Source organism: Labrus bergylta, chromosome 5 (assembly GCF_963930695.1).
Source record: "Labrus bergylta chromosome 5, fLabBer1.1, whole genome shotgun sequence".
Classification (NCBI taxonomy): domain Eukaryota; kingdom Metazoa; phylum Chordata; class Actinopteri; order Labriformes; family Labridae; genus Labrus; species Labrus bergylta.
The window spans coordinates 2438118-2579164 of record NC_089199.1 but is presented as its reverse complement, the minus strand read 5'-3'; the positions used below and the strand labels follow the sequence as shown (position 1 = coordinate 2579164).

Here is a 141047-nt window from a genome sequence, read left to right as displayed (position 1 = left end):
TCTAATGACTAGTTACTAGCAAATGCTAAATGCTGTGGATAATAATAATAAATAATAATAATGTATGCAGATGTGTCTATAAATCAAAGAAAAATAAATCGGCAAATGTGCAAAATCAGAGCAGTTACACTACTTTGCTTTGACCATGCTCGTGGAGATGTTCAGTTTACTCCTGATAAGACTTTGATGTGGCATGCAGGGAATAGTGAACATGGGGCAGACAGAGCTCAGGTGTGCAGTGCAGGTTAGCTCTCCAAAGTATTGACCTCTCTTTCTCACACACATTCACAAGTCTAGAGGGATAAGACCTGTCACTATAAACCTTATATATATATATTTTTAATTGCACATGTGTGTGTGTATGGGTATGAGACACTTTTACCCAACTGCACTCCAATCTCTCCCTCTTTCCCTCTCTATTTGCACTCACACACACATGGAATTTTTTTTTCATTCTCTAATCCCAAACTGCTTAAGGAAGCGAAGGGGAGAAATCCCTTTACAATGTCTGGGCTCAGCAATGTTTGGTAACCGCTCGCTATCTCACATTGAGGTTTGGGAGGCAGAGGAAATGCTGTTCGCTCCTCCAGACACCCAGAACCTTCTCTCTCTCTGCTCTATGTGATATACTCTCTGACAGATGTCAAGGCTGTGTTGTCAAAGAGCTGCGCTTGTATCTGACTGTTGTGTGAAGTTGAATAAACATCTTGGCATTATTTTCAAAGCTCACATGGTTTTAGAGGGTTGGGATTGTATGGTGCACACAGTCATACCGTGTGTGTGTGTGTGTGTGTGTGTGTGTGTGTGTGTGTGTGTGTGTGTGTGTGTGTGTGTGTGTGTGTGTTTGAGTGTGTGTGACAAAAGAGAAAAAGGAGAAGCTGCCTTAGGGAAGGCATTACACAGACCTTCATGAGAAATTAAAGAGAAATGTTTTTTTTCCAAGACAGTGATGTGTTATATTTAATATATAACACTTGTCTGCTCGGTTATATAATGCTTTTAACAGAGCTTATGTATTCATGCCTTTATCTATTCTTAGTTATTTGTCAGTGCTTGTTTCTCACATTTGTTTTGGGTGTTTGGAGGTAGGCAGAGCTGAGATGCAGAGAGCTGAGGGGATGAAGGGATGAGGTGGCCTGTTGAGCCTTTCTGCCATGATTGAAAGAGACAGTGAGCTAGAACATCTGTTGGTGGATTTGGGCTGAGCTCCTGTCGGTTGGTGCCCCTGTGGAATAAAGGGAAGCAAAATGAACAAGCTGACCCATTTTCTCCCCTTTCCTCCCGATGCTTCTTTGCTCTCCAGCCTCTCCCTCCCTCAACAGACAAATCTTGTTGTTTGAGTTTGTGGAAGTGTGTGCGTTTGATTATGAGTTCTCAATACTGTTCTTTAGATTAACCCCCTGTGATATTTTTATATTTCATGTTTTAGAAAGTTAAATTCTATAGACTGGTTTACAGGAAGTACAGGAGTATTTTTTTTCTCTCCATAGACAAAATTGTGTACTGACATTGAAAGACTCCATTTACATACTTAAGTGAGACATGTTTCTGGACTTATCTGGATAAAGACATGCTTTTTTTATGCAGAAATGTGTGTTATCTGAATGTAAAGTTTTGATAAATACTGTGTTGTAATAGCTGGTGTATATGGAGGTGTGAAACATTATTGGCCAGGCCTTGCTCGAAAAAGAGGTCATTTGATCTCAAGCAATTCTTGCCTGGTAAAATAAAGGTAAAATAAAATTATGTGCAAAACCATTTCTACTGAATAGGCAAAATGGCTCCCAAAGTGATTTGTGATAAAGTTTTTAAAGTTAGTCAAATGTGTTTATGTGCACATCCTTTTTTTTAACTTGTGAATATTTAGCATTTTGTATGTTGAGTTTTCTTTTATTGTTTGTTTTCACATCTGTTTTTCATGCAGAGTACTATAACACCTTTACTTACTGTAAAAGGTTTTCTAGTCGCAGTTTTTTTTTTTATTTACTTAATTTGTATATGTCAAGTGGTTGCACGAAATAAATTCATCTAAATACAGATATATTTTTTAAGTTTTGTTTATATAAAATGTATTTATTTAGTTTATTAAAAATGTTACATTGATTTTACTAAACAATTTATATTTATTTATTTACTATTTATTTAATAGTTTACTCGTATTTTTTAGTTAGAATTACTAATAATTATTATCTTCAATTTACTAAACTGAATTATGTTAATACAGATAAACTTAATTGTTTAATTTCTACATTATACAATTACGTTCAATTAAATTAAACATTTTAAGCTATTTTAGCTAGACCAAATACATTTAATAATCAGACAAAGCAAACAAAATATTTTCAACACTTTATTTTAGTCTCAACCAGTTGTCAGGTGTGTTGACAGATATATGTGTTGGCATTCTACCCCAGCGATGTTTGGCACATAATGCTCTGCCATATCTGCATATTTAGAGTGAAAGGGAACTGTGCAGACTGTAACTCTAAAGGAACTCTTCTTAGTCATGCCAAATGCTGTGATGTGTCATGGCTGCTGTGATGTGTCATGGCTGCAAGGAGCACCAGGACTTTAAAAAAATGCAGGCGTGTAACAAAATGTGTGTGTGTGTGTGTGTGTGTGTGTGTGTGTGTGTGTGTGTGTGTGTGTGTGTGTGTGTGTGTGTGTGTGTGTGTGTGTGTGTGTCTCATTTTTGAGACAAGCAGAAAGAGTATAAGCCTCTGGGTTTTGGTTTGGAGTAAAGTCACGCTTACAGGAATTGCCAACAAAGCAGCGAGAGATGATAAAACAGCATGCACATACTCATTCACACTCACACATAGGCTACAAATGCACACACAGATGTACACACTTTAGTAAACCCAAACACCCAATCCCAGCTCCAGTGTGATCAACCACAGAAAATATTTAAAAAATGAACTTGGGGCAGAAGCTGTGTGAGTCATGGCGGGTTCTCTCTGTTATACCCAAACTGAAGCGCATGGATTAAGTATGAGGCAGAAGGACGTGAAACAAAACAAAGTCAGAAAATGGACTCATTTGAACTGATGGATGAAGTTGTAACAAGACGGTCAAAAGCAATGACTGACTTTTCTTCCACTGATCTGGGCATGATTTGTGTGAGGATGATTTGAATGGTTGGTCGCAGACGAGAGCAGGTGATTGGATCATTTTATGAATAAATAGTGTTGTGGTGCAGAAGGCTAAGAGGATAAATCTGTTGTGTTTTGCAGGATACTCTTTGTTATAAAGTTTTCATAGACTTGTGACTGCTGTCAAAGGTAGGCTGTAGTTCATTCATCTAGATGTGAAAGTTGCCAGGTAAAAAAAAAAAAAGCCATTAAATTTGATATTCTGTTTAAAACAGACACGCAGCAGAGCAGTGCTGCAGTTCCATCAGTGTTCTCCCAAACTATTAAAGTTAATGGAGCGGTCTCTTTACAGCTTCAAAAGAGCATGAAATATCCATCAAAATGCACTTGTGGTGACTGTACTGTATAGCTGTGAAATGTGGAGCTGCTATCTAAAGACACACTTGATAGAACCATCCGGACAATTGTTCTACTCAAAACACTTTTTTGTTATCTGAAAGGCATATGAGAGCTAAATTAATGTATGTTTTGGTTAACATAAATGAAAAGAGAACATTCGGTGCAATATGTATTTATTCAGCTCTAATGCCTGTACTCTATGAAGCTAGAGCTTAGCCTAGCATAAAAAACATAGCAGAAGCAGTTAGCCTGACTCTGTTTAAAAGTGACCAACAGAGTGACCAAAACGTCACCAAAAAGTGAACAAAGTGACTGTCAAGCTTCACCAAAGCTTACTCATTAAACCTACAATTTAAGACGTGTTAAGGAGTAGATTTGTTTTACATACTGTCTGGATTTTGTCACTGCTGGACAGAGCTGGGCTAGCTTGTTTTCTCTCTGTAGCCTATGCTAACATTGCTAATCAGCAGCCAGCTGTAGCTTCATAGCATTTGTTGGAAAGACAAATTCCAAATTCTGAACAAGAAAATGACTAAGTTTAGTTCCCAAAATGTCCATGTGGTGGAGTTTCAGCTTACATGATATAATGTAATTTTTTTGGTAAATGTTCAGAATTATAAATATCACCCAAAAGCCTGTTTATGTTTTTAGCCTTTTCAAACTACTTGATGTGACTGTTCGACAACATAAAATGGCACTGTTGGGAGTGATATAAACAGAGCGATTAATAGTTTCTCAGACTAACTGACTCTCTTTTAGCCTACTTGTGTTTTTACAGAAAATTAATGAATGTTAGAATGAATATAAACATGCTATTTCTGACAGACTGCTCTCAGAAAAATAAACCATTGTGGTCCAATTTGAAGTCGCTCATGAGTATATTTCTTCTAATGTGGCCATAAAGGACGTCTGGAGTGCTGCTAGAGCTTAAAAGCTTCAGTGAAGTGATCAGCCATCTGTCAACACTGGAGTGGGAACAATTAACGTCAATAAAACAAATTGCTCTCAAGTGAAGTAGACTTTTCTCACAGTTAGGAACTCATTTTGATAAATCAATAATCTATTCTCAGTTTAATAATGAAAAGACTGTCAATCATCATGGGAAGTACACCATCAGAAAGAATTTTTTCTTACATACATTGAAATAATAAGTCATAAGACTTGAGACTTTGAGACTTTAGACTTAATTGTCCCCGAGGGGAGATTATTTTTCACAGTACTGTTACTGTCCAACAGACATGTCCCACCAAAGAACATTTATACACAAAAAAAAAGAGAGAATAACACAAACAAACAGAGTTAGACAACAGTAACATTGTGTATATTGTTTTTTCCATCATTAAAAGATTTGTTTAGACATATTTTTGAAACTGTTCAGTGCTTAAGATGGAAAGAAAGGGACATTAATACACTGCGGATGTGTCTCAGCACATCCAATAGCCTATAGAACATTTTTATCTTCACTATTGTATTCAATAAGCCACAATAACTTAAGACACGTCCACTCTGTACTCCCTGTTATTTTCTTTGCTCCCAAAACCTGCCTCATGCAGGCACTGAGGTGGGCCGAGTAGCACAGGCAGGGTTGCTTCTTTTATGTAGATCAGATAGCATCTTAGTGCCACTGTGGTCACTTCCACCTGCTCAGACCACCTCTTATCACACCTGCACAGAATATTTTCCCAGAAAGCATCCCTTTGGAGAGCAAGTTTTCTTTTTGGGCAGAAGCCAGCCGCTTGACTGGCCTTTATTTAAGTCTCCTGTAAACTCTACCAACTAAAAAATATTCCTTCCACAGGTACTAACAGTGTAAAAAGTGTTCTGGTTTTGCAAAAAAAAAAAATTCATCAGGGGGCATGTGTGTATTCACCCTGAATATTGCAGTTGAATTTGTGCTCAGTATTGCATAGGTGGAACTCATTATATTGATATTATTTTATTATTTATTGATATTGGAATATTAACCTTTGGTTTGGTTGTGAATGTGTTTGTGTAGGAGTTTGCCACCCTGACAAAGGAGCTGAACATATGTCGGGAGCAGCTGCTGGAGAAAGAGGAGGAAATATCTGAGCTGAAAGCTGAAAGGAACAACACCAGGGTATGTGTGTGTGTGTGTGTGTGTGTGTGTGTGTGTGTGTGTGTGTGGTAATGCTGATGAAAACAAACAATGTTCCTCAACTCCAAATTAGTATTCTATTTGGTTGTTAATGCCTTCATGTGTGTGTGTGTGTGTGTGTGTGTGTGTGTGTGTGTGTGTGTGTGTGTGTGTGTGTGTGTGTGTGTGTGTGTGTGTGTGTGTGTGTGTGCGTGTGTGTGTGTGCTGTAGCTGCTTTTGGAACACCTGGAGTGTCTGGTGTCTCGTCACGAACGCAGCTTGAGGATGACAGTGGTGAAGAGACAGGCACCTCCACCATCTGGAGTCTCCAGCGAGGTAGAGGTCCTCAAAGCCCTGAAGTCGCTGTTTGAACACCACAAGGCTCTGGATGAAAAGGTTGACCCACAAACACACAATCAAACACAAACACACACACACACACACACACACACACACATATAGGTACTGTCTGATCTTATAAATATATGTAGGAAAAACATTTATACCTGATTTAAATGTTTCCATCAATAAAAGCCACTTTGTTGCTCCAGCTGGTTTGTGATTTATTTTCATCAATTCATTGTTTTTGGTTTATTTCCCTTTTTTGAAATTGTAGAAACCTTTTTGGGCACCCAAAATCTTGGGTTTGCATTAACAGCAATCAGTAAGGAAGGCAAATTAAGACAGAAAATGGAAGAAAAAATAGAAAAATAAATTCCTATTATAACCTCAAATTGTATGAATAATATTACTTTTTCAGAATAGATTACGTTTTTCATTTTGTCTCTCCCTTACCCTGTTTTCTGTGATCTTGGTGTGTTTATCAGGTACGTGAGAGGCTTCGTGTTTCTTTGGAGAGGGTGGCCACCCTGGAGGGACAGCTAGCTACTACCACACAAGAGGTGAGGTGTTCGAATGTGTGTGTGTTTCTTTGTTATTTGTGTCCCATGGTGAGTGAAACATCTGTGCGTCACCTAGCAGACATTTGTGGGAGCCTCCAGTCTGATCTGATATATGCTTCAAATGTCATGCTGGGTGAGAGGCTGTGTTTTCTCAACACACACACTTTTACGCAGCCGTCTAGGCGTGTAGGTGTGCAACTTTTGAAAAAACAAAAAAGTTTCAAACTAAAGCCGGAGCTAGTTTTTTTCGAAGTAATGAAAAAAATGTATTACATTAATAAAAGTGCAATGATAAACAACTGAAGCACATCATTGGTCAAATAACTCTCAAATAACAAACAAAACATATTTACCCTGAATAAAACAATTTAAACCAAAAGACATTGACTAAACCTTACTCCCTAACTTAAATAAGAAACAGGAGAAAGATTACCCCTACTGCTTCTCAAAGAAAGAAATCACCCAAATCAAAGTTACCACGACCAAAAACCTAACACTAAATATCAAAAAAAAGTTCAGCTGATTCACAGTTCTTAATCATATTAAAGGTTAGAGGCAGAGGAAAGAAGCAAGTTGCTGCTGTCATTTGAAAACGCCCCTGATTGTGTCCAGACCATAGATTGTAAATATTAACAGGTGACCTAGCCCACCTATTAATCCTATCTCACCCTAACTTTCAGTCAACCCTTACAACAGGCTGAGAGCTGGAGCTGAGGCGGGTTTTAAGCCTCTTGACGAACCGTCTCACCGCACCCGCGCAGGTTGGCTGTGCGCCTTATTGTGAATAACGTTTATCCTTAATGAAATCCAAAAGATGAGTTATCAACTTCCCCAAACAGTGTGCCAATCAAGATATAAGCTAATCAGACCAAATTTGTAATTGGTTGATTGAACCAGGCTGTAAACATGTTAATTTCTTACATTTTTGAATGGGTGTGTATGTGACTTCTGCTGCCTCTACAGCCAGCCTCATGTGGACATTTGACAAATTGCAGGATTTAAAGTCTTTCTATGTGATTTTTCACACTTCAATGTAATATAAATCAAGTATATCCTCTGAAAATAACTCTGTGAGTCATGACTGTCTACAATGGGTGTAACACCCGAGTCCCACTGTCTGTGATGTTTTCAGAGTTTTCAGAGTCCTATCTTCACTTTGTTTACATCGCCCGGACAGCCGGCTGACTCCTCCCCTCACGTATAAAAGTTGTTTAATTGAGGGACTAGAGAAAAGAAGAATAACATACTGTACTCACTGCTTAACTGTGTTTCTAGATCACGCTCATTTCAGGTAAATTTACATGCAGTGTGAAGATATGAGCATAATAAAGATCGCTAGCATTAGCATGCTAACACAACAATGCAGCGCGAGTTGTTTTGGTTTCATGCTGGTGCTCAAGGGCGACATCTGCTGGATCAAAAAATCGCATATAAAGCCTTTAATCAATTCAGCATCAGCTTTATTTTTCAACACTGCTCAGTGCAGACCCCCATCCATTTGAAAGCTGTGATGCTGAGCTTTACCAATCCAACCTTTGCTTCCTGCGAACACAGTGCTCCAGCCACCTCACCACTCTCCACCTGCAGAGCAACACAACAAAGATCCACACAACAGACAGAACACAGTCTCGCACACAAACACAGAGAACCCCAGTTTTACAGGACAGACAGAGCACTCAGTCACACACAGGCACAGACATCGACACAACATGTTGTGCCAGGGCCGTACCACGCACACATACCAGGCACAGACACACACACTAACTTGTCTTATTAAAAAAAAAAAAAAAATGCTCAAAGGATAAAATGATGCTAAATATTCACAGATTGTTATTTTTAGTTATGTAAAATATGGTAGACCATGTTGTGTGAAGCACGCTGGCAGCCTTAAGAGTCACATTTTTCTTTTGGAGTCTGAGTTTTGTTCTTGGATAATCTATCGGAGCGGAAAAGATTGTAAATGTGGACATTTTCATTTTCATCTCTTTGCAGTTGACCGTAGTGAGACAAAGGAAGGACGGTGACTCACTGGAGCGAACAGATGGATCCAAACCTGCATGGAAGGTCTTCCTCACTGTGTGATTGTTTTTCTGCTCTGTGCTTTATAACATGTCTGTCTGATTTATTGTTTGCTGTCTATGTGTCATAGCACTGTCTTATTCCACACATCAAATCACTTATCCAGACACACAAAATCTATGTCCTACTTTGTCCTTCTGATAATATCAAACACCTACTCTCTATTTCAGCCCTGTCCTTTATAGTTTAAGGACAACAAGCTCACATTATGTAACTCTGTCTGGGTCCATCTACAACGATTGAAAGAAAAACTTCTTTTCAACAGTAGAGTTTTTTGTATCTAGATGGAAATCATCTTCCTCTGTGTGGGCCGACAGCCGTGGAGGAGCAGAACAGGATGCACTTACTCTGGCTTCTATTGCTTTGGCTAGCAAAATAAATAAGTGTCGGCATGGAGTACTGGTATTAAAGAGAAAAATAAGATATGAAAAATCAATAGCTGAGTTTTAAGAAGAGATTAGACTGAATGAAAGGATGACTACATGAAGTAGTGCCAGAGTACAAGCATTTAGGATGAAGAGTGGGGTTTAGATGTTAGATGGCGTTTGGACATTTTCCATGCTGATGCTAAACCCCGGTGACAATCGATGTGTTTTTCAACACACTATAAATGATCATAAAAGAATGTACTTTTTAGGTTGTTGTTTTTTTACAGAAAATTAACTCTAACTATCTCAGGGCCATGTTGTTCTGTGTGATTGCTAAACCTTTCTAAGTCTACACAATGCTAATCCTAAAGTCCCTTTAAATGAATCAAACAAGTTTATTTTGCTAATCGGGAGACACATTTGTGCAAATCACGAGATGTGTTTCATTACACTGATTCAGACAATTTAGCCCAACTTCCTGCAGTTTTTTCTGCGTTTATGTTTCTGTAAGGTATTCATGAGAAGGCAAAATTGGAACATAGAAGAGGGAGGGAAGAGGGGGGGTCCGACTAACCTTGGCTGCCCACTGTGTTGCCTGTCTGAATATGTGTCCCTGAAGATTTGTTTAATTAAAGCCCTGGAATAAACTGCACTTTGAGCTGTGAAGAGAAGAGAAACAACATCAAAACAACAACATGGCAAATAAACCTCAACCCAACTCTATTATGCATAACACTTTTTTATCTGGGTCATCCAACTTTATCAGTTCTCCAACAACACTCATATATACTGTATGCCTCTGTCATTAAAATACACCTTATATGAGATAATGCATTTGTATGCACTCATTCCATGTGTCGTCCTTACAGAGGCTACCTAATGGCTCTATAGATGCCCATGATGATGGCAGTCGGGTGTCCGAGCTTCAGGACCTGCTGGATCGGACCAATAAGGAGCTGGCTCAGAGCCGAGAGCACTCTTCCACCCTCAACAACCGTATGGCCGAACTTGAAGCCGAGCTGGCAAACGCACGCCGAGAACTGAGCCGCAGCGAGGAGCTGTCAATCAAACAACAGAGGGAACAGAGAGAGGTAAGCGTAAAGGGAATGTGCTCTTGTTTTCAGAGCAAGCACAGAGAACAGTGGGATTTAAAATCCTTCAGCTTTATGAGTCAAATGAAATTAAGTTTAGTTAAATGAAAAAAATATTGGTTACTATTGACACATACCTTTATCATTTAGGGTGAATATGGGTAAAGTGGGACAGTTAAGATTAATCATGTTTATCTTTACATGTAAATACTTCCATAACTAAAAATCAACACTGAGCTAATCATAAGGAAGTATGTGATTAAAAAATAAAGTTTCTGTGGGTATGACATCCCTTCCTGGGGCGTGGCACACCATATTCAACAAGCTAGCAATGAACCAGCGATGGAAAGCGCAATGACATAGCATTTTGAGATGAATGATGTTAAGGTCTTAAAAGTAAAAAAAACAAATGGATAGCTTTTCATTTTGATATATTGTATGGAATATAATGATGAATCAAAATAAAACAAAATGTAATTTATTTTATTTTTATTTTTATTTTTTTGGGCAATTTTGACACTGTCCCACTTTACCAATACAATATTGGCAAAGTGGGACAGTGCAATATTGACCCTAGATTTTTGTTTAGGGTCAATATTTGTTTGAGGAAGAGCCATCTGTCTAGTGTTTAATATTTCTCTCTGTTTTCTTCTCTATAGTATAGCAGAGCTCTTTAGAATAGTATAATATGAGGGGATTTGACAAATAAATCATATTTAAAATCGACACAGAAGGCAAAATTTCAGAGTGTCCCACTTTACCCATAATTTAAGAAATACTCCATATTTCCCACACATGTAGTTATCACTCAAGAGAAACTGTGCAGACGAACAAATGGCTAAGACTGGCTTAACATGCCGAATATTCTGTTTTTTCCACTACATAATTATATTTGAATAAAACATTCAAAATGGGTTTTATGTAGTTTTATCAGACAGAGATAAGGTACTGACTGTTGGCCTCACTCTACAACTTTTTTTTTTCTTCATATTTTTCCTGATCACAATATATTGCCTCCACAGAGAGAGGACATGGAGGAGAGGATAACAACGTTAGAGAAACGCTACCTGGCTGCTCAGCGGGAGACCACGCACATCCATGACCTCAACGACAAACTGGAGAACGAGCTGGCTACCAAGGACTCGCTGCACAGACAGGTAACACATAGACAGACCAAAAAAAAAGCATTTAAATAAACAACTCTTCCTTTAGCTGATTGGTATTGAAGTGTCTGAAAACAATGAAGCTTGACATGAGGACTATATCCATATGTGTTGACATGAGACACAAACTGAAATGCCACGTTTGTCTTGATGCAAGGTGATGTATCTTTTGTGTTTTTTTCCCCTCTCTTGCTATCTTTAATATTGCATGCCTCAGCAGTGACGTATATGGGGCATTCTAACGAATTAGTTCAAAGTGCAGTCCCATTACAAAAAAAAGGTTTAACAAAACAATTAAGTATTCAGACATGGATATTTATATTAGATTATATTATGATCTATTTAAACCCAGGGCATTAAATGAGATAGTGATAAGCTAAATAAATACAAAATCATCATTTATAGGGTACTTTCTATTGAGAAGTAGCTGTCCCCAATCCTGACCCCTAAATTTCAATTTATGTAAATACCACTTAAAACATTTTTTAGATTTGTTTCAACTATGTAGTTGTTTAATTGTGTGTAAAATGAAAGAAAGATTGCACATAGATTTTGAAGAATTTGAAAAATTGAAATTTGAAATTTGTTAAAAAAATCATTTTTATTGATTTTATTGTGAAAACCTTCAATAATTTATTTTTTTTAATAATCTTTACATAAGGGAAGTAAACATAATACTAACAGGTTAACATAATATTGTTTTTATCATAGTTTAATACTATGTTTCGGTAGTGACAAATTTGGGGAGAGGAAATACGTTCCAAAACAGTCTAAAAATACAATATCAAATTTGACTTTTCTTTTACTAGATATGTGTACTTTAGATATGGAACAATATATATAGGGAAAGAAATTTGGTAATAAAACTTTCTTTTTCAAAAGTCAAAATATTTCCAACCTGACTTTGAACCAATTCAGTAGAATAGCCCATATAATAAAACTGAGAGAGTCATAAATCAATAGGGTTTGTGATGTTTTTAAGGTATTGAAGATTATTAAAGCGAATGAGTGCGAGTGCAACTCAAACAGGTTCATGTGTAGTTCAGGGTGAATGTGAGTTCAGCTGCACACGGGGAATACTGGCGACAATCTCCATTTGTGCCCATGTGTCGTGTCCTCGCTACTTGCTGGTTGCACAACACCACACCTCTCTTGAGATCGCACTAATGTCAGTCTTCTTTGCGTGTGTGTGTGTGTGTGTGTGTGTGTGTGTGTGTGTGTGTGTGTGTGTGTGTGTGTGTGTGTGTGTGTGTGTGTGTGTGTGTGTGTGTGTGTGTGTGTGTGTGTGTGTGTGTGTGTGTGTGTGTGTCAGAGCGAGGAGAAGGTGCGCCAGCTGCAGGAGATGCTGGAGATGGCAGAGCAGAGGCTGGCTCAGACCATGAGGAAGGCTGAGACACTGCCAGAGGTAGAAGCTGAACTAGCACAGAGAGTGGCAGCACTTTCCAAGGTAACACACACAAACACACTCCATACCAAGACAGAAGTGTAGAGAAACAAAGCAAAGGACAATTATGCAGTAAAACAGAGGAAAAACTCAGACATGTTTGTGAAGTATGCAGTGATTTTAACAAGAGGCAGTTTTACTTACATGTAAGTGTCTCCCCCTGCAGGCTGAGGAGCGCCATGGCAACGTGGAGGAGAGGCTAAGACAGCTGGAGTCACAACTGGAGGAGAAGAACCAAGAGCTGGGAAGGGTGTGTGTGTGTGTGTGTGTGTGTGTGTGTGTGTGTATTTGCAGCAGCCCTGCAGGGTTCCTCTGACCTCTCACTATGATGTGTGTGTGTGTGTGTGTGTGTGTGTGTGTGTGTGTGTGTGTGTGTGTGTGTGTGTGTGTGGGCTGATGCTTTACAATGCCTAGACGTGTCGTTCTGTGCTCTCTCATGCATGCACATGCAGACGCACACACACACACACGTAAATGTATAGCGCTGCATTTTCCCGATGCATTGTTTCATAGATTTGAACAAAAGTAAAAATCTTTCTGCAACACACACTCTCCTCCCCCCCTTCTATAAGACTGATTGGCTGCTATCTTTAGACTCTGAATAATTCACGCAAGACTAATTTCTTGCTCTCTCAGTGCCATCACACGACTATATTTAGTAAAAGGTGCTCTCTGAGGGTAAAGATTTGTGATTTTGTGCGGCTGTGTTAGATGACTTTGATAATTACTGTAGACTACACATTAAGCACGGCATTCCTTCTTTAAGAGAGAGATGTTTAACCCTATTTTATTTAGCACATAAATTAATGTCATTAAGTCTCTTTAGCTTCAAGATCCATTGTTGGCTAAGAAGACCTATATCTGGCTTCTGGTGATCGTGGGCTAAATACACACTTCATCCTTTAATCCATGTAGAGATGCTTGATTAGCTGCTTAAATACACCCAAATGGAGTCTGTCTCAAAGAGAAAATGTGATGAGCTCATTCCCTCTTGTTTGTTTTTTTTTCTTCTCTGTACGCTTTCCAGGCTCGTCAGAGAGAGAAAATGAATGAGGAGCACAACAAGCGTTTGTCTGACACGGTGGATCGTCTGCTCACTGAGTCCAACGAGAGACTGCAGCTCCATCTGAAGGAGCGCATGGCTGCCCTGGAGGACAAGGCAAGGCCTGTGCACACACACATTTTATCCAAGCAGCAGCTCATAGCGCTGTTGTTGTTGTTGCATCAGAGAACTAATGAATATACAGCTCAGCACATGTTGTTCTTAGGACACAGATTTGTTTTGACACAGTTTCATGGTTTTTCCCCGTCTAGAACTCGCTCATTCAGGACCTCGAGAACTGCCAGAAACAGCTTGAGGAATTCCACCACACCAGGGTCAGTGAAAACTCAAATCAATCTCTAAACTACTGAGAACTTCAAGTTTTTCTATCTAATGCAACAATATACTTAAGCTCAACTACATAATAGAAGGAAATACTGAACCTTTAACTTTATTGAATTATCGGACAGCTGCAAGTAGTTGTTCCCTACGTTAATAGTTATGAGTTTTATAATATATAATGTAGCTGTATGTGACTGTAGCTTCATTTTACCTGGTACTTTCATAACTTTCAGCAAGGAAACAAACCATTGTATGTCCACAAGGTAGACCAGTATGTAGACCAATGACATGTTCATGCCTAATGTCTAAATGATACTTGTTGAAATGTTAAATTCTTGACTTTTAATTAATTAATTGTTGTACATGTCATTGTTATGCAGTAGAGATGTATCACAGGTGTTGCTACTTGTGAATTCACTTCCCGATGATGCCCCCTCTATGCCTTCTTCAGGAACGGCTGATTGGAGAGATTGAGAAGTTGAGAAACGAGATTGACCATTTGAAACGTCGCAGTGGGGCTTTTGGAGATGGAACCCATCCTCGGTACACTCACACACACACACACACACACACCCACACACACAAACACTTATATGGACTAATGCAGGATGACAATGTCCTCATCCAAAGGCCGTAGGGGGGGGTCACTAAATAGTTAGATGAGTATGAAAATGATGTGAGTCATGCTGTGGCCTGATGTGGTGGCAAAGGATGGCCCGTCGCCTTCTTTTGTTTTCTTCTTTGTTTGCCACCTGTCTGTCTGTACTCAACACACACTGGGTCATTTAACCACCTTCTTATAATGTGATGTATGAGCTATTTGTTCTATTATGTGAATATGTTTATTTCAGGTCTCACCTGGGAAGTGCCAGTGACCTTCGCTTCTCTGTGGTTGAGGGCCAGGACGGCCACTACAGCACAACTGTGATCAGGAGGGCACAGAAGGGCAGAATGTCAGCGCTAAGAGACGACCCAAACAAGGTGCTAATAATGTCATTATAAGGCCGGAACAACCTTATACGCCCTCTCGTGTACACACACACTGCTGTGATCATGGGACCATGTGTTAACTGTTCTTCTAACCACATACAGCAAGTTCATGTCTGCTTTACTAATATGTATCAGAGCTTGGCTGATGTTTTTATGATCTTCATACTTTACTCACCATTCTCTACTAACCTCTCTGTCTCTCTGTCTTTCTTTCACCTGCTGCCATGGACATGCTGTCTAATGTAAGTTCATCCATTTCTTTTGTCACAAGTGGCCACAATTATCATTATGTATTTTTTTGTGTATGCATTCAGTCATAATCAATGCAAATTCTTCCAGTACATAAAACTGATCAGTGTGTGTGTGTGTGTGTGTGTGTGTGTGTGTGTGTGGTAAATATTTGTGTTTGTTGTGTCCAGGTTTGTGCGGTGTTCGAACAGGACTACCCGTCTCTGCGAGGGAGTGTCAGTCACCTCCTGGGCAGCGACATCGAGGCAGAGTCTGACATGGATGACGACGTTAGCTCCGCCCTCCTTTCTCCCAGCGGCCAATCAGACGCTCAGACTCTCGCTCTCATGCTGCAGGAGCAGCTTGACGCTATCAACGAAGAGATAAGGTGTACATTTAAACTACAGCACAAGGCGGCTCTATGATCCCCGTGGGGGGGGAATTGGGTCAGTGCAGCAGCAGCAGCCGCAAGAAAATGGGTACAGATAGGAAGACAAAGTTTTAAAGATAATGGAACAAATTATTACAAGAAAGGGGGCATTCTGGGAGATACTACAGCAAATAAAGGTGCTGCTGCTGCTGCTTGTTAATAAAATGCATGAAGGCCTGTGGCCAGACATGATGCACCAGAACTGATACTGGCATTCAAACAGGAGATGATAACATGTAGATAAGAGACTCCACTCTCAAGCGAATGCTATTTACTGGAGGAAACAGAGGAGATGCAAAATAGATGCTGATTATGCTGCAGAGGAACCAGAATCGCTCAAAGTAATAAAATGATGCAAATTATAATCCAATATCAGTATCCTTGTATAATTGCATGTAATATACAATTGTAGTGGGATAGAAATAAAAGGGGAATGTGTCCCAGCTGATCATTTTAGAATATAAGAAATCAATTAAAATTGATTATTTATAGTCTTTTCTTTGGGGGGGGGGGACACAAAGTCCATATAGTTAATGAATGGATGAGATTTCCAGTATTTACATAATTTATGTTTGTGTGTTTGCTTAGGATGATTCAGGTGGAGAGAGAGTCTACGGACCTCCGCTCGGACGAGATCGAGTCGCGCGTGAACAGCGGCAGCATGGACGGACTCAATGTGACCCTTCGACCCCGAGCCCTGCCCACCTCGGCCACCGCCCAATCCCTGGCTTCTTCCTCCTCTCCGCCTACCAGTGGCCACTCCACACCCAAGCACCACTCACGCAACACCAGCCACCATCTAGGCATCATGACTCTGGTCAGAAAGCAAAAGCATAAAAAACACAAATAGATGTTTGTTAATTGTTATACCTGTAACAGTATGTGTGTGTTTTTTTTTTGTTTGTTTGATAGCCAAGCGACTTGAGGAAACACCGCAGGAAAGTCGCAGTAAGTTTTTAAAAAAACTAAAAAAAACCTTAACGGCCCTTTTTCCATCCAACTGCTTGGCCATGTGTATGCTGAGTTTGCTTTTTTGACTCTTCTAGTCTCCAGTTGAAGTGGACAAAGCTACCATCAAGTGTGAGACCTCGCCTCCCTCGTCCCCACGCAGTTTACGACTGGAAACCAATTTTGCTCAGTTCACAGGCAGTCTAGAGGATGGCCGAGGGTAAACACACACACAAACACAGCACTTAATGATAGATCAGCAGGTATACAGATTTGCTGTTCTTGCAACAATTTTACTAGTATTCCTAATGCTTCCTACTCAAAAAAAACCAATTGATTATAGTAGTTGAAAATAATATATCATCTGACACTTTTAATGGAACAAATGGTTTTCATTCTGAACTTTTTACAGGAAGCAGAAGAAAGGCATCAAGTCGTCTATCGGCCGATTATTTGGGAAGAAGGAGAAGGGCAGAATGGAGCAGACTGTGTGCAGAGAAGGACAGACTTTACCTGCCTTAACAGGTACACCCTACAGACTACACAACATAGCACGCACTAACAGAGCCTGCAGGAGACTGTTGAGTAGTGACACGGATTAACATTGATCTGCTGTGTTTCAGACTTTGATATGGGCATTGGTGACACGATGACCCTGGGAAAGCTGGGAACTCAGGCAGAGAGGGACCGCAGAATGAAGAAAAAGTAAAGCATTCTTTCTTTCTTTCTTTAACATTTTGGGTGTGTGTGTGGGGGGGGGGGGGGGCGGGGATTCTCCTGATTTCTTTTTGTAACATCATTAATGAATCTCACTTCCTTTTGTATTTCTTTGTTTCGTTTACAATTTCCTCTTAAGACATGAACTTCTGGAAGATGCCAGGAAAAGAGGCCAACCATTTGCCCACTGGGACGGCCCAACTGTTGTCTCCTGGCTGGAGGTACTTCATCCACTTTTTATATTCACAAACCATGAGGCAGATCTGCACTCCCCTTTCACTTCTATCTGACCTTTTATGGTGACCATTGTTGTTGACGATGAATATTTTGATGGCTCTCATCAGCTGTGGGTGGGAATGCCGGCGTGGTATGTGGCAGCCTGTCGTGCCAATGTGAAGAGCGGAGCCATCATGTCAGCTCTGTCAGACACTGAGATCCAGCGGGAGATCGGCATCAGCAACCCTCTGCACCGACTCAAACTGCGCCTGGCCATCCAAGAGATGGTCTCCCTCACCAGCCCGTCTGCACCGCTTACCTCTAGAACGGTATAATAACACACCTCCAATTGTAACCTTTACCTTCATGCATGTAAATGTACATACCCAAATATCAGACGTATAAATGAGCACATGAATATGCAGACGAAATGAATCAGATTTGTGAATATGAACACATTAACCATCACAGAGCACTCAGAACTTTTTTCCACAACTGGGTTCAACTTCCACTCTGCACCCTGGGGTGTTGAATCCTCACTGTGTTTTTTTTGTTTCTTTTCTACTTCCTGTTCAGACTAGGGGTTAACTTGTCCTTTTCTGCTTGATTGTGAAATACACTCCCTTCCTTGTCAACACCGTGTGTGTGTGTGTGTGTGTGTGTGTTTGTCTGGGTTTGTGTTTGTCTGGATCTGTGTGTGTGTGTGTGTGTGTGTGTGTGTGTGTGTGTTTGTCTGTCTGGTGTGTGTGTGTGTGTGTGTGTGTGTGTGTGTGTGTGTGTGTGTGTGTGTGTGTGTCTGGGGGGTTTGCTTTGACATACACGAATGTATTCTTTGGTGTGTTTGGTGTGTGCTCGGGTGTGTTTTCGTCCTATGAGCAGTCTTCCGGAAATGTGTGGGTGACTCATGAAGAGATGGAGAACCTGGCTTCCTCCACTAAAGCGGTCAGTACCATCTGGGTGCTCCCCCTCCCCTTTCACCCCCCACCAAACAACACTCTCTCACACTCACACCATCCCCACCGTCACACACATATGTTAAACTGCCACTACATCACACACTGATGCTTTTTTTTGTATCCTCACGCCCCCTCTGTGTGTGTCGGATGTAACTGCTTTAACCAGTCGCTGTGTGATCTTTGTACCTGTGACAAGAAGATAATGAGTGTTGATGATGCTTTATGAAGCTTTACTGCAGAGATAGAAGAGTTCTAGACGTGCGTACATTTGTGAATTTGCAACATGTGTGTCTCTTCTTATGCCATGTCTCTCTAACCATGTAAATTGTCTCTACCATGCTGCCACTCAGGACAATGAGGAGGGCAGCTGGGCACAGGTGAGGTTCCTGTTCAGCACTTTGGATCAACCGCGTTGTGTTTAAAGTGATCTGATGATATCTGTCTGCACACACTCTCAACTGTGAACTTGCTCACTAACACAAACATATTTATAAATAACAGAGGAATTTCAAATTCTACATCAAGATTATGTAAAACGAGCAGATTTTTTTTGATAGTGCAGTACACATGCAGAATATCAGTACATGGACCAGGAACATAGAAATTAATTGCAGCCATTTTTACATTTTCACTCACAACAGTTATTTTGCTTATGCAAATTTAGACATCTGAAGGAGGAAGCCTTTAGTTCTGTAGCACTGGAGTTAGAATATCTAACCATACGTATTAGTTAATTGACATACAAGGAATTAAATTAAGTTATACATAACGACATCAATTGCAATTGTGTAAATATTAGTGTAGATTTGGCACTTTTGCATACTGTGTTTTCTATCTTTCTCAATCTTTTTTTCTTTTGCATAAAACTCTTCCACTGTGATGATCTGTTGCAAAAAAAAAATGGTTAGAAATAAATAAATGAATAAAAATGTCCTCCTAATTTCTAGACCTTGGCTTATGGGGACATGAATCACGAGTGGATAGGAAACGAGTGGCTGCCCAGCCTCGGCCTGCCTCAGTACCGCTCCTACTTCATGGAGTGTCTGGTGGACGCACGCATGCTGGATCACCTGACAAAGAAGGACCTGAGAAGCCATCTCAAGATGGTGGACAGCTTCCATAGGTCCGGAGCTTGAGCAATTACCTAAACTACCCCATTAGCCTCACCTTCCTTCTGCTTACTACATGCATTAGCCATGGAAATGAGACAACCAGCATATGTGATTTTGCTTTCCTAAATGTGTGTGTGCTTGTTTTTCATGTTTTTGTGTGTGGGGGTATCTTTCTGTGTCTGTGTAAATGTGTGTACCAGGGCTAGTCTGCAGTACGGGATTATGTGCTTGAAGAGACTCAATTATGACAGAAAAGACCTGGAGCGCCGGAGAGAGGACAGCCAGCACGACATGAAAGGTACACTTCTCACACAACTTGTTACAAACAGAGTGTAAAAAATGCATGAAATACACGTACACACATTGAAACCCTAGTTTTAAAGCATAAACACACCCGAAGTCTAATCAGGCCAGAGTACCACCTAGTGGTTTGGCCCAATACTGTCAGTTTTGCCTGAGCATTTAAACAGCTGCAGCTAAGGCAGGCCTACAGTCTTCTGATCCAGAGCTCGACATACCAAGGCTAGTACACACACATACACACACTCACACTTAGATCTAGCAAACCCTCTCGCCCTTTTGACCTTGAGTTCTGCACATGAACTTGACTCAGCTGTCTTGTCAGATCACAAGCCCAGCCTGTTTGCACACACACACACACACACACACACACACACACACACACACACACACACACACACACACACACACACACACACACAGACAAACACATGCACACCGCCTGTTCCAACTTGGAAAGCTTGCTAACAGCTGCGTTTTAAACGAACAAAGGGCGTGTGCCATTGAGTTGACACTATGTGGACATGCACATTATCTCTTTATCTCCTTACTCAAAATCAATTTACTCTTATTTTCTGTTCAATATAACCACTGGAACTCTGTAGAACAAAAGCTCCACTCTCTCCTACTTTAGACGTGTTGGTGTGGACCAATGAGCAGGTAATCCACTGGGTCCTGTCCATTGGTCTGAGGGAATATAGCGGCAACCTGTTGGAAAGCGGCGTCCATGGAGCGCTCATCGCTCTGGATGAGACCTTCGACTACAGCAGTCTAGCTCTCATCCTGCAGATCCCTATGCAGAACACACAGGTGATTTTAATAGGGAAAGAAATGTGTCACACTCATGGTTGGAAGTTCAAATTATGCTATAATGTTGTAAAGTTGTACTCTGCCTTTATGAATGTATCAGGAATCTTATTATTTTTTATTATCTCACTCTTTCTCCACTGATCAGCTTCTGAAAAGACAACAGATGATGGCCAAGACATCTGTTTTTAATTTAATCGAAAAACACTTAATTGATAGCTCGATATTGGAAACAAACAGCTGTGCACTTGTTAGCATGTTTGCATTTTCTAGCTAACACAACATTTAGCTAACATTTGCCATACTGTTAGCTAGTTAACATTACCATTAGCTAGTCAATCGTTTGCTAACATTAAAGTTAGCCAGCTAGCATTACTAATCACAATAGAGTTACACCATACTTTGTGACACTAGTAATGTTACCTAATAAGTGGTTGAATAATACAAATACATGTCTTACAGTAGCTAAATATTGCCTAAAGGTGCTCGGGAAATTGTGTTTTAGTCATTTGAACAGAGGAAAACGGCAGCCTGTGAATATGATTAATAGAGTGAAATGATTCAAATAGGTGAGAGTCATCCCTTACTTTCTTTATCAGGATTGAATTGGCAGGCCTTTGGACTTTCTATAACCATTTACTTTTCATCCCTTTTCATTTTTTAATGTCACATTGGTTTGGTTGCAACCAGCATTACCTTTGCCTGCCAGCTACCTGCTGCCAGCTTCAGATTCTGTATCAGTTGTTTTTTAAATCAGAAGGCCTCTGTTGTTCCAGCTCAGAATCCACTTAAAATAATTGACTTGGCACAGGCTTCAGTGAAACTTGCAAACAGTATTATATTCATAAATGAACAAACACATAAAGGTAGCTTCTATTATCAGAAGAATTATTTGTAATATACTTCAAGAGCTATCACTGATTCCTGTTAATATCAAACTCTGAATGGTCAACTAACAGCTTCACTGTGTGTCTCCTGGTGACAGAGCGTGTGTGTGCTGTTTTTTTTTTTTTAGGCACGGCAGGTCCTGGAGAGGGAATTCAACAACGTGTTAGCCTTGGGGACTGACCGTCGTCTAGAAGAGGTGACTTCTCAAGCTACTGCTTTGATCAAATACAATGTCAGTGAAAAGGGGCCAATAGTGTGAACTGGCTTTTTCTCCCTGTCCCTGTAGAGCGGTGATGACAAGTCTTTTCGACGCTCTCCATCATGGCGGAAGAGGTTTAGAGCGCGTGAGGGAGGGGCAGGGCTGGGCATGATGGCGGGTTCCATGGAAACACTGCCTGCTGGCTTCCGCATGCCCTCCATGTCCATGCCGCCCTCTGTGAATCTGATGCCCAAGAAACAGCTCCAGCCTGAAGGTGTGTAACATTAGTGTGCCTCAACCGCAGCCTTGTTCTGTGTGTCTTTATTTGCTTCTCTCTGCTTGTCATGACTAACTGCATGCTCTGTCCTATCTGTTCCTGCTGTGCCTAAACCTCTCAAGCTCCTCCCCCGGCGCCCACGAGACTAGACCCCTCGGCCGTCCGGACCTATTCATGCTAACTTCTCTCTGCATACTAACAGGAGCGCTAATGCTAACAGGTAAGCCAATAAAACACCACCTGAAACTGCTGAACTTACACTTTAGTGTGCTTTGAACCAGCATTTCCAGCTGTGTGGCATTTGACAGTAATAACTAACTTAACAGATAATCTACTTTTATGTTTATCAGGCTGTCATAAGCCTTTTTGTTAGCCATGACAATTTCATGAGGTGCTAATGGGTCAATGCTGCACTTTCACTTTAGAAAAAGGTATATTAATTTAGCTATTGACATGAAATCTCAGGAAAAGACCAAAAATAACAATCAAGCAATCCAAATGTCTGTGTGCAAAACTTAATACAGATAATTGACCTGTCACCCAACACTTGCCTACAAGTTATTAAAACAACACACAAATAAGTCAAATCATTGCTCTGCGTGACATGATCCTCCTTCAAAAGAAGCCTAGGAACTTCGGTAAATGATTTTGAATATATTACATTTACTCTCCTACACCTGTGAAGGCACAGAATGTGTCTAAATCTACAAGAGCAAACAACAACAAATGCCTGTTTTTCTCCTGATTGAGTCGTTATCATTTTGGGTATTTCCATGGAAATTGATGAAAACTAATATAACAGAAAAAAAACAGCCTTGCCCTTTGACCAGTCATTTCATTTGGATGCATTAAGTAAAACTACTTCATTTTTGATGATAATAATGATTTGGTCAAAGAGGATTAAGTATTTCTATATCTTTTTTGGTTTATTAATTACACCATTCTTTGAAGGGCACCCTTCAAAAAATCATATTGATTTGTGCATTTACAATGGTTTAATCTATTTAATTCTATTTCAAGCAGGTACTTAGGGTTTTTCCTATTTTGTATGGTGGAATATATTATAATATAGTTTTTGAAAATAATTTTCTTACTCCTTGTCTTTCTTTTCTCCCCTCTCGTCTCTCTTCCAGTGCATTCTCATTACCTATACGGACATATGCTTGCGGCCTTTTGAGAGTGATATGCCAAAACTGGAGAGGAAGTCCTGGGTGCCACTGGGTGGGGGTGATGTTCACCCCTTTTGCTGCCCAGCCTTACCTCTCACCGTTCACCTCTCACCTCTCTTTCGGACATGTGCAATACAGAGGCCAACTCTGACCTTTGAACTCTTTTGAGAGTGTTCATCGGCTGCGCTAGCTGCTCTAAAGGAGACTCGTCCCTGTCTCTCCCAGTTTACCCCCAGTGCTCCTAGTAGCCTTGTTGTTGTGGTGTTGTGCTCCTGCTCCCCTGGTCTCAGCTGTGGGTCCTTGACCTGGTTCTGATCTCTCAACATGGCCAAGTCCAAACCAATAATTGGATGTTATCCCCTCTAAAACAACACAAGAGTTGGTTAGTGTAAAACAGACTAAAAAGGGTGTTAACAGGTCGTTGATTTGGACTTGGGAATGATGAATACTTGTATAAATGGCAGACCCCACTGCACATGCCCCTCTACCGGTTATGCAAGGTATTACTCATTAATCGTCTCTGTACATAAAATGGATGACTTATGTTTTTTATAGAAATATTATATATATATATATTGGAAATATATATGGAAATAATATAATATCATTGCTGTATGAAACCCAATGCCCTGTATTCGATAGTGACTGTTCTCTCTCTCTCTCTCTCTTTCTCTTTCTTTCTCTTTCTCTCCGTGTCGGACCTTTGTGTGTCTTTTGCTGTATGCCGTGTGTGACTTGTTAGTGGGAGGAGGTGCGTTTCTACAAGGACTCTTCACAGGTTCATGGGTCCAATTTCAGATTTCTCTCTTTGCCTCTTCTCCTCTTTCTTTCCTTTATCCCTCATCTCCTCATTCTCTTTTGACACTATGTAGCTGTTACCTCTCCTTTCTGCGCCTCTCTCGCCTTCAGTATGACACTATGTAGCCTAGAATAGAGAGAATCCTTTAATATGAAGAGTGAGTTTGTGTGTGTGTGTGTGTATGTCGAGTGTGAAAGGCCAACCCCGACCATGTGACCATGACTTTTCCCTGTGGATGGGTAGTGTGAACACTGTAGCTCCTCTCTGTTGATTCCTTTCTTTCTCTGAAATCAAACTGTAAACTGCTGCTCAACATCCGCCAATGATAAACACTCAAAACTGCTCAGAGTGATGGACTCGACTAGACCTGCTCCACCACCTTCCTTTTAGTTGCCATTGAGACGAGCCAGTTAGCAGTCGGTCCTCTTGGCAGACCAACTCCTCATCCAATGAGAACACAGTAAAGAGCCAGTGACGTGCTGGATGGGTGGTGTACTATCCAACTTTTTTGTTTGGTTATTTTATTTGACAATTTTTCCAAGGTGTCTAAAAGGTGTAATGTGCTATGTGGCAGCTATGAGTACTGTGTCTTTATTCCAGGTGTGAAACAATGCTGACAAATCAAGATTTTATTATTTGGCTATTTAAAAAGTGAACTGTATTTATGACACTATATAGACATAAGTAAAGTTTTTTTTAAAGATTTGGATCTTGTGTTCCTTTAGATATAAAAAGTCTACAGATTCCACATTTATATGCAGATATCTGTTTATGGAGATTGAAGTATTGGTAGTCAGGGACGCTGACAAAAAAATGTATTGAAAATGGTCTTTATTGCAAGAATTGGAGAGAAAATTTCAATTTCTGAAACATCTACAAATACACAACAATCGTAGTTATAAAAGTCAAAAATAAGTTAGCAAAAAATAAAAAATAAAATGGAAAAACCACTCTGTAGAAAAAGGGAACGTATTTACATCAATAGCATTCATAACATGTTTAAATTAAGCAGATCTTGGTCAAAACCGCCATGGTACATATTGGCCCCACAAATAAACTCATGTTTTTTAAGCATTAAAAACACACACAAAAAGAATGAAAGATCAGGGAAGGTTTAAAAAGGAGGAAAAACTTAAATTAAGAAAAGAGAAAGATTGACCTAAACACTCCTCTGTGGTTCAATCAGCCTCGAGAACAGACTTACAGAGGTCCCCTTTAGGAACTAGGTTTTAGGTTTATGCAGCAAAGTCTTTTAATCTTTGGTTAGACTAAGCTCCTGTGGCTGTGACAGACTGGTCTGGACCGTGGGATAAGGCAAGGAATAAAGGGAATAAGGCCTCACTGTGAAACGGAGGAATTCAGTTTAGCTAGCAGACCCATTTTCAACAGAGTGACAATTTAAATTAATCCCTACTGTTAAATTTGAGCATAAGACAGATCAGTAGAGTTGGAAATAAATAAATTAAATTGGAATTTTGGACTGTTCTTCAGCCTGCTTTGCCAATAAGTCATTTTCCTATTTTCTGCACCCATGGGTCTGCTGAGTGGAGGGTCTATTTGGGAATGTCCATAGGAAAAGCCACAGCTCCGTCTGCTGCAGAGATGCTGTCTACAATGGAGCTCAGAGCCTGCATGTTCCCGTGCTCTGGAGAGTCTGCAGCACTCAGGAGATCTGTAAAGAGACCCGAAGCACACGTTAAGTATCAGACTGAGGCTTCACTGATCTGCCTCTGCTGTCTAATGATACTGTGTGTGAAGTGTACTCACCCTCGCTGCCGTAGCTCTGTGTGCACTGCTCCGGAGTGCTGCTCCACTCGGGGCTGCTGCAGCAGGTGCTGCCTGAACTGGGTTCACTTGACGACGACACCTGTTACCATGGAGATGCACACAAGTTGCTGTCAGTCACTGTGTGCTATGACACGGCACAACCTGCCGCTCAGAAAAAGAGCACACACTGCAGTGCTGTGTAATGCCACACACACATGCACATACAATTACCATAGCATCCTGTGACCCATCAGAAACCCCATCTCAACAAGTCAAACTGGACTGTTCCCAATAAAATACAGTTAAACATATAGAAATTATAAGTAATTGACGGTAAAAGTTGTCATCAATTTCTGGAGAACGAGTCTGTTTTCACACCTGTTTCTTCAGTTTGTTGATGCTGTCAAACTCAAACTACAAATTAGCCAAAGCTTTCAAGGTTCTGACACAGCGCGACTGAAAACAAGTTTATAATCGTACAAACCTTTTTATGTTATTTTAAAGAAATGTTATGTCCTTAGCCTGAATATAAGGTTTGATACAACATTGTTTTCCCAATTGGAACCTCATATTTTAAACACAGTCGTCAAATCTGAGGCAGATTTAAGATTGGAAAAGTCACCTATAGTTACCTCCATTTTTCCAGCTGTCATCCTTCATGACTCTCTTTATCTACATTAAATTGTATCTTTGTTTTGACATTGCCTATGTCCACCTGTCAGTGCCTTTTGTTTGGCTCTTTTTTCCCAATCATCCCTTCTCTCCTACTCACTCTGGGCTGGGCCCCACTGGGTCTGTAGTGCAGTCCTTGTTGTCCTGTCTCATTGTCCTGCTGGTTGAGGGAGGACACGAGGGCTTGCAGCCTCTCGATATACTGGATGGCGCTCCTCAAGATCTCCACCTTAGGCAGCCTCTGGTTTGGGTTCATCAAGGTGCTTCTCTTCAGGGCATCGAAAGCCTCGTTCACCTTCTTCAGACGCCTCTTCTCCCGAAGAGTGGCCGCTCGCCGGCGGTCCATGGTCACCGTCTTCCTTTTGCACAGCTTGCAGGCCCAGGGCAGGCACTGACCCGGGCAGTGAGGCTCGGAGTGAGGCGACATGCTGGACGGAGACACTTTGTCCTCTGTCCCTGTCATCCCGACTCCAACGCCCCCAGACAGACCCCCACACAGGCCCATCATGGAGTTTCTATCCTGGTAGGCACCTTGGTCGTACCCCCCAGGCAGGCGAGAGGGGAAGTAGCTGTCCCCTCCCTCGTAGAAGCGCTGGTCAGGGAAGAAGTAAGGGTTGGTCTCAAAAAGCTCCATCCTGGACAACAAGTGATCTTAAAAAGGGACAAAAAATTCCGGCCTCCCGTGGAACTTGTGCTACTGTATGTTGTCTTCAGTCCTGTGCTTGGAGTGTGAGTGTCTGAGTGTACGTTTGTGTGCCTCTCTTCATCCACAGCTCTAAGTTTGTGATGAGTGGAAGACGTGTGGAGAACAACTGGTGTGGAGCAACTGTAGGCTGGCATTTAAACCCCTTTGCCTGCTGCAGGATCACAGGGTTAAATTTAGCACGAGCCCCCAGAAACCTGACACGACGTTTAGCTGTTGCTGCACATCTACACTTCACATCTTTGTTGGGCCCTGCTCTCTAGGGGCTTTAAGACCCGTTGTGTGTGTGTTTGCCCTTGTGTGGGTCCGTGCGTTTAAGAGGCCAGGATATGATCAAGTTGCTGTGGAAAAGGGAGAGATAACTTCGGATCAAAGATGTCTGTCTTAATGAGCTAATCCCAGACTCGCGTCTCCATCCATGACACCATACATGAATGCCCCTGCAATTGGGGGTGGGGTGGGGGGGTGTAGTCTGTAGACAGCTGTCACTTCTACATAGGAACCAATGATATGCAATGACAAGTATTTGTTTTACTGGTTGTAGATGTGAAGAAAATGAGGATGGAGATTGTTTTCTCAAAACTAGGTCACAGATAAACACTCTGTGACTGAGTTTTCAGAATGATTTAAACTAGATTGATGCTATTATGTAAAAGCTTCAGGGACATAAAACCTTACCCTACTGTCAGGTCTCGGTTTTACATAACCACATTCACATCGACTGACTTTTCCTCCTGAGGTGATTGCACATTGGGATGCAAGTGACCTTGTGAACACCACTGATGTTGAGACATGTCTGTGCAGGAATGGACAGAGGAGAGAACAGGTTGACATTGGCTACTGTTACGCTCTTAAGTCAGAGGGACAATAATCAGACAAACACTCAGAGGTATGGCCTTCGCTGTCCTGACCTCTTCCAGTCCGTCATAGAATTAGCCTCACTGCCCGAGTGTAAATCCTTCCAGGACATGATTCACCTCATAGCTCACCCGCTAATTTGGACTGGCTTCCGCTAGCATGGGTGAACGGCCAAAACACACAACTCTGTCATCAGAGAAGCGGCCTGGAATAACTGGCATAGTGCGGGGTGATTTACATGACTGTGTATCCTATCACATCATCTCCATAGATTTCTCCATAGACTCTGGTTTTATCAGTTATGATGTACATATCTGCAGGGATTGTTCAATGGAGTCTAGCACAGATTTTTGGATGCACTGCAAAATACTAGAGGTTTGACACTGATTCCAATATCTGGTGTCATAACCAATCAGCCTTCCCCTTAAAAAAAACCAACTTGTGTCAGTTAATTAGGATGTGTTGATAACAAGAACAGTGCGGTGCTAGCAGAAAATGTTAGCAAATTTTTGCTAGCAAAATGCCAGCAATCAGTATTTGTCCAACAATATTATTTACGTTTTTGTTTTACATTAAAGGCTTTCTATGTGATTTTTCACACTTGAATGTAATAGAAATCAAGTATATCCTCTGAAAATAACTCTGTGAGTCATGACTGTCTACAATGGGTGTAACACCCGAGTCCCACTGTCTGTGATGTTTTCAGAGTTTTCAGAGTCCTATCTTCACTTTGTTTACATCGCCCAGACGGCCGACTGACTCCTCCCCTCACGTATAAAAGTTGTTTAATTGAGGGACTAGAGAAAAGAAGAATAACATACTGTACTCACTGCTTAACTGTGTTTCTAGATCACGCTCATTTCAGGTAAATTTACATGCAGTGTGAAGATACGAGCATAATAAAGATCACTAGCATTAGCATGCTAACACAACAATGCAGCGCAAGCTGTTTTGGTTTCATGCTGGTGCTCAAGGGCGACATCTGCTGGATCAAAACATCACATAAAGCCTTTAAAGGGGTACTAGATGTTGTAACATAGGCTAAGTACATGGACATAATGTTGTCTGGTGCATATCATTGCTATTAACATCGTGCTAAGTCTTGGACACCTATCACAGGTTCTCTTCTCTTGATTTCTCATTGAAAGAAGAAATGGTAAAAATAATAAAAATAATTTAAAAAAAAAAAGAAATTGTATTGTTATTTTACTCTTTACTTTATATCTGACATAAGGAGTGGATACTATGGGGGGTGGTGGGGGGATGGTGGTGTTATGTTGTACTACTCGATTTGGGCCCAGACAGAAGTAAACTTCATTAGAAGAGGCAGAAAATAGCTTCGAACACTCAAACAGAGTATGAGGATCTTCTTTTTTAAACCTGGTATCAGTTCATTAAATGAATATAAAATGGTCTAATAAGTTACCCCTTCACTCCTACTCTTCATTTCATTAATGGTTTACCAGCTGATTTCCAGCATTTCCATAACCAACTATTTTAGAAGTAAAAATTTCATAGCATGGCGATAGATCAGCAATGCCTCGAAATAAAAACTAGTGAGCTATTGTTAGAGTATCTTGGGCTACTTATTGAACACTCAAAGCACATTTTCTTTCCAGCAGTATATAAGCATGACTTGGGGGGGGGGGATATTTGATTAGAATGAGCCCAGGTGTAATTAATTTCACTCATTAGGGGTACCTTTCATTTGAGTGTGTCAGTAACAAAGTTGGGCTGTAGTACACAATGGCTTAATAGAAAAGTTTCCTGGCACACCTCAAGGGTTTGAAGCTGTAATTATTGTAATGAATTACACCTGTGCTTTTGTGGCTATTACAAGTTTAAATGTCTATCGTGAGAAAGGCCTCATTATGAGCTCTCATATCTTAAAGAGTCTCTTAATTAGTGCTTTGTGAGGTAGCGCTCCTTCTAGCCTATTTGAGAACAAGCAAAACAGGTGCCTAGTTTGTGTTATTAACCTGTTATAAAATAAATATATAAAATCAAGATCCAGCTCTCTGAATAGGGGGCAGGGTAGTGGTCAGGCGGGGGGACTGTGGTCCAGTCCTGGGCACAGGTTTGTGGTTGAGGCAGAGTGCAGAGTCCAGGCTTGGCAGAGGGCTGCGGTGGGCTGTCAGGTTAGTCTGTGATGGATCGTCACTGATGGTAGAGCGAGTACAAAGACGCCTGTGTTGCTCTCGGGGATACTGCAGGGGAGGGGGTCTGCAGTGTGTCAGAGTCACTCATAACCCTCTGTCATCTTAACCCATTGTCAGCAGAACTGGAGAACTGTGTGTGTGTGTTTAAGCAATTTAAGGCACACTTGTGTCTCATTTGAGGAACACGTCCCAGCTCAGCATTTTGAACACTTTAGTTGTAGTAAACAAGTTCTGTGTGGAGGAACTGTTTATGCTGTGTCATCCATCCTAAATTCACTTAGATTTAACTTATTAAAGAGTCTAAACAACAACACATTGTGTTTTTTATACAGATCAGATTGAAACATTAAATCAAGACACATTTAGGGTTTGTGACCAGATTTCATCCATCCTTATCTTTTTTGGGACGAATATGTAAGCTGTGTCCTTGGTTACCCACTGAAGACACAACATTGAATATGTTTTGAAATTCCCATTTGATATTTTTGTAAAATAAAATTAAATCAAGTAAAGATTAATATAGTTCTGTTTGCAGAAGAAACCAAATTATTTACTTGAGTATAAAAATGAATTCTTTAGATAAATAATTTAAATATGCAGTGTGAATGGCTCTGTGTGTGTGTGTGTGTGTGTGTGTGTGTGTGTGTGTGTGTGTGTGTAGCTAGGATTGTCCTGTCATTGGTAACAGTGTTCTACTTCTCCTCAGTGACAAGCAGCAGCACATTGTGGGACAGCTGAGCAGTGGGGAGGAGGGGGAGGGGGATCAGTCCTCCTCACCCCAGGTTAGCCTCAAGATCATCACTGACCTGGAGAACTGTCATCTGAGCGTAGCCGGGAAATCTGGGATATGTAAGAGGAGAATAAAATAACAACAGTGACAGAGTGTCGATTAAAGTCAGACGAACAAGGGTGTCTTTCCTGTAAGGTCTTTAATTTACAGGGAAATTAATGTTTTAGGATAGTTATAAATGTGGAGTAATATTCTTTTTCCATTAAGATACAGAACATTTTCTCAAAGCTACAATCATAAATGCTGGAATAGTGTTCAAAACTGTATCTAATCCAGCACCAGTCGGTTTCATCTGAAACCTTATTTATACCGAAATGTACGGAAGTGTATTGCATTCATGTGGGGAATTCTTGTTATTACGAGATAAAAATCTCGTTATAACAAGAAAAATATCTCGTAATAACAAGAAAAGCATGAGGGTGGTGGCGATGAGGAGGCGTGGGTTTGTTTATGGGAGTGTACAGTACACCAGTGGCAGCTCATTGCAACATTTTAGTATAAACACTGTAGCAGGCGATTTCGGCGCCGCAGTTGTTAATCATGGGGTTGTTTTTCAAGTATTTTCAGTAAATGCCTAAGCGTATCTTGAGACACCACGTAGCCAGCTTGAATGCAATTCAGATGCATGACTTTATATCGGTGAAGCATACCATATCTATTTAACTGATCCTGGAAGAATAACGTTATGTCAAGTAGGTCAGAGTGTGCTTTGCTTTCCGTCTGAACACCCTTAACGCCTTCAGATGCCTGTGCTAAGTCGACAAGCTCATGAGAATACCATCTGTATTACTCAAAGACGATAATATTTCCCAATGCCTTAAACCAAGATGAAAATAAAACACAATCAAATCAATAATCCTGGTCATCGTTGCCTTTTGATCTTCCTCCCTCCTCTGCCTGCCACAATGCAAACTTCATTAACCCTCTAGTATCTTTTTAGTCTAATGTGTGTCTTTTCTTGTTATAACAAGATCTTTGTCTTGTAATAACGAGATCTTTATCTCGTAATAACGACATATTTTCTCGTAATAACGACATATTTTCTCATAATAACGACATATTTTCTCGTTATAACGAGATAAAGAGCTCGTCATTACAAGATAAAGATCTCATAATAACAAAAAAACAGGCAAAAAAAAATTTCCCACATGAATGCAATACGTCATTTCTCCTTAAAATACACAGTCCTTTCCAGGTTCCTTTGTGTTGAATATTTTAACAAAATATTGACATCGGGTCTTTTCTTGCAAATGATTCATTCTGACTTCATTATGGCCATATAAGTGTCACACCTGAAACACATTGCAGGTAGGCCTTAGGCAATCAGCACATAACTAAAGTGTGTAGTATGGTGAGGTGGTGGGAAAGTGTTGGTTAATAGGAATAGTCTTCCTATTTTTTCAAGCTTACAAGGACAACTATTGTGAAATGTGAAAAGCTTTGCTAGATTTTGGTGGGATTCAGTCTCTGACAGATAAACAAGCTCCGTCTCCTCAAAGGGCATTAGGAGGAACTGAGCACATACTTATCATTTACCTTATCCAACTAGTTATATCTTCAATTGTCTTTGCTATTCAGTTTGATTACATCTTCAAGAAAAACAAGGGAAGGAGAGATGGGAAACTGGGACACACTGTGAATATTGTGCCAGTATGTCCGCTCTCAGGCTGACATCCCTGATTTATTACTTTGACGGGTTAGCTACAGTCATTTTCTTAAGATTCACGTGTTTGATGCATATTGTAATGCATATCCTGCCAGCAGGATTCATTGATTTACTGAGTGATCTGCCGCTCTGTCTCTATGACACGCATTTGACCGCCCCAGATTCTGGATTTCTCTCTCCAAAGCGTTAGATTTATTGATCTCTATTGATAAAGGTTACAGATTTTAAAAAGTAGTACAAAATATGCTTCTCTAATAAATTGCATAACCTACATTTAAATTACCACCACCTAGATGAAAATATAAATTGAATCAGGCAGAATTCCTGTTGATGGATGGTAATGTATCATTCCTGTTACTGTTAGTCAGTACCTAATAAGTCGTTTCATGCTAATGAAATAGCCCAAAGCAACATTATTTTTCACAGTTCACTGACTTCCTTTCTCAGTCTCTGACTCAACATCATCTGGTGTTTCCCCAGTCTACTTGGAAGAATAACCTTGAACACAGGTGGTAGATTTCTCTGGGATTGAGCATTGTTAGAAACAATTGAAATAATTCAAGTACACAACTCAGCTGCAGCTGTTCTGAAAACAAAGCCAGTATCAGTATCAGTTCAGCTATAAAAGCACCTTCAGGTACCAGTGAGTCCACCAGTCAGTGCAATGAACTAATACAACAATCTATTGGTTCCTCCTTAAAGGTCAACATTAAAGGGGATTATTGTTGGAGGGTTTTAACAAACAGTGCAGTGCAAAGTGTGATGTTTGATATTTACAAAGATATCAAATATATGCTTTTCTTAATCCTGCTCATGTCAGATACATATTAGTCACACGTATTATATTCAGTATGGTGCAACAAATGGTATCAGAACATCTCTAAACTCAATAAAAAAGGTCATAGGCCAGTTCATATTCACACACTTGTAGGATCAAAGAAAGTGTATTATTATACCTTTAAATGAACTTTAAGATCATTTAATTTCTTAACTTTAACATGGTACAACTCAGTGACATCATGAAATATCCCGCCAACAAACATCTTTCAACAACTTTTCAATCTCCAACAAAGCAGGTAAGTTAAATTAGGCCTTTAGAATTCTGAGCAATAAGTAAGGGTGATGTGTTTCAATTCAGTGTTCAAACTGGAGTGATTATTTTTTTCCTGGTTTGCATTTTTCTGTTCAAAGACTGGAATCTTTGATACAACTTGATTATGTACTGGCCGAGTGCTTTTAGGAAAAGGACATTATCACCTTAGTGACAGCAACAGATGCAAGACTGTGTCTCCTCAGAGACTTGTGTACTTACTGTCGCCATGATAACTGCATGTCTATTACTGAGCTGCTTTATCAATTGTTCACATTGCACAAAGCAGAGCTGTCTCCTCTCATGTTATGATTTTACACTGAAACCACAACATGAATAATGAAAGATGTCAATCCATGCACAATGAAATCGATCATCTAATTACTCTGAAGCACATGAAAGGAGCCGTCAGATCTGCTTACTCGTCTGCTACACTCCACTATTTCTGTTGAGTAATAACCCTTACATAAGCCACAGTGATGTACAATTTGACTGATGTCTGGAGGTGATGTGACACTACTACGACCCAGCCTATCAAGGGAGAATACTTCCATTCATTCCTGTTCAGAATGAAGTGCCCCCACCTGTGTTTTCACAAGGCTCTGGAGGCCTGAAGTAGGCTCTCGAAGTCAGAGGAGGAAACAGTAGTTCTGTAGCCCAGCCACGCTGCTGCTCACTGGGGCTTTTATTGCAGAGTAATCCCCTACAACAAACAGAATGGTCGGCATGTGCATATGCAGCTGTTGCCGTCTTAGTGCAAGTGGTGTCATGTTAAATCGAAGGAATGGACTGAGCCCCTGAGCCATCCGCTGCCCTTCCCTACCCTGGCATCCCACTCACTGAGACACTCCGGCACACATGGACAAACAACCATACATACTCATACCTACATACATAACCCACTTCCCAATAACATGCTCTGCAGCACATGGTCGCCCTAAAGTTATTGTAAATAATCATGTCTCTGCTGCTGGAAACAACCAGACTACTGATGTGGCATATATTCCACTAATGCCACAGGGTTTATGAGAACTCAAAGAAGGTGCCACAGGTCATTAAATAAATGGCCTCCATCTTTTTAAAGAGTTGTACTTAAGTTTATCCGAGGGGTTTCTGACAGAACAAAGCTGAGCCCTCATAAAATATATCCTGTTTTAACTTGGAGGCAATTTACACCTTTATGTTGCACAATCAAATCCTTCCTGTGGTCAGTATAACTGGAGTGTGTTGTGAGATCTGAGAGGATGGCTATGTGGAAGCTGTGCCATGATCACTGTCAACCCAGATTGTCAAGATCATCTTCCATGTGAGCCTCCTGCGAGGGTTACAAGAAGAAACAATCTCATTAAATGTCTTATTATATAATCGCCTGTTTCTCTCTATTTCTACTTTTAAATTCTCTCTGCCTTTATCCCTTCAACTGTATTACTATCTTTGTTTTTCTCTGGCTCCTCTGACCTTCTCCCATGTCACCACGTGGGACAAATTTAGCGGACGGGTTTCTGGAGCGACCAAATAGTCGGGACACAACAGAGGGAAAGTGTGTGTGTGTGTGTGTGTGTGTGTGTGTGTGTGTGTGTGTGTGTGTGTGTGTGTGTGTGTGTGTGTGTGTGTGCGTGCGTGCGTGCGTGTGTGCGTGTGTGTGTGTGTGTGTAAGAGGTGAGAAGGGAAGGTCCCAGCCACAGAGATACAGTTGCAAATATCCAGACACACTACCAGAAGAAAGCAACAGAGGGTAAACAAGCTGAGACTTGCCATCCTTGAGGCAGGCAGAGGAAGGACACACAGATACTTTGTGTATTTATAAAAGGTGCTTCAGAAGTACATGAACAAAAAAAACTGAGCAGAGTACGCAGCAGCGATGAAGAAATTTTACAAAAATATGTAAGCAATGTTCAACACAGCGCTACCATCCAAACTATTTTACACACCAGGAAGTATTGCATACGCCATAGGGGGAAAGAGGGAGAATGTGTTAAAGTTATTCTGGGATGTTAGGATGGAAGAACTGTCGCCATGGAAACATGTAGATCCCCTACCACTCCCTGGGCTGCGCCATTCTCGAGCTGCCAAACTGTTGGAGCCATGTCACAGGGGGTGTTATGCCATTCTTCGTCTCCACGCTGTGTGACGTGCCAGACGCCACGGACAAAGCAGTTCTTGAATTAGAAACGGAGCGAGTGAAAGCATTTTAGTATGGCTGTTAGGAGCTTTAAGTACCGTAGTGTAAAGCACAGGGGCAACAGCAACACCTACATACTCTGTCATATTTGTCAATAGTGTAATTAATAATGCGCTCCAGGTACCATTTTTAAGTAGATTTACTGTTCTTGAGTACTTCGTTTGTTTCCTCCAATTTGACAGGGTCCACCCGAGTTAAGGAATTACATCTAGGGGTGTTTAAAAAGACTCTTATAAAACCCAATAATAACTGTTGATAGAACTTCACAGAAAGTGAAATCAAAGCTGAATCCTCTTCTTTTTTTGTTATTGGTATCCTGATAAGTTGTTGAATTTTTCATGCAATAATATCAGTCAGTCTCTCAAAATGTGGGAATTCAGATCTTCTGGTAAAATGAATAATACTGCAAATAAAATAATTTAGACGTTTTTGGACCGTTGCAGGTCCAGTCAAGAAGTAGAGACACATGACAACTACTACTACTACATTACTTGAGAACAAATTACAATTTTTTTTTTTTAACAAAAGTTTAATAATGTTATATAATAATAAAAAAGCGAACATTCGCATTGCCATTAGCTGTCGTCTTTTGTATTGCTTTTTTTTTTAAATAATATTATTATACCAAAAAATAAACGATGCAACATAATACTCGAAAAATGAGCTGACAAGCATGCATGTGTGGCGCATTGACAAAAAAAAAAAGATACAAACCCACTTACTAAATATTAATCTAACCCACTGATTCAGACGATCAAACTGAAAAGCAACGCTGGGACGCTGTTGCTATGACAACACAAAAAGTGAGCAAGAATAGCATCCTTCGAAACAGCAGCGATATCCCTGTAGCTGAATCACAGACAAAGGAGTTTCTGCTTTTATTTAGTTGAAATTATCAGAAGGAAAAAGATGAATCCACCAGCCGAATCTCTCCTCAAATACGATCATCCAGTTTTGATCAGGACAAACACTGACAGAAAGTCACCAAAGGTGAGTTTAGTAACGCCAGCCGAGTTTAGCCGACGTTTAGTGGTCAAAGTTAGGCATGATGGCGGAAATAGTTTTGACCGTACAGATATTCCTGCTATAATGGCTGCTGTTTCTATGTTTTTTACCAACATCTTTCAATCCCCAAAGCTCTTAAAAGTTATTAAATGATGATGGATATACTGTATCATGTATTTCAGGCAAAGAAAGTTGATTCATTGTGTAACATGAAATACTTTTCACAACAGGGGCGCCCTTTAAAAGTGGGTCCACAGCAGGTGAGGGGACAGTCTACCCCTGTTCCACCACCTCCAAAATCAAAACCCACCTCTACTGACACTACCAAGCAGGAGATCCTAAACGCCATCCTTCCACCCAGGTACAGTTGCATCCATCTACAGTGTGTCATTCATTAAGTTCAATCCACTCAGTTTATCTAAACTTCTGTTATTGCAGGGAATGGACTGGCGGAACCCGGCTGTGGGTGCAGCAAGTGTCCAGTGCACCTTCTACAAGAACAGATGTTATTCACCTAGGGGAGCTGCTGGACACAAAGCTGCAACAAAGGCAGGCCAGACAGACAGCAATCTGCCCTGTCTGCAGGGAGCTCTATTCTCAGTGCTTTGGTGAGAAGGAGGCTCTGATATTTGTGATCACTGAGGCTATTGTGTTGACAAGGATTGAGGATCAAAGAATAAGAATTTGAACCAGTTTTTTGTGTACACATGGCTTAAATTTCATTGCCATACAGCTTTCTTCTGAAGCATTTTGTATACCACTGAAAGCACATTTTACTCCTCAAATATGTTACTGTTGCATTTACTCATTTTCTGTTTCTTTAAGATGAGCTCATCAGACAGGTGACCATCAACTGTGCTGAGAGGGGCCTGCAGCTCTTGCGGGTCAGAGATGAGATTCAAATGAATATTGCTGCCTACCAGACTCTGTATGAAAGCAGTGTGGCCTTTTCTATGAGGAAAGCCCTTCAGTCAGAGCTGGAAAAGGTTGACGTGGAGAAAAAAGTAAGGACATTCACTTTTTAGTTGTGTTTAGCAACAATAGATAGCATACAAATGTGGAGTGTTTGCCAATATTGGCACCCATCGATAGAGAATATACAGTATTTGTCACTGAAGGAATAACTATTGAATGCTATTTGGTTTAGTATCCAGCAGAGGGCAGCATTCCTCTAAAATAATGTTTGGTCTTAACATCACTGATCCTGCATTTTAATAAACTTCAAACACCTAGATTACTGATCTTGAAGATGAGAAACTGGAGCTGAAGAAGGAAATCAACGAAGTCGAAGCCATTGAGCAACAAAAAACTCAAAGGCGACAGATTGAAAAAGGGAAGCACATGGAACAGATCCAGTTCCTCAAGACATTCAACCTGCAGCTCAAGGTGACGTTTCAAGGCTTCATACCACAAAAAATATATCTTCCCCCTGCACTTGTTCCTGTAGTGGATGTGGTTATGATGTTAATATTCTTATTTTGTTTTCCTCTTTAGACCCAACTGGAATCGATCCAGACACCAAATGAGACTGCACACAATGTGACATTTGACTTGTTTCTAAATATCTATTAATAAAAATTCCACACAGTGTAATCAGAAAGAGTTTCATTTATTCCAACAGCATGACATGACAAGAACAGCTCAAGTACTGTACACATCTCTTGAACATCAAGAGAGCATCACACATGTTTATGATGAACTAAAAGTCATTCAAACACAGTTCCTGGTTGAAGGGGAGAAAAAGTTGAAAAGGCAGTTTTTGTTCCGAGAGGGACACACGGTCAGGATAAGGCATCAAGTGGCTACTTGATAAAACCCTTTATACACACGTGTTATAAGTCCACCGTCTTTCAACTCCTTGATTCCATTAATATGCCCTTTATTGGGCTAACTTAAATAGAAGAATCATGTTGCCTTGACTGTCATATTTGTCAACAGTGTAATTAAAAATGCGCTCCAGGTACCATTTTTAAGTAGATTTACTGTTCTTAAGTACTTCGTTTGTTTCCTCCAATTTGACAGGGTCCACCCGAGTTAAGGAATTACATCTAGGGGTGTTTAAAAAGACTCTTATAAAACCCAATAATAACTGTTGATAGAACTTCACAGAAAGTGTAATCAAAGCTGAATCTTTTTTTTATGGGTATCCATCTGAGTTGACATTTGTAATGGGCTCTTATCTGTACTTAACTTAAAGGATCTCAAATCTCATCCAACAGGGGTGCTAGCTAGATTGTTTTTACAAATGCCCTCTGTAAACACTTTGATTTAAACTGATACTTCCACAAACTTTTGAAACACTTTGGCTCCCATTTGTTAAATTGTTTTTCTTACATTATGTAAATGTCTGTCCGAGCTGTTCAAGATGCTTGAATGGTTTAAGACGGTAGAGAAGTTGACAGGGACTTTCCCCACTCCAGGAATATTCCCGAATGAGTTGTCATTATCTTAAAAACACCCTGGGGGAAACATAGCTGCATTATTTCTGCACAAGATAGCAGCAGTGATACAACCACATAAACTGAGGAGGGTGGTGTCCGTCCCACTTCTGGATGAGGACAAAAATAATGCAGACACGAGCACGCACGCACACTTTCTGCTTCAGCCATGTTTTCAGAGAACTTCAAGAACTTCTTATAATCCATGACACGTAGAAAAAAAACAACTTTAATAGATGTACCATGTTTCAGTACATTATAGTTCCAATGTCAATCATTGCAACGACTTAAATCATTTTGAAACAGTAGCAGTGTTAGTAGATGAAGTCATTTGCACAAGGCCTGTTTCTGGACATTTTTTGTTTCTCCTGATGGACATCAATGTTGATGAATATAATGAGCTACATTCATCTTTTGTGTAGCTATTTTTGCCTTCACATCAGCTCAGTGCTGGATGTGTTCACGACAGAGAACATGCTTTATATATGCATCACATTTTAATACTGGTACTGTACAGACTCTGGGCACCAGATACAATATTGACACTTGGCTCCATCTGCTGGCAGAAAGATTAAGCACAAGTTAAAGAGCAAATCAAATAATTCTCTCTACGCCAAACAGAGCCTTAAGTTAAGTCTGACTGGATATGTTCCTCCATGACACTGTAGAGTGTACTGTATTTGTAGTAATCTCACACACAAACCTAAAGTACATTATATCTATACATAATCCAGCATTACAATCTTCAAATGCAGAACCATCAAAATAAACTTCTAATATACAAATTAAAATTCAGGGTCATTACATGGCAGTGTAACGCTTCAATCAAACTCTCATCTCTAAATAAGTACTATGCATTCATTTTCATTGAGAGAACATTTTGGTAGATTAGCCTGTTTTCTTAAACACTTTGTAAATCTTTGAAAAAAAAGAACAAGAAGCTGAAACTTCAACATTAAATCTCTGTAACAAATGTAGCCTTAAGGTGGTCATTCAAACAATTCAAACAATTAATCATAAATTAAATACACGAATGTGTCAAACGTTCAGGAGGACATTTAAACATGACCCACCCGTTAGCTGACTTGACTTACTGCAGGCATTACTCTCATTAGATGCTTGGCAATTGTAAATATTGAATACATATTAATGCTAGATTTATACTCAGAGGGACAAAAATGACAGTAAATACTTCAGCTGCACATTTCCAAGCAGGTTATATTCAATGGTAGATTTTAAAATAGTAGGTAAAGAGTAACAGGTCGCAAGCCACCACACTTGTATTTGACAGTACATTCACTGATGCAGAGAGAACATGTTTAAAAGAAAACTCAGAGTTCTTTTATAGAGCTGCAACTCATTACAAAAAAAGATGTAAAGACTTTAAATTGTTCTTCCTTCAATCTTTGTCATTACTTCAATCCAGGAAACAAAAAGGGTAATATAGAAAAAAGGGGGGGGGGGGGGGGCTAAGCGATGCTTGAGGAATATTCTTGTACTTACATGCTTGCTGATTTTCTTTTTTGTCCTGATGATGACTGAAGTGAATCTAGAGGGAAGGACATTTAAACAAAACAAATACAAGGCAAGCTTTGCTAATATTTAAATGGCACCATTCAAAAAAAGTGAACAGAGAAACCACTCAATGTCACTGGCTGAAAACAAAAATCAAGCCTTCATGAAACATGTGCACTCCTGTGACTTCTTCTAATAAATAAATAAATACTTCTGCATTTATGTGTCCCTTATTCGTGTGTGGCACCAAAACAAACATTTGGTTAAACCAACTCCTGTGTGTCATCTTAAAATACTTCTGAGGCAGAGCGATGCAAAATAAACCATGCAACCGAAAGCTAGATTCACCAAGTGCTATACTTTGTGTGTATCTGTGTAGGTCTTCAAGGTTAAGGTGCATGTTTCCTGTGTGTGTATCTACCAGCAGCGTGTGTACCTAAGTCCATGCAGCTGTACTGTTGAATGACTTTGAAATTGTAGGTTGTATTTGTTATTGTTTTAGTCCCTAGAGCCTGGCAGATATATGTGTGCTTTTTAGAGGATGAATATCTTAATAACTTTTTGAATGATCTTCCCACACCCTGGACAAGGAGCCTGGAACTTGTGCAGCCTCCTTGCACATTGAAAACAGGTAAGGAGGTGAGCTGTACGTCCGTGTATTATATTTCCATTGCGTGGACGCACTCGACAGAGCTTACACGGCTCTAACAGGGCCTCCGGCCTAACTTCTTCAACCTCCATGCCAAGGTTCTCCTGACTCTCCCCTCCTGACAGGTGCTCATCCTTAAGGAAGCTGGAGGGCCACGGCCCCTTGCCCTTTCCAGTGAGCATAGTGGGCAGAGGTCGGTCAGCTGTGGAGTGGGAGGGCAAGATGACAGGGTCAGACACCGTCCTGCTGCAATCTGGAACATCGATGCCTGTGTCGCTGTCATCTTCCTCATCATGGGTGGTGAGGGAGCCGCATGCTGGGATGTCAGGAACTGAAAGGGAATGGGCGAGTCGGGGAACATCTTTGTACCAGTTTTTACGCAGAGCCCAGCAGCGTACACAGTACTTTTGGAGAGGTGTGTTATACTTCCTACACTCTGTGCACTGCCATGCGTCCTGTGGGACAGGAAGACACCAATCACACATTCACCCTTTGTGCATTCCACTGCAACACTGGGACCCAAACTTTTTCCATCATGCCCCCTCCCCTCCCTTCCTTGGAGGAGGGAAACATTTTTGAGTATTGCTTAGTTGGCATAATTCATATCTTCTAGGCTTTTATCTTTGAGGACTCTAAAAGAAGTTTGTCCAAACATACTATGAAAACAAACTATATTCTATATTAGATCACATTTCATTATATTACATTGTATTATATTTCACTATATTATATTAGAATACATTTTAGTATATAACGTCACTCTTCATTACAGTGATACGATACTGCTTTTTCTTCACCGCTGTTTACATAACTTGCTGATATTAATCATACCAAGTCACTTTAATCATCACGTGTCACTTTATCTTGCCTTTCACTGCACTTAATGTCTTAATTACCCTTTATAGTCAACTTCACCATTTATATTGTACTTGTATATACATCCTATTTTTATTTATCTCATCTCTTCTTTTAAATTTGTATTTTGTATGACCTTCTTCACTTCTTTGTGCTGCTGCAACGCCCGAATTTCCCCTCTTGGGATCAATAAAGTATTATCTTATTACAGTCACAATTTAAAGTGCTGACTAAGGGAAATGTGTCACATTGCAATGCAAAGAAACCCCTACAGTTTGAGAAGCGCTGCACTACAAGAACTTAAGAACTTTCAGTGTGAGGGGAAAAATACAAACCTGCGTGCAGAACTCTATATCAGTGTCGTCACTCAAACATTGCGAGTCTTCATCTGGCTCCTCCTGCATCTGGATAAATAAATGAGATTTAACCAACATATTCTGAATTTTATGCTGACTATAGACGATTAACAGGATCTTTTCCCCTTATAATCAATTGAAACAATTTAAATTGTCGGTAATAGCCCTCATAGCAACAGTTAAGACTTAAACTTCTACCTCTCGATCAGCTTTGTACTCCTTCCCCCCTCCATCATCATCTTCAGGTGGAGCTTCCCCTTCTCCTCCACTCCCTTCCTCAAAGGCAGGCTCTTTCATCTCCACGCTCACCTGTTCACTCTCAGCCTCATTCAGGAACCAGAGGTCGTCTGTGGTGTCTGACACGATGGCTGTGTCCTCCTCCTGTGCAGGAGACAGCTGACACATCAGTCAGACCAACACTGTTACATTCCAATTCATGCCATTTTCCAACAAGCATTAAAGTCTGCTAGGTGCTTTTAATCTAATAAATCATGTATTTCTTACTTGGTTTGTGTGGATGTCTGTGGAGCCATTGCTCCTGCGGCTGTAGTTACTACGGAGATTACCCAGAAACCACCAGGGCAGGCCGGAGAGGTCCCACTCGTCCAGAGTAACATCCAGTTTGGGCCGTTTGCAGGCTGAACGAGGCAGGCCTTCAAGGGAGTCTGGAGAGGTATTGAATCATTAAACCCAGCATTTAGCATGTCCAGGCATAGTGCTGAGCACATAACAGACCGTTTTCTTACCATCGTCTGGCTCCCGAGGTCGTCTCTGGGAGGGGGTCTGCAGGAGAGGCACATGATGGCCAGCCTCCAGGCCTGCTTTGACCACACCTCCACACATCTAGAGAGAAGGGGGGACAACAATTAGACCACAGAGCAAGAACTGGGTACTTGGAGGGCTCGCAGCTCCTTTTCGAGATGGCCTCTGTGTATCTTTTCTTCTTCAGAGGACAAGGGGCAGGGCAATCAGGGTACGGGCCAGTGGGGAGGGAGGTAAATTTAGGAGAGGAAAAGGAGCACAAAAGCTTTGTCAAGAGCAAAATTATATAAAGACAGATTTAGAAAAGACAGAAAGGAATGCAAGTGTACTAATTAACACAGTCATGAAACTAGAGAGTCAAAGAAAAATCCAGATGTGTTTTAATAGGCTACATCATAGAATGAGGAATTTCTCTATTCTAAGAAATAATGTATAGTAAAGTACGGTACAAGATAAATGATCTTATAAAATATATATTAATGGAAAAGTGAGAAAGAAAGGGACGCTGAAAATGAATTGATAGATTGACTAGATATATCTTGATTGATTTCTAGTCATCTCATTTGATTTTGAAAAGTATTTCAAGTAATGTAAAATCATAAATATTTTTGCACCCTTGATTCGGTTCATTTCAAGCAGAAATCGAGAAACTCGATTGAGCCTGATTCAAAATGTGTGAGTAGTGCAGAATGGCCGTAGCTCAACAGGCTGAAACTGATTCCTAACAGCGGCCACTCAGTGGGTGCTTCGAGATGGATTGTGGAGGGAATTGGAAACAGGAACACAGGGATGGGTGAAGGGGATCGGGGTTATTGTTGGGCCTGTATCTGGATCAGGAGCTACGATCCTCCAATCCGGAGCAGAGAAGAAAACTCTGAGACAGACAGAGAGGATGACTCTGCCCCCCATCCATTGGTTGGTGCTGGTGGATCACAACAGAGTGCTGAAACACCACCAGACCAAACCCCAGGATGAGGTTGTACAGAGACGGTGCCACTCTGTACAAAAAAGCACACCAATGGAGACGCAAGCTCTTACCTCCTCTCACCATCACACACAAGCAGGCTGAAGGTTACTTTATATTCTTTGAGCCGGGTGCTACACCAAGGTCGAATTGTCTTAATCAAACACTGGGATCAGTGAATATGAAACCTTATGATAAAGAGATATTATCTTTTAGTGGTTTAGTCATTAGTCCTGCTTTTTTTTCAAAAATGTTGTGCCAAATGGTGAGAAAAGTTGGGGGTCTCCGTTTCTCCAGAGCACCATGCTTCAGCTTTACCTGACCACGATCCTCCACTCCGCCCTCTACACATTCACGGCCCACAGAAAGATTCTCTGCAGCGTCTGCATTTAGGATAAGACACAGTAACAGAAAAAGGACAACCCCACCCTTTGATTATGGCAGAACACACTCTCTCACTAAGGCCTTTCTCTTGTGTTTCTTTCAGGATAGCCTGGGAAATATAGATCTTCTTCTGGTCCCTGAATCCTAAAGAGATGCACAAACTATCACAAGCACTCAATGTATGGCAAAAAGATAACAGATTTTTAGAAAAAATAGAGGGGATATGATGGAAAGATATTCACCATGTTCCCAAAGATCCTAACTTCAAAACAGACAATTCATAAGTTGAAATTCTTATATTGAATTCATCGATCACAGAGTGAAGAAGACAGACAATATAATGTCAAGTCAAAAATATCTAATGTACTAACTATACAAAATGAATTTATACATTGGTAGTTGTTTGATGAGCCCCTTACTGAAACATATCAATTCACATAAGGAATGTGTAAATGCAAAGCACTAAATGAATGTGTCACTTACCAGAACAACCAAGCACAACCAAGTATTTCTTGAGCATTTCATACACCGGGCTGTAAAATAAAAATAACATTTAAGAATTTGCTTTTTATTGTAGATGTATAACTTAAATATATCATCTAGCATGAATGAGTTTTTAAAAAAATGCCATTTATTAGGTGTGGGCAAATACCTTGGGTTTTTAACAGAGAAGCTCTCCACCTCCAAAAGCTCCCCCAAAGGGTCATCCTGGCAGTGGACTATGTGCTGCCTCTGTTTGTCATATAACTGCTTCCCCATGATGTACTGACCCAAGTAGTGCATCACCTGCACAAAATTCTCCGTATTACATATCACAAGGCACCTACGGGATGCATGCTACTGTAGTAGTGAATATAAAGGACTAGTGAATCCTGGTTTGACCACATTCAATTCAAAAAACTTTATTTGTCCCCGGGGGGCAATTCAAAAGCACACAGAGCAGTAAAATAAGAACAGTGCAGGTAGACGAAACATTTTAACCTAAATATAAAGTGTCAATTTAAATACAACTTAAAGCTTAAAATTAAAATACAAAATATAAAAAGAGTAGATATAAGTGGACAGTGATCAGACTGACAGATGTAAACAGAACTATGTGCTGTAAACGAGAAATAAATAAAATATATATATATATATATATATATATATATATATGTATACAGAACTATGTGCAAGTAGGCAAAACTAAATGATAAGTTATAAGGTGCATGGTGAAAAATGGAACAACAGAACTAATATATACAATATAACTATAAAGGTAAATATGAAATAAATAAAGTGACTGTAGTGCAATGATGGATAAGAAATAACAGGAATAAAGTAACCAGAACTGTATGAATACTGAAATAGAAAGGATAGTATAAAGTGATGTAGTGCATGAGACTAGATAAAGCAGAGGCAGTTAAGGTGCATAGCAAGTAGAAAGGAATCACATCTATAGTAGATTGTTATTAGCCAGTAAAACCAGCTGCATACTATAATCAAACACACTGTCCACCTGACAGCTCACCTCTTTAAGGGTGAAGACTTCTTCCTGTGCTCCGGCAACACGTAGGATCTGCAGGAGAGGGGCCTTTGGCTGTACCTGGGGGGGGTTACAGTACATCGGCTAAGCATCAAAGTCAAGTCAAAGTCAACTTTATTGTCAATTTCAAAATATGCCAGACATACAGTGGAATCGAAATTGCGTTTGTCTCTGTCCCACGGTGCAATACAACCAAAATAAGGTAAAATACATCAAATAAAACAAGGTAAAATACATCAAATAAAATAAGGTAAAATAAGATAAAATAAAATAAGATAAAATAAAATAAGGTAAAATAGATAAAATAAGATAAAATATAATAAGGTAAAATAGATAAAATAAAATAAAGTAAAATAAAATAAGGTAAAATAGAGCAAATAAGATCAAATAAAATAAGGTAAAATAGATAAAATAAAATAAGGTAAAATAGATCAAATAAAATAAGGTAAAATAAGATAAATAATATTTACAGTAATAAATTCTAAATAGTGCAAAAGGTACAAAACAAAATGGTAAATTAAATTAAAGAAAAAGTAAACTTGAAATGTGCAGTAAACTAAATTCATATCAAATATGAATGTAGTATTCATGGGCTCAAACTTTGAGTTATTATACCTGATTTCCGTCTCCAGGTAGTGTCCTGCATGACGCGCTTGATGCCGGGGCTGATAGGGAGCTCATAGTAAACGAACAATGTCTGAAAACAAGAAATTATATTGTATAAGATGGAGATGGATTGAAATCAATGTAATGCAATGAAGTCGTTACACCACTGTACCATAACTTTCTCTTTTGTAACTAAACTTAACCACGTTATTTAAAAACACAGGCCTATATTCCTAGCTAACAGAGCTAGCTTGTATTTAAATGTAGTATGTTCAAAGATAAACTGCAACCATAAATAGCTGCTGGCATGTGAATTGTTATAGATTAGGCACCGCATGCAGGTGCACTTTGAACAAAGTCGTTCCTAGCTAACATTACTGGTGTGCTCATTAGCCAGCGTCGTTAGCGTTAGCAACCTTAGCTAGCTAGCTTTTTCCTGAACAATACGTTGGAAATGGAAAACTTCTCACCGTGATAACTTGACACTACTTCATAGCTGCTACATTAATCGTGACGCACTGTGGCCTGGAAAGTATATGTGTTACATAAAACCAAAAAAAGACAATTTTCAAGACTATCTCACAGATTAGCTATTAGCTGAACTAGAGATTCAAAACGGTGAAAGGCGACACACTTCCGGGTGCACAGCTTGATTGAGTCTTGATTGGCTGATAGTGTGGCGCCCTCTACTGTTGGATAAAAAGCACTTACGATGGCATCATGGACTTCCAATGATACGAGACTCACCAGAACAACCATGCACCACAAAAACGCAGACCTTTTAAAAAAAATATAGAACTGTGGCAATAATTCCCGACATAAACTAAACTGAAACAGAATATATTATATATTTTGTATATTCAAATAATTCTTTTTTTAATTTTACATTATATTTCTATTTTACTGTATATATGTGTATTAGTCATTTGAGTGTTATTGCATGGCCTTGCGGAACAGTGTTTACATTTCACTGCACATCTGTATGAGCATGTGACAAATAAAAATCTTGAATCTCTTGAATAAGCTGAGAACATTACAGTGCACTGAGAACTGGAGTCTGAACTGTAACAAGGTCAAAGTCTTAAATTTAGCCTATATTAGTTTCCTTAAACAAAACAAAATGGCATTTAAATAACATTACAGAAAGTTTGGACAGATTTGAAGGTTGCTAAAAGACATTGGATAGCAAATTATGAAGACAAATTGCATTGTCCATTCAAATAATGCAAATTATGGGCGAAAGAAGAAAAAAAACCAGCCAATATAATACCAGCTGTGAGTTTCTGTGTCCAAGGCCTGACAGTGCACAAGACCTGGTGATCACATAGAGCATTACTTAGGTTCTGCCCCAAAAAATGAAGAAGCCAAATCTCAAGTTCTGTGAATATACCACTGAAATATTTTGACTTTGTTGAGGATAAAGGTTTGAAATGTGTGGAAGAACTGATGACTGAAAAAATATCCCTTTAAAGCAAAGTTAGCCCTGATGATCACATAGGGACATTAGAAACCAATTGTAGTTTTAATTTGTACAATTTGTTACATTTTATACTTCTATTGTATTAACCTGTATAATTATACAAATATAATTGAAAATACTAATTTGTAACAAATTTACTATGTAAAGGCTACATTCATGATCTATACTCAAGCTGATTTGTGGTTATGACAGCTGTGTTTTGATTTGCTATCAACTTACATACTTTTATCAGAACATTTAATTAATTATTAATTACAGTATTAAAGATTTATATACCCCCAATCTGAAGTGATACAAAAAGATGACAGTGCTACCCAAGTCAATAAATGCACACTTTGTTATTGACCATGTTTGCTACAGAATAGTTTAATTCAAAGGTACTCATCTCTGATATCCTTGCAAACAGTTCAGAAACGAGAAGGAATGAAGATCACAATTCTTGTCCTAAATGCTTCACAAAAATTTGATATACAAGGAGGCACAATTGTCACTTTTTCACAGATCTGTAGATACAGTGCAAAAATATATCATGGAATCCAGTAGAGAACTGGTTTTGTTCTATCTGACAGTTGTGTAAATATAAGAAGCATCAAGCATATGAATTTGCTTTCATATCTGACTAAGTTAAACCAACAGTCCTTGAGAATTTGCCTCTACATCAGGCCAGCTTATTACTATAGCTTATTCGCTGGGATATTATTGAGTCCGCTGGAGAAAACAAGCATTAGCCAGAAGCCCTGCCAGTATCAAGAATTACTGTAATAAGACTAGCAGACTACAGAAATGGTAGCAAGTGACCCCCTAACCTCGAAAATCATATAAAGTGAGAAGGTGTCTACTTGGAAAAAGATGCAACTCTATTAACTTAGAAATGTGTATGCCCCTCATCACCAGCAGACACATTCATCCATGAAGTAGTTCTGTAATTGTGGATATTTTTGCAACATCTGTGAGATGAATAAATTGGAATGCACCAATATAAGACTCTGAATACTGGCTGAAAGTAGCTTTAAAGCGCAGAGTCAGTAAGACCTATTGCAGTAAGAGTCTGCAATAGGTTTTTTTTTTTTTTTAATTGTGGTGTTTTTGCTTCACTGTTTCTGCTTCAACATTGGAAACAGAAACAGTCCAGCAATGTCCATAAAAACATATTATCTTAATTATTTAGTACGAGTTAAATTTTTGTATTTATCCTAAATATAAGTATTCTTATTGAGGTCTCATCCTCAAAAGAGGCCTGATATCCAGATTGTAATATAAACATAAACATTGGTATTGGCTGGAAAAACAAGAAGAGAAACCACAACAACAGCAACACACGGCTGCATCCTGTTAAGCAAACAAAATCAGAACGTTCAAGTAAAGGGTTTGGGATAGCATTGCTTTCATACTGATATAATGCTGGGCAGCGATTAGCTTTCACCTCTACAATCTCTCCTCTACAATTAGAAAATTAATCATTCAAAGTGCTTTGGCAATAATTCAAGTCTTTCATTTTCACCACACATACAGGGGGAGTAGAAGATGTCTGTTTCATGAAGCTGCACTATGTTCCACAAAAATGTCCTCACAACATCGGCCGGCCCTTTTAACCTTTATTCCAAAAGTTTCACAGCACACTAAAAGTTAAAGACTAGCATTTTGAATTGTGTGGGACAGCATGTTTTCTGATTGCTAATAGCAATTACACATTAGTCTATTTCTGCATATTCAATAAAAAAATACCTCAAAAGGTATTTGATGGATCAGACTTCAATGCATCAAAAGCTTCAACTTAAAACAAAATGTTAAAGTAGTTTTGAATTGTTATATTTAACTATGGAAATATTCACAACAACTATAAATAGATGAGTTTTAAAAGTTGCATGAACTATCTCTATTTAAACAGAAAACAGCCTCCTTCTGTTATTATTCTGCTCGTGATTTTTCTGTAAAACCTACACTCTTTAAGCAAAAACAGAAACACTACTGTTAAAAAAAAGAGAGCAGTATCATTATATACAAAATTATTACAAATAAAATCATTTAGAACTAAGTAAACTAATGACTAAAATGTGATTCAGAGTAAGTAGTCTTTAAAATCATGAAACCATCTAATATTTAGTGACTTGTGAAACTGACAAAAGAAATGTCAAAATAGCCGCCTTACTCATCAGAACTGTACATTGCAAGCTTTTAAATATAAAGAAATAAAAAAAAGATTTAATTGACAGCAGACGTCGATTCTGAGCTAAAATACTGATGATTATTTCTGTGCTGTTCCCTAACACTGTTCATCCAGATATCCAATTTGAAGCCTCTGTAATGTGCTTCTGCAGTGCATAACAATGTGAAAGAGCATCTTTTGTCCGGTCAACATGAAAAGAAACACTTCTTACAATAGAGCACATGTTCAGTCTTCTAACAGTCTTTACACAACTCTTTGTGACAGAAACAACAAAAGCTCCTCAGGGACCCCGGAGGCTTTCTTTTGTTCTACGCTGGGTTTGTCCCCACCTCCCCAAACTACCAGTTCAACTGGTTCAAGGAAACGATGGGAGTAGCTGCTGACTTCAGCCATCCGGGGGGGGGGGGACAGGGAGAAGTGAGAAGAAGATGTTAATCAGCAACAGGAGTGCCCAGGCATCACGAAAGACTTTGTTAGATTTAGACTTAAAGAATCAATGTCCACCTTATTCCAAGAGGTCCTGTAGGGAGACACAAGAAAACGACAATTGGTTGACTGATAATAGTAAAGTGGAAATGAAAAAGGGGCCTTTTACACGTTAGATACCTGATCTGAGTCTTCGTTGTACTGTGCTTTTCCTGTCTCCATGTAATGAGGGTCAACATCGTCGACTCCCTCTATTTTATCAGCCTCAACGTGTTCCCTCATTACCGAGTATCGATGCACGAGGAACCTGATGAGGGACACGAGTGTGTGACAGGAGTGCACAGATAAAACACAGAGTGTAATGGGTTTTTTTATGTATATTTTAGTGTGTGTACAAACAAAAAAAGAGTTAACTGACCTTCCACCACAGACATATTTCTTAACCAGCCAAACGCCTGTTACAGCACTGGTCATCAGGATCGCCATGACAACCATCACGATGACAGCTGTGTTTGTTGTACTGTTGTCAGTCTGTTGAAAATGATAAGAAGGATAGAAACATTCAAAAACAGTATGCAAATAACCTTGAAAGAGTGCATCTTTTATCTGATGAATGATTAACCAAAGTCTGAGATTCCAATGTGCTCACCCGGCTTTGATGGCGGCGAGTTATATTACTTATTAATAAAATGGCATTACAGTGCTACAATGCTTCTATCCTTTGGTGTTACCTGCTACTGGAATCTGTATTTCCTGAGGGAACCTTCCCAAGGGATTAATAAAGTTCCTATCTATCTATCTATCTATCTATCTATCTATCTATCTATCTATCTATCTATCTAAAATCTGAATCCCTGCATCTTTGTCATCAAGATCCTAAACACTGTAGGGGTTTGTACAATCATATGTGCACATATGGAAGGCCATTGTTCACACACTGCTCGACTTCAGGGAAGATTCTGCTTCATTGGATTTTCACCACTACGGATATTGTTGTTCCGTAAAATGCTGTATTTCTGTTTGCACAACAGGTTTTGTGTCTGAAGATGTCTGTGACAGTAGTGATGGAGCTCAGGTCAACATCACCTGATCTGTGTGTAACAGATAGACATTATAACAATTATAACAATGTGCGTGTGCGTGTGCGTGTGCGTGTGTGTGTGTGTTGCTGGGATTGTCCTGTCATCGGAAATAGTGTTTCCACCTATTTTGTTTGGAAATTAAATCTAAACTTTCTTAAAAACATAAAGCTGAGGTGAAAAGGAAGGAAATAAGAAAAAAATGTGTTCATGCTTAGCTAAGATGCAGCAGCATATTTACAGTGTATTAATTAAATGTAAATGCTAGAAAATGACATGTAAGAAACTTTATAGAAACATGGATTTAAAACTCTTGACAGCTGACACATATGAAACAGGCTTATGTGACTGAAATAACATGATACTGCTGCACTGAAAAACATCCATTGCATTTGTGGACAGAGAAGACACTTTCATTTTCCTCAATACAAAATATATGATTATCATCTGTCCTCATATTATTGCGTCAAACAATCAGTAACAACGCTGCTTTAAAGTCATATGGATTTGCATTGTTGTGGATGGAACATTAATTGACAGCTTGTTTAGTCAACTGTCTGGATGTTCTGATGACATTTGTGCAACATTTGGTTGAAAACTTGCCTAATTTCCCTCATTCCCTTCATTTGCAAACCAGTTACTTAATGCTTTACTGTAGATCTTAGCCCACTTCCTTTATGAGAAGAAGAATACAAATTTACCAGAGAATTTGGATGAAGGGCGTTGCTCGTGCACCGTCTCCTCAGGTCAGTCTCCTTTCTTTCTGGCTGGAAACCTCCCTCACATTGATCTCCTGGAATCTTCCGGTAGCTTAAATTTCAGGAGAGACAGAGAGACTTGAAAGGAAAGAAAAAAAAACTCAACAGAAAGGACACAAGACAAATTAGAAATTGAAGAAAACCTCTTAATATGTATAGAGGAGTGGGAAAACATAGACCATACGCATTGAAGGATACACAAATGTGGTCACACATTTTATTTTATTACATCAGCACTTAAACACTGGAAGGAGAGACAGATATAATGCTGGACAGTCTGTGGGACTGTGAGCACAATACACTTATATTTTGGGAATGTATCATCATAAATGTTCATTGCAGCTATCGGAAGACAATTTTATGAAAAAGAATACAATTATTGGAGCTATTTAATTGTTGTTAGAATTAGTTTTGGTATTTAGTTTACTAATATTTGGGTGGTGTCGTTTATTTAATTATTCTACACGTTTTCTTTATTTAGAATAGATATTTGGGGTAATATTTTCTTTTGCTAATTATTTGTTTAGTAAATTTAGTTTTGCATTAGTATTTTTGTTAGGTATTTGGGTAACACTGTGGGCACCAGAGGCAGGTAGAGGACCAGCATGCACCTGGGTGGGCCTGTGTTTTTTTTTTACCAGCGCAAGAGAGGCAGCAGGAGACACGATTTTCTTTGTTCTTTTGTTTGCTTTCTTTTGAACCAAATAAACCACCAAAAAACCGCAGACCTCTTGCATGGACATTGGACTTCTTTTGCCTGCGTACATCACATCCCCCATGGTGCATCAGTGGTCATTTGATTATGTTTGATATTAGTTTATTTAGATTTTTTTTGTTTTTGGACAAATAGCCACTACATAAACTTTATTGATTGACTTCACATTCTGGATTTGAGTTGGTTAAGACACCAGAACGGCTTCTTGGCATCTTTAAGTCCGACAAGTTTAGAATAATTGTCTTTTTAAATTACAAAAGATAAATCAGAATATAATTCATTATATCAGAGGCCTTCTATACTTAGCAGATTGGTTTTCAACTGAATGACAATGTTTTTAATTGAATGACATATCTGATGAATATCTAACATCTTGGATTACGTTTGTGTCTTTTCATTTGTTGGTGTGTTTTGAAAATGTAATCAATACAAAACACTCTGCACTGTAGTCTAAAGAAACAGCAGTCTTCAATGATTCATCAGTAATCATTGCAATTCAGTAATCAAATAAATAGTTTATCAGCCCCTAAAGGAACAGATTTAGGTTAAAGAGCGACTGTTTCTAGTATGCACAGGCATTAGAGCTTTTATATTTGTTTGTTTAATTTGATGTAAAAAGAGTAATACGTGTAAGATGTGTTGATCTGTTGACTTAAAGTTGTATATAAAAAAAACAGTAAAAAGGCCACAACTTATTAAGAATTTACATTTTCCACCTTTTTCTACAGTATGTGTTCTTGAATAACTTTGGCTTATTTGCTGTTGATGAAATCATCTAAGCTTATTGAGCATACATTTACTAGATTTTGTGTTAGTTTGAGTTTCTTGCCTCTTTATCTTCTACTCAGGAAAAGACAAGGGAATAACTCCTGAAGAGCATCCATCCTTACCCGCTGGTCTGCAGCTCCTCTGTGGTCCCATTCAAACAGAACTCTAGAGGACGACCCTTCATCTCCTCCTGCTCTACACACTCTGAGCTGTTCTCTGGCCGGTAATATCCAAAGTCACTTAGAGGGGAAAAACAATCAAAAACATTGAGTGGTGTTTAGTGATTTGCTCTGTGTTTGAATCTGTTACCCTGTCATGAAACTTTTTTTTTAAACTCTAAAATCAATTACATAGCCTAAAAAAAACCATGTTGAACTGTAGCTGACTGACCAAACTCAAAGTAAATTCTGCTCTTTCTGGTGTCCACTAGCTCAGACTTCATGCTTGGTACAAAACAAAAACACACCAGTGGTAATCATCCTCTGTACATGTACAGGGGGACAGATCCTTAGTGACAGCATAGTTCCTTCCTTTCCAGCAGACAGAGTCTTTCCTTAGGCGCAGGAAGGCCTCTTTATAGCCCAGAACACAGCCATCATTGGATCCACTGGGGTCTGCAGAATGAGACAGCCACTGCACAAAGTCTCCTTCGGCACCTGCATGATCATCAACACATGTTCTTAAGTACCTACTTCACCAACATGCCATCTGTCATTTTATTCTCTCACATACTCACAGTCTCTGGTGAGGATCTTCCTGAAGTCTATGGTGATCACGATCCATTTACTGAAGTCATTCCTGTAGCCCCACAGGCTGACATTCATGGAGCGAGAGCCGGGCTCGCTGTCCATCCCACTAAAGTGGAGCGGGTCGCTGGTGAAGTTATAAGTGTGCCAGCACTGCCCCTCATCAGTGGAAAACCTGAGGGCAACGGAAATATTTATTTTAAGTGATGAATGACACATTAAAAAAAAATTAACCATTTAAAGAGGACATATTACCCCCCTCCTCCACCTTTTCAAACAGTCCCCCTGTGGTCTAAATGAAACATCTGTGCTGTGCTTTTATCAAAATATAACATGAATCAAGCACCAGAGGAGGTTTGTGACCCTGAATAAACCAGCTCTCTCAGAACGCTCCGTTTTGGTGTGTGTCTCTTTAAATGTAATGGCCCCCCCTGAGTTTTACCAGTAGACATCACTCCTCTGTAGCAAGAATAAAAATGGCAGTATATACCAGGGTGGAGATATCAGGGGAGGGGATTTTTTTTTTTTTTTTTAAATCAGAATCCAACTTGTGACATCACAAGGAGAGCAAATTTGAAACGGAGCATTTTTCTCTGTGTTGTAAGACTTATGCAGACCACAAACAAAGGACTGGATGGGTTTATTTCACATTTTGTGGGTCAGTAGACACTCAGGTTACCCAAATATATGTTTAAAAACTCTGTCAAAAGTTGATTTTTCATAATATGTCCCCCTTTGATACACTCACTTGATCTGGTTGACAGGTGAGTTGGTTTGCTCCACAGCCACAAGCAGCCCTCCAGAGTCCAGTATGGCGTAATGATGGGGGCCCCGGAGAGCCAACATCCACGAGTAGCCCCCATCTTCAGACACATACACATCAGGGGAGAGAGCTGACTCTGCGTCTCCAACACTGCCTGAAGAGAAACAGGGGGGGCGATGGTGTTATGAGAGATATAAGCATGCAGGGAAAGATTCTGGGTAATTTTTTTTTTTTTTTACCATGGGCTAGAATGAGGCCAACAGCACTGGGTTGTGAGAGAGGAAGCATGGGGACGTTCATTTTCATGGTGGTGCTATAGGAGGCGTGGATGTGCAGTCTGCACTGTAAAGACACAATAATGAAGGGTGTGGTGGAATTTCTGTAGTTATTTAGATTCTAATGTAAAGATGTCACTAGGGTTATTCACTGTTCTCTAATGTCAGTCAGACCTGACAGAGTTCAGCTGTTATTAGAACATCAAGTACAGCTTGGAGAGTGTCAACTGTTCTTCCTGATATCTGTAAGGATGTTTGGTAGACTTATTGTCTGCTCCAGTGTTATAGACGTCACAGTTTAGTCTAGGTGGATCAATGTGACCCTGATAATGGTAATATATTTTAGGATATATGCAATGCCTTTTGAGAAGTTCGGCAGATGTGATTGAGCAAGACACAAGTACAGAAGTGTGATGTTGAATCATGTCTCCTCGAGCGTTCATCTGATGTATAAACTTTCATCAACGTAAGCCATCTGAGTCGACTGAGTCTTATTGTGTGGATTCAAGTCTTAGTAATTTCTTCAACAAAAGGGATGATGCTTATGAGACACATGCTAACTGCAGACACTGACTAATACTGACATTGAAATAACATTTAAAAAACAGCCTTAAATACTCAATGCCTACAACAACAATACACTTATATGTCAAATGTATATGTATGTGTCTCACTCTGTTAGGCCTGTTAGTGGACGTTTCAGTGTCACAGTTGCTGTTCTCTGGTCTGTGTAGTGTCTGCCATCTTGCTCCTTGGTCATATGTGATCACTGTCTCCACTGCACCATCTGCAAAAAAACAACACTATAAGGATTACAGTAGATATTTTATGGAGTAGATAATGTAGTCTTTGTGACACTTAATGCAACAATATTTGCAAAATAATTCTCAAGATCTTAAACTGGTTAAAATTCACATTGCTAGAGAGAAAATATCAACCAAATGAACTAATCTGAAACATGCTTGAGACAGGGTATTAATCACAGTAAGCATTTATTCGGAGGGATGTTAAAGTGACTATTTTAATGCACGGTTTAAAAGTGGATGCAGGATGTTCTGTATGCAAGCTTAAAAAAAAATACATTTAAAAGCTTAAAGGTGCACTTTGTAGATTTGGTAGAGACATTTGAAAGGGGAATAAATGCTATTCTATATTTTCTGAACTAAATACACAAATTGTATTCAAGGGAAAAATGGGTCCCTTGAACACTGTTTGTGTTCCAGGAGAATTACAGTGTCACTCTAGCATTTTATCTTCAAACAGTGTTCCAGGGACCAAATGTTCCTCTGAGGACAGTTTGTGTAAAGAGTTATGAACATACAGTATACCATAGAATCTGTCCATTTCTACAACTTTTACATTTCTCTACCAAAGCTCCACAGTGCACCTTTAAGTGTTGTAACATTATCTGGTCATTTATAAAGTGCTTTATATAAATTCAAATCTTAACATTATTGTATTGTCTTTTTTTATCCTACTACAATTTTAAATATTCTTCTCCTATGTATTAATTGTAATATCTTATTGCTTTTATGTGTCATGTTTTATTTTTCATTTTTATACATTTATTATTTTTAATTCTTATTGGTGTGCATTAGTCTCTCAATGATTTTATAAACTACTTTTTCATCAATAACTTTTCTGCACTCTTGTAAAGCACTTTGAACAGCAATTTAATTTGTCTGAAAGGTGCTATATAAATAAAGTTTGATTGATTGATTATAGATATCAATGTTTGTAGCTACAGTGTGAAATTGATGGTCTGTTGAATTAAAAGCTTGAATGTTTGATTAATTCCCTCCTTGCATCTGCACAACCATGTCAGTAGAAATAACTCATGGCAAATGACACATTTGAGATTAATAGTTTAGGATGAAAAATAACTTTCAAATGAGTATATGTTTCACTGGGTGTTAACCAATTACATTTAGAAATCAGCCCATAAGTGAAAATATGTGAGCAGTACTGAGCAGAGTAATCAAAAGAAATCTAAAGAGAGATAAGGAAATCAACCTATTAATGAGTAGGTAGTATTGCAAAGTATAAGCAGTCTTCAGATGTTTTACCCAGCATGGTATAAATATGTTAATATACTGAATGTTGATCAAATCATTCCAGAACATGTGACTGTGACACTGACACAGTGTGTTGACCCACCCTCTGTGAGTATGCTGGTCATGTAGACGCCCCTGAGTGACGTAATGACCGTAAAGTCCGTTTCACTTCCTGTGGTTGTGTAAAGATGGCGCTCCAGGGACTTGGAGAAGACGGTTCCTCTGTCGTCTGACACGTAGATAGTTCCAACACCAGAGTCTAGGAACACACAGCACAACGCATGTTTGTGTTGTACACATGTGGCAGCTTTCATTTGCCTGTCAGCAAGTTTCCCTCCCAGAGTTACATATTAGCATGTGCATGTTTTTTTTTTTGTGATTTTTGTGAATTAGTTACTCCCTTGACTTTGTTTCTCTGATTTGTCACAGCCTCTGTGTCAGGCAATATCTACACAAGATTTCCTTTATCTCTTTTTCAATGACAACATCATTATTTATTAGCATCATCTGTAATGTATAAACATTGTCAACATCATCATCTTCCCCGTCAATCAACAGTATCCTCACCTTCGGGGTCGTCCACATGCATGAAGATCATGTCCTGATTGGCTGTCAGGATGGAGTAGAACTGCTCGTGGTTGACGGTAGGAAGCTGAGCCATGTTCCACACCTCACCTCCATCCACTGACACGTGGATCATACGCTCTGTACCCTAAGACACACACACATGCAAAACATTTAAAGATCAACTCCTGTATAATGTAGAGGTAAATACTGAAGTATGGATATGCTACATTTAAACATATTAACAGTTAACAATAATAGCATCTAGACATTGAAACACATATTCACACACGTAAACCATATCCATTTAAATGAATTCACATTGTGAAACAGTTGCAATTTCCTTCCTAAGGTAGTTTGGACACTAGATCTTTAAAAAACGCTGTATGAAACAAGAGAGGGCAACTTAGCTATCCTCTGAAGGTCATTCCACATAACGGGTGCAGCAACACTAAAGGCAGTCTTTCCCCATTCAGTTCTAAACCTCTGTCTTTTCAAAGTGATCCAGTTTTGAGACCTAGTCGAATAGCTCGATATGTTTATGGACAGGAGAGTAGTAAGGTAAGAAGGGAGTTTACCCATGAGTGCCTTGTAAATAAACAAAATACTGTGCTGCTTTCTTTGTTGACCCAACTACATTAGTAGTTGAGATCCGTTAAAAAAAATCGTTATTACAGGATCAACTCCAGATTAGATCTACAGTAAATGGTGTCAAAAATGTGATATATCACGGGACAACCCCAAGTTTGATTTGTTATTTGGCTGAACCTAACATTTAAATGATAACTTGTGAATTTCAGAGGAAGGTATACAAATGTTACTGAAGTATGTATTGTTGTCATCTATAAAAATAAAAGGAACGATAGACAAACACTCACAGAAACGGCTGAGGAAAAACATAAACAAGTATAAATTGAAGTACTTAAAGGTCACAAATTGAGCAAAAAAACACTACCATGTGTCTCAAGTCTGTCTACAATCCCTCCAATTATGAGAATAGTCCATCCTCTCCATCTTTTGCCTGTTCCACTTTCTAGAAAATGTGTGCTCAAAAAGGCTGTTTGAAGATTTTCCCTTTGTGACATCACAAAGGCAGTAACCCCTCCCCTAGTTGGGTGACACTCCCACAGCTAGGTGTTTGTTCTGACTTCTGAGTCTGCCTTCTCAGCCTAAACAATTGGGCATAGTGCAAGATAACCTAAGCCAACCAAGCCTTTACAGCTGGGGGTGTGGTCATGCACAGCTCATTTGCATTTAAAGGTACAGACACAGAAACAGCCTGTTCTGAGCAGGGCTGAAATAGAGGGGTTTATTATAGACATGATCAAATACAGGATCAGAGTGGATTTTTGGCAAGAAACTTCACACACATGTTTTGGGGACCTCTGAGATCTTATCTGGTTGAAAAGGAGGAGGATATGTGACTTTAATGCTTCAGAAAACAGGTGCAGACGCATTCACAGAAATGCACACACTATAAAGCAATAAAAAAAGGAAACAGACGACAGACATACACACACACATACCGTGCCGGTCATGATTGAAGCAAAAACAAAGCGCCCTCCCAGGACAAAGGAGTAAACTCGTGTTGCGATGGTTTTGAAACTTCGACCGTAGTCTGTCGTCTTCAGTAGCCCCAGCGTTCCTCTTTCATCTAACAAAAAGAGAGAGGGGAGTTTCTGGATGCATTTATTTGTTTTACACATATAAGGGTGAAAAAGATTGACTTTACTTACTGCACGATCCATTGTGGTTGATTGTAAAGTAGATGCTGTTGTTTTGACCCCTGTATGGGAGACAAAAAATAAAAACAGTAAATGAGAACTGTGGAGGGATGGAATATTTAATTGTGCTCACATTCTTTAACAACAAGTTCAAATTTGAATCTATTTTTTTTAATTTGTAGAGATCACTCATAATGGTTGTGGTTTTCTTCCAAGTGTGAGTTAGGGGCACATTAACCCCGCCTCCCCCCCCCCCCCCGGCTGCTCTCCAGGCCCTCTTTGGTTTTGCTCCCTGCCAAAGGGGGACGATGGTTTTTTCGCGCTGCAAAGATTCTGCTGATTTAAGGACTGTGGGCTGAATAAGAATACTGCTTATGACTCATGATTGGCTCTGACAACAGCCACAGCTCCAGCTCGCTCTGCAGTCAATTTAGGTTTGGGGGCCAAAGTGACAGCTGTGGTCACGCAGGGCTATCAAAGTGTTCCCACAATGCACCGCTAACAACCACAGGCTGACACCACAACCTTGTGTGAACTAAAAAAAAAAAACACAGTCGAGAGTGTGACCAGAGCGGGTGTGAGAGAGGCAGCTGGAATAACAACAATGAAGAAATAAAAGACGTGCAACAACAACAACAAAGAAGCACATGTAGACTGTGTGGATAAAGTCTGTTTCACATCCTGTAATGACGGACAGTTCAGTGTCCACAAATTTCCTGAAATGATTGATTTGTTCTGATGAGCGGCCGATCAAAAGGTAATTAAAGATTCATAGACTACTTTAAAGATTAAAAATAAATGTATAGAAACAGTAGCCCATCACCCATTAAAGGGACGGGGATTACATGAATTACATGTGAAATGAAAAGAGAGAGAGATGGAGACATCTTATGCTTCAGTTTAATTTTGTTATAGAACAAGCCAGCAGGTCATTTCTTTTGTGTCTTTGTGACATCCTTTTCTGGTGAGATCTTCTGTTTTATTTCTGTGTTTGCACCAAATATGATAAGGATGCCACAAAGAGAGGTCAAACAACATGTCTCCTCTTTTGTTTTTAGCAGGTAATAGAATCAGATATAGATTCTTATATATTTGAATTATTGCATTAATATAACAGTAGCCCTGTTAACAGCAAAAAGAAAAACATGATTTGCTTTGTTAACCACAATGTGTCTCTGACATGACTTTGACTTTTTCCGTTGAATCTACCACTCTTGTCTCTCATCATTGCCCTATCTTCTCTCTGCTCTGTTTTTACAGATCTGTCCCCACTCGGTTAAACTGAACATTACTAGTTTAAAGGCTTTATGTGCGATTTTTTGATCCAGCAGATGTTGCCCTTTTGCACCAGCATGAAACCAAAACAACTCGCGGTGCATTGTTGTGTTAGCATGCTAATGCTAGCGATCTTTATTATGCTCATATCTTCACACTGCATGTAAATTTACCTGAAATGAGCGTGATCTAGAAACACAGTTAAGCAGTGAGTACAGTATGTTATTCTTCTTTTCTCTAGTCCCTAAATTAAACAACTTTTATACATGAGGGGAGGAGTCAGCCGGCCGTCCCACCGATGTAAACAAACTGAAGATAGGACTCACATCACAGACAGTGGGACTCGGGTGTTACACCCATTGTAGACAGTCATGACTCACAGAGTTATTTTCAGAGGATAAACTTGATTTATATTATATTTAAGTGTGAAAACTCACATATAAAGCCTTTAAACTGTGGAAAGCTTAAACTAAACTGGAGAACCATTTTTTCAATTAATCCAACTATAACTAAATACTCCTCACTCTCTGCACTTCTTGCTTATATTTATTATTTTATTCTTAGTCATATTTCCTATATTCTGTATAAGAGAATCTTCACTGCTTAAATTTCCCTGAGGAAAAGATCAAGTATTTGTGATCTGATACTGACAGTACCTTAATGATGTCTTGCTCTATCTGATGCTGATGCCTTTTTAAAATCCCATATCAGCTTTGATTTATAAACTCTTGTTTTTGAAGATGCTACAAAATCATTAGAAGTTATCACTATAACTATTATTATTGTATGTAGTACCAACAACAACCCACTTTTCATGTTTGTATTGAACTCACCATCTGACCAAGCAGACACTTTCATGTATCTTCCTCCAGGTGGCACCAAAGTCTTCGGACAGCCACAGGTCTCGCTGGAGGGGAAAAGGCTTAGTCAGTCAGTAAGCAAAAGTGCTCCTCGACTTCTCAGTATTCACTTAAGCCTTATTGAGATTTCAGCAGCTTGAAATAGAAGTCACACATCCAATTAAGGCAGGCCATGGACAAAAACTGTAAAAGACTGAGGGTGTGGTTTGGTCAACCTGAGAGCTGTTACCGTGATGCTGAACGTCAGCAGCATGTTACAGTCTGCCGGGTTGTACAGCATCTGAATGACGGGCTCAAACGGCAGGTCGGTCGGAACAAAAGTCATGCCAAAGTCCCGTGAGCGGAACAGCTTGAACCCACCGATTTCTGACACATCACCAGTGAGCATAACCTGGATCCAAACACAGAGGGGCAGTGTTGTGATTTGCTGTTAATATATGATTAAAAAAAATGACTTTTGAAGAAAGCAACCACAAAAACACACAAATCCCAAATGTTAAGCAACAAAAAAATGTCAAATTAACACTTTTGCTATCCCCCAATCTGCTCACCTTCCCGGAGTGGTCAGGACTGATGGCGATGCCAAACTCGGTCTGGATGAAGGTGTGATTGATCAGGTGAGTTACATCTTTGAACGTCTTCCCATAGTCTTCACTGACACAGTGACACAGATGTAGTCAAACCTTCAAACAACAACCATGACACAAAAATAAATCCTGTTCAGTGAGTGATAAACGCTGAGGAATGTCTCACCTCCTGTAGAGATTGGACTGGCCAAAACGCATCATGAACAGTGGCACCTGAAATGTCGTCAAGACCAGCAGCACCTAGAAGAGAGAGGAGGAGTTACACAAGAATCTGTGCAACATTTTGGACTTTTTTTAAACATTTTTTACTCATTGACATGTAAATGGACTCACCCCTGATCTGTCTCCCACCCAGGCCAGAGACAGTGAACCCATGGTCCGCACTTTGAAGGTAAACTAAAATAGAAAAAAAAAGGGAAAATGTACAAATTAATCAATGAGAATTTTAATCAAAATGCATCTTGATTTCCACTATTCATGAATATATGAAATATTTACATGCCTTAAAGGCTTTATATGTGATTTTTTGATCCAGAAGATGTCGCCCTTGAGCACCAGCATGAAACCAAAACAACTCGCGCTGCATTGTTGTGTTAGCATGCTAATGCTAGCGATCTTTATTATGCTCGTATCTTCACACTGCATGTAAATTTACCTGAAATGAGCGTGATCTAGAAACACAGTTAAGCAGTGAGTACAGTATGTTATTCTTCTTTTCTCTAGTCCCTCAATTAAACAACTTTTATACGTGAGGGGAGGAGTCAGCCGGCCGTCCCGGCAATGTAAACAAAGTGAAGATAGGACTCTGAAAACTCTGAAAACATCACAGACAGTGGGACTCGGGTGTTACACCCATTGTAGACAGTCATGACTCAGAGAGTTATTTTAAGAGGATATACTTGATTTATATTATATTTAAGTGTGAAAAATCACATAGAAAGCCTTTAAGTTATTTCAAAACTGAGAAAGGAATTCATCTTTAACACAAACACACACTGTAATAGAGGTCAGGTGATGGCTATATACTAGCCTATGGGTTAGTGCAAGCACCCCATACACGGAGGCTTTGGTCCTCCAGGTGGGTTCAAATCCGATCAGTGGCTCCTTTCCCACATGTCATTCCCCACTCTCCTATCTCTAAAATAAAGGTATGAAAAGCCAACCAATAATAAATTGCTATATGTGCCAATTCTTGAGGTATTATTAATGTAATTAAAGAAATGTATGCCCTTTGGACTTTTTATTTCTTTAAATACTGGAATCAATAGCAGAGTATTAGAGAATTAAGAGTTATTATATTCTTTTTAATTGCATGTTACTCTATTTTTGGATGTTTTTGTAATTGATTCATATTCTATATACATTTTATTTTTTCCTTCAATTACATTGTTTTGTTTGTTTTTCATTTAACAATGTTTGAATACTCAATAATCATATTATTGAAAAAAGAAAAACACATCCCCATTCACCCAAGAGTCCAGACGTGTTTATATTTCAGTCACTTGCTGAACACCGGACACACACTGGCCAATAGGACAGCATGAATTGTCCTTACTGTCCAATGTAACTCGGCCATTTGGATGCACTCTGCGTGTGTGACCTACATTCCTGCTTAAATGACATAGCTGGGCTCCAGAACAAGACAATAACTGATGTCCCGAGCACAGCAGGAACTCACACACATTAATCGTTCACATACTATAAGAGAACCAGGACAGGACAGAAGTTTTCCAGTCAGACGATAAAATAGGAAAGAAATGGTTTAGCTCACTTTTCACACATTTATAAACACAGAGTTGAGTGATATCCAAGAGTGAAATTAAAAATAAAGACTTCAATTCAATTCACACGTCCACAAAGGAGGTAGAAGAAGTACAAACCTTATTAATCCTACCCCTTCTCCATTTATCATCCTGTCAGTTTTCTTATTTTTATACATCTAGATACTAAACCTATCCATTGATTCTCTTAACTTGTGTATAACTAATTATCTTTAACCTATAAATTGAACAATAAATAACTTTTTTATTTCCAAAGTTCCCTGACTGCAGACAACATTCCAGTCTATTCATCCAGAGTGAAGTTCAAGTGTTTGGTCATTTGAGCTACACTCAAGCCAAAGCTCGCTCGTTTGTGTGGAATCAGAGGAAGGTTTTCTCCCCTCGTCTCCTCGGCTAGGCGGGACAGAGATGTTTACTAGGTGAGCTCCAGCCCCCGGAGCGTCTGCACACAGCTCTGTAAAGCCACAGGACACGGCCAGGTCTGCCCTGCTGGAAACTCTTTGTAAACATGTCCGGTGGAAAGCGGCCTGCTGCCTCTTCTGTCCAAGTGTGTGAACACAACTTTCCATCTCTGCTCTACATGAATCATTTCATCACACCCCTGGCTGCATCCATGTTTTCTTCCTCTCTCTACTCCTGGTCACTTCATTGCTTGACAACTTTTCCTCCTTTGCTTAGCAGTCAATTGAAAAACATTATTTGTCCTCTACTCCTCACTGTCTTAAACTTAAATTACAATGTTTGAGGCGTAATTCTGTCGATTTTTTAGGCATAGGGGTTTAAACATTCACAAAGGTCACAGTTTGGTTCATACCTCAGTTTTTCAGGTCATGGGGCGGTAAGTTTGGTTCAACAGGAAAAAGCCACAAAAAGTCCTGGATACATTTATCTAGGTTTCATTTATTTAGAAGTGACAGTAGAGCGGGGTACTGTTTGTTCCATCTAGTGTTATTGAGAACAACTCACAGTTCACTACAAGGCAGAGTATTTGTACATTTCAAAAAATGCAAGAAATGAGTGTTGACGTCTAGCTAGTCACTTGCAAATAAGTCACATGAAAAAGAGTTTTCATAAATACATGTTCCTGCCATAAAAAAAGTGATTTGATCATTTTCCATATCGCCAACCCCTACCAGCAGCAACACAGGAGTTTTATCACATGACTCAGGGTGAAGATATCATGTCCTTAAATATCGATAATGACAAATTTACACAAATCAGACCCTTTAAAACCAACATGGTGACATAAAAAAGCAGTCGTGCTGTCCTGAGATTCAAAAGAGGTCTCCTCTTGCGCTGCATTAGATTGAACTGGTGGAGTGTTTTAAACATCTGCTCTTAAGAAACCCTGGCTGAACAGATGCTGACTTGACTGGCTGAAGTTCAATGAGACCGAAAAACCAAATATAAACATCTGCAGTAAAAGTTAAAACAGGTCAGATAACTAAAGTGAAGACCGCAGAATGATAATGTAGGAAGGGAAGGTGTGACAGGTAAAGGAAAGGGGAATGAGTGAAGCACTACAGGTTACTCTGTCCTTCTCTGTGATGAGGAAAACAGAGGAGCAAAAAGGAAACAGTGAAGAGAGAGAGGAAAATGTCGATTATTAGTCAGCAGAAATATTAAGAGATAAAAAAGCCTGAGCCGTCAGGATGTGGCCTCAAAAACCAGACATGACCTCGTGCTGTATCAGGGGTTGAAATCGAGGTTTGATGCTGAGAAAAGGTCTGAGCTCCATCTGATCCAACTGTCAAGATCTTTCAGTGGATTCAACTTTCAAAGACACACACACACACACACACACACACACACACACACACACACACACACACACACACACACACACACACAGCTGCTGGCAGGGAGCACAGTGAAGTGCTCTCTCAGAGGTCAGAGGTCAACACAATGAGCTCATTATTCGCTCTGTTCTGAGCTTTAACCTTTCTGCTTCAGCCATGTTTACACAGAAAACTTCAGAGGAGAGGGTCAGGCACTCTTGGCTCTGATCTAACATGTGAAGCTCTGTAAAAGCGGCCTCTGATGCTGGGCTTAACTTTTTTTTGCAGGCAAAGATCAAAACTGAGGTGTACTGTATGTCCATTTCTAGTCATTCTAAGAGAAAAACGGATAAGAAGTGAATTAATGCTTCAACCAGATATTGCTTCTTTTTTTTAAAACCTGTTGGATGAACAGTTGAGTTTTTCAAATGTTTGGGAAAAAAGGGAGTTTATGTCTTTCACATTTTTCAATATATTGTAATCTATTGAAAAATGTGAATAACCATCACTTGTCAAACAATCTAGTTCCCTCGTGCTGTTTCTCACTTGCAAAAAAGAGTTCAATGTAAAAACAGCAGTGATTAATAAAAAAAAAAATAAGGCTCAATAAGACCCAGCCAGCAAAAACTACATAAAAGGTAGGTATGTTCTTCCATAATATTCTTTGTATTCTTATTTTTACGATGCCATTGTCCTTTTTTTGTAGTTTCCATTCGTTGTCACTTTGAAATGCAGCTGAAGTAGCCTGTAGTTCTAAAAGGCCATTACTGAAGTCACATGACAATACAAGGGGCCAGATAACAAGAGGTTTGGCAGCTTGGCCAAGCTGTGCACCCTAGACAACAAGGACTTTGGCAACCTTGACTTTAGCGGAGTTTTTAACTTGATGTTCCTGACTTGGATACAAATAAGGTTGGAAATCAGTGAAATTGACCTTTAAAACTAGAGATCACCTGACTTTTTCTCAATGAGAGTCACATTTGTGGGTTTAGTGAAAAGATAAATATTTGATGGATCTTGATGGATCTTGATAAATCTGGTACTCCTGTAGGATCCTGTCAGAGGGAAATGTTGCATCTATTGTGATTCCTTCATTTAGTGCCATAATAAGGTTAAAAACCTTAGCCCAATTCTTGGCGACTAAAATCTAAAAAATACATTTTTTTAAATAATAATAAAATAATACATTCCTATAAACATCAGCTGTTTTATATCTTTTAGGTGCTAATTAGCAAATGGTGGCATACTAACATGATCTAACATAGTTATAGTACCTAAACATCTGCCTGTTAGCGTTTTCTCTTTTAGCACCAAGTGGGAACCTCCACTGTTAAAAAATGAAGTCAATGTGGAAGTGAAAAAGTGTTTTCTTAAAGGATCGGCTTAATTCTGTCTCCAAGTCACATACACACCACATTCAACAAAGCCCATGTATACAGCCTGGTACACACAATGATATTGGTCTGATTAGATAGTCCTCATTGGCCCACACTGCACAGGGTGTTTTATTTATTTTTATTTTTTTATTACAACCTATTCTGCTTCAATTTTATGAAAGATACAAGTTATGCATAGTTAGGCACAGGGCCGAGCTGATTGACAGGCAGGAGTGAGGTAACAGTTTGTCAGGAGTTATAAAACCCGCCTCAGCTCCAGCTCTTAGCCTGTCGTTAGGTTGTCTGAAAGTTAGACTGAGACAACATTTACAGATTGGTGACATCACTCAGGCTTCGTCCAATAATATTTACAGTGTATGGTTAGCATATTAGCATGCTCAAGTTAGCATTTGGTTAAAGAGCCCATATTATGCCCTTTATTGGGTTCATATATTTAATCTATGTACCTACTAAAGTATGTTCACAATAGCTAAAGTTCTAAAGTGTCTGTTTTCATGTACTGCTGCTCCATGTACCGGCTCGCTTCTGACTCTCTCTCTAAGGCTCTGAAGTGCCCACGTTCAGAGTCCCCACGTGTACCAAGTCTGATATGATTGGTCGGCCTGTTGGCTCTGCCGTAATTGGTCAGTCGCTCAGCACGGTTTTCGGAAATGTCCCGCCCCGTTTACCATATTTGGAATGCAGCCACTTTGGCTCCGAGGGGAGCATAAACATTAGCACCTTAGCACTACTGTGCTACCGCAGGCTACAGCATATCGTGTGTGTGCTACAGAAGTTAACGGGCGTGCAACATGAGCTGCTGGGCTTGCCACAACGAGCCAATGGGCTTAGATCAGTGATATCACACTGACAAGACGTCACACTGACACATTTTTATCGAGGGGGGCTAGAACCGAGCGTTACATGCAGCTAATGCTACAGCTAACAGGAGGACATAGAAGAAGACTTTGAATTTTTGCAAATAGATGTGCCTAAACATGCACAGGACACATGGAAAACACACTAAAGAGCATATAAAACCAGAAAAAGCATAATATGGGACCTTTAAGAACAATCTCATAGCCATTAGCTGAGTGTTAGCATGAGGATAGACTTGAAGTCTTATATGTACATTGTATGTTCTGAAGTTTTCTAGACCCAACATTTAAGTGATTCATCATGAAAACAATTGACTGTTCATTAGTAAAAGTAACAGAGAGAAACTGCATGTTTTTTGGCATACCTGGCTGTCTCTCTCCCAATACAATGTTTTCTTGGTGCTCAAACAGCTAAAGTGATAGAGGACAGGTGAGAGAAGGGCTTTTCCAAACTTTTCAGTTTATGCCCCCCCAAAATAAAGGTTACAGAGAATGGGGACCCCCCCTCCCCGCCATCCCTCCCGGTCCCTGGATGTGGTTAAGGCAAATAGCGCACCACCACCATGCACTAACAGGCAGAGGCAAGAACAACAAAAATATAATACAGCAGCCTAAAAACCATAAAATGACATTATAAAGTTATTTATTGAAAGAAATACTAGAAACAGAATACAAGTTACTTCCATGTATACTAAACTATACTTATTATACTGTATACTTCCATGTAAACTATACTCATTATACTGTATACTTCCATGTAAACTATACTTATTATACTGTATACTTCCATGTAAACTATACTTATTATACTGTATACTTCCATGTAAACTATACTTATTATACTGTATACTTCCATGTAAATACAAAACTAAATAGACACACAGCAGACACCTACATAGTTGCTGTCATGTGCAAACTTACATCTTAAGTATTTTTACACATTCATTTCATCTCCATGTCATTAGATGAAATGGTTGTATTTGAAATTGAACTATTTTTTATGTCTCTTTTTGCAACAATGGGCAAAATACACCATTTGAAATAATTCTAAATTTAATGGCGTCAAACTTAAAAAGGCATCTGGTAACCGACCGGGCAGTCCAGACTCCAACTTTGGGGAACCTTTCAGTAAAGAGTGAGAAGAATAGACAATAGACTGTCAGATGTTTGTAAGGGCAGATGCAGTTTGCCAAGTAAATTATTTGAACATCTCGAGGACTCAGTAAGATACCGTGGAGTCAAATTATGGAACACGCATATTTATTTACTTAAAGATTTTTTGTCTTTTTCTGGATACAAATTGAGACTCAGAAATGCGTTGATGTCAAAAAGATTTGTAGTGAATAGTGAATTGTCCTGATTTTGTAATATTGTCTGCATACTGTATGTCCTGTTTTGCTCTATTTTTATGTTTTCAATGCTTGTATGTAATTTTCAATTGGGTAAATGTTATTTGTGATAGTAAATATTCTTACTGTTATTTTTACTGTATTTTATTTTAACTTTGTTTAATCTCAAGGTTTTGAGATAAGCCCACATGGGTTTCTACCTCACCTGCACATGTGTTTTATTTTTTATTTGTTTTATTTTTCTGTTTGACTCTTCTTTCAAAAAATGTGCAAATAAACTAAAACTAAACTAAAGTGAATAAAAGAAAGAAAAAGAGAAATTTAAGCTGGAAAAACCCATCTTGTGAAGTCTACCAGGCCTAAAATAGCATTATAGAAGCGTATACAAAAGGAAAGACGTGCTCATTTACAAAGCAAAAGAAGAGATATAGAGCATGTACCACTGCTCTAAATGCTCACACATCCACGTCTGATTGTGCCCTGCAGCACTGACAACACGAAACCTCAGACTTGACTTCACACTGGAGCTCAGATCAAGTCCAGCAAGGGAAGAAGAAAAAAAAACGTGGGGAATGTTTGTTGAGGGTGAAAAGAGCCCAGAGGACAGAGGAGGAGTCCTGCTCTCAGTGAACACGCCAAATCGTTTTCATGCTCAAAAAAGCAAGAGTCCAGGTGTCTGAGCCTCCGAAATGATGTAACAAAATGCTTTGTTTTCCTTTAACATTCCTCTGGACATCTGGGTGGTTCTTGTTGTACCTCCTGTTAAAACATGTTCGGTACTAAAATAACAGAAGGTGTTCTTTGGTCTATTATGATATAAGATCAGTATTAACTTAGACCATGGAGATCACAGGTACAAAAACACAGTTATTGTTCCTCTTTAAAAAGATGTGTTTACCCTTTGTGGAATATAGCATCATCAAAAAGCTTCCATTTAGCAAGTAACTCAGTGGATTTGAGCAGGAATGACGACCTATATTGATTGAGATCATTAGCCGATAAATATGTAATGTCGTTATGTTTCAATAATGTAGGTTTAGAGCCCAAATTGCAAAAAATCTATTTTTTTTGTATGCAAGGTCATGGGCGGTTCTAGGCAGGGGCCAACAGAGGCCAACATGGGCCAGTGCCCCTGTAACACTGAGCTTGGTCCCCCCTATGGCCACCCCTCCAAAAGGAAGAGCCCCCCTAATAACACATAAACAGTACTTGACTCAACAACCGGACTCACAATCTCGTATTAAACTCTGTTACTGAAACAAATATAAATCATTGTATTTAATGATGTGCGCTATTATTTGGCATAATATATATTTTAAAGCGATCATCTTTGTCTATTTTTCACCTGGGTTTAATGTTCCCCTCTGACAAAACAACTGGCCACAGTTTGGCCCCCCTCAGTAAAAGTGGTCTAGAACCGCCACTGTGCAAGGTTCATGGCAATCATGTTAAATGTGACAGATATTTGAATCTCTTTGTGCAGTTCAAAGTACAAAACAAGCAAAGTGGGAGAGATCACTCTGTTGTGAGGATCCAATAATCTACTTCTAGACTTCGTGGACTGCAGGATTCACTTAACACCGCTTGTTGACTATGAAAAGTTCCTCTGAAAGACTGAGCTGTAAGAGAGTTGTTTAGAGACATTCAGGACAGCTTCATGTGCTGAGTGACGCTCATCACTCAATCAAGTCAAACTGACGATCACATTCGGGCACAAAGACTGCGCTCATTTCTGCAGACTTTAAAACTTCAATGGAGAATAAATCACTTACAGAATGGGTGTTGTTTTGCAGGGTTGACTCGACTCCAGCCAGATCGGCGCATGTCTGTTCATTCAGTCCTGCGCTGCGTTTCGATAACTCCGACGTATCTAAACCATGTCGCTCATCATCACTTTTAAAGTCCCTCTGCAGCCGGCTCACTCCTGACAGCTTTATCCCCGGGTGAATATCTGTGCCCAGTGAACACGAAAAACAACAGAGCGCCAAAACGCAAGACGCACGGATCATGTTTACTAAGACGTTAGAGCAACTTCGGTCCTTTCGAGAAACTCTTCTGACCCAACGCTGGTTCCCCACATGCCCCCCCTCATCACCCAAACGCATCTTCATTGACTGCCCCTCCACCACGGCAGCTGATTGGCCAGGACCAGAATAACCTACGATCCCATTGGAGGACAGGAATCTCCCTCAAAATGCGATGTCAAATGATTTCTGGTGTTTGAGCGCCCCCTCCTGGTGGACAGACCGCATCGACAAAGAAAACGTTTTTTGTTTTATAACCAGATAAATTATTCTCTGAACTTCGTAAGTGGTTCCAAGAAACAGTAAGAAAACCAGAACAAACATTAGGAAGAATACGATTTCTTACCAAGAACGGAAACAGTTTACAGCTTACTTGGCAAAAGCTCTAAAATGACATTCTTGTCATTTTTTTAAAATTATTATTCACTAAAAGACCCCAAAAACGCTGAAACTGAAAGTAAGTGATCAAGAAAATACTGAACAGTATCCACTTAGAGTTGAAATGTTAATACAGGTAAAATAGGACCCGGCTGACCCCTCTAGAGGTTTAACCTGATATAATAAACTTCAGTGAAATAACAAATAACATCACTGATCAAACTCCAAAGCAAAAAATATACAATTTTTACTTTCAAATCTTTTGGTTTAAAAAGTTTCCATTTATATATTCTGTTTCTATTTTGGGAGGAAAAAATGAAGACTTGGTTCGTGGAAATAGATCAGTGGTTGCTCTTTATAAATAAGAGGAAATTAATGTAAACATGAAAAAATCTGTTAGTTTCTTGAAATGATTTTTTTGGCCTGTATTTGACAGTGAACACAAACAAGGGGAGAAAACGATGGGGGATTAAATGCTGCAGTTGCTCTTAAACATAAATAAAATGTAGGTAGTAACTACATTAACAACTAGCAAACATTCTTTATCACACGAGTATTCTTTTTTCATGTAACTCTGCTAATGTTATGTGATGCATTTAAGTGTTTAGAAAAATAGTACGTTAAGTGCCATAGATAAAGTTTAACCGTTCATTTCAAATCAATAAGAATACAGAAAAAAAACACAAAACAGCCAAAGACCACTTTTTGAATACAACAGTTTAATTGTAGTACTGATTCGTAACAAAAAAATCCCCCCCACCCCTCCCCACTGTTTTCCTGCCGCTCAGTTGTAAGTGCTGGTCAGACCCCTGCACAAAAGTTGTACTCAGAGAGAAGAAGTTAATTAGCACAATACAAAGAGACTACTCTTATGCAATCCCAAAAACCGGGGACTGCAACAGGAAAATGCGCTGATGGAAAGTTTTGTGTTGTGACATTCAGCCCAGGTGATCCTTGTCCGCTCCTGCCCAGAACTCGAACTCCAGACTTTTTGAATCGTTTCCGCTCTAGATGTCCTTGATTACATCCTCAAGCTCTTCTTTGGAATACATGTGGAAGGTCTTATTGGGCTCTACTGTCGCCAGCTACAGAGGAGACACAGATTTAATAAGTCTACATGAAACACTTGTGTTTAAGGTGTTTAAAAAGAATAATTAGTCTACAAGCACCCTCCTGTACTAAAGTAAAATATTTAGATACTGGCTGAGTAATTAGGAACAAACCTCAATGTTGGTAGCGTTCAGCTTTTCCTCCATCACCTGCTTCAGAATGGTGAGAGATGACTTGATGGCGTCTTTTAATGTCATGGACTGTTGGTGACCCGAGAAGAGAGGAACAAACAGAAAAAACAACTCTTCAATCCTCATGATTTGCATACTTAAGATAACTTTTCATTTCATCTAACCTTTTCATTTTATTTTTCAAACTGACACAAAAGTTAGCATCCTCAAAGTTTGCTTTGCTATTTTTCCTTTTAACTATGATAATGCTGTGTGGTCACTACCTTGTGGTAGACCTCCTGCAGAGAGCTCTGTGCTCCCTCAGACGCAGAGCCGATGGCCCGAGCGTCACACTGCACAAAGGTTCCTGATGGGTCCATGTGGTACCTGCATTCACAAAAAAATAAGGTCAGCTAGAGATAGAATTCACAATGAATAGGATTTTGTTTAAAAGTATGTAATGTGTGGTAATCTCTACATACAACTGAGGTCCCTTTTCATCGACTCCTCCAAACAGAAGTGCCACGCCAAAAGGTCGACTCTGTATAGATGACGGCAGAGAAGTACAGAGAAGAGAGAAAACAAAGAGGGTTATGCCTTGAGAAAAAACAAACTGACTTGATGTGATACTTTCAGCATAGAGAGAAGCAGAGTGACTGACCATGGCACCAGGATCAGCGTCCTCTTCTCCAAACTGCAGTGCCAGGTTGGACACAGCCTGAGTCACGCTCTCCACTGTCATTGTCTCATTGTAAGTGAACCAATGGTTCTGATGGGAAACATATACAGGTTAATCACAGGTAGAATATGAAGTCAGTGAATATATGTTTTACTGTGCGGCCATTCATACCTGTGTTTCCACTCTTGCTTTGTCAATAAGAGTCTTGGCATCGGCTATCAAGCCACTCATGGCGCAACCTTTGAGGTGCAAAGAAAGATCATTACAAAACTGCTGATCTTGCACATGCTGCAGCCTAAAGCAAAACTCAGAAAGGCCATTCCATGTTATATGAGGAAGGATTATTACAAAATAAATCCAGATGATACAATTTTTCCAAACCAAACTACTAGTATATAAAGTATATATACCGTAACTATAAGTCTCATGTAAAGTGAGTGATAGAGCCTCCCAACAACACACAACATGGCAAAGGGGAGTCCTTTTGTGATGTTTTTAAAAAAAATGTGTCTTTGATGCATGTGAGTTAAGCTTCTGGAATTTATATACACATATATATATATATATATATATATGATTAGCCAAACCTCCCAAAATAACATTTTATTTTCTATATAAACATGAATTCTGAATAAGAATTATTGATTTTCACTTTGAATAATTCTGAGTTTCCTCATGTGTAGTCATTTTATTTTCTCTGTTTTTCTTTCAATCAGCGCTAGCCTTAGTATATTTTTAATGTACAAAAACAGTCGTATACCAAATCAGGCTGAACATGTACTGTATGAATTAAAAAATGAACACACACTTCAGAACAAGTCCATAGCTGGCGTTAAATGTGAGTTTTTCCATTAAATCTGTTGTGTTTCTTTTCACTTACCGATGTGAGTGTCGATCTCAACGATCTTTTCAATGCTGTTGGGCTCCATAAGTGGAGAGGTGATTCTCTTTTCCACAGCCAGACACACTCCCTCTGACGTCTGGATACCAATGGCTGTGGAGCCCAACTAGGAAAGCAAGGCCAGACCAAAAAGTACATCTATGAGCTTAAACTTTTTATTATTTCAGTTTTACATCTGCCACAGATGACGACAAGTGTTTAATTTAAGTGATTCTGCATGTAATACTAACCTTTATGGCCTCGATGGCATATTCAACCTGGAACAATCGTCCCTCGGGGGAGAATGTGTTCACACCTCTAAAAAAACAAATGTGAGAAATGATAATAAATAGTAGCGGTGATGACGTGTTTGTCAGATGTTGGATTTATGTTTATGGGTGATCATTTAGTGACCCATTTTTTTACTCGTAATCTGTTGAAGGTGTTGGAAATGCATTTTTATTAGAACACTCATCAACAGTACATTTAAATCTGAATGGATTTATTGGTTAAATAAAGCTTAATTAAAAAAAAAAAAGTGGGAGCGAAAGTGAAAGCAAATTAAGCTTGCTGTGAAGTGACTATCTGCGAGTTAACAACCTGCAACAAACGTCAATAGAGTAACAAAAGGTATCAAAACGATGTACTTTAAGATCTCCTGAGCACCCATGATCACAATTATCTGGTACATCCAGCTAGTTGTGACAGCTCTCCTGAGTTCAAACTTAAAAGCGCTCAATAAATGACAAAGCAGTTTGTAGTACCAACCTGTCATATTCGGATCTTGTCAAAAACATCTTAAACTTTCAACACAGGACCTGTAGAAAGAGGAGAGTTTTTTTGTTAAATACTATTGGACCATCAAAGAGTTATAACAATCACATAAAAGTAAGAACAACTCGTTTCTTCATGTTTGCCGTAACACCGGGTGATTAGCAGTGCTAGTATTAGCTACGATGCTAAGTGACGCGGCCAATCACTTAAATAACTGCGTTTAAAAAGCTCCTAGAAGTCTAACGTCAATATTCTTAGATTAAAACTATATTTAAGAAAACACACATGCACTATACCGCGACGCATATCATCAAAATAACACGTAATAGACTTATTTACCTCTAGCCAAAGACCCTTGAATGAGTTCGCTTGTTTCGGGGGAAGCGTTTAGAGTGCAACACCTAGACGCGTCGGGTGTCAACAAAACAGATACACATAGTTCCGCATATGTAAATCAATCCCTGCGCGTCCATGATTTCCCCGCTGAAGTAACTAAAATTGAAATACAATTTTAACAAAGAAGAGAATATATGTCTTGATTTGACCAACTTGATTTTGAAATGACCCCCCCCCCCCATAATATTTTAGATAACTTTTACAATAACATGTACTATGTTGACTAAAAAGATGAGCTGGGAAGGAAAAAAGTTACTTAACTCACTAACTGTCTTTAGTTTATCCTGTTATGTCTCTTAGAAAACAATATCAATCGAATGTGTCAAATTCAAGAACAGATAATGGAGGTCTAATAATAATACTAATAATATATATATAGGCTATGTAGGCTACATAAAAAAGTTGGTATGCTTTATTAGTATAATGACCTTTATTAAAACTCTTCTAAGGAAATGCAAACAAATTAATCTAATTCATACCACATAAAGGACCTTTACAATTTACAAATGCTACTGCTTAAAACCCTAGTTTGCTGTACAGAAAATCAGTAGCAAGTCATACCAGGATATTAGCCGCTAGAGGTCGTCCTTTAGCTGAACGAAGGATGAGCAGCCGCATAAACGTAAATCAACACAATACCAAAAAAAAAGCTGATTTTCAAAATGCGTTTTATAGACAGAGTTACCACAGTAGGGACGAAAGATGCGTGAGTGAGGCTTTATACTAATTTCATTTTGTGTGCTTCATGATATTTAATGTATGAAAGGAATTTTAAATACCAGCGATAATTAAAGATAAATCAAACGTTGTGCAAGACCTCTGACCAATAGTCTTACATGTTGTTCTATCAAACATGTTTGATTCTCTCGTTTAGCCCATGTTGGTTCAGGTTGAGAAGAGGCTATAGTCCCTGTGGCTCTGTTGCCAGGTTCCACACCCGGTCCTGACTCATGTCTTTCCCCACTCTCCCTCGTCCCTTCACATTTCCCGTCTCTTCATCTTTCCTGTCAAAAATAAAGGCCAAATGACCCCCAAAGAAAAATAACTCATTGGATGCAGAGATCAAGGAATGGTGGAAATTAGATATATATAGGCTATATAGTCCAAGAATGTCCTCTGTCCTAGTATTTTCTTCAATTGTTAACGTTCTTTGTACTTCCTTTATTTATTTATTTAAAATTTATCATGCTTTACTGGCTTAACCACTTGTTAAACCGAAATGAACCCAATTTTAAATAAATATCCCCTGTCAAGGCTATATAGACTATTATCCAGCTATCCATTATCCATTATTATTATTATTATTATTATTATTATTATTATTAATAATAATAATAATAATAATAATAATAATAATAATAATAATAATAATATTATTATTATTATTATATTTTTTTAGCCTAGTATTATTAGCCTATTAGCACTGTTATTATTATTATAATTAGCCTAGTATTATTGGCCTATTATTCTTAATATTTTGCATTGTTGTTTTTAATATTAATCAACAATAACTTAATCTGCTCTAAAGATAAATCATAATAAGAATGTATAAAGGAGTTGAGGTGAAGTTGCCACTGTTATGAGTTAACTGGCTTTGTGAGAGGAGGACTGGGGGGTGTCAGGTTTCATTTCCCGGGTGGATCAGTTTAGTTCGGTCTCGTGTCGGTTCTGTTGTTGAAGTCCAAACGTGGCGCTGCTCGTTACTTCAATAAATTCAAGTCGTGCTGCTCCTGTTGATGGAGAAACACCTCGTGTTTTAATCCCCTCAGGCTCGTCTGCCAGGTGTGCATCCTTTGACAAGTCTATACACTGCACCTTTGACATGGTCAACATGAAGATTGAGAGGGAGGACATCATTTTTCAGGCTCTCCTCTTCATCCACAGTAAGTAGGCTGGAGTTTGGTTGATGCACAATTGTGATGAACTCTCAGCTATGCGCAGAGTATAACATGTTAAAACAGTTTCTTATGAAGTCCGAAATCTGCAGCAAAATTACCTGGACAAACAGAGCGTTTTACATTTGAATCTCATTTCTTTTAGATTATGCTACATGTTTGTGAAGTCTGTAAAATAAGCGTTTTACATTCAAGTTAACGCGCTGAAATGTTGCCAAGAAAAAAAAACAATCTTTATTCAAATATTTGAAGGTTATACTAAAACTAGACTGGGTGCTTTCCTCCTGTCCACCTCATGCATTTCATTCACACAAACACATTCCTGCCTGATGACTTCCACTGAGTCATTATACAAAGTATTAAGACATTTACTTTCTTAACTGCACTTTTATTCATTTGAAATAGTAGCCTTTCCACTTTTGATTTTTAGCAGGTTTATTTTTATAGAATCAGTTGCAGTAAAATAGTTTGTTGTTGGCCGACATTAAATGAAATGTGTTAATTGAAACAAATACAGTTCTTGTTTAATCAAAGTATAGAGAGGCTTATTTCCAACTGGAATTATATTTATATTACATTAACACAACATTTAGTGGCAGTCTGACAAGGTCTGCTAAAAACATTATCCTGTTCTTTTTCCCACTGTTGCTGTTGTAGTCCCTGTGGCCTGCCTCTTCACTGCAGGTCGGTTTCTCTTTGTGTTTATGTCTCTACAGTTTTTATTCACATCCATGCATTTCTATTGAAGGATTTTAAACACTGAATGTCTTAGTGTATAAACTCGTGTGGGACCCTCTCTCTCTCCTCAGTGTCAGCTCAGGCCGACAGCAGCAGCAGCGTGGTGGTGGCGGGGTACAACGTGAGCGCCCCGGCTGGGTCAAGGGTGTTGCTGCAGTGCGTGAGCGGCCGGATGGTGTGGACCAGGGACAGGGTGAGGGACAGACAGAGGGTGCTCCACTGGGACCTGTACAGAGCCAGTCCAGACTACACCATGGAGAGGGTGGTGGACATGTTCTCAGCGGGGGACCAGAGGATCTACAACTCCTATAACCTGGACAGGGTCAGCCTCAGCCGGACCGCCTTCAAGGATGGAAACTTCTCTCTGGTCATCAAAGGTCACACTCCCTGTCCTTGGTTTTCATGGAGCTGTTTTTCTTTTTACTGTAGCTTGCATGCTGTCTTCCTGTTGGTTTAGTTCAGCTCTGCATTTATGCCATTTTTTCACATTTGATCCTTATAACGGCCAAATGTATATACTGTAGATGTAGATCAACTAATTTTTCAGCAGATGTGCTATGTTAGATAACACAGAACATCACCTCTATCTTTTTGTCACAACAGCATGCTGATTACTTTGAGGCTGGAGGACATGGCTTTATTTTTCGACTACTAAGTCATAAACCTAGCTGTTTCTAAAAAACTGTTCCACATTGGAGCATTTTATTTTTATTTTTTTTGTAAATTTTATTTCATTCAAACAAACAATGAAGTTAAGAAAAGCAAACAAACATAAAATCTCAAATTTTGAATGAAAAGGAGCAAAAAGAAGGCTAATCTTATAATATCTGCCCCTCTTTCACAAAACATTAATTAAAACAAAACAAAACACTTCATTCAAAATTCAAAATTCATTCATTCTTGTAGGGAAGCCAAACATTCACACAAACAGTGGTTATGATTCAAGATTTTTTTGTAACAATTTTCTTTAACTTCTGTGTCGGCTCGTTGCATATCTGTAAAGGATTTATTTTCTCATAGCAAAAATAAAATCTGTCAGTGGTCAGATCTTTTCAAACAGCTGCTGCAAAATTAGAAGGCTCCCAACTGGCTCCACAAGATAATGTGGTCTCTTACTGGTCTCATAATGGTGCAATCTTTTAAATTAAGAAGAAGTAATGGTTCTACTGGAAAGCATGACCATGTTGTATTTCTGTGTATGATGACAGACGTGACTATGAACGACCGAGGTCTGTACTCTTGTAACCTCCACCATCTCTACTGCCACCTGTATGAAACAGTCCGGGTGCAGCTCAATGTTACTAAATCCCGTAAGTATCTCACTGTATCTATGAGCATCTGCAGCAGATAGTGACTTTAAAGCTCACTTAGTTTGTCTTTTTTTTTCTCGCATTTATACCTTTAAGGTCGTAAAGAACAGCGCTACTGGGATGGACACAAAGCGGTGTATGTGGTGCTACTTGGCAGCACCGTGGTTCTGCCGTGCGTCAACCGACGTAATGTGTGGACGGACTGGACCAATGAGGAAGAGGACCAGCAGGTGTGTTTGTTTTTCATTACAATTGAAGTCCAGGTTAATTTTCAATACAAAATGTATTCGATAAAATAAATGATACAAGTCTCCTGCCTTGATGGCATCAGGTGGTTCACTGGGACAGACAGTCTCCAGGAGTCCGGCATGACCGCGCAGACCGGCTGGTGGACCTGTACGCCTCCGGGGAACAGCGTAGCTATGGACCTCTGTTCCTCCAGAGGAAGATGAACATCAGCAACCAAGCCTTCTCGGAGGGGGACTTTTCACTTGCTATATCTGATCTGAAGGTGTGATCTTGTCAATAATAATACTACTAATAATAATAATTGTATAAATGTAGCACCTTTAAAAACACTGGTTTACAAAGTGCTTTGACATACAGTAAAGAATGGAGGGTAACATAACAGAAAATATCACAGGAGCCTGATTTTAAAGCACACAGTAAAAATAAACCACTACAGCAAAAAGATACACTTCATAAAGATGTTACCTATCAGTGAACTTTTGTCATTCTTCTGGAAATAAGGTTAGTGGTGTCAGTTAAGCATTTTAACATTTAAACCATAACAACAGTAGCACCAGAAACAACACAGGGTCCGTACAGTCCCATGCTGACAAGAGAAAAGTCATATTTTAAGAATTAGGACAGATGTTTAACTTTTGCCGGATATTAGAATTTGGTGACATCACATGGACCGATGTTGAATTTTAGTTGGATATGAACATCTGGCTGGTGTCAAAACCCATAATTGGTTAGTATTTTTATATAACTTAATGATGATGGTCTCCATATTATTGATGATGATGATGGTAATGACGATGGTTTTTGTTTGATAGCGATCACTTATAAGATGGTTTCTATACTGATTAGAGCTCTCAAGAACTGTCCTCAATGTTGTGCTTTGCCTCTGGTCACTTCCTGTCAGCACCTGTGTGTCCAATCAGACTCAAAGCTGATCGTTTGCTCTTACTGACATTGTTCCCTGTTTTCTAGATCCTTGCTTGTGTTGTTCTTACTCTCTGATGTACGTCGCTTTGAAGAAAAGCGTCTGCTAAGTGAATTGTAGAATTGTAGAATTGTAGAATTGTAGAATCTGACCAAAACCTTTAAAAAGTGGATTTAGTCTAAGCAATCTAAACAATCTACTCTTTTGAACTTCAGCGTCTCACAGATTGTTTTCATGTGTTAGTTCTGATATATACAACATGGTCTGTCTGCATTTAAAAACACAGCCCACTGATCAGGGGAAGTATTCCTGCCATCTCCACCATCACTACTGTGGCCTACATGAAAGAAGAGAGTTTCAGGTTACAGTGGAACCACCAGTGATACAGCCCACCCTGCCAGCCAAAGCACTGCCCAGTGAAGACAAAGGTGGTACACACACACACACACACACACACACACACACACACACACACACACACACACACACACACACACACACACACACACAGAATCCCCCTTGCTGTTCTAGTTTTAGATCAGTGTGAGTTGTGAGTGCCTAAACTAGAGGGGGTGTTTTGACAAATTGAACTATCATGTGTACAATTAAGATGAAACAACTTGACAAACATCTGTTTTTTCGTTCACTCTTCCCCTCTGTGTTTTCTCATTTTGGCCTCACTCATCCTTGCTGTGTTCCCCTCAGTCTCTCCCAGAGCAAAGTAACAGCTGAGGAAGTAGGGGAAATCTTATTTCTATTTGTTTCATGAAAAACGTTTTTTTTTCTTGCACTGTCAGCTTGTCTGATGCCAGAGCCCTGAAACCACACTCACACTCCCTCACAACACAGTCCTCATTTCCTTACCCTACTCAAATTTGACCTTCTTCTCAACAAAACTGCTGCCTGTTATCACACCATTTTTTTTTTTACTGATTTTTTTCTTCCCCAAGTTTCTAGTTAAATATTGTTTGCTTTGTCTGGAGTCTGGTTATCTACTTTCTTTTTGAAGCCAAAGACACGTACTCATTAGAAAGAGAGAAGAGCAGATGAAGAAAAGGACCGTCTGCTTGGCATGGCAGCTGTCCTCCTCCAAAATATTTGGAGAATGACAGAGCTTTTGGTGCATGTGTCTGTGTTTCCAGTAGTAGAGCTGATAATGGCAGACGTATCAATGTGAGAAAATCTTTTGAGAGACGTTTTGAAAACCTAAATACTTGAGGCCTCCTAGTCCATTTGTGTGTGCGTCTGTGTGCATGCGTGCAAGCGTGTGTGTGTGTGTGTGTGTGTGTGTGTGTGTAAGAACATGCCAAGTCCGATCTCATTTCAGTGGAATCTCTCAAATACAGTCTAAGGACTGGAGTCCAGCTCCTGCCCACACAAATAATCCTTCTCTCCGGGCTGTAATAATACTTAAGCATTGGACCATGGGAATGTTACTGGTTTAACTGATTTATCTCCAACACAGGAGTGGGTTTGCACAGTGTTCTGTGTTGTTATCTGCTTGTGTTGTGCCCTCTCTGACCGTCTGCTGCCGTGTTGACTTTGGCTTTCTCCTCACATTCTGAAGTGTTTTACCCCTCCTACATCTCCCTTCTGCCCCGTCCTCTTTTAGTTTTCTTCCTCCTTTGAGGATCCCACATGCTCATATTCATTTATTTTCATCACACTCTTTTCTGTGGCTTTTCCAGTGTATTGTTGTTGCCATTCTTAACAAAGAAAGATAACTTTTTCTGGAATAGTTTATGGATGAGAGGGCTTCATCTGTGCCACAGCTGGCAAACAAGAGACGGACTGAGATGTGTACAGACAGAAGAGAGAAGGAGGGAGATACTCAAAGAGAGAAGGAGTCTGTTGATGAAATAGGGAAGAAAAAGATGTAGGTCACCCCTCCCTCTCAATCATTAGAGTCATTTCTTAGTGCAGTTTTTGGTAGTGAGAGGACTGGGCAGCCAGTCCAAACACAAACACACAAGTCTTGGCACGAGTCAGGAGAAAATGTCTTGAAATTATAAATAAAAGGGATCAGAGGATTTAAACTGTCAATGTACATGTTGTTTGGTGTAAGCTGCAGATGTGTATTTGCTGGAAGTTTGGCTTTAGGGTCTGAGGGTGATGTGTTTGCTCTGGAGAAACATCTCACCCCTGTCCCCTTCCTCTCCCTTGGCTCAGCTCCTCCGTTCCACCCGCTCTGTCCTTCCTTCGCTCCGCTTCCTCTCCTCACATTCTCTGTGTTTGTCTGCCAGGAAAAGTAAATCACAGCATGACTTTCTGTCTGGATCTCATTCTGGCTCAGATATGTCGAGTCTGAGGTCTTCACAGCTGCTTCTTGCGTTGCACTTTTTTTTTTTTTTTAAATGAGGCAAAGTGAAACCAGGCCCCCCCCCCTCCCCCTCTGCTTTTCAACACGCTACAGAACCGCACATATCACCTAATGCTGACTGGCTTATTATTTCTCACCGCCCCAGAAATGTTGTCAGCATTTCTTTACAGCCAGGAAAAGTCATTGCATAAAAAACAGGTTATATAAAGTTATTTGTGAGGTGTTAGAGCATTACCAGCACACATGCAACAACAAATGTACACATTTGTTGAAACCTGCAAAGACTTTTTTTTATTTTCATTTGACTTTTAGACTTTTCTCAAATATTAGTCAGCTGACATTGAATTTATCCTGCCACACCAAACACACTTGATTTGCAAACACCAACTTCACTTTGTTGAGGGTCCTACAAAAAAATTGGCAATGAAAATAAGGCTCCAACAGTCATAATAGTGTTTGAGACTTACAAAACAGATATAGTTCTTTGCTCTCATTCATCAAAAGACAGAATATTTTCTGTCTTTAATTTCTGTGTTTGGGCTGTTTTTCGCTAAAGGAAAAGCCAGGGATACTGCTTAGCACTGCATTAGCAGGAACTACCATGAATGTTGATCTGGACCAAAAGTTAGCTGCTAATAAACTGCTAATAAACCAGATGTTGAAATGCTTGACAGGATGAATGAATATGTTTCCCTTCTGAATTTTCTGCAGGAAGTGTAAGAGTTTCACAGAAGTTTTAGACCTACCTGCCTCTTAAAGAATTCATTCTTTTGGCACCTTGAATAGCTGGACATAAACATATTTCAGGAAGACGTGGCTAAACAGATTTTTAGCTGTAAATCTAAACTTTAATCCATGCAGGGATTACTGCTCAAATTAATTCACATGGGAGGAAGAACTTGACCCAATCCCTCGATAAGAAACGTAGCTTTAGTTTCCCATTTTTAACTTCAAGTTTTGAGAAACTGAAAAAGCCCCAGCAGGAGCCTCCAACACAGTGAAATGAAAAACAGGAAGCAGTACAAGTGAGAGCTTTTATTGGACTCAATGGATTGTTTCTGTGTAACTCATGTGGTGTGTGTAATGTCTTTTCAATGTCACATCTGTTCCCCGCGTTTTACATTTGTAAACTTTGTGATGACACATTGGTGTATTTGTGAAGATGATAGCATCACTAAATGCTGACTGCTGCGATCTGTGCACTACTCAGACACCACTAAGGCTGAATCACCGCGAGTCATCAATGTGATCCTCCCTGAGCAGAGACACCACTTTCTCCTGCCGCTCGGCTACGTCCTCACCTCCTTCCTGCTCCTGGCCTTCATCATCCTCATCATCATCCTCATCACACGCAGACGTAGAACCAAAGGTAAAAAATCTGCAATAACTCAGTCGTCAATAAAGTGGCTTTACATTGAATTTACACTCATGATACTCATGTAGTTTTCCACTCTTTCAGAGTATCACCCACAGGTGTCTATAAGGTGAGTGAGAACACACACACACACCTAATCACTTTGATCTTTAAACTACATCATCTACTCTACTCATTCTGTTTCTATTGGCTCGAGTTGAAATCTCTGGAGTATATGCTGCCGCGTTCAGACATCAGCTCACTCGGACTGTTTGCATTCACACATAGCCTAAAGAACCTGCTGGTAGCCAAATCTCCAGAGGTTTTCAGGAGATTTCTGTATGTGTGAAAAGGTGATGATTCCTCTTTGTGTGTACAGGTCCAGCAGAAGTCAGAGCAGCTCAGAGGAGTTTGAGATGGACGTCCCTGAAGTGAATGTGTGCAGTCGGGAGGAGAAAAGATTTGGTCAGTTTTTAAAAAAAAAGAAAAAAGTGGAAGGTACCTAATTAGCAGCTTTTTTTCTTGAATATGCATATTTTGACTTTCTTCTTTGTGATTTTTAGAGTACAAGAACAACCTGCTGAAAGAGAAGGTGCACATAATCTCTCAGCCCAAAGTCATTGATCTTGACAAAGGTAGCCCACACTCATAATTCACATTCAGCCATCGTGACTCTTCTTGATTTTTCTTCTTACATTAACCTTTGTTGTCTTTGTATCTGGCAGAGATGCAGAAGTTTTCTAAGTGACCACATGACAAAAATAGAAGTGAAGCTGAGGTCACTGGCTGGTCCAGATCCATAGTGAACACCTTCACCCTTCTCTGTGTCCTGACGCGACACAAAGCAAGAAAAGAAAAGGTTGTGAAAAGCAGAAAACATGTCTTCAAAGTATCAGCACTACAGACAAAATAAAAAGTGTTTTTGTTTTTTAATTTTTTGTACTTGAGCATACTTAAAATACTGGACTTTGATACATTTGCGCTTTACACTTACGCCACCTAGAGGGGAGTTGAAACAAAGCCCTAAATTGAACATGAAAAATGTGCAAATTATTTTAATTATCTGGATGAAGTTCACTGATTTGAATAATCAGTTATTACAGTGTTGATCATTATTCCGAGAGTATGATAAACATGTGTTTCTTCTGTTTTACTGTCATATCATCTCAGCTTTACTGACACGCCCACTGAAGAACAACCATCAGTGTGTACCACCTCCTGCAGGCTAATATTAACTGTATGCTAACTGACCAATCAAGCATTGCAAGACATTATGATTGATCTTGATGCTCGGACTGTATTTTTTGTGGAATGTACATTTTACATGAAATGTTTTTTTGTTTGATGCTGATGTTGAAATGGGGAGAGGGTTTTATATGATTTGTTTTCTCCTTGTGTTCAAATCATCTTGTCAAGATCACATCCTATTGTTCACTGAATATGGACTGAAACAATGGTGGGAGTTGTTTTTACTGCAGACATTTTTGACTTGCCAGAGGAGAAAAATACAGATGTAATTAAAAACATCAACAAGTGTCTGAGTGTGACTGTGAGAAAATTGTCAACTCTGACTCTGGCAAGAAGCAGTGACACATTTAGCCCTCCTAAACTTTGACTTTGTTCAGCTGTGCTTTTCCTTTTTTTGAAATGTCAGAATGTACTTTATGATGAAGATCTTTAGTAAATCTGTAATTCACAAACATATTTTTCATTCACCTGTTTGGATGTTGGGAGTAGAATCAAGCATCTTCATATTTTAGATTTCACTGACATGTTCGTTTGATGCACGGAATGTCACCTGGTTCAACAGAACTACTTGTCTACATGAGAAGAGACGGTGACCTTATGCCTTCTGCTCATTTTAGATGCTTGCTTGTCTTTTCATTTGGTGGGCTACCTTTAAAGGGAACTACACACTCAAAGTGATTTGCTGAACACAGGTCATGTTTGCACTGTTGTAAGATCAGTATTTTGAAAAACTGAGGAGATGCTTAAAACACCATCCCATCAGATTAAGACATTTATGACCAACCAAAAGATAGAACAGTGTTATTGTGTTATTGCAAATCTTATTTTTCCCTCCCTCACCTCATCCCAGCCTTGTCCGGCATCCGCTGGTGTGAGGGTGGCATTGAATGAATGACTGCATAATAAATACAGAAATAAATACAATTTCAAAATCTTTTTTTTTCCTTGACTCCTAATCTGGCTAGCGACCTCCCAAGGGGTCTGGGGGGCCGCCTAAAATAGGCAAATGAAAAACATTTGGACAAAACAAGAAATAAAAATACCAATAAAAAAAAATCAGCAACACAAGAAATTGTTGGAAAAAACAATCAGTAAGCCGCTCCAAGTGTTGCTGTCCTTTCCCAATGCTTTGATTCCCCAGCGCATACAGTGGGAGGCTCCCCACCCAACATCCAACACCCCCCTTTTTTTCCTCTTAATCCATTTATTTGATTGCACTAATTCATCACTATATCGTTCTTTTTATTTCACTCAAGAACATATGCATTGAACGCCTATTCATGACATACTCATGGGGGTGGCAGTAGCACAGTCTGCAGGGACTTGGACTGGGAGCAAAAGAGTCGCTGGTCTGGTAGCTGGAGTGGTGCCAGTTCACTTCTTGAGCTCTGCCGAGGTGCCCTTGAGTAAAGCCTCCCCCCTCCAGCTCAGGAGCACTCTGTGGGCAGCCCCCCCTCACTCTGACATCTCTCCATTAGTGCATGTCTTTACTCAATAGTCATCATCTCTCTTCGTTACCCTGTCACATTTTTATTTATGTTCCTGTACAACACTGGTTTTGCACAATCAAAACAAAAGCAAGTACAATTTTCAGGGGGAATATTTAAGGTGTGTAATTGCACATCGTATTATATTTTGTGTATTCAAATCCTGAGACATACTTCTGAAAGAAAAATACCAAAAAGCCTTTTGAATTTAATTCAGTCTAAATTGTTTAACCCATAAATATTTAAAACAGTTGTGATTAGCAGAAAGTTCACAATCTCAAGAGATATAAGCCTGTTTGTTCATGGGTAGCTTTGAACTGGTTACACACTCTGCTGTTGATGTTTGAGTATCTTGTTTGGCACCTGCAGCTACTGTTAGCACTGTTTGTCCCTGATAGTCTGTAAAGGTAATACTTGCTTTTTTAATGTGTATAAACACACATTCAGGCACACGTTAGGTCATAGATCATTTATTCATTCCTTTGTGTCACAAACAGTCCCTGAATTCAAGACAAATGGCTTTTTATACACTTTGTGAAGTTGTTTTTGTGTACTTCTTCTATAAAATACATGGTTCTTTAATATACTTTTCATCTAAAAACTGTAGAAAACCCTGGTCTGACCTGCTCGCTTGTACAACTGTAAAGGAAGGAAGCCGCTCTCAACCAATCACACACAATCACAAGCATATGAACACATTCAAAACTGCTCGTCTTAATCCAGTACAAGAAACGATGTGAAAAAAAAAAAAATCACAAAACTACAGTGGGTAAGCTTCCTCTGAGAGAGAGAGAGACACACAGACACACAGACACACACACACACACACACACACACACACACACACACACACAGGAATAAGTAAACCCAGGCTCAGAGGACAATCTGTTTACAGGTACATAAGAGCTACAGGTGTTGAAGGGTGATGATCAGGACTGACACTGGGCGCTCTATGGGGCACGTTGGACATGTAGGTGGACTTGAGTTCAATTCAATTTGATGATCCAAATGTTTGCTGTTGTCGTGAGTGAAAGTAACATAAAAACTCTTTATCTGGACAAGAGGAACTCAACCTATGGAATAAGAGAATACACTTCAATAACAATTAACTTACAAGCCTAGAATCCTAACATTATAAACAGAGAGCAGCAAATGTGTCTTTGTTGTCTTAAGTGCTCATCAAGAGAAAACCTACCATGTGTCAACCATGGCAAGAAAGTACACATACTGTACATCCTGTATTCCAGAAGAGTCCGGTGTGGTCTGAAACTTAATCTGGGCCAGCTCTCTCTCTGTCTCCTTGTCCAGTCACACCCTTTATAAAGGCTGGATGTGTGTACACAGTGCTCATGTTCGGGGGCATCAACCATCACCATTTTAATGAAACCATCTTCTCATAGTCTCATCGTGACAAAGGTTCAGGTCAGACAAAATGAACCCCTACAGGGGTCCAAAAACAAGAGGTATGGTATTTATGGTCCAATAAAAGGCAGTCACATCAGGCTGACTAAGAGAAAACGCCCCGTCTCTTTTCCTCCTCTTGCTCTACAGGGCCTGGTCCAGCCTCTGGTACCTTTAAAATTACACATTAAACTTCAAAACTAAAGCAAAGGGACTCCCACTCCACCAGACTGGTCAGAAGAGATGCAAGGTGGTAGTGGTGGAGGTTTCAGGCAGGGCTGTTTCCGCTGTGAGGTCGGTTGTTTTGGCTTCAATGATCTCTCAAGTGTCCACCACTGGTCCCATGGAGTCCTGCAGAGGGCTCTCCAGAATGGACGAGCTGTCAGGGGCGGGAGGGTGAGGGGAGCAAGCTACCCCTGTGTTGCCCGCGCTACAGCCCATGCAACCCTGTGAGACGCAAAAAGTACATGCTCAGATATGCAGCGTGATATACAGCAAATATGTTTGTTTACACATCCTCACCTGTGTGTCTATCTCCTGTGGGAGTGTGTGCTGTTTGATCCACGGATGGACATCAGCCAGCTCCTCTCTCTGCTCCTGGGTGAACCACGGCTGGAGGGACCGAAGCACCTGAAGCTTCTCCCTGTCTTCCGCCAGCACCTCATTCTGATCCCTGGAGGAGAAGGAAACACAAGACACAAGGTAAGAGGTTAGATGCCATGGGGACGGTGTAGAGAGGAAGCAGAGCAAATCTTAAGAACATTGCACTAATAAAACAACACAACAAAAATAATCCACATGGCCAGAAGAGGGCATTGAACACAAACTTTTTTTCCTTTATTTAAACAAACAAGTACAATTGCTAGAAAACATCTTTGGATACACAAAATGAGAGATGAATACACCAAGTTGTATACCAAAAAGAGTCTTAATAATACAAGGTATTTAGAATAGGCCTTGACAACTGGCTAAATCTAAATGTATGTTTCCCCTCCACAGAAGATGATGACTTTCAATGCAAGTCATCATCTTAACTACAAAAAAAGAAGATATTTCATGATTTGCTCTGTGTGGGTTTACATTTTTTAAGCATTTTGGGTTTATAGCCTCCTCTCAATGAGTAGCGCGATTAGCGAAGAGTAGCGCTGTCTGTGTACCTGGGGTGGATCTGATACGTCATCATGACACGCTCAGGCGTGTGCTGGATCATGCTCCACAGGGAGTTCTCCAACTGAGTGTCGAAGCTGTGCTGGTGCTCTGCCGGGGACTCCTGGCTCTTGCGGGCTTTGCGTGATGTGTCTGATGAGTCGTTGCTGGCAAAGTATTTGCTGCTGTTGCTGCTGCCTGCAAGCAAAAGGGGGCTCTGCATTAGTCACTAAAGCATAATGTTATGTCTTTTACACTACCACGTTTTGGAACAGTGTTTGATTATGTGGGTTTAGTTTCTGAATGTCTTTATCCTCCTTACCAGTGAGTGAGGTGGAGGTTCCATTGGACCCAGATCCAGATCCAAGGGAGCCTCCTGACTCCCCTGACCCAGAGCCTGAGGCATTAGAGCCGGTCCCTGACCTGGCATCCTCCTGCAGCAGAAGGTCAAGCAGCTCACTGGATGTCGACTGGGTATCATGGTTTCCAGACTCACTGGGGATATCACCCTAAAGAAGGTAGAGTTTTAGAGGTCAGAACCAAAAATAATACTTGTGCTGTGAATACAATGACAGAGATGTGTACTGTACAAATATATATATATATATATATATATATATATATATATATACACACACACACACACACACACACACTGGGTACTGATAACAATGCATTCACATTTTGTTTCAAGAGAGAAGTTAAGGTAAAAAGAAAGCAGCAGACTCACCTTCTCGGCATGTTGTTCACGGAGGCTTTCTGCATAGTTGTGCCCTGTGCTGCTCTGTCCTTCGCTCGGTTTTGGCAGCTCCTCCTGAAGCAGGTTCAGCTGCAGAGGGGAACTGGAGCGGGAGCTGGAGAATAAAGCCCGAGGTTCAGCTTCCAGCTCCTCCTCCCCAATAGAGGAGCTAGCTCTGGGTGAGCAAAGTATAGGGCCCAGGGAGGTCTGGGAGGTTTGGGGGACTGGCTGGGCTTGGAACTGGGTCGGAGGAGGGAAGGGGGTAGTTCCAGGGGCAAAGCCTGCCATGGAAATGGGTGCCTGAGGCAGCATGGAAGAAGAGGATGGTGGGTAAATGGGGGGGAAACCTGAAGTGAAAGTTGGGTAGTTGGGCAGGATGACGGCCATGACCGGACTCATGTAAGGGCTGATGTTCTGGGTTGGAGCCATGATCTGCAGGTTGTGAAAGTTCTGGATATTCTGCATGTTCTGCATCTGGATGGATTGCATGCCGTGCAGGCTCTGGGGGGGCTGCATGATGTTGAAGTTGTAGTTGAACTGGGTTTGTTCAGGAGTTTGCAGCACCATGGGGGTTGCTCCGGGCAGCTGTTGTGGTAATGGGGGTTGCTCCGGGCCAGGCTGGGTTGCCATCATGGGGAAGAATGATTGCTGGAGCTGGGCCGCTTGACTGTAGGGCACCCCCAACTGGGGTTGGGAGGATTCAGAGGAGGGCCAAGAGGAGTGTGGGACACGGCGAGGTGGGCCTGGTGGGGAAGCGTAGCTGTCTGAGGAACCCTGGGGTTTGGGACGCTTGTGTCTGGACATTCCTCTTCTGGGGCGGTTCAGTCCACCAGCACTTAAAGGACGAAGGTAGTCGCCTGTAGTGAGAGGGACACAGGATGAAGACTAAGGGTCTATACAATGTCCCAAAAAATACCCCCATGTCATGTCCTATCTAGTTTAATTGACCTTGATGAAAAATGTAATTGTGGGTCATATTCTCTCCTCTTCTTTCATAAAAAAAATGGGCCGCTGTATCTTTTGCCAAAGGAGTGACGATTACATGTCGTCTGTCCCGTCCATAATGAAATACATACCTGGGTGGTGTGAGTGAGCCTTAGAGCTGTTGTCAAGCTGCAGATAGGAGCTGTAGGGGCTCTGCAGGATGCGATTGCGAAATCGATCCACATATTCTTGTTCCTCTTTCTGGGTGTGCGCTGACAGCACCTCCTTGGTGAGACCTACGAACCTTGGTTCCTCTGTGGCGAGGCTTGGGGTCAGACGGACGGGGGTTGGAGCAGCATCAGCAGGCTCACTGCCCATCGGGGCATCCTCCAGTGCTGTAGCCTCTGTGAGAAAACAGAACAATAAAGTATAAAGAAGATGACACTTCATCCATCTTAATGATGTTTTACATCTATGGCTGTTAAGTGATGGCATTTTTTAATCGGGATTAAAATGTAATTGTTAATTCCAACTAATTGCAAGCTTAATCACGTGTTTGAAATTACATAATTTTGCATGCATATGTTGTTGTTTTTTTTGTCTTAAGCGAAGAGTGTTTTACTTCCTGTACGGATACAAACCTGCTTTTATTTTTAAAGGAAACAAGGAAATAGTTGAAGAAGAAAGGTTACAGCATTAACTTCACCATGAAAAAATAACTTATTGCTGATCAAAAATCCAAAGAGGACAGTAAAAGAGTGAAATGTTTGATGTCACATGGTGGATGTTACTTTTGACTCATCAACTGAGCCATCTTGGAGATTTTCAAAGTGAAATAAGCCATTTCTCTCTTTTCCATCACTGCACCTACAGAGATACGCTACTGTCAGTGCAGAGCTACAGTGCGCCTACAGGGAAAAAGTAGCTAGTGATCAATGCATTACTTAAGTAGCTAGTGATCAATGCATTACTTAAGTAGCTAGTGATCAATGCATTACTACTTTTTTTATTCAGAAAGTGCTTAAAAAACAACAGTTACAATAATTCCTCATTATAACAATGTGTAATAAGGATTCGGTATGAAGTATCTGTTACTACAAAACTTAGTACAGAAATGTTACAAACACAAAACAGAAATGTTTCTGTAGTGAAAAACGTGTGCTGTATTTCTGAATGGGGATGTTGAACTTGCAACCGATGCACACCATTGATTTAACACTGGCTAAACCTTTACCTTTCGTTAAGTGAAAAAGGCACAACAACACACAGTGATCATTGAGCAATCCGTGGTTCACATGTGAACTGAATGATGTTTACAGGCCTTTCCTCTCCCAATACATCCTTAAAAAAAAGGAATCCAAGGATTTCCTCTAAAATGAATTTACCACCACATGGAACTGACAAGTCGCATGTTTCTGCCATGATCTCACACATTGATCCAAGTGTATGGTCAAGTACCTGATTCAGGCTGTGGCACATGAACGATGGTGCTGCTGTACGAACACTGGCTGGTGACAGACACTACACTCATGGCCTTTGTTGACATTGTAATGTCTGTCAGAGGTGCTCCAACAACTGCTGCTGATGTAGGGGCCACTGACACCCCACTGTCCAACACCACTGTGCAACAAAATGAAATCAGTTATTGTGACTTCTTTAACGAATCTAACAAAATACATATTGTGTAGCCGGTGTGGAAAGGTGTGGTGATTGTGGCGTGTTTATACCATCTGAGCTGGCCTGGGCTGTGTCTGTGGCTCCAGCAGGCTTGTCATCATCTGAGGAAGAGGATGAGGAAGAAGATGTGGCTAGGGAATGAGAGTCACTCTTCCGCTTAAGGGCTGGCCCTGTGCAGCTCTCCAAATATCTATAAACACATAAACATAGACAAACACAATTAACAGCATGCTAGAGGTTCAGTAGGGTGGCTGTGGCTCAGTTGGTAGAGTCGTCCCGCTCCCGCTGCTTCAGTGGTGGTGTATGAATGGATTAGTTACTTCTGAAGGATGATACTACATAGTGACCACTACCATCAGTGTGTGAATGTGTAGGTGTGACCTGCAGTGTAAAAGCACTTTGAGTAATCAGAAGACTAGAAAAGCGCTTTATGAGCTCAAGTTCATTTACCATTCAGTTTATTACTGTAAAATCTAGAATATAAGTCAGAAACACCGAAAGAAAAAAGGTTTAAACTGTCTTCCTTAGTGACGATTCCTGTTGTGTTCAGTGAAGTCACACAATGTGCAGTTTGTGTTCAGCTCTGTCGCTCTTTAGGTGCCATCTGCTTTTGCTTTGTGGAGTTTGCACTCCTACAAGCTACAGTACGGTAGTTGAACTCTGAGCCTTACGTTAAAAGTTGTGAAGTACCGACACACAGCTTGTGAGTCGCGCTGCCCGACTCCACTGGTCACTCGTTAACTTTAATATAGGACCCTTTCTCTCAATAGAGCGCTACACAAGTATTCCTGAACAATATGCTACCGTTTGCTAAAAATGCATGAGGGAGGGAGAAGAATGGTAAAAAAGTAGCACAGCCAGCCAGATCTGTGTCGCTGTGTATCCCAACAGCTTGCAATCAGTTTACAATACACAATGTATGGGGATTCATTTACAATCTGGCTGCACTCGTGGTAACGACAGCGTGTCTGCATTTTATACCTGTATGCACAGATGTTTAAGACACAGCCAACTTTTTAGATGAAAAAAAAAAAAAAAGATTTTCAGTTATGTGCTAAAACACCCAAAATCTAACAGGGGCTGGATGATGGTCCCTCCACACACCTGATAATGTTGTCCACACAGTTGATCTGCTGATAGGAGGGGATGTGTGTTTGCTTCCTCTCCTCTTCATGATTTCTCACCTCAGGGTTGGTGGTTGTGGGGGGAAGTACTCCTGGGACAGAAAATTGGGAATTCGTATTTTATTTTTCACATTATATTAAGTTTTTTTTTCTTCTTAATATTAGTGTCTGCCTTACCTTTCGTAGGTTTGCAGAGAAGAGCATTTTTGTGGCTGGAGCCCGGACAGGCTTGCTGCCCCCAGCTCTTGACTCTGTTGACGTCGGCACAGATCTGCTGCAGAGTCATCTACAATAACACACACACACACACACACACACAAAATTAACCTCTGCCCCAGGGGTGACTGCTGGTTTCCCCCTGCCTGTGACCTCACTGTGATGTCTCACCGGCTCTCTGTGCGAGTCCTCCCACATGTTACCATTGCTGTCACTTGAGGAAGCTACACTGATGTAGTGCTCATGAGAGCCATTACTTCCCAAGCTGCCGTAACCACTGGACCCGTTGTTGTGGACCGGCTGTGGAGAACAGACACAAAGAAGTGAAGAGAAAAAAAAAATAAAGTTAATAAAAGAGTGCCACACAATTCTCAAGACCAAATGTTGTAGGAAAGAAAAAAAAATAGATTTTGATGATGATAATGATTTTCATGTAAATGAGCTAATCTTAGTATTTATGGAGCTTTAAACTGCCATCTTTAATCTTTTTACCGATAAATGATGTTACATATTTGAAAATCTTTTTTTTCAGTTCTAGCTTGATGACCTGCAGGAAAAGCTTGTAGATCTTTGATTGTAGATCTTTTATGTCCTCGTGTGTGACCAGGACATCGTCTTTGTTCCGAGCAGCGAACACATCCTCATTCAGGGGACTCCTGGAGACAAAAGAAGGAAAACACAGGGATGTTGTCTTTACCATGACATCATTTATTGAATCAGTCTCTTAGCAACTGCTTTTGTGCAACTTACGTCCTGACTTTATGCCGTCCAATGATGAAGGCCACCTTGCGGCTCCAAGGGTTGATGAAGCTGGACCAGCTGGTGTCCAAGGTGATGTGGTCTCCGTTCTGACAGCGCAGACGCACCGGAGAGTGTTCGAACGGAGACTGGCCAGCATACTTTAACACTGTGCAGGATGAGAATGAGAGAGAGGGGTGAAGATAGAGTAAATGACTGATCAGTCATTACAAAGACTGGAGACAACCTAAAACTTTTTTTTAGTGCTACTGTTAATATAATTAATAAAATGTTTAGAATATTTATTGTCAAAATACATGACAAACTTCCAACTCAATAAGTTGAAATACAAAAAAATACACCTTTGCCCTCCTTGAACACTTACCTTTCCGATGCATCGACAGCATTAAGGGGCGGTCGTCCGGGTGAATGCATGTCAGCAACGACGTGCCAATGAGATCCTGAGGAAGGTATCCTAGCAACGGCACAGCCCTGTAGATAGCAACCATCACATTTGTTTCATCAAAACACTGACGCTGAAGCTCGTTGTGTAAACTCTGACTGTGGACATGTTTGTGTGTGCACTGACCTGTCATCGACTTCCAGGAACACACAGCCAGGAGAGTGAGTGGTGGTGAAGATGCGCTTGTCCAACGGGATCCGAGGTGCTGCATGGAAGGATCATAACAATGTCACAGCGAGGTCAGCAGGACAATTAAAGTCTAAGTGCATGAACGTTTTTTCATATTGATGACTAAATAGCAAAGGTAAGAAGGGATATTAAATGAAGTCATGATAAAGATTTGATCACCACTTTCTGAGAAAACATGCTTGTCCAAACTAAAGGATAAAACAGTAAGAATTTAAGTCAGTCAGTTCACAGTTTAAGTGTGTGGTGCAATGGTTGTACCCTCATATCCAGATATAATTCGCTCAGCAAGCGCCAGGCAGCACGACTCCTCCTCCGCCCCACCGCTTGCTTTCCCCTGCACCTTCAGCAGGTAAGGTGTTATCCGAAACGGGTTGTAACGCATCTCACCGTCACAGTCCTTCCCACCCCTACAAAATTGACAGAAGACTTAATATCTAACATTATGTGTGATTTATACCAACAGCTTTGACTAAACTATTATCAGAGAGAAAGAACAAATGCAGACTACAGCCATGTATACATGTTTCAACAATAAAAGTAATCAGTCAAACCAAGCAAACTTGTTTTATCCTTACATGTGTGGCTATTCCCATTCTCAGACTTCAACTACTGGTAAAGATGGCTCAAATCTGTTTAATCTCACGGTATTCTGAGCAATTCCAATTTTCTCTAAGAGATTTTAGCTCTTTGGAATGCATGAAATAAGGAGAATCATTATGAGTTTAGAGACAGAAAATATACTGACCTGATTCTGCAAAAGAAAGACTTGACCTGCGCACAGTCAAACAGAACCCCTGCTGCGGACACCAAACAGAGGACACTGAGGTAAGTATGTGACATTTTTAAACTCTCTATTTTTTCTACTATAAATCACATATTAATAAATGAACAAAAGTATATTTTATGACAAACACAGTTGAGTATAAAAACGCAATTGAATAAAGCGTAATATTTAAATCTGTTCAAAGATAATCAACGTGATCCAAACACACCTGTGTGCGAGTTGCTCCAGGGAGGCAGATGTGGCTGAGCCGTGTGGGAGTAGAAGACGTTAACATCTTGGTGAAAGAGCAGCTCCACAAACTTGGCCGACTCCAGGAACTTTCTCTTGCAGCAAAGGATGCTGGGAGCTTGCTCCGAGGCGTACAACACTCGGCCGCTCGACAGGGAGAACACCACCACAAAGGAGTCCTGCACAAGGAAACGGAGACACGCGCGCACACACATGTAGAAGGACACAAACACATACACAAAAGCCAAGACACACACGCACACGCACACGCGCACGCACACACGCACACACACACGCAGTGAACACACACTCACAAACACATGCCCGCCCGCCCGCCCACCCAGGCGTGAGGCAATAATGATTGTGGATGCATGAAAGAGAGTTTGCCTCTTTACGACTATGAAACCATTTAGAGAAAGATAAAAACATTTCCTCTAAAGTGACTATTAGGGATGCAACAAAAAACAACAACTAATAATTAAACAAGCAGTTTGATAAACCTCCATTTTTTATCAAAAGTGCTTTTTATTATCTCAGTAAAACTAATGAAATGAAAAATCGAATTATTCTTCATTTAATTTATATAAAATCAAATCACGGCTCAAATCAACTCAATCATGTCCTCATCACACATAAACACTTTTTCATGAACTATGTTTGATAATGTTGTAGTGTATTGATACAGTATGTGATTATGGCTTTGTTGTTGTGGTGTATTGGATATATGTTGCGCGCACTATGTTGTAGTTTTTAAAGTCGAGTGCTCTGAGCCTATTATTGTTTTAATATAATATATGAATTTCACTATGGACTAGTGTAATGCCATTGTTCAGTGGTTGTGTATTGTCTTACTGTTGTGATGATGTTGTTAGTGTATGTTTTGTTTTTTCACAGAGACATTGTCTCTGTCTCCTGCCCAGGGACTACAGATGTAAATTAGCTTATATCTAACTCTTGTACAGCTAATTGGCTGTACACTGTCCCTGTCAAAATAAACAAAAATAAATAAATAAATAAAAAGCTGCATCATATCAACAACAGCATTCGTTACCAAACCAATAGCAAAGCCCATTAAGAGGGCTACGCATGTACTCATAGAACTGGAGTTACATCCAGTAACTGAACACAGCCCTCTGTAACAGAGTTGGTTTGAAGCTGCGCACAACAACAGGCTCTTACTTGACTGACGATAAATTTCTGATTGTTGTCACCTGTAACCACCGGCTGATACCTGTCTGACACAGACACGCTGCAATGAAACGGAGAAAAGTCCAGAACCATGGGGGTCTGTTCTGACAGAGCATCAGACAGCACCTGGGGCTGCTTTTGGAATCTCATATGAGGATTTTTAATCTATTTGTTGTTGTTTTTCAACGCAGTAGTTAAGGTGGAGGGCGCGTGTTGTTAAGGCGGCTGCCTCAACTATAAAGCGCTGCAGGAAACACTGATATATATATATTTTAAAATACTGTTATGTCTTCATATTTGAACAACGGATCCGCATAGCACTACTTAACACACTACCTTCTTCTCACTGAGACTAAACACCATAGACCATGAAGGTGTACGAATGGAAAAACTCCTCAGAATTGAATATCAAAAAAAAAAACACTCAAAAGGCTCGAGCCGTCAGAACCGAACTGAAAACTGTAACCAAAAAAACCAAGGTAGGTATTGCTCCGTGGGCTGACTGTATTGTTGCACCCCTAGTTCATATCATGCAAATGATTCTCTAATATCTTTGTTCAGTTGTGTGTGTGTGTAGCAAGTTTATCAAAACTACTTTTTCTTATTATGATCATTATGAATATTAAAATGGTAATGTACAGCCACTGCTATACTCACACCCTCAGGTTAAATATTTTCATTGGTAATGTCTAATCCCTTAGTTCTTAAATATCTTCTTCCACCTATCATCTGTGATAAACATGTAAAACCTTTTTAAACTTGTTTTTAATAAACAAAATCTATTTCACCTGGAACGCTGTTTCCATTTCCTATCATTCAACAAGATTTATTCTAGTGATGATAATGATAATGGTGGTGGTCATTGTAACAGTGATGATAGTAGTCAAAGTATTATTCACTGTTGTAATTTAAATCATAATTGCTCTTATGTTAGAATTATTATTTAAACTTTTATTTTTAACAGTATTATTAGTGGCAGTAGATATAGTAGTAGCACTATAATAATTATTATTATTGTTATCATTGTTATAGAATAGTAAATTATACTTTTAATTGTTATTATTTATATTGTTATTATATTTGTTAACCTTGTTACTATAACTTTCATTGTAGTTGTTTCTGTTATTTTAACGACTACTTTTTCCATTTTTACCTTTGAAGGTTTAAGGCAGTCACTAAAATAACTTTTTTTTCAATCATTTTAAAATTTCAAACCTGTTTTTTTATTTCTCTCTTCTTTAGATTTTCAGCGAATCATCTACTTCTCCTTTCCTAAGATCAAAATTATACGATTAAATTTTTATGAGGACATGGAGGCAGTTAAAAAAATTTCTTTTTTCAACATATTTTTCCTTTACCAATTGTCTTTTACTTTCCTATTTGAATTACTCTACTCCACCCCTCCCGCACACTCACTCACTCACTCACTCACTCACTCACTCACTCTCCTCTTGTCCAGCCTGATCAACCCTCTTCCAAAAACTGGTTTAACACACTGCTTCACTCACTCACTCATTATTCATTAGGGAGGGGCAATAGAACAACAACATTAACAACAATACTAATAATACTAACATCAGAAACCATGTCCTGACAACCAATTTGTGTGCCTTGAGGGAGGGGGCTCCCTTCCCTTTGGGTCTCGTGCCCCCCCACCAACATGTACACACCTACAACTAGCTGGGCCCTGCAGTTGGCAGGTTCCCTGGCCGGAAAGACACCATTGGTTCATCATTCTCAGCGCCCCCTCCCACCATATCATCAGCAGTCAAGCTCCCGTCTGAAAGCCTTACACCAGCTACCAACCCCTCACCCTCACCCTCAACCCCACACCGATCACCTTTCACATAACTACAAATCCACCCATTCATAGACACTTATTCATACATCCCCCTTCTCATTTTTTTCTAGTCACCTTTTTGAAGGCAAACACATTGTTTAAAGTTTAAAAGTTTTTTTCGTTTTGCTGTCTGATTATTACACAACTGTCTTAACTGTCCTCCCTCACCTTGGTGTGAACTGTACTGCACTTGCTTTCACCTTTTTTCACAAAAAAGTTTACAAAAAAAGCAAAAGAATCAGTCACTGCAAGTTCTGTGTGTGTGTGTGTGTGTGTGTGTGTGTGTGTGTGTGTGTGTGTGTGTGTAAATATATGTACCGTGTTTTTAAGGGTGTGTTCAGAAGTGACTCTCTCCAGCTCTTCCAGGGTGCAGACGGTGGCATTGCTCCTCTCATCCTGGCTATTTCTCATCAGCAGTTTGTAGTATTCACTGTTGGCTACAGATAAACACAAACACATATACTGTATTAAAACAACAAAAAAGGAAATCAGGCTTATGGAGAAAAGTAATGACATTACTCTGAAATAAAGGCTTAAAAAGTGAGAGGCCATGTTACCTTGCACCTGCTTGACACAGTTGAGTGCATAATGTAAGGCCTCCACTGTGCTAGCTTTGCTGCGGCTGCGTTTGTCTGATGGTAGTCTCTTCTTCATCTCTGCCACTGTGAGCATCATCTCTCTGTGGGTCTGGCCTTTGCCATCAGCTGCATTCTCACTGCTACAAACACACACATTTGTAAGGTTTTACATTGTTGAATGTGGTGGCAAACAAAATAACTATAAGCACAAATTTAAAATAAGTAACTGTTGGTGCAGACATTTCAAGTGTGCTGGTAGTTTTCACTCCAGATACATGGCACTTAAAAAATACTGAATTATTCTTCTCTGGTGTTTAGTTTGGACTTTTTTTTTTTTAACAGAGTGGCAGTTCATAAATGAACCATTTAGTGCTTTACAAACTATACTGCTTCCACATCAGTTTTCAGAAACAATTTGTGGCTCAATTTTGACCTTCCATGATTAATGTAGCAACATGCCATTGTGGTTTTCCTTTGTAATCTGCAGCATTGTGTTTAAAGGCTTTATATGTGATTTTTCACACTTAAATATAATATAAATCAAGTATATCCTCTAAAAAAAAAAATAACTCTGTGAGCCATGACTGTCTACAATGGGTGTAACACCTGAGTCCCACTGTCTGTGATGTTTTCAGAGTCCTATCTTCACTTTGTTTACATCGCCTGGACGGCCGGCTGACTCCTCCCCTCGTGTATAAAAGTTGTTTAATTGAGGGACTAGAGAAAAGAAGAATAACATACTGTACTCACTGCTTAACTGTGTTTCTAGATCACGCTCATTTCAGGTAAATTTACATGCAGTGTGAAGATACCAGCATAATAAAGATCGCTAGCATTAGCATGCTAACACAACAATGCAACACGAGTTGTTTTGGTTTCATGCTGGTGCTCAAGGGCGACATCTGCTGGATTAAAAAAATCACATATAAAGCCTTTAAGGTTTACCTTTAAAACAGATGGTAATAACAGTCATCTGGTTAAACATCAGACTTGCTTATAACCAGTAAGATGATCTGAGGGGTTCTGAGTCTTGTTCAAGTGACTGTTGTATTCAGAGTTTTTAGCTATATCTTTGGCTTGAACAATGTTCTAAGAGAAAAAAACAGGAAGACTAAAACATAAATGAAAATAAATGTGACCTTCACTGTTTGCAAAATGTGTCAAAATTTTGTTTGTAGAGTTTTATATTCATACATTTAAAGCGTCTGTTGTTAAATGCCAAGGTGCATTTGAAAACTTTGTGCTAACACGTGAATATACTGTATGTCAATTGAGGCTACATCAAACAGGAAATACCTCTTGGTTGAAGCTGAGATGGATCCTGTGGCACAACCAGGGCTGTGATTGGACGACAGAGAGAGGTCATTTGATCCGCTAGTCATCTCCTCGTCATCCTGCCCCACTTCTCCACCTGAAGATCGGCTTTCCTCCCCTCTGAGGCGCTGTGATTGCTGCCCTGACAACACCCTCCCTCCACTTTCTCCTGCAGCTGACTGTAACACAGGGTCCTCCCCATCAAGATTGATGTCCCCTCCCGGCATCGCCACTCTTTGCTCGCACATCAGTGGCAATTTGTCCATTCCCGGTGATCAGTGAAGGTCTTCATATGTTCAATAAGGTGAATGGGTTCCATGTGGGGACTATGATTTGGTGTGCATTCATTAAGTGCTGAATGTTGAATGTAAAGACTCTCCTTTGACACTGGAAAACAACGAGAAAAAAGGAGAGATGATGAACAGTGTCTGTAGAATTGCAGCGTTAAATTTACAACATGGAATAACTAGCAGCTGGACTTTACCAAGCAGCTAATTTAACACTGAGGTGGGACCACCGTGATGGAAAAAAAAAAGAAAACTGATCTGTACACAGGGTTAAGCCACATTAAGATCTACTTTTACATTTAAATTGAAAGTTATTTCAAAGGCAATAAAGCCTGCCAAAAAAGGAATGACACATAGCTGGATTGCTGGTGGTTTGTTCACACAGCAGCGACCAGAGAGTGAGTCTGTCGAAATGGAAACCTGAAAGCCTTAAATGAGGTAAAGATCAGGTCATCCCCTGATGACAAAGAACAAGTTAGGACTTATTTTACCCTTTAAAGAGACGCCAATTGAGAATTCTGTTAAGGTCTGAACAGGATTTTAAAAGTCTCTCCTAAACATTACTTATTGAGATAAGGCAGCAGCTTGCTTTACTAAGCGCAAATATTCTTAACCATCAAAATATGCAGTGCTAGTAGGTTTTCACATGTTTTATGAAAAGAGTAGACGACATGTCCTGGAAAAGTCATGGAACAGCATTTTAAGGTGTCAATCACAAGATGTTATCATCTATTTCAGGGGGTTGTATCAGGGACAGCTCTGTCTGTGTGCCTTTAAAATGTTGGAAGAGGCAACAAAAAAAAGCAACATATTAAAAAAGCTTAACCTTGTATCAGAATTACAACTGAAATACTGGAGTTTTAAAGAAAAACAAACTTGTTTTTGACCTATTTTGACACAGGACACATAGTTGTGAAATAAAAACAAAGACACAGATAAAATGTTTGGTACAAACACGCAATGTTGTTCAATCTCAAATGTGAACAAACACAATCTGCCTTGTTATCTAATACTATCGGACTGCCTGACCATCACACTGACTCATCTACGATTTACACATATGAGCACATTTTATCCATCAATACTGCCAGCACCAGGACACAACTCTGCCAAATGGCAGTCTTTACACCCCAACAAAGACCACAGTAATACTGTGATAATCTACAGCATGATAGCTGCTGCCAGACGAGACATTTCCCTCAGCTTTCCTCCAAATGAAATGGAGCTCAATTCCTCTGGAGGCTTGGCAAGTAACACATCTTATTTCATTTTCAAAAGGTCTTCAATTTATACTTGGTATTTATTTTTTAATACAGCTGTTTTCAAACTTAGCATATCATAATATTAATGCTAAGCATTCCACTCTCTCTTACAAATTTAGTTTTTTCAGCATGAAGACAAAATTCTGAGGACAGGTTCAGTAAGACACAGAGAAAGAAAGAGACACATTGAGAGGTGAGTGTGGAGCCGGCAAAAAATATCCTGCGTCGTTCAACTGTTCGTCACTGAAGGATTACATAAACAGCTTGCTCAATTCGGGAGCATGTAAGCCATCCTCCTATTATACCTGTTACATACGTGTGTGCAGCACACAGACGCAGAGCCAGGATTACTACGCTGTAGGTCTGATGCTCTGGCTGAATCGTACAGCACACAAACAGAGGTGATAAAGCCATGCTAAGGTCAAGGCACGCAAGGTTATTAATCTGGACTTTTATCCCCCACTTGGTTCACTGAACCACTTATAGCAATGACATGAATTCACTACTACTCATGAATTTATTTACCTGTAATTTGACACTGTAAATGGCTTTCGATGTGTATAGTTACAGGAGTACAACCTCTCTTATATTTATAATGAATAAATATGAATGGTTTTAGAAACACACACTTTTAATCAATGAATTTAACCGTTGAATCACACATATAGCAATTCTACAATCAAAACAAGGACAAAAAGCTGAAAATAAATATCTGAACAGATCCTGACTGTAGTCTACCCTACTTGTATATGTAGATTGTAGATCAATATGTCCAAACACTATTGTTAAAAAACAAGTTATCAAAGCTATTTTAATAATTATGGGCTTACAGTGTAGCAAACAAGTTTATCTGTGTTCACCCATTCTGTAAAAAATTAACTACATATTTGCTGAGTTTTTATTTACAGTTTGCACTTGTGTTTTAATGGTAAGGCAAAAAAGTCACAAGATAATTCTTTAAATTACCACCAATTCCACCAATACCTGGTGGAAGGACTAGTCTAACCGCAAATTGTTCAGTCAATAGCACAAGGCAATCATGACAACATTTCTTTACGAGTACAAAAAAAATCTTACAAGATTTCTAGTGCCATAACCTTTATGATTCCTGTGTTTTACAACATAAGGAAAAATAAAAGAAAAAAAAACTGTGTGTACAGTACTCCAAGAACCACGAGTGGTTGATCTTTGATTGTTTTCCAGTTAACTGAATAATTGATCTATACTGGATATCCTTTTTCTGTCTTATTGGGTGGAAAAAGAGTGGAGGAGGTATTCAAAAAGTTGAAAAATTAATCTTACAGATCATCTCAGACACTCAACTAACACAACACTAATACCATCAAATTCCTGCCAATACGGAAGTGAAAGCCTGGCAGGATATACATCCCCAGGCCGATCACATTATGAGATCATAATATTATATAATAACATTCAGTCTAGCAACATATAAACTTGGTCAATCTCCATGTTAAAGTTCACATTAAGCTGTCCATGGGCCATTAAGTAAGATTAAGGTTAAAACAGGGTTAACTGACGTCTGATGACAAGTTAATTTAGTAACAATATGTACGAGCTTGAGTTACATACTGCCATAAATAATACCCTGAGCCTGCCATGAAGCCACAAAACCGATTAAGATTATCAATACAACAACAACAAAAAACATGCACGAATACAGCTGGTATGAAATAGGATTTAAAGTCAATACTGACACCGTGTTTCTTGCTTCCAACAACTGGAAAATATAAAGCTTTCCAGACTGCAGCAACAGCCCCAAGCCCACTCCAACTAAAAACAAACCTGACCCTCATAATGGTTCACTGAGGCCCCACATGAACCCAGTAACCTCACCACTGAACATTTAAAGGCTTAGAGGAGAAGCATCTGACCTTACTACTATTACTACGAGAAAAGCACAACAGCCAATACGAAACTAGAAGAATTGCGTTTCAATTTTCCACGAATCTGGACATTGAACTACTTTGTATTGACACATTATAAACTAAATTAAAACAGGTATTTTATCTGTCCAATAGCAAACCCTTAAAGCTTAAAGTGATTTTAGAGGGTTTTAGGATAAATTGAACTCTATTTACCGTGTAACGTTAAGTGAAAGCTTGTTAAAATGTAAATATTCAAATTAAAACGTAATGAGCAACAGTGTGTTACTATCTGCATCCTCCTGACTTTAAGCAGACATGTTTATATAGCCAGCTATCGTGGGAACAGTACACGGACAACTGCTGCTGTCGGGAGTGGGAGAACAGCTGAAACTTGATAACATGCTAAAAATACAAGAGTATACCAGGACTACAAGAATACAAGACAATGAATACGTTACATGTGTTTACATCCACAGTTTCCTGGTGTTGGTGTTGTGGGCGAGGCGGTTTACTAGCATGTTAGCATAGCAACCACGCCAACGACACTACAAATCTAACAGTCTTCTGATGAAATATTTACCTTTCGATTTCACGCGTGTCTTCGCTTCAGTATTCCAAAAAGTAAATATAATGTTTTTGTTTTCCTTTCTCGGTCGTTTGTTTAAAGTATTTTTATTAATCATGCCCCAGTCACGTAGCTAAATCCTCTTCCATTTCGGAGCGCTTGACACATTTGTGCAACGTGAGGCCGGTAGAGAACTACTCCGCCCACTTCACGCTGATTGGCTAGAGGACTTCTGTATCTGTCGTGTGATTGGATGTTACCCTTATAGTGGGCGTCTTTGAATACGGACTGTTCAGCGGCTTGCTGAAGGTTCACGTGGACCACCATGTTACGCAACAGGGTGACAACAAGCACGACGTAGACTGAGCAAGCACTGACTCTCCACCAACCTGCTGCATTCACAGACCCATCAACGACGGAAACAAATATTTAGTTGCCCTTACATCTGTAAAATGTATTCAGCTGCTTAATTTCAGATGTGTCACATTTTAACGATGGGCAGTTGTTGGCAAGAACTTCAATAAGGCTAAACAACCTATAGGCCTACATGACAAATTCATTTTGCCTAAACCCTTTTCCTCTTAAATAATAATAATAATAATAATAACTTTATTTCTATAGCACCTTTTAAAAACACAGGTTTACAAAGTGCTTTGACAAACAGCAAAAACAAGAACAAACTAAACCAAACACAGAAGAACATAAACAACAGCAAGAACATAACAAATGCAAAATACTAAAAATAATTAAATACAGTTCAACAGAAAAGAACCCAAAGTGCATGATACCCAACAGACATATATAACCAGACCATCACAAGAACCATCATAAGAACCATCATAAGAACCATCACAAGAACCATTATAAGAACCATCACAAGAACCATTATAAGAACCATTATAAGAACCATCATAAGAACCATCACAAGAACCATCACAAGAACCATTATAAGAACCATCACAAGAACCATTATAAGAACCATTATAAGAACCATCACAAGAACCATTATAAGAACCATTATAAGAACCATCATAAGAACCATTATAAGAACCATCACAAGAACCATCACAAGAACCATTATAAGAACCATCACAAGAACCATTATAAGAACCATCATAAGAACCATCACAAGAACCATTATAAGAACCATCATAAGAACCATTATAAGAATCATTATAAGAACCATCATAAGAACCATCATAAGAACCATTATAAGAACCATCACAAGAACCATCACAAGAACCATTATAAGAACCATCACAAGAACCATCATAAGAACCATCACAAGAACCATTATAAGAACCATCATAAGAACCATTATAAGAACCATTATAAGAACCATCACAAGAACCATTATAAGAACCATCACAAGAACCATCATAAGAACCATCACAAGAACCATTATAAGAACCATTATAAGAACCATCATAAGAACCATCACAAGAACCATTATAAGAACCATCATAAGAACCATTATAAGAACCATCATAAGAACCATCACAAGAACCATTATAAGAACCATCATAAGAACCATTATAAGAACCATCATAAGAACCATTATAAGAACCATTATAAGAACCATCATAAGAACCATTATAAGAACCATCACAAGAACCATCATAAGAACCATCACAAGAACCATTATAAGAACCATCACAAGAACCATCACAAGAACCATTATAAGGACCATCATAAGAACCATTATAAGAACCATTATAAGGACCATCATAAGAACCATTATAAGAACCATCATAAGAACCATTATAAGAACCATTATAAGAACCATCATAAGAACCATTATAAGAACCATCACAAGAACCATTATAAGAACCATTATAAGAACCATCATAAGAACCATTATAAGAACCATCACAAGAACCATTATAAGAACCATCACAAGAACCATCATAAGAACCATCACAAGAACCATTATAAGAACCATCATAAGAACCATTATAAGAACCATCATAAGAACCATCATAAGAACCATCACAAGAACCATTATAAGAACCATTACAAGAACCATTATAAGAACCATTATAAGAACCATTACAAGAACCATCATAAGAACCATCATAAGAACCATTATAAGAACCATCATAAGAACCATTATAAGAACCATCATAAGAACCATTATAAGAACCATCATAAGAACCATTATAAGAACCATCATAAGAACCATCATAAGAACCATTATAAGAACCATCATAAGAACCCAGGCAAAACAAGAACCCAACAACACGAGCTGAGACCAAGAGGAGCAAAGATTTAAAAAGATGTAAGAAACTAAAAGAGCTAAAAGCAAATCAAAAGAGAACAGCAATAAGAAGGTAAGAGCAGGAAAAGAAATAATTGTATTATTTATTCTATTATATAAATTGTATTATTGTCAGGGCCAGGGGTCCCCATCTTATGGAAAGTATTCTGGACTGGGTCTGTTTATAACATTGGTCTGAACATTACAGGAGAAAGGTACTCAGGTAAACAAGTGCTTTTGGTAATAAAATACCACATTTATTTTCAGGTCTAGCTATCAGACAGAAGGTCACCCACATACTACAGAATGGAGAGACCTTTGACACACCAATACTTCCTGTCATGGATCACCAACAAAAGAAAAACATTTACGTGAGGCTTTGTGATTTAAGTTCAATCTGTTTTATTAAGCAAAAGGCATTTAGGGACAAAGAGTAGAATTGCACTTATTTCCAGATGCATTCCCAGAAGGTTTACATCAGCAAGGCATGGAAGTAATAAGTCTCAAATTTCTTTTGTAGACAAGGATGATGACAATTCCATATATGTTTGATTAAAGCCTGGCCGAAGTCATTTTCTGTTCGCTATGAAAATATTACACAATCTCCTCAATGGCTGAAGTTTGGCTGTATTCTAAAGAGACTCCGTACTTAAGTTAGTGTTACATACAATTACTATATAATGGGTGACCTGTGGAGAGCTGCAAATGCCATAAAGACTACAAAAAAAATCAACATGAATTGAATAATTCAATGCAGTTAACTTGCAAAGAAATCCCATTTTCTCTCATTAAAATACATTTATTTTAAAAGCATGAAAGCAACAGAAGGAAAAACAATCATCCAGTGAGGGTATGGCATTAGCAGACTGTCATTGCTTCACACAATTTTTCGCTGCAACCCAAACACATGATGCTCATAAGCACCTTCACAAGGAATACAATACACTCTCAATAATGTTAGCTCTACATATAATAGTCTGCAAAAATAAGCCATTGTTAAAGGAATAATAAACTAAAATATTACATGAGAAGTACTTAGCATTGATGCATGTGTGAATGAAGAGGTTTTATTGAAGGTTAATAAGCTCAGCAGAATCATCAAGCAGCACATTCTTTGTTTGGACAGTGCATGAGGTCAGAAGGCACAACACTGTGTGGCAGGTTTGAATGGCTAACAAGGCGTTGTTGTTTTGGCTGTCTCCATCAGAGAAACTTTTTAAGGCTTATGTCTAAAACTACATTTGATGTTTCTTCAGGCAAATTTCAGGCACATTCTTGAGACATGATGGACTACTGACCACTTTGAAACCAGTGTCGCACTTTTTTGTTCTAGTTGTTATTCTTGCCTTCCAGTTAGGCTGTTGGTCTTCGGACAAGGCACTTATCTGAACTTAAGTCCAAACATTTGTGGTGTTTAGCTTTCATTGTACAGTGAGCAATGAAAATATATATATATTTTTTTAATTGAATCAAAAATAGAATGTTTTACACAGAAAACTCATGAGCACTCAACAAACTGCATAAATAGAATAGGGCATCAGATCCCATCGTTTCCTGGCCAGCTTTAACGATTCAAAGATTTCTAATGATCATAAAGGGAAAAAAGGATCTTAATATTGGTGCTACACTTAAAAGTAAAAATGTGGATGTGTTGGACAGGGGTCTCTCTTTAATGAAATGCAGGGTTTTTGTAATTCAATAACACAGTATATGTGCAAAGGCACTTTTCTTAGCTTGGCACACTAAATCAATTGCTGTTAAACAAATAAGGTAAATATAGGTTGAGGAGTTTACAGCCATTTTCTTCACTTCTAGTCCTGCACTTGGAGTGTGTATGTGTATGCTTATTTCATACTTTTTTTTTTTTTTTAAGAGTTAAGTTGAGTCAGTGTATGTGTGTTTATTTATTTTGTCTTTGGCAGGTGGCATGGCACTAGGTACAATTACAGGTATAATGATGTCTAGTATTGTGTAGTAATACAGGGTAAAACTCTGGTAACATCAAAATCCTTTACTCAGGCACATGTTCAAACACACACACACACACACACACACACACACACACACACACACATACAGACAGAGCAAACCAGGACAAGGAATGAGGACCTCCTACAGGAGGGGAAAAATGTTGTTGAGCTCAGTAGCCAGTTTTCATTTGACGTCGTCCTTTGAGACTATAATTGTGCACATTACTCCTCTCCTCCTCTTCATTGTTTCCAACAATCCTCTGTCTCGTGTTGCTTTTTCTTAAGAAGAATAACTCCAAACTGTGAACGAAAAAGTCCAAACTTTAAGATTAAAGACTTGACTTAATATTTTTCACCAAGCAATGTCTGTAAATGTAACGAAGAAGCTTTATACAGAGGAACTGTGTGACATCAATAATCAAGATTCAAGTGAAAAACCTACAAAGTAATAACATGCAGCAGGCCACACTTTTGGATAAGGACTATGAGATGTACCTCATTCAAAAATCACACGATGCTCCTCATCATTGTGGTGACAAAAAAGAATGACAACAGCAATATCATGTTTAACCTTCTCCATTCACAGGTTTGATACTCACTGACAATGATGACAATGATGATGATGAGAACAGCTATCAGGATGGCCCACATCTGCAGAAAGTAAAGGTTAAGTCAATTCAATTCAAAATACATTAACTGGAATTACATTTCCAGTAATTGAAATTAAAGACTGTTTATTTTACTGATATATAGTGTGTATATATATATATATATATATATATATATATATATATATATATATTCTGTGTTGTAGTGGTACATTATAGAAAGTATGTTGTGCACAAATACAATGTATCTTTAATTATGCTTTACTTCAAGTGTTAACTATAGATGAATATTAACGCCATGTGATAACGGGTTTTCCGAGACTGAACATGATTCGTACTCTTTATTTTATGTCTTGCATGGATTTCAGTGAAGATAAATTGGATTTATTTGACTTTAAAGTGGGGGAGAAGTGTCTGCATTTTATTGCTTGGATAGGCACCTTGCAGTTCTTCCACCAGAACTTCCTTTTCAGCTTGGCAGCACTGGTCTCAAACTGGGAGGCTCCGGCCTGCAGTGCGTCTGCTCTGTCATCCAGTTCAGAAAGCTTCTGGTCACGTTCCAGCACTTTGTCTACATTAACACGCATAATGTCCACCACCTATTCAGACAGACGCACACACAGGCAACACACACACAAAACTTAAAACTTAAATAATACAGTATAAGCTATTACAATATATAAAATAGAATTTAAAAATGTAAAATATAAAAAATAAAACACACAAAATGTAAAAAAGGTGCAATGTAGGAGCTGTGCAGTGGACTATGAGAAAAAAAATCTTAATGTGTGTAATGACATCATGCTTCTAGTGTTGAGTAACCTCTAACAATGTTACAAAACACCAAGAGGTGAGACCTTACAAGGTAAGACGTGTTATACATGAGCACCTCTGCTTAAAGAACAGTCAGTCTTGAATTAATCAGGCACGTGTACAGAAAGTATCAGCGAATAACCCAAATGTTCCACTGATCCACAAACCCCACTACTGCCCCTCCTCTCAGACAGAGAAGCAGGGTGGAGAGAAGTGTGTAGGCCCATGCATGCTCTTACATAACCAGAGACAGAGATTATATAAGCCTCTGCCAGCCAATTGGAGGCTTTGTGTGACATGCTAAGGTTAAAGTTCTGCGTGGGAGGGGCTAACCTGAAGGGAGGGGCAACAGGGCTGAGAAAGCGAGAGGCAGAACAGTAAAGGGGATTATGAGAGTACAGGAGGAACGAGATTTGGAACTCATTTTACTGTAATTACCTCACTGACACGGTCTTGAAAAAAAAAAAGAAATGCATCATCAAAAGGGAAGGGACAGCTTTCACTGAGTGTTCTGTAGCATGTGAACTGACATGGGGAGGTAGAGCGCTTAAGATCTACTGATTGTGTGGTGACTCATGACACCGCTGCCAAAGGGTTATGTAAGGCTCTGTTTGAGACAGACGTTAAGGAAGAAAGAAAAAAACAGAGATGAAGTGAGTGGCTGACGGGAAGGGCTGAAGTTCAATCATTTAGAGAGGTTGAGGTAAAATAATTGAGCCCCCCCCGGGTAAAGCATACTTGGTAGAAAATGCTTCTGAATTCAAGAGAGGAAATATCTCAAGAGAGCATGATATCAAAATAAATAGTGTAGATAAATGTGGTGCTTAAAAACAGACCTGTTAGAAAGCAAAAAGAGACATATCATACCTCATCCACTTGGGCTTGGGTCTGCTGCAAGCGCCTGTTTCCTGACGCTGCGCCAGAACCTTCTGGACCGGGAGCTGACCTGTTGAAAAGTTACAATAGGTGGATATGAGCCTCATGGAAGGTTTATACAAACATTCCCATTTGGAAATAAAGATGCAATTACAATTGAAAAAAAATCTATTCAAAAAAAGTTTCAATAATTACACCTTGTCATACGTCTATTTGAAGGAAGATTTCAGGCAGCACAGTATAATATTTGGGCTACATAATCTCTACTCAATTGGATAGTGCTTCATTCAACAGCAAGCAAACAGTCACTCAAAAGCATACGGCTGCAAGTATCATTTTTTTTATTTTCTTTTATGGATAGGACAGCTGAAGATAGACAGGAAATGTGGGGAGGAGAGAGTGGAGTAGACATGCATCAAAGGGTCGTGTCTGTGACTACAACCTAGCCTCTGTACATGGGGCACCTGCTCTACCAACTGAGCTTAATCTAGCGTAGCGGTTAATGCGCGCGCCCCATGTACGAAGGCTGTACTCCTTCAAGCGAACAGCCCGGGATCCATATCCCACCTGTGGCTTCTTTTCCGCATGTCATTCCCCACTCTCTCTCTCCCTGATTTCTGACTCTATCCAATGTCTTATCTCTAATTAAAAAGGCATTAAAAAGCCCCAAAATAAACCTTCAACAAACAGGGTTCAAAATGATACTGACAGGGCGCTTATTTGATACTTTTTCCCCAATAAATAAAAATTACTACAGTGGAAATCTATATCAAGAAAAAACTAGGCAGAAATGAGGGCAGTAAATCCATTTTGTATTTCTCCTTCCCTTGACAAGAAACACTTCCATGATTGACCAATAAACTGGTACAGGATATCAAATATAAAAGATGGTCAAATATTGTGTATATATATAAAAAGAAGCATCTTGAGGTTTTCTAGACATGAGGATCATCTCTGTGTCAGACACGTCTGCTCATATATTCAGCAGGCTGAAGTGTTTGTACTTCATATTAGAGCTTGTAAGATATATTGATATATTTTCAAAAATATAGAAATACTAGAAAATATAGTTTATATCAATATAGTTTATGTTGTGTTAAATAACCTTACATGTTTCTTCCATAGAGCCACAAGTTGGCCTTTTGCTCTCTCGCTGTCTGTCCCTCTTCACCCCGCCCCGCCTCCCTCCCTCTGTGAGAAAATCTCATAAACCACCTGCACAATAAAACACACAGCTGTGTTTTTTTCTTGTGCAGGAAATGATCACTTTTTTTATTTAAGGAGCGTTTTATATTTCACCAGTTTATTGTTCATGGTGACACTGTGCAGCTGGTTGTTAATAAACGTGCTTGCATGACATTTGGGATTTAGCCCAACTGGATTTGAATTAGAAAAGTCTATTTATTTATTTATTTACAAGAAAAAAACTTGAGCTATGTATTGACATCATTACTATCATTATTGAGCTGAACAAATAAATATTTTTGTGTATATATATATATATATATATATATGTATGTATTTTTGGTCCATATCGCACCTCCCTACTTTATTGTTCTGTTCTTATCAGTGTGGTCGCTGAAGTGTGTTTAAAAATAATCCTTGGAGAAGTGTGAATGGATCATTAGAGAGTTCAGTTAACTTGTGTGTCATTTAAAACAATGAACCACAAAAGTATTTGAAAAGGAAAAACAGAACAAGTAAATATCCCCATGTATTTTTTTTACTTCATGATTCTAACTGAAGGTCGTCTTTTGTAGGCTTTATCCCTGCAGCCTCATGCACTGAATTCAAGTTAGATACTGCCACCCTCTGACATGAGACAGCATTGCTCTGCAGCGTCTGAACTTCTCTAAAGGAGATAACTGAAATTGAGCCATAAACACATATTATAACTTAGTCTAATGCATATATTCAGAATAAACATAGGCTGGAATGAGAGCCATGGCTTCTGTTAATAAATGACTCATTTTCCTGGCACAGCCATGCATACCAAGATGAAAACACAAAAGCCACAAACCCTTCCTGCAAAACAACTTGTATCATCCCTTGTGACGAGAAAAGCTACAAATTAAAATGTTGTCCTAAAGAGTGTTGTTATATTTCAAACACAGGTTTCATATTAAATCACTTTGATTTGCACTGTTGCTGAAATATAAATAAACTTGACCAAAGATGCCTGTGGTGTGCAGTGAATTCATGACTACAAACAAGTTCTGCTGTGCACCAACTCTCACACGAAGGCTGACAAACAATATCATCATCTAAACTTAAGCTACACAGATCTTCTGATCAGGACACTGTTGACAGATGCAAACCCTGACCACCTCTATTTGATCACTTTCTTAAATTAGAGAAAGAGGGCACTTCTTGGCTTCAAGATAACATCAAAAGTTAAACAAAACAAGATGACAGTGCTGATCTGTTTCCAAAACACAATCATCAGAGGGTACTGACAGCTGAGGAAGAAGATGAGGCATTTCCATATTTACCGCCAAGTCTTCCTCACTTCTCTCCAAAATAAAGACTGAATTAACACATCCAAACCTTTCTTGGGATACAAAAGGTTTAAAAATGTAAGAAACTAAAGGAACGCAAAAGGAAGCACACTACACTATCCATGCTATAGCTAAGTATCAATGTGTACAATCTGATCAGAGAAGTCAGAAAACAACTAATTTGTGTAACAGCCAGTTGATCCTCCAACCTGGCTGTTACTTTACACTGAGCTGGGAAAGTTAACACAACTGATGGATTGTTTAAACGTCTGTCTGTCCACTGGTCCATTTGAAGGTTTTTCGCCCAGCTTCACGTCATTCTGAACTTTACAAGCTAGCGGCAAGCAGACAAGAGCAAGCAGCTGAGATTAATGAAGATAGTGACTTCTCTCTTGGGGAAAAAAACAGCTGTGGATTTATTTTGGACATACTAGATAACACCTGGATGTGCCGCCCAGCATTATTTACCGACCATGTTTGCGGTGTTCTTTTTTTTAAATCATATTGTCTTCTACTGTACAGTGAAAAAACGATCTCCCCTCGCTATCTACCCATAGCTGAAGTAATGTGAGTAAGCGTTTGACACAGGCTCTGTAGGTAAGCAAAGAGGGAGAAGTCAGCTGTGCCTCCTGATGTATCGATCGTAATGTTGCGTCTTGTTTTAAATATATCATATAAGCTGCTCAAAGTGATCCAAGAAGGACAGTAGCTCTCTCTCTCTCGTTATTTGACTGTTCTGTGTCCATCAAAACAACCCCTCTACTTATCAAATATAAGATTAAAGTTAAAGGGACATGAGGTCTTTTCTTTATGTGTAACTGATTGTGTTTAATGGGTTCATAAACTCTTCTGAAATTGATCACAGACCCCTGAATGGAACCAAATCAAAATCGTCTCTTGGCAGATTTTGTGATATCTGCAAATATCCTCTTGTTGAAGAATCAATACAATACCATGCTGTGCTGAAACTGCAGATTTCCATCCCTACCTTCTAAGATTGCATACATCGTCTGGAGTGAGAAACAACAGCTCACCTACATTAAAGCTGTTAACAACATAGAACACATCAGAGTAAACTCAATGGAAGGTGCACTTATGTGTGATTGCAACAAAAAAATCCACAACGTAAACCCCCAAAGCAAGACAAACACCAAGACCATCAATGGTGTAAAGGTATACTACAGCTTCTTATTAATATTCTTGAGTATCAGGTGTCCGTGGCAAAACGGAAAAGATATTCATGTATAATTATAATAGTATTATACATTACAGAAAGTGTCTTTTTGGCTCATGTGGATGAAAGACACCAAATCCCAGAATGCACAGCACCGCAGGCCACTCCCACTAAGGTCCTCTAGTCCAGAATCAGAAATACTTTATTAATCCCAGAGGGAAATTCGATTGATACAGTTTCTCCAAAATATACAGTATAGCAGTAGAAATATAGAAATAAAAACATTTACAGACATATTTACTTCAACACATAAGACCGTTTCCTCAACTGATTCAGAGAGAAAACAGACTCTATGTCTGTGTCCATAGGCAAACAGTGAGAGCACCGACACTACCAGTCCGTCCCAGCTCGAGCCGGCCCCGGCTCCTCGTCCTCACCGCCGCAGACAGGCAGGCCTTAAGTCTCGGCTGCTGAGCTGGCAGCCGCCGGCGGTCTTGTGTCGCGGCGGCCCGCATCGGCAGCAGCCAAAACACAAGACCAGCCTCTCGGCAGCAGCCATCTCGTCACTATATTTATATTTTTTCTTCCATTACCAGCTTTTTCCATAGAGCCTGTTAGCATAGCTTCCGAGCAAAATGGCGGACATTAATTTTCAATTCTGGGAGTGAGTTCCCACCCACTGATCTGTGATTGGTCTGTAGCTTCAGTGGTCAAAAATATGAGGAATTAGCATTGTAGTTTCACCCCGCGAACGGCAACAGCTTCCAGTGACGCAAAAATTGTCATTTTGCATCACTGGAAGCTCCTTTTCAAACTCAGAAATACGACCATTCAAAAATACTACCAGGTTTCTAATGATACAAAGCTTAATGCAAATGAGTGAAGTAACCCTTTAAAATGGACATGGAAATGTGGGATGCTAGTTCTATTGCTGCCAATAAAATTAAACACACCCTTTGACCGATCACTAAAAGATAGACTCTACTTCTACAGTATGAAATGAATTCATATCGTCCAGACTTCCTCAGTTAGGTGGGAGGTCAATGGATGCAGGGTGGGGGAGGTAAACAGAGGAAACGAGAGACATTTGACTTGCCCTACATTTTTTGTAACATGACTAAAATGTGTTATTATAATATTTAAATCCAAATAAGACTATGAACTTGTTTCACGTTGCTTTCAAATGACTATACACGTAGTCAGTCGCTTGGTCAGCCAAACAAAAAACTCGGATCCAGAGAAAGGCTAATATTAGCTTTTAGCATATACTCAATATTCAATATTTATCCAACTGCGCACTTAACTGTCGCTTCATTGTGTCATTTAGCTGTCATTTAATTGAACAGCTTGTTGAATGCTGATCGTTTATTTATGTTATTTAAAGTAAACAAGTCCTGATGTAGCTACTGCCGCAACAGCTAGCTTAGCCGAATCTGGAAAACTTCTGTCCTAGCACTTGTTGCATGCTACCACCAAACTTTGGGCGTAGCTTTTTTCTGTGATCCTGTTTCACCAAAACACCCGTTAAAGTGGTATACAATGCAATTACAGGTTAGATAGTAACATCTGACAAGTTAAACGATTGTTAAATAGGCAACTTACATTTTGAAATGAAATTTCTGTGAAGGATAATGACGCTGGGTGAGTCTTGTAGCCTGTAAGCTAACAGTGAAGTGTCAAGCCGTAACAGTCGTCGTTGTTATGCTGCGTTCAAGAACTATCAGAATTAGGAAAAGTTAGATGATTGTAAAAGTCATATAAGTCCATCACTAAATCAAACAAAGAAAGCGGGATTTTTTCCTCTATTTGCTATGATACATTGTAAAAGTGAGTGATTAAAGATAAGTTAGTTCAGATAATAACTTTTGGTTTACGTTTGTCTATAATACCCTAATTTTAAAGCATATGTAGGCCTATCCCCTGATATTATGACTAATTTATCATGTCAAACTGTAAAAGGTGTCCCTCTGCTATCAGATTTCCCGATTACAATTCAAACAATATATATGCTCACTTTTTGAGTTACGTTTTGTTGTCAGATTAAAATAAACTCGTCTTTATTGTCCTACTATCTAGGTGTGGGCAAACAACGAACACTTGAAGGCAACATTAAAAAGGCAGTATAGGTCGTTGCTCTCTCTGCATACCTGCATAAATACTCAGAATCACATTTTAAAACGTTAAAGGGTGCTATTTATTGATAAGAATTCATTACATAACATAAGACATTAAATGATATGAGACCGCCTCAAATCAGTGAATGTTCACCCTTCCTTCATTCCTTTGGTCCATCGGTCTAATATGCAAGGAGAAAGCAAACCAGCAAAGCCCGTGATCATCATGTGACATACAGTAGGGTACTATTTATTTCTATTTAAAGTTAGAAGAAGAAAACATAGAGGGTTCATACATTAAATGTTACGGGCTGTCATGGCAGAACATGAGTTATGCTACCTTTCCTGTCAGACTTGGACTACAACACCGCAATTAATCACTTGGTTAACTGGGCTAGAACTAATTCCCTTGGTTGTTACATAAGCAGATTTACGATTGTTACAAAGAATATATCAACACAACACAAAAATAACAATACAAACAGGTTCAAATTCCAAAAACAAATGCTCAATTAATGGGGGGAGGGGGGTGTTAATAAGGCCATAGAGGGGACTTTATCCTTCAAATAAACCTTTGAACATTTAGTTTATTGCATCTTCAAATTTAAAATCACCAAAGTTGGAGACCTATTGTTTTCACGAACAGTGAAACAGTTTCATCTGAAAATGAGCAAAAACTTTAAAACAAGTGTTGAACTAAGTCTAGTTTAAGTTTTCATTTAATTAAAATATTTTACACAAGCGCACAATTATTTCAAACATCAACATCAATGTAGGTTCTTAAGGACTCAATGTATGCGACCACAAGTTGTAGCCCAAATGCCTTTTTATTTTGCATTCCATCATCATCAGACTTTTCTATCCTAGTCCAGTGACTGTTGAATACAACCTGCTCTTCAACTGAGTACTCATCAAAGGTAAAAGTACCCATGTGTTCAGTCAATTAGCCTCCTGTTCTTTGAACAAATGTAACAGCTGCATTTATATAAACACAATTGTTTACTGTTAGGAAGTTTTATTTAAAGACATGTTTCATTTTCTATAAATTACTTTTAGCATCATTGTCCTGTGAAGATCACATAGTTTTAAGAGGTTTACAGTACTTGTGGCGAATTTAAAACGAAAGCCCTGTTTTTAGCTTTGTGACGATACATTTACCAAGCCACACACAGGCTGGGTCACAAACCTATGAAGAATACCAAACAACCATGAGACAAATTATTTTTGTTCAAAGCCTGTGAGAGCAGACGATAGATAGATAGATAGATAGATAGATAGATAGATAGATAGATAGATAGATCCCGAGGGAAATTCTAATTTACAGTACACAAAGCTTTAAAATAAATGTCATGTTTTGAGCACTTGAAGGCATCAGAAGTCTCTTTACAGTAATAAGCATGGTTAGTTTGACATCTTGTCTAACAGCCACCTTTACTCAGGAAATAAATGGTCCTGTCAGGTGTCAGTTTGTTTATTGATTTTGGACAAACAAGCCCAATAAGATACATACAGACAGAAAGGTAACTTACCAAAAATAAACTCCAACAAATAAGTGTAAGACCTTAAGACCTAGAGTCTGTTTTCTCTCAAAAGAACAGATATGGGGTTAAATGGTGTGCAACGCTCCTGTAGATTTCACATAAGAATAAGAGAACTGAAGATGTTTATTTTAGCCCAGATTTCTACTGAGACAATGTGAGAATAGTTTGGTCTGAATATCAAATTTAATACAAATTGATACAAATCCATACATGCATAACAAACATTAATATAAATGTTCTTTTTTTTTAAATCTCTGTTGAAAATGGTTAAGATAGACATAACTTGCGTACATGATCTTGATGTCAAACATTTAAACATTGATTATGAACTTTTAAACATTGATTAATATATACTACAAAATACACCTAACCCTAACTTACTTACCAAATTGAGGGAATATAATATTTGATTTTATATGAATACTGAAACAGTGTTTACTAGATTTATATTAGGTGATATACTGGCGACCTACATTTTCTACTTCCACCTCTCAAGTAATTGACCTAAAGCAAATAACAGGATATAGTCCAGAACTAAACTTCATACAGTAAAAACTGTGAAAACAAATAACAACATTTCTTTATCATCATGCTCAATCATTTTTAACTCAAAAGAAATGAAGTCATGCACACAGTTTAATCCCTTTTTAACAAATCCTCCTAATCATTTGCTCACAGGTTGCCGTTTATCTTATTGACATTACCTTGGATTTTATATTGCATAATGTAAGTCAGTGAGTTCACACTGATATAAAAATCAAAGTTGCCAGTGGTACCAGGATGAGTTTTTTTTGGAAAACAAGTGCTTCCCAATAACATCATGGCTCCTGTGCTCTCTTTGTCAGCTACATCCCAGACCCTTCATCCAGCACAGCTCCCCCTCCAGGGCTCTGCAAGAAGACAGAGAATGTAGGGCTTTATTTTAAATGCATGTTTAATATAGCATTCATTAAGCATAGAAGAAAAGTGAAGAGTCAACATCAAACCACAAAGACTTACTTCATGTATTTCTTTCTGAGCAGCCCCTCCATGATACATCATGCTGGAACTCTCCTCCTGTAAACAAGTTACTCATAGTTAATCCTGGTAGCTGTATAAGTGGTGTGCTTTTCACCAAAGATGTATGTGAAAACAACATGTACCCAAATGTCCTAAAACATGACAGCAACCCTAGATTATCACATTCCACCTCTCTGCTTGCTTTTAAGCCAGTCATCTGATATTTCTCGCAGGTGCACTAAGTAACAAAGTGTACGTTAATGGGCCGCCTTCACTTCTGCCTTTAGCGCGGTAATGGTTGATTGAGTTACATCTCGTCCCTGTCGAACAGAGGGGAGCCTCTCAACTCTTCATTCCAGGATCTCCACTTGGTCTTTTATTCCTTTTGGCAAAGACCCAGCTGCCCTTGCTGATGGATGGCCCTGTTCTCTAAATGAAACCTTCTTGTTAACACCGTCTGCAGTTGCCAACATCAACACTTATTTTGAAGCATGACAACAGGCAAAGAGAAGTTGTGTAAAAAAATTCTGTTTGAATTCTTATTCAAATGACCATGCTTGTGATTTAAAATGCTTATCTTATACTCTGTAAGCTCAATCAGAAATGTACACATATTAATTGATACATTCATTTAAAAAATAATAGAAACTATGTAATAGATAGCATTAATGTGCAAAACTTTGGATGAATTACATTTTTTATGTTAATGAATCCTTTATCGTGTAGTTTCTGCATGTGCATGTTATTAAGCATTAAATGTAAAGATAGTAAAGCTGACAGAAGACTCACCAGTTCCACAACTGCTTCCATCAGTTCTCCATCTTCGCTGGCCTCAGTGCTGCATCCTCCAGGGAAACACTCTGATGAACGCTTCACTCTTAATTTCTGAAGGAAGTCCATCGCTGTAGATTTTCTCAGCAGCGCTATCAAGGTAAGATAAGATAAGATAATCCTTTATTTATTACACAACAGGGAAATTTACATTGCTACAGCAGCAAAGAGCAAAGATTGCAAACAAAAAGTGAACACAGTACAATTTAAATAAAAAAAGAAAAATTAAGAATGTACAAAAAAATAGATAGATACCACAACATAGATTTAAAAGGTATCAAGGTATATAAAAAGTTGACAAAGATGTCTTATCTTCAAAGAACATAGCTGGCAGAGTGAAATATCAGGAATGCTGTAACACTCAAAAGCATCTTACCTCCCTCACTGATGTAGGGGATCAGGAGCATCACAGTCAGCAGGGTTGCAGCCATGTTCTCGTATAGACTCTCACACACTCGAGTGTTGTGCCCCCTTTGCAGCTCCTCATGCTTTTTGTTTGTCACCTGGGAAATCCCCACGCCCACTACAATCCCAGCAGCATTGCCCAAGAGGCATTGGACGGATTTGTAACAAACATTGAGGGTTATAATTACACAGCTATCAATCCTTGTGTAGTGACAATCTAATGCCCAAATTTCTTATCTTGCTTTTAGTCACTTGCATAGGTGTATGGAAAGTTCTTGACGTGTAAAAAATAAACAAATGTCCAAAATTAAAGTACTTTCTGATGTTTATTTTCACATATGAAGCAGAGACAACCCGTGATGATGATATGATGAGTTGTTATTTCTGAGATTATACTGTTGGTTGTCGTTCTTTTGTTATGTTAAATAGCCTACTTGCGTTATGTTGTGTTACGGTAAGAACCAGATGTTCCCACCACCTATGCCCTCGTTTCCTGTTCACCTGTGACATATAAACACTGAACCAACCACCTGACCAATTAACCCAAATGATCAATTATCACCACCTAGTGCCCAAATTAAGTAAATAAATCAACACACAAACAAAAGCCATTGAAATACAATACATAAATACACACACACTGAATTGGCTCCTACAGTTTGTAAAAGCTTGAAACCCATGAGGAGTGAAGTGGATTTCTGTGACTGTTTGAATTGTATAACTAGGTATTACTCCGCATACCTTTTGAAGGCCAATGTAAAAAAAAATATATATATATACATATATAGTGCAGCCCAGCCGGTAGAACCGCACTCTGAAGCACTGGAGGGTCTTAGCATTACTGTACCACCCCCACCTAGCCTTGGACGATCTGGAGTACATCCGCACAGCTGCAAGATGTCACAGACATGGACAGCAGAAGTACTTCGATGCCAGCCTCCTGTACCTGCCACAGTTGTTGTGTTGACAGTGGGGACCATCTCTCGTTGGTGAAGGTCTGAACTGCCGTTGCAAATGACCTCTTCCTCCTGCCTCTGGCGAAAAATGACACTCGACTGCTGTTAAAGAGCTCCAGGAGAATGAATCAGCGTTGCCATGCCTGGTGTCCTGCCTGAGGCTGGATTTTAAAGTCTACAATTCTACAATTCACTTAGCAGACGCTTTTATCCAAAGCGACGTACATCAGAGAGTAAGCACAACACAAGCAAGGATCTAGAAAAAAGGGAACAATGTCAGTAAGAGCAAACGATCAGCTTTGAGTCTGATTGGACACACAGGTGCTGACAGGAACAGAGGCAAAGCACAACATTGAGGGCAGTTCTTGAGAGCTCTAATCAGTATAGAAACCATCTTATAAGTCATCGTTATCAAACAAAAACAATCGTCCCAACCATCATCATCATCAATAATATGGAGACCATCATCATTAAGTTAGTAGGTATTCATGAAAGAGCTGGGTCATGTCATAGCCTTAAAGGGCCACAACCAAAGGGCAACCTGGCCTTCGGACTTTTTGAAGTTCAGGAGTCTGATAAGTAAAACATTGTTGGTACAGAGGAGGAAGTGGTCGCCGTGCAGGTGGGTGGAAATGCTATGCAACCACCAGCAGTTCGTGCAGAGTAATACAGTAATTCCAATCTGCATGAGTCAGGGCATGGCTGAAGTAGGCTGCAGCATGTTAGCCACCTTCTTCCTGCTGTGAAAGGACAGCTTGACCCCACATTGCTGGCATTGGTGTCAGTGATGAAGCAATGACTGTATGATGAAGCAATGACTGTATGATGAAGCAATGACTGTATGATGAATCAATGACTGTATGATGCCAGACCAAGAAAGCTCTGCAGCTCACAGACATTGGTTGGAGTAGGCCAGTCTCGACAGCGACCACCTTAACTGGGTCTGTGGCTACCCCGTGACCTCTGACAGCCCAGGAATGCTGTCTCTCTTCTTAGTAGTTGACACTTAGCAGGGTTCAGCCACAGACCAGCTCCCCTGATGGCAGCTAAGACTTCTACCAGGTTGGTCATGGCCCTGTCAAAAATCGTAAGAGTGCACTAGCAGGTCGTCAAGGTACAACACGCAACTATTCCAAGGGATTTCCACAAGAACTCTCTCCATCACCGGCTTGAATGTTGCGGAGGCATTGCAGAACCCAAACAGCATGGAAATACCACAGCCCTTGCCCATTCGTGAAGATTGTCTTTGGTCTATGCCTCTGGCAAGCTCCACCTGCCAGTAGCCACTTTGAAGCAGGATCCCCTGATGTAGATTTCGGTGGTTAGGCCTGGCACACCACCTCTGACTTTTTCTCATTGTCTTATAGGTCTAGCATGAAGCTGATGTCCACTGGTCCTCTGCTGGCTAGGTTGCGTCAAGAGCACCAGCTTGGTGCATTCAGCTTCTCAGAGAGCCCCATTAAAGCATTTGGGTATGACAAGGTGTACATGTCAGCGCAGGCACGCTGGTGATGGCCCTTGGAGAAAAGCATGGAGGGCCAGCTCCTGAACCTGGGAGGGGTATGGCTCTAGGGATGTCATTACATTTAACTTAGGCAGCTTGACTAACATTTTATAAGAGGCAGCGGCTGAGGGTACCTGGTTAGCTCGTGGTTAGCTCCTGGATGTATTATAGAATAGATACAGCTGCTCAGTGGCTTCTGAATCAAAAATGTTTTACTTGCACGTGCAAAAGTACCCGGATCTTTTACGTTACTGGGCCCATAGAGCATGCGGATTTGGAGGTGCAGTTGCGGTCCTGATGCATTTTCATTGTTTATACGCTAAAATACCAGGTTTTGACACCATGGATATGAGCCTCAGGGCAGGGAATTCCAAAGGATTGGTTCTATCATCTCAAACTCACGATCACCTCAAGTCTTAAAATGTGTCTGTGGGACAGACAGCACGTGTAGGGTGTTCAACCTTTCGTGAACGGGTGGGTGAATACGGGTGAATTCGTTCTGACAAATATTCTAGGGCCTGACCGTGAATGACTCTGAATGTCAGAGTGAGAATTTTTAACTTAATCCTATAAACCATAGGGAGCCAGTTCAGAGATTTAAGTATGGGAGTGATGTGAGAATAGAATCTGATCCTGTCAGTGGCAAAACAATCACATTTTAAGGGGAATACTTTGAAAGATGATGTTGCAGATGATCTAAAATATCAGTTAATTATTAAAGCAGCTGATTCCAAAGCGTTTTCCACTTTTTGGTTATTTAGAATTAAACTTGTAAAAAAACAAGGCGCATTCCGGTTTTGAAATAATCTGAATATCTTTTTAATCTTAATGACATTGAGCAGATAGCATTAAACAAATTATGTCTGCATATCATCCAAGTGTATCCAAGTATGATTTCTGTGGTTAATCTGTCACAGATACCATACCGGGTTGTTCCAATAGATGGCAGCAAAGTCAAATAGAAAAATCCGTTTGGTGAAACCGGTGAAACCTGTAAGAACTATGTAACTATTTTTACAGTCTATGGTAAGAACAGGCACAGCAAGAACAGGAATGAAGGAAGTAAGAGCCAATAACTTCAGGGAGACGCTGATCCATTTTTTTATTTAATAAAAAGGTTGGGGGGGGGGGGTAAAGAAAGAATTATGCCTTTTTCTGCATCTTAATTAAACACATAGTCTAGGCCAGCCTTTCCCAAACTTAAAACTGCCGCTACAAAATTACTCCGGGGCCCGTTATAAAATAAAAGTTTTGACTACAGCTATCACCCTCAGTTAGGGTAAATTATTGGACATGACAACATAATATTATGGCAAGATAGACACCAATGTTTACTGAACATTATGTCCATGAATAGTCATTACAGGCCTTACTAATCACTTAAAGGGTTGACTCATGCTTAATCATCATTATTGTGATATTTATTTTATTTTTATACTTTGTGGAGGGCTTTTCGCGGCCCACCTGCAGTACCCACAAGGCCCACCAGTGGGCCGCGGCCCACACTTTGGGAAGCACTGGTCTAGGCTAATCAAAGTCATTTGGGGGAAGTATTTCTGTATCACTTTGAAAGTCTGAGGGAAACCTCAGTTAACTTGTGCAAAATTCCTCTCATTCTTGTTAAAATTATTTTGTAGCTTTCATTTAGCAGATCACCCTATTGTGAATTACATAAACCTAAATTACTTAATCTAACACTCTGACGAGCACAATTAAAAAACCTTCTGTTATTTGTTTTAATCATCATCTTGTCGTTATTAATCATTATTAGGCTGTCATGTTTTCTTGGCTCCCAGAGATCAGCAACTTTACCTGCCTGGTGAACATCACCATAACACCCTCCATGATAGGTCTGAAATACTCAAATTACAAAGGGAACAAGCTTCTTAAAAGCAAGAAAATAATTACATTTAAAGAAATCGCAGTTTAGGCTTTAGTTTTTTGAGGCATTCAGTATTTTAGTATCTCGATTAGACAATTATACATGGTACTGGATCATACAGAAAATTTATATTGTAGTTTTCAACGGTTTAAAAGCGATAGCAATAATGAAAAGACCGAGCCAGCCAGGAGTCGAACCTAGAATCTTCTGATCCGTAGTCAGACGCGTTATCCATTGCGCCACTGGCCCTATAAAAATCTATTCACATGGTCCCTCCGTTTTGTCTTTTAGGCTACATTTCTTATTACTTGTTAAATACTCTCACAGTTTGTTACAAAAATCTAAGGCATATCCCTATCTAGGATTTATCAGCTATGACGGACCAAACGTTAATGAAAATCGATGAATATAGTCCAAAATCTATAAAGCCAGGAGTCAATAAACAATGTAACGTAATGAAGCAGGCTTGTGCCACTGGCCCTTCAGGCTTCTGGGATATTATTTCCTCGGTTTTGCCTCTCAGGATTTTTACTCCCTAGTGCCTGCCGAAAGACACAGTCTATGGTTAACACCTATGGTTAACACCCACCTAGTAAGACAATTTAGCAGAGTAGCTGAACTAATAATCCTATAGGCTATAAAAATAATATTTTTTTACACAACATCATTTGATTTAGGCAAATTGTAGTTTAGCAACAATTCCATTTTAGTGGTAGGCTATCATATCTAGGCCTAATTAAACATGGATTATCAATCATATTAACCAGGGCCAATTAGGCCTACCAAAGAAAGTGTACTCTATAGTGATGGAGAGACTTATGCTATTTAATGTGATAGCCTATCACTTCATGCCACTTAAATACGGTTAATTGACTTCATACAAACATTATATTAATTTGTCTAGAAAGTCTGCACATCTTCAACGAAGCTGTTGAATTGAGGCTAACTTGTTGGCACCATCACAGTAAATAAAGTTGGCATTCTCAGGGACTCTGGTCAAGTGGTAATGTGTCAAATCTTGGTATCAAAACGACCGCTGATTGGCCATCTTAGAATAATCAGGGTAATGTAGCCTATAGGCTATAATAAAAGCCATTTACAGTCTATGGCCTGCCCAAAGGCAACATTTGAAAATGAAAACGTCAAGGTTTGATTCCTAGTCCAGCATTGAGGTGTCTCTCTTCGGTGGTTCAGGCCAGCAGACCAAGATGCAGCCTATATGGTCATTCGAGCACTAATTCATCACAATGTGGGAGAGAGCCAGACATTATAGTATCTGGCCTTTCTAAAGGCATTACATAACATTTAATCTTTCATATTTTTGCACATTTACATTTAATCTTTCATATTTAAGACTAGTAATGCTAAGTTAAATCCTGGTTGTATATATTCCCATTCTTAGTTTTGATATTTTTAGTGCTTATTTACTTTGTATTTAATATCATATTGTGTTTAGATTTGCTAATATTGTGTTTTTTACTCATATTGTGTGTTGGACAACCTGCTGCTGTAACGCCACAATTTCCCAGTTTGGGATCAATAAACTAATTCTTTTCTATAAAGCTAGAATTCAAACTAATACAAAACGCTGTCACAGGCCATGTGTTCTTACACAATTCCACCAGAGGTCGCCACTGGTCTTTCTTAAATTAGCTACAACTTCAGTCTACTGACTTTGGACTCCAAGGCGGTTTTCAGGTGTAATAATTGCCTTTATAGGCTACTTCTCACACATTTGGAACTGGAGGTTTTTTGTAACTCAAAAGACTTTTTAGTTTACTTAAATTAACGCACACGCGCTATTTGGTCCTCTTAATCAGATTTCTAAGGTGAGAGGCACATTTTTGCAGAGGATGCTGGCGTGGATGGACTGATCCACAGATAGCAGGATTGTGTCTGGAGTAGGAAGGAAGGACCGCACAAGAACAGAAATGTACTGTCGGGGACTGACATTTTGAGATTTTACTGTGATAATAAGTTGTTTAAAGTAGGCTATGTGCAACTTGTGAGCGCCCTGCCTCTTTTTTTTTTTTTTTTTGCGTTCATCAGCTGCATCGTGCAAGTAAGTGCGCGCGTCTGATCCACACAGTCGTCTCCTCTCCTCTCCGGATTCATGTGGATTATTGTGGCGTTTGTTCTGGCAGCGGCCGGGCCTGATGGAAGCTGGGGATGTCAACTGCCCCACGACTGGAGACCTCAGACAGAAGCGTGCCGTGCCGAGCTGGCGGAGATCATTGTCTTTGCCAAGGTGTTGGCACTGCATGAGGAATCTTACAGTATGTACAGGCACAACGACTTGCCGCGGGAGCACGACAGCAACATGTTCTTCTCCGCCGAGATTGAGCTTCTGTGTGATCAGGCATGGGGCAGCATGCTGGAGGTCCCTGCCGGCTCCAGGTTTAATGTCACCGGGCTGGGATACTTCCACTGCTTCTCCTATAGTGTCACCAAAAACAACAACTACTACTTCTTTCTAAGGTGAGGAACCCAGATATGACCTCAAGATGATGACATATTGTGGCCGATGTGATCCACTTTCCTAATGTGTAGTGTAACTAAGAACAATCTTTGCTCTTTCCAGAGTCGTTTTTCACTGTAGCCTATATTTTTCTATAAAGGAGGTGATACAGCCTGAAAAAATACACAGCAATGTCACAGGGTCCTGGAAAAGCAGGCATCATTTGAGTCAATAATGGCTGGCTTTCAATAATGGGGCTCCACCATTAGTATCTCTGCACAAATACATTTGCTTCACCTCATCCTTTCACGTTGGAAATTCAACTTCGACCGCTTCAAATCCAAGTAGAACTTTATTTAATTAATTTTGGATTAAACCACAAGTTCAAGGACTGTGTTGTCAAGGATTTCAGTCTGCTTCCAAGTCTCACAATGAGACACTTTGAATCACATCATTGTTTGGCTCCTCTATTTGTCCCTCAGAGCTCAGGGCCCCTCTGGCACAGGGTACACTTTAAAAGGGGTTCAATCTCTAAACTGGAGGAGAAGACGTGTGTCTGGTGATTCAGTGGGCCAAACATTTTGAGAATAAACAACACAGAGTTTGTATGTAATATAACTAACTTCTAGAAAACGCTTTTGCAGTATTACATTGCAAGATTTTGCATCCATTCTAGCCTTTATTTAGTTATACGTTTAAAATTGGTTAAATTGGAGAGAGGAGCAGTGAAGTTGAATTGATATCATCATTCCAGTCCACCAGGATTCCCTATCTTATATCTTTATTAGTTATCTCTGTCTGTTTCTTCAATAAAACCAGCAGAATCTTCAGACCTGAACGAGGATCTGTCATGAAAAGAAGGTAATAGGCTACTCTAGGGTGACTCAAATGCTTGTTGGCCAGGGAAGAAACATGTGTAGTCAAAAAGCAGAGTGTTGGCACCATCCTGACCTATTCTCTTTCAAACAGAATCCCTCAATGGGAAACCCTATTGATTCTGAGTTTATAATATATTTAATGACCTGCCAAACCTTCTTCTCAGATTTCAAAAATCGTATGTGGCAGCTTAAATCCTAAATGTCTGTGTTGGACAGAAACAACACTGTTACTCAGGAAACGTTGATTGCATTCCAGCCAGTGTAATTACAGAGCCAGACATTTCCCAACAGCTTGAAGGTAAAACTACAAAAATATTTTACTCAGGAGAGTTATCTGCATGCCAATATCTGATAGGACCACCCTTTGTCCTGCTGAAACAAACCAGTTTGCTGCTTGATGAAGAACATGTGCTGACAGGTCTTACTGATGTATCCTTGATGATGTGTGTGTTGTGTTTTTTTTTCAAACTGATGAAGGTTTTGATGTTCAGGTTATTAAAAAACATCCTTAAAACATTTGTTTGGCTGTTCCACACAAGGGTCTGCAGCAGCGTTCTTTAGAGCATATGTAACACTTCATATTCACAGAATCACTCACATTGTGTATTGCTGATGAAGCCTTTTAAGTTGATTCCATTCATTTTAATCCCCTTTGTGGTTTTGAAACTATCTGGTCATTATACCTGGAATCAGGCGAGTGAACACCACGGGGAACGTCCTGGAGCGATGGTCACAACAGAGCGCTGTTTAAATGCAGACCTGATGACAATTAAGAGCCTGTGATTACTCCAGTAAACCAAAGCAGTAATCTTTCCAGTGTTTACCAGGAACATACTGGTGAGGGAAGCCCTCCTCCCCTGAAATAGCGACCCACATTTCCCTCTGCAGAGGACTTTTGCCCACAAAGGATGTGGACCATTATGGCAAACCAAACATAGCTCAGATGGGTTATTAAATTACAAAAGACCAACAATGGCAATGCTTGCAGTTTTCCTTTTGAACCAAGTTATCTGGATAAAGTGAATTATTTCATTAACCTCAAACAACAAAACTTATTTTCTATTGACACAATTATAAAATAACTTAAAATGAGTATGTGGTTGATTAGACTTTTCAGGAACTCACTTCAGCCCTGTAATGATTTTAAAGAGTAATTATCACTGAATAGTTATTTATGTAAGATATGTTAATTAATAAAATATACTCCTGGGATAACTTTGTATAGTTGTCCAGTTACCATTCATGCTTTCTGGTATGGTTCTTCTGATCTCTGTTAGACATTAGAAGTTAAAAAGAGGAACCAATCTCACGTCTTCTTGTGATGAAGACTGTGCAAATATCAAAGTGGTGTGGAATCTTTACATCCATGAGCCAGCTATTTGCCTAAACATGTCCCGCTCTATGGCTAGCACCCTCCATCTCAAACCTAAAACAGATCAGTGTAGAGTTTCAAAGGACCACTATTGTGACCCCTGTGAAACACCAAGTCCCAGGCACACATGTGCAAGCCAAAGCTAGAAAGTTCTCATCGCAGTCTCCAATGGCATGGAGCAAAAGAAAATCCAACAGAGGATCTCTCTCAGGAGCTTTAAATGAGACAGACCAAGGGCTGAGCTTTATGTTGGCTGTAAAACGTCACCCTATTTCTCACTGCTTCTAGATTCTGTCCAAAAAACAAATACAAAATCTTAAAGGCGATGAGTTATGTTTAGTTTAGTTTCCATCATTGAAGAGTCCAGTTCCTCTGAATCAACAATCCTGTCTGACCTCACGGTCACTGTGTTTTTACATGACCTTAGACCTAGCGCTTTTTTCACGCACACACACACACACACACACACACACACACACACACACACACACACACACACACACACACACACACACACACACACACACACACACACACACACACACACACACACACACACACACACACACACACACACACACACACACACACACAGTCTCTGATAGGGACAACTAAACTTTTGATGTCCCTCGAGGGGTGTAAGATGGAATCCAGATGTATGGAAACACGCTGCTTCAAGACTTCCTCCCTCACACACTTTAAATCGTAGGAGAAGATATGAAACATGCACAGTAAATCCCATTGGCTTGTCCAATCCACAATGCTCAAGTTTGCATAAAAATAGGGCAAGGATTTGTAAACAGTTCTAAAAGAAACACTTCTTTGTTATTAAACAAAAAGGGTCTAACTTTTGTCAGCTTCATAGGATAGGAAGGTGAAACCATTTGCTTTATCCCACACAGGATGGATGAGAACTACAATATTGTTCCTCATGGCGTTAACTTCCAGGACCCAATCTTCCCCGACACAGCAGACATACATCACATGTTTGCCAGCCTTTTCCAGTTTTCCAACTGTACTCCTGGTACTCAGGTCCACAGCTACACGCCGGAGTGGGAGGCTCAAGAGGACAGCAGGGTATGTAGCCCAAATCTACCACAATAAAATGATTCCTTTTAAACATTACACGTCTCTTTAGATGGTTCTTTGTCAGACATTTAGATTCAGTCTTAATATGTTCTTGATGGCCGTAGAAAGATTTGTAAAAAATAAAAAAAGTGTGGAGTGATCCTTAATAAACCCAAGTATTGTTGTGCACAAATGTTACATCCTGTTGTTTTCAAAGGAAGACTTAAAAGTAGCTGGCAAGTTAAATACATACTTCATTCATTTGAAACCAAAAACACGTTTTCTGAGGTTTTGGAAAGACAAAGAACTCCATTTAAAAAGGAAAAATCTACTTTAAAAACACGGCGTGGCAAAACATTTGTTGTTTCAAAGGCATTTCCTGCACACAAAGCTGAGCGCTTTATTGCAGAAGTATGTGTGACGTAAAGTAGACACACATCCAATGCAACGACAAAGGTCTTAAATAGTGCACAACATAATGGAGTTCATGACAGAAGAAACAGTAAGACATGTGGACCAGCTTCAAGATGTGATAAATGTTGAATTAAAGAGACCCCTTCTGTCAACTTTCTTATTCTTAAAATGAATTTATGGAAATGTAGTATTACAATGAAATAAAACCAGTGGATACACCATTAAAGTGAAAAACAGTCCTTGACGCTGTAAGCTTCTTGTATCACATCTGGGAGCCTTTGTGTCAGTAGATAAATGGTTTGCAGCCACTTTCCTTTTTTTCCCCCTCCTCAGTGAATCTAAACCTTTAGCGTAATCCCTCTGATTTGATCACTCTTCTTCAGTCTGTTTCTAATCATTTGCTGACTACTTATAAAAGCAAAAATCTGCTTTGGGTTAAGAGAATGAAAAGATGTTTTTTATTTCCACTAACAGCATGTGTTTGGGTCAGCATCTGTGATTATAATTACTCAGTGACATTAAGGTATCAGTTATGTTTCTTACATCACTCTTCTGATTGGATTTCCTCCTAGCCAAATAGAAACCACTTTCTTCTTGCTGACTTGCACAACCATTGTTTTGAGAACTGACCGAGAGTCCCGTCAGAACTGATAAGATTTTATAATTCAATGTCAACCAAAGACAAGCAAAATGCATTTAGTCATCATGAAAATAACACCAAATATTATCAGCAATGAAAACATTAGCAAGGGGGATTTTCCCACAGTATTATGGTCCAATAATACTATTTACTCTGAAGGGGTTCAATGATCACTTTCCTGACTTGATTACCCATACAAAAGCAAAACGAGGCTCACATCATTTTTGAAGCTTTTCTAATAACCTTTGTCCAAAGAAAATGTTGCTTCGACTCCTTTCCCACATCATCCCCTGCTCTGCCTCCCTGGTTGTTGTATTGCATCGACTATCCAATCTAAAAGAAGGCATGAAAGTTGCTAATTCTTTTCCTGAATCTTCTCACGCGAGGTCGTGGTCTAATGAAGTGAACAGGACGACATCATCTGCATACAAGGATACAGCAATTTTAAAGGTCCCCAACTGTCATTCAGACATCTGTCACCCACACCTTCATATGGAGGTTTGACTGATACCACCAATTAGTAGTAGACCCAAGATAGACCGGCAGCACCCTGGAGAGATTGTGTAACAATAGATTACGTATAACATCTGGCCAATGATTTTTCCCCTGTTCTCCTCCTGTTTTAATGTTGATGTCATATTCGTAAAAGCACTACAGCTTATCCTTTATACGACATGTCTTTCACTCAGAGGAAGGTTTATACTTTATGTCTCTGTCTTGGCTCCAGACTTTTTCTGAGGGTAGTTACCAAAGTATTTGTCAAAGCTCTAGCTTATAGGAGGCATGTGTTTGAGTGCAAGTCCTATTCTGAATGCACAGAACAGTGATGTGCCATTCCAACCCCCCATTGCTTTACATAACTTGATCATTCTGCTCCTGAACCCCGTCCTTTGCATTATAAAGTTTCATTCCTCTTTCAAATCCCTCATGGGACATAAGTTATAGCACATGGGAAAAATCCACAGCTAATATTTCACAGGATAATGTACTAAACAGTACTGTGGGCTCGTTGCCAGCCACACATTTCTTACATTTCCTCGAAACTCTCAGCGGTTGTTATCTGATGGAGGGGTATATCCATCAGTGTTACACACTGACCCATGTGGAAGCGTTAGGATCTGTGAAGGAAATCCACACTCAGGCAGACAGGCAGACATGCAGTCAGAGGCAGCCGGAGCAATACTTTTCACCCAGAAAAGGTCCAAGGCCTTTGGATAGTCTGTCAAGGGTTTTGCAGGAATGTTGGGTTTCATCTCGCAGTAGTATCTCACATAAAGCATGTTGTGTAACCTCTTTCAGATTTGTCCTCGTCCCTACCTGCAGCTACAGCCTGTTGTCTTTGGCTTTATATAAATTGGCTGGTACATAAATCAAACAGCATACAATGACTCTTGAAGTCTTCAAAAAAAATAAAAAAATCCACAAACTGTTCCACAGTAAGAAAGTTATTATCTCAAAATGACTTAATGATCGATTTCTTTCCATTTTCCCAAACCCCTTATTTTTCTTTTTAGGCTTAAAGGCAGCCCAAAACCTTCCTCTTCAATTCAAACACAAACAGTGAAATTTTGCCGAAAGACTTACGAGCTGTTGGCATTGCTTGTCAGCCCTAAAGAGCATGCCAGAAGTTTTCATTCATTTGACTTATCCAAAGGAAATTCAGTATCAAAAACAGCAGATGTGTCAGGGGGCTATATCGTATTCGTAAAAAAAAAAAACGCAAGTTCTCAAAATTAGTCAGTTATGGCTAGAAATCAAACAGGATTCACCCCAGAAGTTGTGGCAGATGAAAAACTGTTGGATAGCTTCATGAGAATAAAGTGTAAATGGTGTTCGAGGTAACCAGAAAGTAATTGATCAGTAACTTCTCGAAATCTCAGTGTGTAAAGGGGTCACAATCAACCACATTTTCCTGAAGTGCATTTGATCCTCCGTGTGTTACCTGTTATTCAAAATGTATGTGTTGCAATAAATGGAATAAACAAGCATAATTTCCTCTTCTTTATCACAGCTGTTGTGCTCTGCAGTGCAGAAGGCTCTGTTTGAGGAAGAGGAGAGGGTTACGACACTCTCCCAGCAGGTGCGTTCCTTGGAGAAAGCCAATGATCATCTTAGGGAAAAAGTGAAGACAATGAAACGTCTGCTACGCCAGGCCCAACGAGAAACAACCAAAGAGCAAAACACCATCGGCCTCAAACAGCTCTTCGAGTCAAAGATGCCCCAAACTCACCAAGATCAGGACACTACACAGGACCAAAAGAAGCCGCCACTTAAAAAAGTCCTCTCCAGAAATCTAAAAAACTAGAGCTTTTGAATTTTGTTGTATATAAACCAAATTAAGCTTCACATGAGGCGTCGACATCGGACAACTGAAACAAGTGTATATGAGAATGGGAGAAGAGACAGATGACAGCAGCAATGATTCAGAATCAGAATAATCGAGGAGTTTTAGTGTATTTATTTCATAGATCAAATGTTCTTATCCTGAAATAGAAAAACAACTGAAAAAAGAACAAACCCTAAAATATTAAAACAATAACATGAGCAGGCCAAAAAAAAACAGGAAATGTTGCACTAAATCATGACCAGTAGGGACATAATATCTGTGTCTCTGCAGAGCATACAGTATGCAGTCAGTAAACTCTTGTCATATATCAGCAGAATACACAGGTACTTAAGGGATGGAGTAAAGGGGGGATTGGACACTAAGTGATAGCAGATGTTTCTTATTATTTCCCTTTGAAGGTAAAAAAAACTATCCAGGTGTATTAAACTCCCTTCAGGCATTCCTGAGTTATTGCGTCACAAGAATGTGACAGCCAGAAAATAGGTTTTCTGGGACATGATGATGTGGAAGTGAGGTGGACTAATTGGTCACTTCATCATGTATACTTAACAAGATGAATGAGATATTGTCATTATAGGAAAATAAATGTGTGAGTTATGTAGGATACATAAACATATTTTACAAGGATACATCGACCTTGAACTTTGACTTGTGGCCGCGAAAATTCTCATCAGTTTATTAATTGTGTCCCAGTTTGACCAAACATTTGAAGACACTCTTTTTGAGCGTTACTGAAAAATACAAGACTGGTGTGAAAAGAATAATGTACAGGTGACTCTGAAAATGTAGTTTTTGGACATGTCTGTTGGAACGTAGGCTTAAAAAACTTTACCCTTTAACAGACTTGACAAAAGACTGTTGTTTTCTAGTTACTGGTTAAATTGACCTGTGCCATTGAGACAGTAAACTACAAAGAGACCATTCATGCCTATTTACATTTTTAGCCCCATAGCCCAAAGCACTGTGTGTGTGTGTGTGTGTGTGTGTGTGTGTGTGTGTGTGTTGAACTGCCTCCAGTGTAAAAAGGATTTAAATCAGGGGTGCCCAACCTTTTTTGAACCAAGATCTACTTTTAAAGTTGCCAGTCTGCCGAGATCTACCAGTCCACATAGTGAGCCATAGCCTTTACCAACAGCCTACAAACGCATTTAATACTCAAACAACAAACAGAAAATAATATCAGATATAATAAATGAGAGTTCTGTAAAAAATAATGCAATATTGACATACTTTTTTTAAAACTCTTATTTTAGGGTAGGCTACATTTTAATATTACGTTTGTATTTATATCACATATGTTTTCCCCTTAATTTAGTTTACAACAAACAACTTTAATCTGTGTGGAGATGTTCACAGACTACAGCAGGCTGCTGTGAGATGATGTTGCTTTTGTTAAATTAGCTGCAGACACGGTGAGAGTGAACGGAGTAAAGTCCAACCGACTGTTTGACCGGGTCACGTGTGTTCCCACCTCGGTCCGTACGGATCACGGATCAACTGTGTGCTGTAGCACTAAAAGTAAAAAGTAAAAAGGTTCGCGTGGTGGCTGGCGCTCCAGTGCAAGTGTGTGTGTGTGTGTGTGTGTGTGTGTGTGTGTGTGTGTGTGTGTGTGTGTGTGTGTGTGTGTGTGTGTGTGTGTGTGTGTGTGCGTGTGTGTGCGTCTGCGCGTTTGCGCTGTTTGTTGGTGTGTCTCGTCCCCCGCGATGCTCACAGTCATGACAGCAGAGAGGAGCAGAGAAAAGTAGCTGCAGCTTCATCAAATGCGCTTAATACTCGTAGCATAGTTTCTATATATGACTTTTTGGTAAAACATTTACCCCCCCGGTTTTACCTGCACGTCCTTGCGCATGCCTGCACTCTCTCTTGCGCGCGCTCTCTCTCTCTCTCGCTCGCTCTCTCATGCACGCAGCAATTTCATGAATAAATGAAAAATTAAATACACACAGGTCGGAAGTATACTTGGGCTCCCAACACAGGTATCGTGTGTGGGAAACACTGCAATGAGATGAAATTGAAATCACTTTTCTATTTTACAATTGTATTTTATATTGACTAAACATCTCGCGATCGACTGAGAATCAGTCAGCGATCTACCTGTTGATCGCGATCGACTGTTTGGGAACCCCTGATTTAAATGTTTCCCAGGAGATCCTCCTCTAAAGCTCTTTGTTGATTGATGGTGAGTATTCTCTCTGAATAACTGTTACTGCTAAATGTCTCAGCTCCAGACTTTTACCTTGGCTGTTTATTTGTTTAAATTCAGTGGCAGCACAAACATTCTCCAAACACTAAACACTACTATTGAAAATATGTGGAAGATGTAAAAGCACTAAAAAATTGAATTTCTCATGTTTTCTTTCTGTGCTGGACACACTATGCATTATATGAATATGATTAACATTTCTTTCTTCAGAAATGCTGTTATGAAAATGCTCCAAATCATCTGTCGGAGGTCCACTTAAGGACAAGTTAATGTGAAAGTGTCAATCATGTGTTTATGAAATAGAGCAGCTATTAATTGAAAGAGTGTTATTAAGTAGTGGTGAGAATTGAAATATTGTCTGAGGAAATACAAAAGGCTCAAACCGTGTGTGAGTGTTTAGTTACAGAGGGGCAGATGTGCCAAAGTTCAAATGCTGCAAGGTTGTTTGCTACGTCATATCAAATTTTCTACTTTTAAGTCCATCTATTTAAAGGCTTAATATGCGATTTTTCACACTTAACTGTAATATAAATCAAGTATATCCTCTGAAAATAACTCTGTGAGTCATGACTGTCTACAATGGGTGTAACACCCGAGTCCCACTGTCTGTGATGTTTTCAGAGTTTTCAGAGTCCTATCTTCACTTTGTTTACATCGCCCGGACAGCCGGCTGACTCCTCCCCTCATGTATAAAAGTTGTTTAATTGAGGGACTAGAGAAAAGAAGAATAACATACTGTACTCACTGCTTAACTGTGTTTCTAGATCACGCTCATTTCAGGTAAATTTACATGCAGTGTGAAGATACCAGCATAATAAAGATCGCTAGCATTAGCATGCTAACACAACAATGCACCACGAGTTGTTTTGGTTTCATGCTGGTGCTCAAGGGCGACATCTGCTGGATCAAAAAATCGCATATAAAGCCTTTAATGAACGTATATTGTCTCACAAATGTCATTTTTTTCTGCTTAATGCAAGGGTTATTATTCAAAATGTACTGAATGAAAGCAAAAGATTTGTATTTAAAAAAGGTGCTGAGCACCCAGTTAGGATTCATTTCAACCCTTGTAACAACGTACAGTTCACTTTAGTTACTTTTTTTTTGCATATCTCATTATCTCCCTTTTTTCTTTTATCATCTGTTTTGCTTTTCCAGTAGCATAATCCATTTTATAACATTTTATGTAGTTCTTTTTTTTTTTTAAATAAATGAACTTTACAAAACTTCCCATGTCAATGTTTTGGTCTAATTTGTCTTTATAACAAGCCTATGTACTTTTTTTTGGTAGAATTAAAAAGGGACAGAGGAAAGAATCATCAGCCAGAAATAATTCTGGAGGAAGCTTTCAACAAACAACTATAAAATAACATTTTGATTCAAAGATTATTTTGTTTAACTGCTTGCATCTTCTGCCTTACTTGCAGAATAGAGCTGTATGTATCACTTTAAATTAGCCTCCCAGTTTAGCATCAGCCAAAAGCAGAGAAAAGTGACAACTGAGACAGCAGTGAAGCAGAGAGGTAATGAAGTCAAGAGAAAGTTTCAAACCTTATGTTATGTTTCCTGCTTTCCATGTATCCGAGTCAGAGAAGTGATGAATGTCTTTTGGCATGCACAACATGTTCAGTGTGATCCAATGCTAATAAATCAAAGATGTTCAAAGATCCGGTGCAAATTCAAAAGCAACATAAATCCTAAAAATAAATTGGCCCTGATTTGACCTCTTTCTTCCTAGCCTTTGTCCATTTTACCTTCAGTTCACTTTCAAAATAAGCGCACCATTTTAGGCCCTCAACTATTTTCAATACAATTTCCAGGAGACCTGAACCAAATTTCTTCCACATGGTGCTGTTGTTTGAGAAAATCGACACATTTCAAACATGTTCAATGTCAGGAACTCTACTGCAGGATTTTTGTGCAGGGTATGAAAAGGACATTTACAAGCTTTCTACAAGCATATCAGCTGACAAGAAGTGCTCATCTCCCGTCTTTGTTAGCTCTTTTCCCCCCTTGAAATCTTTGCATCAGACAATCTTGCTTGCAGCCAACTGTCAAAATCCCATGGACCTGGGCCAAAGATGATATACACACACTGCTTTCTCAACATAAACCACTGGGCATGACCAAGCTGCAAAACAGATGTCAGGCAATATGACTGCATAGTGGTGGTCCCTTTTAAAAGACCTGCCTATCTGTGGACACGGTTTATTTATCTTGACTTGTTCTATGTTTTCAAACGCTGTTACTTTCTTTGGCTGCTCTGGTTTCTTTTCTTTTTGTGTATCATTAATCCCATAGCTTCTGATTGTGATTTTTACCCAACCTGCATGTGATCTTTTTTCATTTAGTTTTTCATTCTGTCGGCCATTTATCTGTCCTCATAAAGAAATCCACAGGAGAGATGTCTGACT

The 141047-nt window shown here is 39.4% G+C and overlaps 10 protein-coding genes and 1 non-coding gene across 19 annotated transcripts in view; 4 read left to right on the top strand and 7 right to left on the bottom strand.

Annotated features, from left to right (window-relative positions):
- ppfia4 (PTPRF interacting protein alpha 4) overlaps positions 1–24758 on the top strand; it is a 65502-nt gene extending 40744 nt beyond the window's left edge. For 2 of the 3 annotated variants that reach the window (XM_020634278.3, XM_020634280.3), the window contains 29 exons: positions 5488–5589; positions 5818–5982; positions 6414–6488; positions 8481–8552; positions 9805–10026; positions 11049–11183; positions 12502–12636; positions 12800–12883; positions 13661–13792; positions 13948–14010; positions 14469–14560; positions 14869–14998; positions 15427–15623; positions 16254–16482; positions 16578–16613; positions 16712–16833; positions 17026–17138; positions 17237–17318; positions 17470–17551; positions 17675–17875; positions 18426–18488; positions 18853–18879; positions 19450–19625; positions 19815–19912; positions 20549–20724; positions 21737–21805; positions 21896–22082; positions 22208–22305; positions 23219–24758. In XM_020634278.3, the coding sequence (XP_020489934.1) occupies positions 5488–5589; positions 5818–5982; positions 6414–6488; positions 8481–8552; positions 9805–10026; positions 11049–11183; positions 12502–12636; positions 12800–12883; positions 13661–13792; positions 13948–14010; positions 14469–14560; positions 14869–14998; positions 15427–15623; positions 16254–16482; positions 16578–16613; positions 16712–16833; positions 17026–17138; positions 17237–17318; positions 17470–17551; positions 17675–17875; positions 18426–18488; positions 18853–18879; positions 19450–19625; positions 19815–19912; positions 20549–20724; positions 21737–21805; positions 21896–22082; positions 22208–22266 (3324 nt within the window). In that variant the 3' untranslated portion in view covers positions 22267–22305; positions 23219–24758. The remainder of the gene's footprint in view (positions 1–5487; positions 5590–5817; positions 5983–6413; positions 6489–8480; positions 8553–9804; positions 10027–11048; positions 11184–12501; positions 12637–12799; positions 12884–13660; positions 13793–13947; positions 14011–14468; positions 14561–14868; positions 14999–15426; positions 15624–16253; positions 16483–16577; positions 16614–16711; positions 16834–17025; positions 17139–17236; positions 17319–17469; positions 17552–17674; positions 17876–18425; positions 18489–18852; positions 18880–19449; positions 19626–19814; positions 19913–20548; positions 20725–21736; positions 21806–21895; positions 22083–22207; positions 22306–23218) is intronic. The other variant, XM_020634279.3, reaches the window with a different exon arrangement.
- Positions 24759–24869: 111 nt separating this feature from the next.
- Positions 24870–28689, bottom strand: myog (myogenin). The gene is made up of 3 exons (XM_020634281.3): positions 26593–28689; positions 25821–25920; positions 24870–25725 (listed from the first exon to the last, which is right to left on the bottom strand). The coding sequence occupies exons 1-3, from the start codon at positions 27124–27126 to the stop codon at positions 25607–25609; spliced, it is 753 nt and encodes a 250-aa protein (XP_020489937.1). The 5' UTR covers positions 27127–28689; the 3' UTR covers positions 24870–25606.
- Positions 28690–36677: 7988 nt separating this feature from the next.
- Positions 36678–38545, top strand: LOC109984225 (axonemal dynein light intermediate polypeptide 1-like). The gene is made up of 6 exons (XM_065954539.1): positions 36678–36930; positions 37176–37306; positions 37384–37553; positions 37771–37949; positions 38179–38331; positions 38440–38545. The coding sequence occupies exons 1-6, from the start codon at positions 36850–36852 to the stop codon at positions 38515–38517; spliced, it is 792 nt and encodes a 263-aa protein (XP_065810611.1). The 5' UTR covers positions 36678–36849; the 3' UTR covers positions 38518–38545.
- A 1046-nt stretch (positions 38546–39591) lies between these two features.
- On the bottom strand, positions 39592–47661 carry mdm4 (MDM4 regulator of p53). 3 transcript variants are annotated; one of them, XM_020634295.3, is made up of 11 exons: positions 47470–47661; positions 47009–47090; positions 46379–46453; positions 45521–45654; positions 45352–45401; positions 44803–44867; positions 43505–43601; positions 43263–43423; positions 42957–43154; positions 42738–42806; positions 39592–42002 (listed from the first exon to the last, which is right to left on the bottom strand). In XM_020634295.3, the coding sequence occupies exons 2-11, from the start codon at positions 47072–47074 to the stop codon at positions 41433–41435; spliced, it is 1485 nt and encodes a 494-aa protein (XP_020489951.1). In that variant the 5' UTR covers positions 47075–47090; positions 47470–47661; the 3' UTR covers positions 39592–41432. The 3 variants fall into 3 exon arrangements, with proteins under 3 accessions (XP_020489951.1, XP_020489952.1, XP_065810610.1); XM_020634296.3 differs by having other exon boundaries at positions 42957–43139; XM_065954538.1 differs by lacking the exons at positions 44803–44867; positions 47009–47090; positions 47470–47661.
- A 1158-nt stretch (positions 47662–48819) lies between these two features.
- LOC109984251 (sortilin) lies at positions 48820–72472 on the bottom strand. Of its 3 annotated transcripts, XM_020634335.3 has the most exons (21): positions 72175–72472; positions 63574–63636; positions 63407–63480; positions 63205–63307; positions 62883–63044; positions 62627–62700; positions 60531–60580; positions 60321–60448; positions 58798–58942; positions 58334–58489; positions 56851–56963; positions 56141–56243; positions 55887–56055; positions 55129–55313; positions 54859–55048; positions 54515–54631; positions 52853–52961; positions 51491–51603; positions 51253–51379; positions 51151–51166; positions 48820–51029 (listed from the first exon to the last, which is right to left on the bottom strand). In XM_020634335.3, exons 1-20 carry the CDS (start codon positions 72409–72411, stop codon positions 51152–51154), a joined length of 2433 nt encoding a protein of 810 aa, XP_020489991.1. In that variant the 5' UTR covers positions 72412–72472; the 3' UTR covers positions 48820–51029; position 51151. The 3 variants fall into 3 exon arrangements, with proteins under 3 accessions (XP_020489991.1, XP_020489990.1, XP_029133269.1); XM_020634334.3 differs by having other exon boundaries at positions 48820–51166; XM_029277436.2 differs by lacking the exon at positions 72175–72472 and having other exon boundaries at positions 48820–51166; positions 63205–63302; positions 63574–63608.
- A 1031-nt stretch (positions 72473–73503) lies between these two features.
- psma5 (proteasome 20S subunit alpha 5) lies at positions 73504–76803 on the bottom strand. Its single transcript, XM_020634336.3, has 10 exons — positions 76697–76803; positions 76352–76401; positions 75835–75901; positions 75584–75710; positions 74875–74942; positions 74686–74793; positions 74507–74565; positions 74309–74411; positions 74028–74114; positions 73504–73889 (listed from the first exon to the last, which is right to left on the bottom strand). The coding sequence occupies exons 2-10, from the start codon at positions 76378–76380 to the stop codon at positions 73812–73814; spliced, it is 726 nt and encodes a 241-aa protein (XP_020489992.1). The 5' UTR covers positions 76381–76401; positions 76697–76803; the 3' UTR covers positions 73504–73811.
- A 1578-nt stretch (positions 76804–78381) lies between these two features.
- LOC109984250 (matrix remodeling-associated protein 8) lies at positions 78382–87723 on the top strand. Its single transcript, XM_020634332.3, has 12 exons — positions 78382–78636; positions 79306–79332; positions 79458–79763; positions 80595–80696; positions 80793–80926; positions 81028–81207; positions 82154–82295; positions 85398–85556; positions 85647–85671; positions 85921–86006; positions 86105–86176; positions 86267–87723. The coding sequence occupies exons 1-12, from the start codon at positions 78576–78578 to the stop codon at positions 86287–86289; spliced, it is 1317 nt and encodes a 438-aa protein (XP_020489988.1). The 5' UTR covers positions 78382–78575; the 3' UTR covers positions 86290–87723.
- A 580-nt stretch (positions 87724–88303) lies between these two features.
- per3 (period circadian clock 3) lies at positions 88304–107005 on the bottom strand. Of its 3 annotated transcripts, none has more exons than XM_020634331.3 (22): positions 106841–107005; positions 102808–103212; positions 101491–101651; positions 101252–101370; positions 97886–98084; positions 97639–97687; positions 97152–97300; positions 96831–96909; positions 96627–96733; positions 96254–96410; positions 96051–96159; positions 95675–95803; positions 95465–95573; positions 95268–95379; positions 94214–94353; positions 93945–94106; positions 92639–92890; positions 91554–92419; positions 91146–91332; positions 90835–91021; positions 90200–90350; positions 88304–90124 (listed from the first exon to the last, which is right to left on the bottom strand). In XM_020634331.3, exons 2-22 carry the CDS (start codon positions 103089–103091, stop codon positions 89999–90001), a joined length of 3834 nt encoding a protein of 1277 aa, XP_020489987.2. In that variant the 5' UTR covers positions 103092–103212; positions 106841–107005; the 3' UTR covers positions 88304–89998. The 3 variants fall into 3 exon arrangements, with proteins under 3 accessions (XP_020489987.2, XP_020489986.2, XP_065810609.1); XM_020634330.3 differs by having other exon boundaries at positions 97639–97690; positions 106841–107004; XM_065954537.1 differs by lacking the exon at positions 93945–94106 and having other exon boundaries at positions 97639–97690.
- Positions 107006–109467: 2462 nt separating this feature from the next.
- On the bottom strand, positions 109468–118746 carry vamp3 (vesicle-associated membrane protein 3 (cellubrevin)). Its single transcript, XM_020634356.3, has 5 exons — positions 118624–118746; positions 113341–113419; positions 112101–112259; positions 111652–111703; positions 109468–111352 (listed from the first exon to the last, which is right to left on the bottom strand). Coding segments are annotated over exons 1-5 (312 nt in total). The 5' UTR covers positions 118626–118746; the 3' UTR covers positions 109468–111332.
- Positions 118747–127429: 8683 nt separating this feature from the next.
- Positions 127430–127502, bottom strand: trnar-acg (transfer RNA arginine (anticodon ACG)). The gene has a single exon. It is a non-coding gene; the product is annotated as a tRNA-Arg (tRNA).
- A 1454-nt stretch (positions 127503–128956) lies between these two features.
- Positions 128957–139863, top strand: ccdc3b (coiled-coil domain containing 3b). Its single transcript, XM_020634352.3, has 3 exons — positions 128957–129731; positions 132864–133038; positions 136095–139863. The coding sequence occupies exons 1-3, from the start codon at positions 129367–129369 to the stop codon at positions 136386–136388; spliced, it is 834 nt and encodes a 277-aa protein (XP_020490008.1). The 5' UTR covers positions 128957–129366; the 3' UTR covers positions 136389–139863.
- The last annotated feature ends 1184 nt before the right edge of the window (positions 139864–141047 follow it).

Excerpts from the sequence above, each read along its gene's own strand:
- myog (XM_020634281.3), bottom strand. The coding sequence starts at position 27,126 with ATGGAGCTTTTTGAGACCAACCCTTACTTCTTCCCTGACCAGCGCTTC. Across the intron at positions 25,921-26,592 it reads CCAGTGGGGCCCAGCCCAGA|GTGTCGTCGTCAAGTGAACC; the intron begins GTGAGTAGGAGA and ends CCATGGTAACAG. Across the intron at positions 25,726-25,820 it reads ACAGAGCTACGGCAGCGAGG|ATCTCCTGAGTGCTGCAGAC; the intron begins GTGAGTACACTT and ends GTCTCTTTACAG.
- LOC109984225 (XM_065954539.1), top strand. The coding sequence starts at position 36,850 with ATGAATCCACCAGCCGAATCTCTCCTCAAATACGATCATCCAGTTTTG. Across the intron at positions 37,307-37,383 it reads AACGCCATCCTTCCACCCAG|GGAATGGACTGGCGGAACCC; the intron begins GTACAGTTGCAT and ends CTGTTATTGCAG. Across the intron at positions 37,950-38,178 it reads AGGTTGACGTGGAGAAAAAA|ATTACTGATCTTGAAGATGA; the intron begins GTAAGGACATTC and ends TCAAACACCTAG.
- mdm4 (XM_020634295.3), bottom strand. The coding sequence starts at position 47,074 with ATGAGCTCCCTATCAGCCCCGGCATCAAGCGCGTCATGCAGGACACTA. Across the intron at positions 43,424-43,504 it reads ACCTCGGGAGCCAGACGATG|ACTCCCTTGAAGGCCTGCCT; the intron begins GTAAGAAAACGG and ends ATACCTCTCCAG. Across the intron at positions 42,003-42,737 it reads ATATAGAGTTCTGCACGCAG|GACGCATGGCAGTGCACAGA; the intron begins GTTTGTATTTTT and ends CCTGTCCCACAG.
- LOC109984251 (XM_020634334.3), bottom strand. The coding sequence starts at position 72,411 with ATGATCCGTGCGTCTTGCGTTTTGGCGCTCTGTTGTTTTTCGTGTTCA. Across the intron at positions 63,045-63,204 it reads GTCCTGACCACTCCGGGAAG|GTTATGCTCACTGGTGATGT; the intron begins GTGAGCAGATTG and ends GTTTGGATCCAG. Across the intron at positions 58,943-60,320 it reads CTTCAATCATGACCGGCACG|GGTACAGAGCGTATGATCCA; the intron begins GTATGTGTGTGT and ends TGTGTGTCTTAG.
- psma5 (XM_020634336.3), bottom strand. The coding sequence starts at position 76,380 with ATGTTTTTGACAAGATCCGAATATGACAG. Across the intron at positions 74,412-74,506 it reads GATGAAAAGGGACCTCAGTT|GTACCACATGGACCCATCAG; the intron begins GTATGTAGAGAT and ends TTGTGAATGCAG. Across the intron at positions 74,115-74,308 it reads TGCAGGAGGTCTACCACAAG|TCCATGACATTAAAAGACGC; the intron begins GTAGTGACCACA and ends GGTCACCAACAG.
- LOC109984250 (XM_020634332.3), top strand. The coding sequence starts at position 78,576 with ATGGTCAACATGAAGATTGAGAGGGAGGACATCATTTTTCAGGCTCTC. Across the intron at positions 78,637-79,305 it reads GGCTCTCCTCTTCATCCACA|TCCCTGTGGCCTGCCTCTTC; the intron begins GTAAGTAGGCTG and ends TTGCTGTTGTAG. Across the intron at positions 86,177-86,266 it reads AGTCATTGATCTTGACAAAG|AGATGCAGAAGTTTTCTAAG; the intron begins GTAGCCCACACT and ends TGTATCTGGCAG.
- per3 (XM_020634330.3), bottom strand. The coding sequence starts at position 103,091 with ATGGACAAATTGCCACTGATGTGCGAGCAAAGAGTGGCGATGCCGGGA. Across the intron at positions 96,160-96,253 it reads GGACGGCATAAAGTCAGGAC|GAGTCCCCTGAATGAGGATG; the intron begins GTAAGTTGCACA and ends TTTTGTCTCCAG. Across the intron at positions 94,354-95,267 it reads TGTGTGGACAACATTATCAG|ATATTTGGAGAGCTGCACAG; the intron begins GTGTGTGGAGGG and ends ATGTGTTTATAG.
- vamp3 (XM_020634356.3), bottom strand. Across the intron at positions 111,704-112,100 it reads TCTGGTGGAAGAACTGCAAG|ATGTGGGCCATCCTGATAGC; the intron begins GTGCCTATCCAA and ends TACTTTCTGCAG. Across the intron at positions 111,353-111,651 it reads CATCATTGTCATCATTGTCA|TTTGGAGTTATTCTTCTTAA; the intron begins GTGAGTATCAAA and ends TTTCGTTCACAG.
- ccdc3b (XM_020634352.3), top strand. The coding sequence starts at position 129,367 with ATGTGGATTATTGTGGCGTTTGTTCTGGCAGCGGCCGGGCCTGATGGA. Across the intron at positions 129,732-132,863 it reads AACTACTACTTCTTTCTAAG|GATGGATGAGAACTACAATA; the intron begins GTGAGGAACCCA and ends TATCCCACACAG. Across the intron at positions 133,039-136,094 it reads AGGCTCAAGAGGACAGCAGG|CTGTTGTGCTCTGCAGTGCA; the intron begins GTATGTAGCCCA and ends TCTTTATCACAG.